At 41.5% G+C, this 144,179-nt stretch overlaps 1 protein-coding gene across 1 annotated transcript; it reads right to left on the minus strand.

Moving 5' to 3' along the window:
• Positions 1-2,803: 2,803 nt before the first annotated feature.
• LOC124803386 (serine/threonine-protein phosphatase 2A 65 kDa regulatory subunit A beta isoform-like) lies at positions 2,804-120,281 on the minus strand. The gene is made up of 9 exons (XM_047264571.1): positions 120,185-120,281; positions 103,456-103,613; positions 103,209-103,367; positions 102,684-102,825; positions 78,077-78,234; positions 77,830-77,988; positions 77,305-77,446; positions 3,584-3,741; positions 2,804-2,956 (listed from the first exon to the last, which is right to left on the minus strand). The coding sequence occupies exons 1-9, from the start codon at positions 120,279-120,281 to the stop codon at positions 2,804-2,806; spliced, it is 1,326 nt and encodes a 441-aa protein (XP_047120527.1).
• Between the last annotated feature and the right edge of the window lie 23,898 nt (positions 120,282-144,179).

A 144,179-nucleotide genomic window follows, 5' to 3' on the forward strand; every position in this document is an offset into this window, starting at 1 on the left:
ATTGAATACTTTCAAATGTCTTACTGGACAAATATGGGAACCTGACGCTTCCGTCCCCTGCAGTTTTACAGGACATTTGTTCGATTACGTTTAGATTATGGCAGCGCGTTCTATGGATCAGCCCTTATTTCTTACCTCCTGATGTTAGACGCTTTTCGTGTGGAGGGTATTTGGATATCGACTGGAGCCTTTCGGACGAGCGTAGTTCACAGTCTGTGTGCAGAGGCTGGTGAACGACCACTCTGAATTCGACGATGTATCCTTTTGGCTCGACAGGCACTGAAAATCTCAGCGTCACCTCAGTCAGTGGCATTTAGTGTAGTGGTCGAAGCCACCACTGAACGGCTGTTCGGGAATTGGCCCCATGCAACCAAGCCATTTGGGATATGTACTACCGACTGTCTCAAGGATATCGATCTATCAGACCTCCAAATACACAGCCAAGAATGGAAAAGCGTTGGTGTCTTCAGAGGCCCAAAGTGATTTTAAATTGACATGGTATAAGAAAACTTGTACTAAGATTATGTTTTTACAACTCTGTTTTCGTCCATTTTAAGTATGAACCACTATTTTATCGTTATTTGTGCTGATGGGTTCCAGCAAGAGAATATTCTCAGGTATTCTGCTGTTTTGCCTGATGGGGTTCTCAAAGTGCGTCTTCCGGAACAATTTACAAATTATGATTCTGACTGACATGGCATTCTTATGGCACTGGAGGGGATTCACAGACATCACTATACAAGGTTTCTTGTCCGTTCCGTCTTGCTCAGTGAACTACCAGCACTTCACAAAATGTATGCAATAGATCATCTGATTCTCCACGACTCGTTTCAGCATATCCAACACCGTGGCAAGGGGGTGATGTTTTGCTGCATACCTGGCCACATCGAGATACAGAGTAACGACGTGGCCGACAAAGCAGCGTGGAAGTGTATCGTGGTGGTGCTGCCCGTCCGTGTCCCATCCTGTTGCACACCATCATATCATTTTGTGATCGGCGCATCATGCATCAGTGGGAGACTGAATGGTTGCAGGTGAAAGAAAACAAAATGCGGTCTCTCAAATCGACTACTAGCCGGCCGAAGTGGCCGTGCTGTTCTAGGCGCTGCAGTCTGGAACCGCGAGACCGCTACGGTCGCAGGTTCGAATCCTGCCTCGGGCGTGGATGTGTGTGATGTCCTTAGGTTAGTTAGGTTTAACTAGTTCTAAGTTCTAGGGGACTAATGACCTCAGCAGTTGAGTCCCATAGTGCTCAGAGCCATTTGAAATCGACTACTCAGGTGTATCGGTCCATTAGTAAACAGAGACAATGCACTACTACACTGGTGGACACCACTTGCATACAACTGAAGAGCGTAATACGCCCTCTAACAACTGAAGATCGTAATACGGCGTCTAACAACTGAAAAGCGTAATACGGCCTACACCGTTATAAATAATCCTCATAGGAAAATGATATTACGGAAAAATATTTGTTTCGATGTCCCCTACAACCTCCCAGAGTTTGTAGGTTTAAATACTTTCCACCCTGTAGATTTAAAACTATCCAGAATACGCTATTACAAGAAGTTCCATGTTAGGTGCCATGATATTCATATTCAGCTGCCCAAATTAAATATTAGTTACTCACTCCCAGCATTACCACCTGTAGGCAAATTCCATATGCTTTCGCCAACAACTATTCCCGCAAATAATCCATCGCACACCGTTTCAAACGTATACTCCTTTTGTTTTTTAGGGAGGATCTAGCATAGTTTGTCTTCTGTTTTTGTGAAAGTTTGCGGTCACGAGAACACACAATTTTGTGCATTATGGTGTATAAACCTAAGAATATTTTCACAATTTGGTGCTCCACAACTGCAATACGTTTCACCAAAGATATAGTTGTAGAATTACGTCATCAGCGGCTGTCAAAAATTTGATTTTCTACTAGTTTCGGCCGGTACGTGAACGATATCCTGGCACTGCATTTTATGGCATTTCGCTGTTTCCTATCTTCTCATTAAGTTGCAATGAAAAGATTCAGTGTTGTTGTTATTACACGTCATTAATACACATTTCCTATCGGGATACATAAGTTTGAAAGTCTTTGACAGTAGGTGATGGTGAGTATGCATTAATGTGTGTCACATAAACCTAATAAGTACAACACGCGTTAATAACGTAACATACTGGAGTGTATCCTCCTCACTCCTTGACTTCTACAAGTACTGAAAATGCTGAAAATGGTGAAGCAACTACATTCTACTCTAGATATTTTTTTTCTTTTTTTGCCTTTTATGTGAAGATGGAAACAGTATCAAATTCTTGTCATAGTTTGTGTGTGTGTGTGTCTGTATCTGTGTGTTTGTTAGTGCGTGGGTGTATGTGTGTGTGGCAGTGAGGTGAGGGGGGGGGGGGGGGGTTGAGCGGCGGGATGCAAATTTGTTGGTCTTTATGTAAACGTTGTTTTAAGAATGGAAGAAAATTGAGGGTACAATTCATGATGGAAAAGAAGTAGTAAACTTGGCCCCGGAATAAAATATATCTTGGAAAGCGTAAATTATTAACTGAATACGAGAATAACGTTTAACATCTTGTCAATTATGGATTGCGAACTACTGCTATTTTCTACAATAAAACATTCCACTGTAGGTGCCTTAAATGTGTTTTATTGCCAAAATTTTTCAGAATAAACCATTTAGAGTTGTTCACTTGTGCTTTAGTAAACTGGGCCCAACATGACAGGCTGTGATGTGGCGTTAACTCGGAAATATCTCTGCTACGAATTTTCAACTGTTCGTCCGAATATGATTTAGGACACCTACACCTCACTTGATGTCGCCAAAAAGTTGAAACATCCTTGAAACCAGCGATCTGCCGCAGAGCGCACTCTTGTTTCTGCGTCGCTTGAGAACTTCAGCATCAGTGAGAAGCAGCTTGATTGCAGGATAAATGAACTCACAGAGTTGTGAATCTATAAAAGATGAAAAACAAGATTATAATAACCACATAATTTTATAAACGTATCATTTATGTGCTAACGAGATAAACTGTGAGAACAAAATTGTAAAAATGTTCTGCTGTATCAGGTGCATTGTCAATATGTCAGTTCATATAGAAACTACTCCAGATACGAAGGTATCCCTGCTCACAAATGGAAAGAAATACACTTCCTTCTTTCAACTATCACAACTTAGCTGAGTGCACTACGTATCTAAGAAGATTTACCTGAACCGAATTTGAATAGTTGTAACTTAACAATGCGGTTACGAGTGTCCCTTAGTAACACTAAGAAGTATTATATAGATTATAAGTACGTATCCAACGCTAAGGAAAACAAATATTTAACATACTTACATCATTAATGCTGTTGGCAATTAAGAACCGAACTTGCCAATATGAATCCTCTGCGTATTTATACAGAACTGGGAGAAGATGTCTGTATACATCATCAGATAGTTTCTTAGCTTTAAGCAAAGCGATTAAAGCCTGTGTCGCCGCCAAGTGAAGACCAATCTAAAATAAACGAAAGTTGTAAAAACTGATTCGCTATGTGTACTAGTTAATGAGCGTAAGTGGATAAGAAATTGTCTTTATGTACCTTATCTTCCAGGGCCTTCTCGAAAATGGGCACTACATGAGAAGCAAAAAACTGGACATCAGCGTCTTCAGCTATAGCAGGCAACATGGACAGTGCCATTCTTCGCACTAGCATATCTTCATCCTCACACAGACGATGAAACAGTTCACCTAGGTACTCTGCAATCAAACAAAATACGAAAATCAAATTCGTTTCAAAATGATAGTTGGCTACAGAGGTTTCTTTTCCAATAAGCTTCAAGTATACAGTTCTTCAGATTTGATTAATTACCTTTCATTGTGGGAGTAACTCGTCCATAAATGGCGCATAGATCCTTGCAAGCCAGTAGCCGAGACGTACTCCTTTCTTCTGCCACTAGCTTCTCTATATTCGCAACTGTGTCCCGATAGTTCGGATGTGTTACGTCAGCACCGTAACTGATGGTTGATTTGTGCTCGTATACTTCTCCAAGAGTACACTCATACCAAGTGGGAGCCTGAAAAATAAACGGGACGTTAAGAAAAACAAATACTGAAAAACAGAATGTTTGACAACATCTGTATATAATTCTGAAAATCCAGTTAAACCCCATGCTCTTGAGCAAATACTGACTGTCATTTACAATGAAAACCAACTTGGTCTTTGGAACACCAAATTCAGTACCCAGTTTAGTGATAATTTGTTCTAATTTTAGTTTTGGTTGCCCTTAACTTGTTCCACAACGTGTTAATAGAATGTTTCCAAAAAACTCCGAAAGTTTATCTGCTAAGAGCATGTTGGGCCTACTTCACTGTTGTTTATAGTTATGAGCTGTTTGTTACATATATGCATTATCATGATCCCAGATGCTGACTGAAATTATTTTAATCCCGCGTATGTATTACTGTATTTATACAGTCAAGATTCATTGTTACCCTTTGTAATGAATTGCTGCATTATCTTATAAATTTCTAAGTATGTGATTCAGGTAGCTCTGTAATTTGCATGGACTGTCTGATAAAATAACGATGTGAGAACACCTGCCTGAAAGGAATCGTAGTCAAGAACTTTAATCATCGTGTATGACCTTTCTACGACAGTTACCCCGGAAGATAGCCCTACCGTTTACCAGGTGCTCTAAAATGTGCGCCTGTGTGGGGAGTGCAACATAGCCTACACTTTTGGAATATTCGAGTATGAGAGTGAAATGCGACTAGCAAATATTTTCTTCGGAATTTAATTTTAATTTCTAATTTAAAAATATGAATAGGGGAGAGAATATATTGCGGCTTACAGCAAACGTGATCTTAATATAATGCGTAACTGCAGAAGGTAATCTCAGAATGACCGTTGTTGCGCTAGTGGTGTGACATACCTCTTCAGGTAGCGAGGCACCGCACCAATGCGACATCGCGATGTTCATGCCCGGGTCGCAGATCATCTCGTCATCGTCATCCTCATAGAAGGGCTGCCTACGCCTGAGGAACACCCAGAGGCAGCATCCTCCTTTCTTGCACAGCAAACTCCGGAACAAGCTCCGAAACATCTACGAAATGCAAACGGCCGTATCAGTATCTGTTGAATGGCGCGTGACTCGTAGATATCAACAACAAAAAAATTGCGATGCCTCTTAGGAATTCGAATAATAATTGTAAATCTTCATATATTCAGAGAGGATCGTGACACGTGTTGGCGTTAAAGTCGATAGTAAGTCGTCTGCAAATGATAGCGAAACCAATAACTTCTCATTGTGTTTACCAAGAGGCGAAGAGTAAAAGATATATGGCCCAAAGAATTTTTGTACCATTATGCAGGTATATATCGACTTCTAGGAAGGAAAATTTAGATTCCATCATCTAATTTGAATACGTTATCATCTGTAGCAGACGTAATGTCCAGAATGCTGTAATTAGGATCAAATCTGTACAATTTGTAGAGAAACCAGATGGCAGTGATAAGAATCGAGGGGCATGAAAGGGAAGCAGTGGTTGGGAAGGGAGTGAGACAGGGTTATAGCCTCTCACCGATGTTATTCAATCTGTATATTGAGCAAGCAGTAAGGGAAACAAACGAAAAATTCGCAGTCGGAATTAAAACCCATGGAGAAGAAATAAAAACTTTGGGGTTCACCGCTGACATTGTAATTCTCTCAGAGACATCAAAGGATGTAGAAGAGCAGTTGAACGGAATGGACAGTGTCTTGAAAGGGGGATATAAGATGAATATCAACATTAGGAAAAAGGAGCATATTGGAATATAGTCGAATTAAATCAGGTGATGCTGAGGGAATTAGATTAGGAAATGAGACACTTAAAGTGGTAATTGAGTGTTGCTGTTTAGGGAGCAAATAACTGATGATGGTCGAAGTAGATAGGATGTACAATGTAAATTGGCGATGGCATGGAAAGGTTTCTGAAGATGAGAAATTTGTTAACATGGGATATAGATTTAACTGTGAACAAGTCTTTTCTGGAAGTATTTGCATGGAGTGTAGCAGTGTATGGGAGTGAAACATGACGATGAATAATTTAGACAAGAAGAGAATAGAAGCTATCGAAATGTGATGCTACAGAAGACTCCTGGAGATTGTATGGGTAGATCACGTAACTAATGTTGAGGTACTGAATAGAATTGGGGAGAAGAGAAATTTGTGGCACATCTTATCTAGAAGAAGGGATCTATTGGTAGGACACGTTCTGATGCATCAAGGGATCATCAATTTAGTATATGGAGGGAAGCAGGGAGAATAAAAATCGTAGAGAGACACCAAGGCATGAATACACTAAACAAATTCAGAAGGATGTAGGTTGCAGTAAGTATTCGGTGATGAAGAAGCTTCTACAGGATAGAGTAGCTTGGAGAGGTGCATCAAACCAGTCTCTGGATTGAAGACCACAACAACAACAACAACTGTGACTGCTTGACTTTTCATTTGTCATCGGAGATACAGTCGTATTTTTGTAGTATACCCTTAATCATACAACATTTAAGTTTGTTCCTGGAAGTGAGTTCGATTCATCAACAAAAGAATTACTTCTTGAACACACCGAATCGGCGTAATATACGGAAATGCTTACATCATTTAAAAAATAAGCGCTTCACTTTGGACGGCAGTTTCGAATGTTACTTTCTCTTTTTAACTTTCGCAGCTGCCATTTTATTGCAGTAGTGAGAGTTACGCATTTCATTAGTTTCCTTAAAATACTACAACCGCCATAATAATACAGGTGTAAGAGTTAGATAAATAAATTATTTTCTTTAGTTTACTTAAAATACTAGTGCACTACACGGGAAATGCTCTGAAGCATTGTCTGCGACAACTTAGTACACGGATAGAGCTATATGGTCCTGCATAACGTATATCGTTGTCCTACAATACAATTTTCGTTTATTTTATTTAAAACTTTGTATAACTTTACCACGTGATAAGATGCAAATTTTCCCAGTGAAGCAAGCATGTGATGAAAAAAAATTGTGCAGGTACGTGGGTATATTGGGAAAACATTGTGATAAAGAGAAACGAAATAACGTACCTACGTAACAAACAAAATTAAGAAAATAAGGGGGGAGATGTGATACACTTGGACAAACCTTACAATGCTATATCTCATACTCTACATCATGACGGAAAGATAGCTTCTATCTTCGCCAGTAATGGAGTCTCTCGTGATCACGGAAACTGAGGAATCCTCCTACTTGCTGAGACCTGGTCTTTGGAATTGAAGATTATCGATCACTCTGCAATCTCCTTACAGCACCATGATGTACTTTAAGCATGCGCACTTAGAAAGGAACTAAACACTACCTCAAAAACAGCCTCTGCTGCCACAAAGTACTATGTCACTTTCATATCGCTTTTCCGCACTCAATCTAGAATGCTACTGATACAGTTCAGTACAAGTTCGCACATTTTAAGATAGATGAGTTCGCATTTAAGTGAGAGAGGATGTGAAGAGTTGCTTCGTCTCGCCTACCGCATCTCTTTACTCCATTGCCTAGTCCACAGATCGGATCACGCTTACTGATGTCACTAAACCTAAAACGTATCGTAAGACTTAACATATGGCGTGATTTGTCACTGATAATTATTTTAAATAGTAGGTACACAATAGCAAAATTTTCACTGATCCGTGTAAGCCTGCTTTGTATTTGTTTCCTCAGAATTATATCGTAAATTATCTAAATGCGATCTGAAGAAAAATATTCAGAACTGCGTTATCAATTTCGGACTAACGCCGCCTGCTATCAAACCGTTCTATACTTCACATCTGACAATGAATACACTATCTACAGCGTAAGCAGACAATGAAACGAAATATATTGCTGTTTACCTCGCACTAGAAGAGCCTTCACTGGCAAGGCAAGAAGAAATTTGCTACGAGCAGACCGCTTTCTTCTTTATCAAGCCTCAGACTGTTTCTAGGTAACGACACACGTCACTTGCTACCAAAACCTATTGTTGGGAGACTTCGCTCGTCAACGACGGTTAGCAGTGGAGAGAGTCTGTTGCTTTAAATCAGATATAAAATTTAGTCGAACTATTCGAACGAAAATTATAACACGTTTCAGTATTACGCAGACAGTAAGTCGCCTGTTCATTTACTCACTAACAAGGTGCAAACAACGTAAGAAACCATAGTCTGCCCCCCATCAGCGCTAAATTTACAACTGGTCTCACTCAAAGACCGCTGACTGCAAAATAATAATTTCTGCATGAGGTCTCAGGTGACATATAATCAACATGCATCCATATTTGAAGAAAGATGCTGAGAATTAGAAGCACTCCGATCCGGACGGAGACAGATCTGAACATTGATGACCGATGGTTAGCACTGTTCGAAAGTCACTCCGATCGGCTGAGGCTCTTGACGGCAGATTTAACATGACTAGTTTTGATCGGAGGCCTTACTACCACGTGCTGATATCTGGGATGGCGGTGGCGGTATTACAACTCTGGAGAAGTGTGGTCTAACGCACCGCTTTCCGCGCGGGAAGGTGAGCCGATCCCCGGCACGAATCCGCCCGGCGGATTAGTGTCGAGGTCCACTTCCTCCACGTACGCGTACACCATAATTACTCTACCACGCAAACATTAAGGTTACACTCGTCTGGTGTGAGACGTTCCCGGGCGTGTCCACTGGGGGTCGAAACTCACAGGCCGGCGGCGGTGGCCGAGCGGTTGTAGGCGATTTAGTCTGGAATCGCACGATTGCTACAGTCGCAGGTTCGAATCCTGCCTCGGGCATGGATGTGTGTGATGTCCTTAGGTTAATTAGATTTTAGAAGTTCTAAGTTCTCGTTGACTGATGACCTCAGATGTTAAGTCCCATAGTGCTAAGAACCATTTGAACCATTTTTCGAAAAGCACAATAACCCTGTGTTCGGTGTGGGGTGGCGGAGGGGTTAGTGGACTGCTGTAGCCTGTTGTGGGGTTGTGTACCACTGAGGGCTACGGAGGGGACGAAGCCTCTCCGTCGTTTCTAGGTTCAAATGGTTCAAATGGCTCTGAGCACTATGCGACTTAACTTCTAAGGTCATCGGTCGCCTAGAACTTAGAACTAATTAAACCTAACTAAACTAAGGACATCACACACATCCATGCTCGAGGCAGGATTTGAACCTGCGACCGTAGCGGTTGCTCGGTTCCAGACTGTAGCGCCTAGAACCGCACGACCATTCCGGCCGGCCGTTTCTAGGTCCACAGTTCAATACAATACAATACAATATTGTGATTTATGTGCTGAGTAATTTCAGTTAAAGGCTTCAGGAGGTAGAACACAAACTGATACATTTGCTCATGCAAATTAATACATCGTGTTTGGCTGATTGGCAACAATGGGGCTCTCAGAACCTTATAGCTTCTTCTCCTTCTGTTTAGGAACAATAAATTCAACAGCGCTGGTATCAGAAATTTTATCACTATAGTTAACAGTAATGTTCAAGGAATTAAGTATGTAGTCAGATTACAAAAAACACAGCGAAAACGCGAACACCTAACAAAAGTAATGTACTGAGATGCGTTTTCAGTCATGGAAAAATTGAAATTAAAGCGTTTAATATTATCACCATTGTGTATATTGGATGATTATCAAGCAAAAACAATATTCGGTGCTAATAATTCATATTAATACACGGCAGTAGTCACACTCTTAAGATGAAAGGCAGATTGTGAAGTCGGTCGTAAGCCTTCCTCATGGGTATATTTATTCCGTCGTAGATGTGCATTACGTTTTACTAAACTCATCTATAGAAATTCGGCGTTTCTGTCCTCTGCAACTTGTCACTTCTTATGTTAGATAGAAGTTGTCGGTTCACCACATCTGTTTGCATTTATTATACATGATCGCTCAGCTTCCATTCATCGCACACTTCTTATAATCAGCAGTCTTGCTTTCATTTTGAAAGTTTCTTCTAATTTGTGATGATTTGTCGTAGCTGTACTCAGTCTCATCATTTTCTAATAGACATCGAGAGAGAAATTTTTAGAAGCATCATACTGCCATCTGTTAGTTAGGGATTCTTCGATTCACTCAAATATCAGTAGTGATATTGCGTCGGCCGTCGTTCTATTCAGACGTACTTAGAATATATTCCTGAAGTGGAGATTTAGAGCATCTACACAAACTCCGATATTTAAAAGATTTAAATACCGTTATCTGACAGAGTAGACTTTGTTCAATGAAGCCAAAGTTGTCGACATCTTCGAATTACATCCTACAGAAATTGAAGGAAATGTGTTAATGTGGCACTTATAGAGCCTGGGCCGTCTAGAAAATTTGTCTCCTTGGTATTTGTATTGTTAATTCTACATAAGAATATCGCTTCTCGGATACCCAATATTCTGAATCCTACCTGTGAATAGGGTAATATTTCATTTCACTTCGACGATTTCTTCCTTCAAGCGAGTTCACTTCCTGGGCACAAAATTAGTTTTTGATGTGAGATCGGCGTAAAATAAGAAAGTGCTTTCTGATTTTGAAAAACAGTTAGTTTACATTTCAAAACTACATTCGGTATTACTTTCCTATTGAATATTCTGGAACTGACATAACAATGTAGCCGTATGAGGTACATTGCATCATTCCTCTTCATTAGCTTGCTCAAGATACCAGAACACTACAGAGGAAGAAACATTGAGGAACTGCTCTTAAGAGGTAGTGCAAGTATAGTATGGCTCTGCAACAGGATTGTCCTAAAATACAGTTTCACTTTATTCCTAAATTATTGTAAATTTATGGTATGGTACAGTATGAATGTTTATCAACATGTAGCTTGTCTGTTACAAAAATGGCAACTAGGGTTTGAAGTGGATAAAAGCTTGTTACGAGATGGTTAAAGTAAACGAAATAACTTACTTACATAATATATGGAAGTACTAAGAAAACTAAGGTACCGAATTTAATGTTCTTGTGCAAAGTTATATAGCTACATTTCGAAGACCAGAGCCTGTTGGAAATACAGCTTAAAAATGCGCCCATAAGGGAGGCTCTTGTCACGAACAGAACCCTGAAATTGCCCTACTTCATGAGATCTGGTCGTAGCTGTTCAAGCTTATCTATCACACTTCATAGTAGTAACAGCTCAAGATATTCTTTAAACATGTGCAATCGGAAAGGAGCAAATCACTCCGTCTCCACCTGCCTCTGCTGCCACAAAGCATGACTGCATTTCTTCACAGCGTATCCGAAAAGAATCCAGAATGCGACTAACGCAGTACGCTTAACGATGCACGCGATCGCAATGACATGAGAGGGAATGTCGAGATTAGTTTCGTCTTTGCTGCTACATCTGTTTACTCCATTTCTTAGTCCGCAGTTAAAGTCGTGCAAACTGATGTCACTAAACACCCAAATTGTCGTAAACCGTGACATGTGACGGAAATGCGTGGTGTGTCCTATGAATAAATAATTCGTGGAGGTATGTAATTTAGAGCAACTGAGGGATCGACAGAAAACAGATAAAACTGAAGGTTACAAACAACTCAGCGTAACGCCCGTCACCAGAGCCGCATTATCGTTTTATGATCGCACGTTCGATATGTATCGTTTGGAACCCGCGACTTCGATAGGCAATCATTCTTGGAAATTAGAACACTTAACTGTAACATCATACTAAATTGTCACCGAGTAGTATTTTAAGAGGTGGGTAAGTAATAGATAATTTTCACTTATCCATGTACGCCTGCTTTGTAGCTGTGTCCTAGGAATTGTATCGCAAATTAACTACATGCGATCTACAGAAGAGTATTCAGTTCTCCGTATAGTGCGTCATTGAATTCGGATAGATGTAACTTATTATCAGACTGCGTTATACCTCAGATGCAGGAGTGAAAATAGCTATCTACAGGTTAGGCAGACAATGAAACGAGAAGTATTTGATGCTTACCTTGCGCTACAAGAGTCTTCACCGGCAAGGCTAGAAGAAAATTGCTACGAGCAAATCGCTTTCTTCGTTAGCAAGCCTCAGACTGTTTCTAGGCAACGTCACAGTTCACTTTCTGCCAATGCCTATTGTTGGTGCCTTTGCTTGTCTTATTGCGAATTGAGGGGCCGTCTTTGTAATTCATATGTTACAGACGAGTCATAGGCATTGTTGTGAGTGGCAGCAAAGCAGATCGCAACAAGAAGTTAGATCATCAAAGGCAATTTCTACCACTTTTCGCATTTCCTAACCAGTTTTGCACCGATTTACACACATTGCCGCGAACGTACTTTATGCGATCATATTAACTGCCGCGTCATGATTCAATGTTTTCCCCATTGGTATGCAATACATTGGTTTTAAATCTCAGGTTTCGCCTCCATTTCAGCTATTGTTTTCGTTCGTCTGTTCATCTAATTAAGTCCAATTTCGGTTCCTGAAACACATGCGAATATGGCCCAGAAAGTAATTGAACTGAATTTGTTAGAAAGCTGATCGTTGCATTTCACGAACGTCAGATAAATGTCGTACCATACTTCTACAATAGTTCATTAGATGACGTCGCAACAGAGTTCACTCGGTGCTCTCAGCATTTATAGACGTACATTTTAGGTTCCTTTGCGGATCAATGAATAAACAAAAATATTAACAATTTTAGCAGTAAGTAACTCTTACTTATCAGCTATCGTACAGTCGCACCTTCCGAACTTGGAGTTTTCTCTTCTAATAAAACTTGATGCCATAAAGTTTTTTGTCCTCTTAGCAGATGCGTTTATTTTGTTTATGCGCTTCGCTGTGCTATGTGAGCAACAGGGTAGTGGAAATGAATGTACAAACCAGTGTTTTCCGCATATAAAAGCGTAGTGTATAGAAAGCATCTATGAATACCTTTGAGGAATCTATGTGTCTGACCATGTCAACGAAGAAAATGGATCGGGACAGATGGATGTAATACCCTTCCACTCCTCGCGAAACACAGACCCACGTAATGATTCTTTCCAAAATTTAGTGAATCGAACAGTAAGCCTAGCAATAATTGTAAATTTTATACGGTGTGAGTGAGTCGAAGGTACAGATTTCGATGGGTGTAATTCTTTTCTTAAAACCACATAACTATTTTATTTCTGGGGAACAAAGGGGATTGTAGCCACCGCAGTCATTAACCTAAGACAGCCAACTTCCCTTTGGCCAGCCACAGCAACGGTTTCTGAGTGACAAATAGGACTCTTGATCACAAACTATCTTCTCAGAACTTACGTGGACGCATCGAAGTACATCAGGGTTCACAACACCAAGCTGGCGACCATTAGCAGGCTGGGTCCCCCGAAGGTGGTCATCGCTGTCGACGATAGAGAGGAAGCAAAAAGAAATATGTCTAGCCAGGCGTTCTACGGGGTTGACTCCGCAGATGGGCGCTGCTCGTTCCAGGCTGGTGGTGGAAGGGAACTCGTGTTGTCAATCCACAGCAGACGGCTGGCGGCTTCGTCTAGGAGAATGGGGACTTAGCTGGAGTCGAATGCATTGGATCAGCGGTGACTCCAGTGTCTGCATCCCCTTCACTTCATAAATTATAAGCAGTGATTTTGGGAGGTGTCGGGGGGGAGGGGGGTGAGGAGGGAGTCGCCTTTACAAGCTGCCGTTCCCACAATTCAGAATTAATAAGAAAACTGTAATCTACATATTCTATTCATTTATTTATTCGAATAATGCCTTTGGACGATACGGTAAATAAACTTAGGTCTTGATTCCCTGTGTTTAATTTTCGCTGCTCCCAGAATTCAATTAGTCTTCGCGAGTTCTGTTCCTTTCCTCCCTAGTTACTATTTATTTCTTTTTTCAGACCTTGTCTTTGCTGAAGCTCTGCTTATGTGTAGCTTCTCGGTAAAAGTGTTCTGTTACCTATTATGTCATTTCTGATTCCTTCATGCCTTTCTCAATTTCGGTGATCTGTGTGGGTTTGGATCTGGAGTTGTTTACTAAGTTGAAAATCTGCTTGGTTAATCTGTTACTATCCATTCTGTATATATGTACAGGAAAATGTAGGCTTGTTTTCCGCATTGTGTTAAATGCCTTTTCAATTTTGATATAGAGCTCTCTGTTGGATCTTAATTTTTGGTCAATATTACTATTACTTCTGGGCCCCAGTATAGTTCTTCTTTTAACTTTCTTCAATTCTTCAAGGTCACCAAATGCTGTCAGTTTAAACGTCTTTGGTGCATACAGTTTTTGATATTGTCTTAGTGTCTGTTTCATGACGACGTTTTTGGTTTGTTTCATATATGTTATGATCATCTGGAACGCCCTTTCCATTTTATGTACTCCTTTTTGGGAGGAAATTTTGTCCTTTGTATGGATTGTTATCCATTCACCTAGGTATTTAAAACTGTTAGTTTTAGATATTGTGTTGCTACAAATTTTAAGATTTGGACATGTTTAATTGATATTTCTCATGAAATGAGTTTTTCCAAAGGATATTTTTTTCCATTTTCTTCCTTGTTTTTGTGGTTGTGTGATATGTTCGTTGCCACTCTGCAGCGCCATGCCATCTGCAAAAACTAGACAATCTATGGTGATATTAATAGGGATTCTTCATAGTAGGAACACTCTTAGTAATGATGGATTCCTCCCTTCTCAAACAACCTTCTCTAACGTTCATATAAAAATTAACGGTGGTTAACCATCTCCCTGCTTTATCCATTATTTTATTTCAAAAGTTTTTGTAAGTTCCCCCAAGCTTTTGATGTATTTGTTTGTTAAAGTTACTTTAATTATTTTGTGTTGTTTTACTGTTGAGTCCGAATTCATTTATACCATTGATATTGCATTTCTATCAATTCAGTCGTATTGCTTTTTAAGAGCAACAAGAATTATGGTGTATGTCAAGTTTCTCATTTGGGTCACTTCTATTACCTTCTCTAGATATAGTATTCGCTGTGCAAAAGACATTTCCTTCCTAAATCGTGCTTGATACTCTCCTCTTTCTGGGTCAGGAATTACTTCAGCTCCCTTTAAAAGTGCCATAGGCAAGATGATACATCATACTGGTAATTTGAATATTAAATTTAATACTTCATGTACTTCTCATTATCTCTGCTGAATTGGTCAGCTTTCCGTTATCGAGAAAGGCACTAACGGGCTCCCAATTTGAAGTCAAGCATGCAAATTGGACTCTGCCACTAGGAATAGCAGTAATCCCGCAAAAATGCCCTTCGTGATCCCCCCTTAATATCCCCTCAGCTAACGCTAGAGCTTCCTTGGCTTTCACAGTTCCTTGCTATGTGTTTACCCACTTTACACTTAAATACTTTATTATTGACGCATGTGGCTGCCGGCTTTGGTTACTATCTGTAGCTTTCTGCCAACGAGGACCAAAACCTTCCCATTCTGGTCAGCATACTATTACAGCTTGCCTACAAATCACTAAACCTTCTAAGTGACGTAAGCTTCGTGGCTAGTCACAAAACAGCACTCCAAAGTGGTCACTAGGATACCAGCATTCAATCATATTTTCAGCTATGTGCCCTTAGTTAGAACCCAAACACGAACTTCTAACGCTATTTTTGGGTGTCTTAATATACTATTCTGAAAGCATGACTACATGGTCTCGCAGCAGTGTGAATTAATGAAATCCTTCCAGCTGCGTCTGGTAGTTAAAATGTATTACCACATTTGGACTGCAAGAGAGCGCAGCTGACGTCACAGCCAGCGGCGCAGCGATTTAACAGCGAGGCCACGGTGACACACCAGTCATTTACAACGTGACAATGGCCGAGGAGATCTTCGAAGAAAGCTCGTGGAATTTTAACGACCTGAAGTTGGATGCCCAAGAAGAATTTATTAATGGCATTGTAACTGCTGTTCAGGTCGTTGCACCCCAAAATAACCCTTGTTGGTTAGCTAATGTCGAGCGTGTACGTGTACATTATATCGAATAATTAGCTCCCTGAATTTTTATAGATAGTTTCCACTGCATGTCCTCAGATAAAGACTTCTACAACCTCACATACATTTAGCGACTCAACAACTGATAGTAACGTTCAGTACTGCAATTCCAAATAATAATAATAATTCCACTTCCTGGGTAGCATCTTCTGCAGTATGCCACCATCATGTAACTCGCCGACCACATTAGCTATAGAAGTGGACACACGACGAATTTGATCTCGTATCTGTTTCTTAAGAGGGAGATCAGCTTCACTTTGAGGAACTTCCCCACTTGAGCTAACATACCCTGTCTGATAATGCACAGATCCGGAGCCCTGATGTCATAACGAACAATGCGGACTCTAATAGCATTAACCTGCGAGTAACATAGAATCTATGCCCTCCTCAAAGTTAGCGAACCAACTCTGCTAAAGCAGTGTTACTGCTGGAGATGGCATCACTCACCTCTGCTTCCTGGTAGTCTGGCAGGATCGTGAGAAGTGCAACAACATCCTAGAGAAACCTGCAGTCCCTGACACATGTCCCCACATGTCAGCATCATGGTCTTTAACATGTAAATGAGCTTTTCTCTGCACAACCTCGCGTACCTCTCTGCCTGCCATGCTGAAACAGAGCAGTAGTAAGGAAATTACACTAAATTAAATACAAGACTAATTATATAAATCAGCAAATTAGTTATTATTTCCCCATGAGAAGATAATTTTTTTAATTCATCACACATCTCGCCACTCCCTAGCCGTGCTCTGCTAGCATAGTGTTACGAAATAAGCGAGTGGAAATGCTAAGCTGAGGTGGAGGTGAAACTTTTCTTCAAAACACATTACACTTATATTTCAAAAACTTCCATTCTACCACTAGAGGAAAACAACAATGTACAATTCCAAAACTTACTTAATAATTTCTGAAAGACAGGATTATACAATAAATTCAAGAGAAAAATTTATGAATACCTAATTATACATGCATGGAAAAATGTAGTTGTAACACGAGTGACATTAAGGCTGAATAAAACAAAAAAATCTCCTGTTGAAAAATCAGCGCTCCTAATATTTAAAAGAATTTTAAACTGGTTCAAGTCGCTCCAAACACTACGGGATTTAATATCTGAGGTCATTAGTCCCCTAGAACTTAGAACTACTTTAACCTAACTAACCTAAGGACATCACACACATCCATGCCCGAGGCAGGATTCTAACATGCTACCGTAGCGGTTGCGCGGCTCCAGACTGAAGCGCCTAGAACCGCTCGCCAACACCGGCCGGCAGCAGATTAAAATTGTACTATAACTTTTTAAATGAAATTTCTACCATTTGATTGTGTAGATGGTTTATGGTATTGTACAATCGGTATTTCGGACTTCGCCATTCTCATGTACCACACTGCTGCGTATGATCAGACTTCTATAAATGAAAGTCATTTGCGAGATATTTTTAACTTTGTAATATAGTGCAGGCGTCACATTAAACAAGTTTAACATACTTAAACTATGACGTCGTTTACAGAAGTTCGATCGTGCCCAATATCGTAGTACTTAAAAATGGCAAAAGGCCGAAATCATGACTGTACAGTAGCATAAACGATATATACAGTCAAATGGCGAAATTTTGATTTAAAATGACTGTGACACTATACCATGGTAAGATTATTCCATCTTGTCCCAAAAGTGAGCTCCTGTTAAATACAGCAACCAATACGACTGGAGACAGTTCAGTTATAAGCTTAACACAGTAGACTCGCCTTAGGCCATGGACACCAACGGTTTGTAGAAACTCGACCAAAGCGCCTCTGGATAACAAATAAACCAGCCAGCACTTCTGGACATGCAATGAATAAAACCAGGACTCACAACACTATGCCGACGACTATTAGCATATTGGAAAAAACAATGCAGGCGCTCTCCCTGACGAAACCGAGCCAGCAAAAGCAAACACTTTCAGCCAAAGATCCAGTGGGGTGGACTCCGCTGCACGTTCCTACCTGTTCGTAGAAGAGAACTCGCTTTGTCACTCTGCAATAGACGGCAGACAGCTTCAATTAGTAGGATCCACAGTCGCACTGCCCAAAGCGCCATCCGACATCGCTAGCCGCAAGAAGCTGCGCATGCATTGGAATGGTGGCGACTTATGCGTCGGCAACAAAAGTGAAATTTAAAACACCAGCAAAGCATGCATTCACGGTTAGTTGTTCGATAGTTTACCAAGTACGTAGCACAAAATTACAGCTGACAGGTATGATAGACCATAGCGAAATGTTCGCATTTGGCATTTACCTGTGGGTCAAACTTTCCCGTCTGACGTATTAGTTAGAGATTTTCATACAAGTTATTAACTATGCCAATGAGGGCCAGAATAGAGAGGGATTCTGAAGTCGGGATCATATTTTAAATCTGTGATGTCTTCCTGGTATTATATTCGACTCTTTATCGCGTACGGCATTTTACGTCTTTTTTCGTCTTTACAGTTGGCAACGTCACTTTTCCCCACTCTATTCGAGGGCTGCTGTAAATAAATAAATATATGATACAAGCGGGATATTTTTGTGATGCGTACTGAATTCAAATCTAGTAACACTTCACTCAGTTCACACATCTGCATTCGTAGATAAAATGATGAAATGTGTTATGGAATCTAGTATCTTATGGTCTCTTGATTGTCTAACAGCTTTTTACGACACCTGCAACGGCCACTGAAACATGTGCCGAAACGAGCAAAAAAGGTTGTGCTACATACATTGGTTTTACGGGAACGTCCATCGTCTCGGAAGACATGAGATGGTGAGCCAATCAAACAGTCGCTGATTCTACCGGAGTATTTGCACACGTCGTTACGTTCACAAGTCTTGTGTATGTTTGGCATGAAGTTCAACGCACCTGATCTCTGACTGGTGACATCTATTGACAGTCTCAGACACGTAGATTTATTGTCAGATCCTTTTCTACCAGTGCATAATTTGAACACTGCACTGACGACTTCTTTGGAAACGAAGGTATGTTATTGATGTGTCAGTACCAGTTTACTGTACTATGTTACCATTCTTTACCAATGTGTTCCGTTGCTTCAGTTTTTGACGTACCGGTACTTCAGCATATTCAGATTTCGTTGATGTTTGTTGATGATATATCTTCTGTTTATCTAGCACCAGTCTATGAACAGCAAAGTTCTTCATTCTGAAAGACGACATCGTTAATTTAATCTTTATGTTTCACTAATGTTTGTGACTCGTTAGTAGTGAAGCATGGCAGAGCGCTTGACTACACTGTATGCACAAATAAACGAATGAATCAACATTGATGCTATATGCAATATATACATTCAATCATCCCAGCTGCTAGAAATCACAAGGCAAGAGAATCAATGTGGAGGCAGTGTCGATGGACTATTTAACGACTTATACTGCAGACAGCTGAAAGGATTCAAATTCTGCCGCCATCTGGACTAAACTGAGTATTGGTCCCACACAGAATCCGACTGACTGCTAAATACCAGAATCTACATGCCGTCCCTGTTGGCATATATAATTGACACAGAAACTGATTTTCCCTATCTCAGAACTGGACAACTGCAGAAACTCAGGGCCGATTCGTGACGGCTGTGAACATTGCGTCGCGATGTTCAGCACCGTCCAAGAGTAGGGCAAATTCGTATGGGCTATTGAAAGGCCGGCCGAAGTGGCCGTGCGTTTCTAGGCGCTGCAGTCTGGAACCGCGAGACCGCTACGGTCGCAGGTTCGAATCCTGCCTCGGGCATGGAATTGTGTGATGTCCTTAGGTTAGTTAGATTTAAGTAGTTCTAAGTTCTAGGGGACTAATGACCTCAGAAGTTGAGTCCCATAGTGCTCAGAGCCATTTGAACCATTTTTTGCTATTGAAAGAAGACGTAATATGCATAAGGTTGTTGAAACCCTTACCACTATGCACACTTCCCTTGGATTCTGGTAACCTTGATCCTGCAAAGGAACGTTTTGTATAATGTACTGAACGTTTTCAATCAAATGATTCAGGTCATATGGTACAACCTGATACTACTATTCTTGCACCGTAATACATGGCCTTTGTCTAAATAGACAACACCATGGCGCTTAAAACGGTACTGCTTCTACTCCGTCTATTTAGGAACAAGTACTTCACAGCCCTGGCATTCGAAATAATATTATACGAACTTTTCTTTACTTTTGATCCATATTTTTTTTTTAAACCTGTATATGTCATACCTGAAGGAACCAGTAGACTCTCTTTTCCCCGCAAATGGAGGACGTTATCAAGTTTAACCTTTAACTAGCAGACCCCACGCTACATTCTGGGTTTATAATTTCCATCGTTGTCGCACTACAGACTCGTCATTGTAGGTATTCTCAGTGTGCAGCTGACGCTTGCAATAGGTGGACGTGCGCCACGCTCTCGCAACAGTAAGTGCCTGTTTTTCGTTGTTGGGGAACCATGTAGACCCCAGGCGTGCTTTTACGTAGTATTTATTTACAATATGGTAATACAGTAATTTCCTCTTATTTCAGTATATTTACAACAATGACTCGCTTTCCTCGTGATGAGGATACTGCACAACTGTTGCAAGAAGCCACTGACACAGAAGATGAAGACACAGAACAAAATGACCCAGACGAAGATGTTGATGACAAAATGGTTTAAATGGCTCTGAGCACTATGGGACTCAACTGCTGTGGTCTTAAGTCCCCTAGAACTTAAAACTACTTAAACCTAACTAACCTAAGGACGTCACACACATCCATGCCCGAGGCAGGATTCGAACCTGCGACCGTAGCGGTCGTGCAGTTCCAGACTGTAGCGCCTTTAACCGCTCGGTTGTTGATGACATCAGTGATCATGATTCGATACACAGTGAACACCTTGCTGGTTCAGAGATGGAGTAAGTGATGACTCTTCTTCTAGTGAAGTAGACGAAGAAAGCTCAGGGAACTATTTTTACGGTAAGAACAGATTCAAATGGAGTAAATCTGGCCCATATTCATCTCCTGTACGACAGCACAATATTGTACGAGAACGCGCGGGACTGAAAGGACCTGATGCTTGTAAACGTGAAATGTCGCCTGTAGAGAGTTGGGAACTATTATTTACCGATGATGTGATTGAGACTATCGTGCACTGTACCAACAAAAAACTTGAGGACAAATATTCACCTCCATTATTACAGCCGTATTACGCCAAGAACATTGATTGCTGTGAGTTAGGAGTTTACCTTGGATTACTACCATGGATTACTTCTGTTTACGTCGATATTCATGTCAAATCATGAAAATATTAGATCGCTATGGACGACTGATTTCGTTGGAACAGACATTTTTCGAGGTGTAATGGGGATAAACAGATTTTTATTAATTGATTTCAATGTAATCTTTGATGACATCAGCACATGAGAAGAAATAAGATCTGCAGATAAACTGGCTTTGATACTAGGAATTTTTGAGAAGTTTATTAGCAATTGTAGCGCCAACTATTCTTGTTCAGAATATTTATGTGTTGATGAAACGCTGGTAAAATTTCGAGGGAAGGTACTCATTCAGAATGTTTATCAAAAGTAAACCTGGAAAATATGGCCTGAAAATGCAGTTTATTTGCGATGCGAAAACTCATTACTTATATAATGCGTTTAAATACTCTGGAAAACGCTTACCCACAGAATTATCCCTTTCGCAGTTCCAACACAGGATATGCAGAGCGATTTTATGAAACTAATAGGAATATCACTGGAGACAGTTGATTTACGTCCGTTGAGTTAGTAGACGAATTATTGAAACGAGGACTAACATACGTGGGTACTGTACGGAAAAACAAACAAGATATTCCTCGTCAGTTTTTGCCTGATAAAAGAAGACCCACTGAATCATCATTATTTGGATTTGTTCGGGACAAGACCTTGGTATCATTCGTTCCAAAGAAGTATAAAAGTGTACTTTTACTATCTTCCATGCATGACGAAGTGTCTATAAATCAACAATCGAAGAAACTTGCAATTATAGACTTTTACAATGCGACTAAGGGAGGAGTTGGTACCTTGGATTTGAAATGCTCAAATTACACGTAGAGCAAGAAGACGGCCGAACGCCATCTTTGCTGCAATGCTGAATGTTTCTCTTGCTAACGGATATGTTCTTAGGGTCGGTTCTAATGCAAATAAAAAAGTCAGCAGAAAAGAATACATAAATTCCACTGCAATGAGTCTTGTAAAGCCAAACGATTGCGGGAGATTAGAAAATAACCCAAAGCTGGCCAAAGATGTACGGGAAATTCTGTGCAAATTGGTTGGCAGAGGACAACACCTAATGCAGATGAGCCAGGTCCTAGTGCTTCTAAAAAGCGTAGGTGTTATCTTTGCCCAAGGTCGAAAGACTAAAAGAGCTCTCTAACATGTAACACTTGCAAACAATGTATTTGTAAGCCTAATTCAAAGGCAATCAATTTTGGTTTGTCCTGTGAAGCCAAAGGAAACGAATGGTTCTGTAGGCACATAATGTGGTTTCAATTTTGTCTTGTTAGTTTTTTCTGTTTTATAATTTTCATATGATTTTATGATCCAATTGAGTACAAATTATAAAAAAAAGTTTAGTTAGAAACTAGAATTTGTTGATTTTTATGTCATTTTAACTGAGCTTTATAAACAGAAAACCAAAATGACATGTTTTTGAAAATGGCTTAAAGTTTATGATAGGCCTGATTAATATAAGCACAATAAACGACTGCAATAATAAATACGTTGTCTTCTATTATTTAAATATGAAAATATCCAAGTTATTTACAGTAATTACTTGGAAACACACCTAAACACTGTTGGTATACTTCTAGACCCAACACGTGACTGTACGTTACCAGAAACAGCGCGTGTACCTGAAGGTTATTGACGGTGTTACACTGAATCAGCGTAGTATTTTCTGAATTACCTGTCCTCTCCAGTGTGCTTGTGTATGAACACTGCACGGCCGAAGACGGGAACCTTCACAAGCTTGACATTAGCCGCTTTTGGAGCTGTCGTCATGCATCCATACCGCGTGGAGACCTGTAGCGGCAGTATTTGGAAAGCTTCCAAGCACTACAGCCATAAAACGCGGGCCCAGTCGACCGGATACCCTGTAATCTGCAAAAGCACCGCTCGGTCCGAGCCGCTTACTGCGGGGAATCTCGCTGTCTCTAATACCACACTAAACCACAAACACACACAGCGCAGAGTTTTTAAACCAACTCCATCTGTAGAGGAGACAGGCTTTAAGCACCACAAAGAAATATCAGTGATTTGCTTCTGAATAAAGAGGAATTACGTTATTTATTTAAATTGTTAACTTATTAGCTCATAATGGAGACAACTTCAACATTCAACGTAGACTTCTTGATTCGACATAATGATATCAAAATAATTAGTACACGGATTTTCAGCATTTTTAGATTAATAAAAAGCTTTCAATAATGCAAACGGGAATCAGGTCTTTCGAATTTGGAAAGCTAATAGGAATAAAATAATAGAAGCAAAAGTTTGTTCAAAACTTGTACAGAAAGCAGTCAGCAAATAAAGGAAGCAAAAGTTTGTTCAAAACTTGTACAGAAAGCAGTCTGCAAATAAAGGAGTAGGGCACGTAAAGGAGAAATCCTCTACAGGGGGCTCCGCCTTGTAGAAGTACTGTTTGTACGGGTGGAGAGGCTTGCATTAGTAGCTGAGGACTATACTGGCGGTAGCACATGTACTGGCAGAATCTAGACACTACATACGCCTCAGTGGATAAGAAAGAAGAAGATAATCCCACAAAGTCCAGTCTCTTCAGATGCACTCCCATAGTCCTTTCTCATTTTCTCAGACACCAAGCCAAAGGTGTGATGTGATACATGCCGAGGGCGTGCATGGCATATGGAAAGTTGTGTCATAAAAGGAGCCTCAGGAATAACAGGCGATCTCCCTGAACAACTAGTCCTAATGTTGAGATGAGTTAGATGTCCCTATTCTCTTGGCTGAAAACACATATCCTACATATAACGACACAGTGTCAGTAAACAGATTCCTGGAAATAAGGAGAATAATAAAATTCGATGGCAGGTGCCCTGTGGAGCTCAATCTGTAGACAAAAATCATGGAGCAGTTCGTTATATATGGGAACTGTTTCTTGACAAATGCAGAAACAGAATGGTTCCTAATGATTCGCTCACAGTTGACGAACAGTTACTCGCATTCCCTGTAAATTGCCTACTAAACCCGCTAAGGATGCCACAAAAAATCTTGGTTATCCTCTGCTTATTCTTCAGACGGAACTGTGTACACAGGAAGGAAGACACGTTCAAAAGATTCAAGAGAATTTGTTTTGAATATGGTGGAAGATCTTGCTAAGAGAGTAGAAGAATCACATAGAAATATTACTCTTGACAACTGATTCACTAGCATCTCGCTGGTAGTGAGGTGTTTCAGAAGCAAATTTTAGTGGTGTGTACAATTAAACAAAATAAACCAGAAATTCCCAATGAAATGAAGGCGTCGAGGTCAACAGCAAGGCATTCCTCGTTATTTTTCTTCGGGGATCAAATTACAGTGCTGACTTTGTTCCCAAAAAGAAACAAAATAAAAAAAACAAAAAGTGTATTTCTCATTAGCAAAATGCATCACGACAGAGACGTCGATCAAACTCACGCAAAGAGAAACTTTATCACAAAGTGAGGTAACTCCATAAAGGTTGAAGTAGATCAAGAGAACATAAGATTCGATATTGGACCTGCAAGACACAGACAAGGAGATTACCATTTCCATTATGCATGACTTCGATGGATGTCGCTGCAATGAAAAGTGAAAATTTATTTTTTGTCCAACATTCGACACACAGTTTATTGCTACGAGTTTTGGAGAGGTAACTGTAAGATCACTAATGGAGCTCGGAATTGGGATCCATAAACTCTAAAAGAAAACAGCTGATTCCATGTATAGATGTGCGCAAAAAGGTGTCTTATCGCTGAACCATTTAGTTGCGTCAGGAAAGAGGAAAAGGTGCAGATATTGTCCATACAATATAGAAAAGTCAGCAGGCTAGGTATGGAACGTGAAAACAAACTCTGTAATGAATATAACGGCATTCTTCATGCTTCTCGTTTGAAAAATTTTGTAAATTAAAAAAATGCAACTTTTGCGATAAATGTATAATAATTATTTGTCAAAATATAGTTTATAATTCCCCCATGAACCCTGCAGCTGGTCGACGTTTGGCCGTCTTGCTTGCGTCAGGGATACAGATAGTCGTTCTGTAGGTACAACCACAACGGAAGGGTCTCGCTTGAAAGATTTTTGAAGAGGGGCCTTTTCAGTAGTTACAGGGGCAATAGCCAGGGTGATGGCTAATCTGTTCTTGTAACATCAACAAAAACGACCTTGCTGTGCTGGTACTGCGAACGACTGGAAGCAAGGGAAACTACAGCCATAATTTTTCCAGAGGACATGCAGCTATGCTATATTGTTAACTGATGATGGCGTCCTCATGGGTAAAATCTCGGAAGGTAAAATTGGCCCCAATTTGGAACTCTGGGAGGGGACTACTCAGGAAGATGACGTCATCAGGAGGAATAAGACTGGCATTCTATGGATCGGAGCACGTAGGTTAGAAAATTTAAAAAGGCAAATGGATAGGTTAAAGTTTGACATAGGGGGGACTAGTGATGTTAGCCAGCAGGAGGGAGTTTTGGTCAGGTGACTACAGGTTTACAAATACTGGGTCAAATAGAGGCAATGCAGGGCTGGGTTTAGTAATGAATAAGAAAACAGGAATGCGGGTAAGCTACTACGAACAGCATAGTGAAACTTTATCATAGCTAATATAGACACAAAGGCCACGCTTACCACAGCAGTACAAGTTTACATGCCGACTAGCACCGCAGGTGATGGAGAGATTGAAGTAACTGATGATGAGATAAAAGAAATTATTCAGATAGTTAAAGGGAATGAAAAGTTCAATTTGATCGAAGACTGTAATTCGATACTAGGAAAACGAGCAAAAGGAAAAATAGATGGTGAATATGGACTGGGGGAAAGGAATGGAAGAGGAAGCCGCCTCGTAGAATTTTGCCCAGATCATAATTTATTCATCACTGACACTTGGTTTAAGAAACATAAAAGAAGGATATATAGGTGGAGGAGACCTGGAGACATCAGAAGGTTTCTGATTGATTATGTAACAGTCATACACAGATTTGGGAACCAGATTTTAAATTGTAAGACATTTCCAGGTGCATTTGTTGACTCTGGGCAAACTTTATTGGTCATGAACTGTACATTAAAACTGAAGAAATTGGGGAAACATACAAAATTAATTATTAATATTAAGGAGATGGAACATCTACATGAGTTGAAGGAACCAGAAGTTCTTGAAAGTTTGAGAGGGAGCCTTAGGTAACGGTTAACTGGAACAGCGGACATGAATACGGGAGAAGACGAATGGGTAGCTTTAAGAGATAAAATAGCAAAGGAGGCAGAGAATCAAATAGGTAAAAACACAATGCCTAGAGTAGATCCCTGGATAAGACAACGGATTTGAATTTAAGTGATAAATGGAATAAATTCATAAATGCTGCAAATGAAGCACACGAAAGGGAGTAGAAACGTTTAAAAACTGAGACTGATAGGAAGTGGAGACTTCCTAAGTAGAAACGGCAAGGTGGACAAGTGAAGGGACTTAGAAACATATTTTACTAGGGAAAGGTAGAGAAAGCCACAGAGAAATTAAAGTGGACTAAGGGCGAAAGGAGAAGCAGCTGTATGAACATCAGGAGCTCAGATGGTAAACCAGTCCTAAGTAAACAAGGGAAGCTGAAAAAAATAGTTCAAATGGCTCTGATCACTAAGGACTTAAGATCTGAGCTCATCAGTCCCCTAGAACGTAGAACTACTTAAACCTAACTAACCTAAGGACATCACACACATCCATGCCCGAGGCAGGATTCGAACCTGCGACTGTAGTGGTCACGCGGTTCCAGACTGAAGCGCCTAGAAACGCACGACCACACCGGCTGGCGAAAGTTGAAAGGTGGAAGGAGTATACAGAGAGCCTACACAAGGGACGTAACCTTGAACGCAATTTTATAGAAAGGGAAGTGGACATACATGTAGATGAAATGGGAGATATGACGCTGCGACAAGAATTTGACAGAACTCTGACAGATCCAAGTCTAATCAATGCCTAAGGGTTATACGAGATCCGGCCATGACAAAACTCTTCCATCTGGTGAGCAAGAAGTATGGGACACTTCATGAGTATTGTAGTAATTCCAATTCCAAAGAAATCGGTTGCTGGAAGGCTTGAAAATTACCGAACTATAAGTTTAATAAACCATGGTTGGCCAAAAAAACCCTAATTCATTACAGAAGAATGGAGAAACTGGTAGAAGCTGACGTCAAGTAAGATCAATTTGGATTCCGGACAAATGTAGGAACACGCGAGGCAATACTGACCCTACGATTTTTCTTCGAAGATACGTTAAGGAAATAGCAACCTACATTTATAGCACTCGTAGACTTAGAGAAAGATTGTGACAGTGTAGACTCGAATATTATCTTCTAAAGTTTGAAGGTAGTAGGGGTAAAATACAGGGAGCGAAGAGCTATTTACAACTTATTCAGGGACCAGATGCAGTTATAAAGCTGGAGGGGCATGAAAGACAGGCAGTAGATGAAACAGAGAGTGAGGCAGATGTGTAGCCTATCCCCGATGTTATTGGATATGTACATTGAACAAGCAGTTTAGGAAAAGTAAGAAACATATGGAATAGTTCACTGGAAAGAAATAAAAACGTTGAGGTTTGCCGATGACATTGTAATTCTGTCATAGGCAGAAAAGCACTTGGGAGATCAGTTGAACGGAGTGGACAGTTCCTTGAAAGGAGGATATAGGATGAATATCAACAAAAGCAAAATACAAGAATAATGGCAAGTTGTCGAACTAAAGCAGGTTATGCTGAGGGAATCAGGTCAGGAAACGAGACAGTGAAAGTTTTACTATTCGGCCATCAAAATAACTGCTGATGCTCGAAGTAGAGGATATAAAATGTAGACTGGCATTAGCAAGAAAAGTCTTTCCGAAGAAGAGAAATTTGTTAACATCAAATATAAATTTAAGTCTTAGGAAGTGTTTCTTGAAGGTATCTGTCTGTAGTCATGTATGGATGTGAAACATGGGGGATAAACAGTTTTAATAAAATGATAAGAAACTTTTGAAATGTGGTGTTACAGAATAATGCTAAACATTCGATGGGGCGATCATGTAACTAATGAGGATTGCTGTACAGAATTGGTTAGACGCCAAATCTGTGGCACAACTTGCCCGAAAGCGGGAGCGGTTGATAGGACACTTTCTGAGACATCAAGAGGTCATCATGGGGCGCAAAATCGTCGAGTGACACCGGGAGATGAGTACGGTAAGATGATTCAGAAAGATGTAGATTCCGAGATGAAGGATCTCGCGCAGGATAGAGTACCGTGGTGCATCAACCCATTTTTCCGACTGAAGACCACAACAACAGCAACAGCGGTTTATAATTTCTATTACTGTGCATAATAAGGACGTTGTAGTTACAGGAATTGAACTTAATAACTAATATCACATGTAGAACTTATTAGTTCATTAATATAATTATTTGCGTCAGTTTCATGTACGTAGTTGCAACTGGAAAAATTAAATTCTTAGAGGAATTTTAAAAAATTAATGCGATGTTACTCGGGGTCACCAGATTCTCTTAGTATAACTCTGTAACATTTCAATACGCAAATAAATTTGAAGCAGATAAATTCAACTCCGAAAAATGAGTGTATGCAATGAAAACAATTGAAAATGAGGATATGCTTCGCAGGCACTGCTTATGGATTCAAGTGTGATTTCAACACCATGCGTCCTAGGGTCAAAGATGGAAAATAACTGGATTCCTTTAGGATGTTCAGAATCACACACCAATAAAGAGATTGTAGTAAATATAGGAATGGAAATATCGCATCCCCATACAATAATATCCAGTTGCTTCAATAAACATTTTAATGTAGCAATTGGAAAAAGGAAGCAGTGGAGAAAAACCGCTACACAACAATAGCAGACTTAGTCTGGGTACAAACGGGCCGAAAATATACATAATTGTGCTGGGGCTGGAGGGTACGAGGTACATACTAGACTAGAGAGAGCAGTACCTCTACGGAAGTTGGTCACAGTATTCCAGACGAAATTATGCGCTATCATTGTGTGCGCAGAGAAGAATTTGTGTACATGCTAGAAGGGGTGTTGCACCTACATTTGTTCTGACAGTCAAGCAGCTCGGAAATCTCCGTCCAGCCCCTGCAGAAACATCAAAGGTTGTTGCAGAATCCCACAAGCCTTGGTGGGCTGAAACAAAAGGGTAAACCTGCTGTGGGTTCCTGGTCACTCAGTGATTAGTGACGATGAACTGGCTGACAGACTGGGACAGAACAGGTGCGACGACTCTATTTATTGTACCGAAACCTGTCTTAACTGTTACTAAGGTGAGCATAAAATCAGATTTATAGGCAGCACATAGAATATGAGGCTACTCTCCAAAAACGAAAACCATTGTAGATTAATGATACTGAGACCATGTTTCAAGAGAAGTTTTATAATCCTGAACTCAAACAGGAAAAAGATGGTAGAACTCATTACTGGCCATGGGAACTTTGAGAAACAACTACAAACGTTGGGTATATAGGACGAACACCATAAGTGTAGGCAATGTAGTGGGGAGAATGAAATTGCACCACATTTGATCTTCCAGTGTGAAACTCTGGACGGTGAAATGCAACCTGAATTAACCGTATCTAATGAGGAACTAATTAAGGGTCTCCTGCCACTTATGAAGGGTACCGTCTGGCTTTACTGGAATCCTAGGGAGTGAAACTCTACAAGCTCCGGTGCATTGCACTATTGTTTATGTCTCTCTTCATAAATCAAATAAAACAAAATAAAATCGATGGAGGAAAATTTGGGAAAGAAGTCAGAATGAGTTATTTGTAGTCTTCCCTCCACCTTACTCATTCTATACTGTAAGCGAGCAGTAAGGTAATTAAAAGAGAAATGCCGAGCGGAAATTCAAGTTCAGCAGTAATGCATGACACATTTAACTTTCCCCACTGACTTAATTTTTCCGGTGACATTAAAGAACTTGGGAGATCAATTTAATAATTGCATGATCTATGTAAAAGAGGTTATGAGGTGAACATCAATAAAAATAAGGGAAGTGTAAACTAATTCATTAAAAATTGGTTATGGAAATGAATTGCTTAAAGTATTAGATGAGTTTTCACAAAAGAAATGATCGTATCCTACAAGGTTCTGTTTTGCCCCACTCCTCGTGTGCATACGACCTCTCAGAAACACAGCCCAGGATATTTGAGAATGTTGCTGATATTGCTCTGCCCGCACAGAATCAAAGCTTTAGGGAAGCTGAAGCAATGCTAACATCAGACCTGAAGAGTTTGCATGAATACGTCAAACATAACTGTCTCTAACCAAATCGTTAAACGGCCGTTGAATCAACTTTCCACCTACGGAATAAACACACAAACTGCAAACCTACCATCATGTTTACAGATCAAACTCTCCAATGTTGAAACGCTCCAAAATACCTAGGTTTTACCATAGACAGATCTTCGACATGCAGAATCTATCTCCTGAATATGGCAGATAAATCAAAAGTCACAAAACCATGCTCCTTAAGTTAATAGGAACAACCTGGGGTGCCACTGCAACAGTTCTCAGACCATTAGCTCTAGTACCTCTACACTCTGTCGCAGAAAACTTTTGTTCCAATGGGCACAGTACTCGCACTAAAATAATAGATACACAGCTCAATCACGCTGAGCACATCACCAGTAGAAGCACTCTTCGCTTTATAAAGTCAGTATCACACTGTAAGGTGACAGTGGTTGCTGCTTCCGATAACCGTGAAAGAGAACATCCAAACTAACTCACACTTTGTTGTACATTTATCCCCAGCTGAGAAAGTATATTCCTTAGAAAAATGGTAAAATATTTCGTATTTGTTATTGAAACAATCTGTAACTTGAGATTCGCTCTACCAATATATTTGCCTATGACCCAACACAATTTCAGTGACATCGGACCAATGTGTTTTAAGACAATAGTTCTGTAAGTGAGCAGTTCATAACGAAGACACCCGACACTCGGACAGGCAGCTCTTACTGTAACCACAAATAATGGTTATCGAACATTAAAAACAAATTGTCTCTTATAGTCTGACACAGAACCAAACAAGAAAAATTTTGGTAAATCTCAATTTGCGGTAAGCCTATTGGATAGTTTGTTATTAAAGTCAAAACTCGATTCTCTAACAAAAATTCGACAGTAAGGTTGTAGCTGCTTTCGGCTCCTTGTTCTCTCTTTCCGTTTGCCATGTTCGGTTCGATTTAGTATTAAGGTTTCCCATCCTCATTTTTGATGAAGGCTTTGGACTGCATGTGACTCAGTTAAAAACTTCCTCTCAATTTTTTCCTTTTCTTTATTTTTGTTGTTTATACTCTTCTTTTCTTGAAGCATATATACTTACTGGAACCACCCAATACTTCCTTAGTGTGTGATATTTTTTCAGAAAATGGCATCATGCAAAGGGCAACACCACACTTTTTGCGCCTTATGCGTGTCATTCTTCATTATGAATTTGCAGCATATACGAGGTATGTCCACAAAGTAAGTTCCGTTTGATCGTATAAAACAAACGTCTAGAGATACAGAAAAAAATATGTATTGTACAAAAATCTAAAACTGTTAAACTACTTTTGTACATACTTTCCGAAATTTTGTTGGCACTTGTCATAGCGTGGCACAAGTTTTTGTATGCCATCTTCTTAGAAGGTTGCCGCCAGTGTATTCAACCATGTGGTAACATTTGAAATTTAAGTTTTTGAGGAACAGCTTCATGGATTAGTGATCGTGAGATTTGCGGAACTTCCATAGCACGGGCATTAAGTGTAAACTTACGTTTGTGCTTAACCTTCTCTCCAATTGTGTGAACCAGTTCATCGGTAACGGGCATCCTCGTCGTTCTTCATCGTGCATTTGTTCACGTCCTTCACTGATCAGTCTTCTAACCATTGAATCACTCATGGCATTTTGTAAGTAAACCTCGCAAATCTGCCGATGAATTTCCTTTGGTTTAACTTTCTTTGCATTTAGAAAACGAATCACAGGTCTGATTTCACACGCGGTGGCATTTTCAATTACGACTGACATTACAAATAAGCACTACAAAGCACACGTCGGCATCAGCGATCTGAAAATGGTGTACATGGCTTCTCTTTGAGTCAGAGTAACTCCCTCGCATGTTCTGAACTGCGATCGTAGCACTGCCCCGGATAGAAATAGAAACGGAACTTACTTTGTGGACGACCCTCGTACTACACAGCGTCTCTGGGGAATTTCCTTTCATTACGTTGCTTCAATGATTCCTGGATAACGTCCTTCTCTATTTTTCTCACGACAAGGAGTTCCTTGCTTTGTTGTTCGTGGTATCTCAGGTTTTACTCATTTGCCCACGAAATTTATCCTGCAACTGGCGGATTTGTTCCAAATGGAATTTCGCCAATGGTTTTTTCTGTTTCTTTTTTATTTCAAATATTGTTATTGAATTCAGCAACGAAAGTCAGTCAGATGGGAGGATATTTTCTTGTGCCACTTCACTGTGCTTCGAATGCACTGAACTGAACTTAACATCATGTCTGTCTTATCATCAGCAGCCATTGACTTATTTAGCTCACTTCAAAAGCCAGTTCCAGTTTGTTTTGGCTCGTTTTATGTTCCTTCTCCTTGATTTCAACAAAACCTGGTCCATGTACGCTTTCATACGTCCAGACTTCTTTGTTGTCCATCCATTTTAGAGCCAACAATGTTCTACAGGACTTCTTATTTCCGCTTTTTTCAGTTTGTGAGGCAACTCTGGCAAATATTTACTTTTTTTCCCTACGGTTTCAATGGCACAGGTACAATTCTTATGGCACCATAGGAATTATCTGGGGCTCGTATAGTCCTTGCATAAATAAATGGAGTGACCTTTGTTGAGGTATGGCAATAATAAAGTGACACCAGCATCGTCTGATTTTCCGTTGTCAGCATTTACGCATTCGATTTCCGTGGCGGAACTAGTGCAGACAGTATAATCTAGAATATAATCGCTTTGTACATAAAAAAGAACGAAAATTTTAATACCTAAGCGTCTACGCCTCTTTCATATTTACTGCTTAAATCGAACGCTTCCTTTGAAAAATAGCAGACTTTTACCTGTTACTAAATTTTTGAAAAGGGCTACTGGCTCACAGAATTTCTTCTTTGTGTACTCTACACTCGCCAAAAATCTTGCCGCCGTGGTAACAGCAAATCCAGTCAGATAACCGAAGTCTCAGATTGGGTCTCTGTCCCTGTCCACCGAGTGCTGTTGGCAGGTGGAGAGCACTCAGGCCTGGTGAGGTCACTTCACTGAGCTACTTCACTGAGGCGTAGCGGCAGCGGTCGCGAAAACTTCTCCCGGAGAGCGGTGTTCTGGCAACATGCCTCTTCGCTTATGGGGACACCTAAGTGCCGAGGATGACAAAAAATGGCTCTGAGCACTATGCGACTTAACTTCTGAGGTCATCAGTCGCCTAGAACTTAGAACTAATTAAACCTAACTAACCTAAGGACATCACACACATCCATGCCCGAGGCAGGATTCGAACCTGCGACCGTTGCAGTCCCGCGGTTCCGGACTGAGCGCCTAGAACCGCTAGACCACTGCGGCCGGCCCGAGGATCACACAACAGCCGTCGGTACCGTTGGACCTTCAATATCAGTTCGGACGGTGTTCGTTTTGTACTGTACAATGAGGCGTATTTCCACAAGAATATCATGATATACTGCCGAATTGTCACTAAAGTGCGATAAAGGCAAAATTGGTTTGTACTGGACCCTCGACATTAAGTGTGAAAACATTGGTGTTTGAAGTAAAGAATCTGACTGACGAATATTTATTGAAAGGTGGCTACACTGAGTCACAGCACCAGAGATTGCGCCAAAGATCATTATTCCGCCGCCTCCACCGGTGCAGTGGTAGTTCAGAGGTTGTCGAGGGCAGTAGTAGTTCAGAGGATGTCTAGTGCACTTGTTGTTCTGTTGAGCGAGAGAGTAGATGCTATTCGGTTGGTGTAATGTATAGATGGAAGATGTTGCAATGATCACAGCGTATTTTTCGTCAATGTATATTGAGGTAAAAGAAAATTATTACAGATTTCTTTAATGACAATGCCTCTTGGTCACAGGTACAGTCAACAAAGCATCTGGCTCGTGTTCATGTATTAGACTTGTAATTCTGGTTTCTATGTGCAATTATAATATTTCTGGTTTTTCAATTACTTCATTGTAAATGGTGTTTAAAATATCTTGTCGTATTGAGGAAGAACCGAGTCAGATACATGTACGTTGAGTCACACTACCACACCCAGAACAGTTATACTTGTGCTTTGCTGTTTCGTAGCTTTTATAGTTGCAGGGGACTTAATTAATCAATTGTGTTAATGGAAATTTCTTGTCATTCTTTTTTTTATTTTATGCAGTCAGATTGCGTGCTAATACTAGTCAGGGCCAACCGGTTACGAGACTTCGTAGCCGGACACACAGCTACTAAAATTATTGCATGTTATTTTTTTAATTGAGCCCCCATGCATTATTCACTTCTAACATTTTAGTTCTTGTCGTAAACGGGAAACATGCCAAGAGGAAATAAAATTCTGCAGGCTCTTTGTTCTTTCATGGTGATTACCTGCTATGTACTGTCGTCATTTTTTCGATAAGAAATGTGTACGAATTATTTATCGCCACACAAATGGCAGAAACAAACTCAAACGACGGAAGTATAAAAAAGTCTAAGTAATTCACTGAATCGCTGACTTGTATCACTAAAGGCATTCACGAAATGATGGCGTTTCGTCACAGGATGATCATCCAACAAATCTTACTTTTCTTTCGTCAGGAAGTAGGGTTTACCACTTCATCTTCGTTTTTTAATTTCAGAAGAAGAGTCTTCTGGCAGAGTTCCTCGTGATGCTGATGAATCAGGAGTAACTCCTGACACATCGGGATCTTCGTCCGACACAAGGTCCCAATCAGCACTACCGTCTTCGTCACTGATATTCATGAAGATTTCCATGATTTCGTTGCCCGGTAAATTACGCCCCGATATCGCAAAGGCAATATAGATAAACGTTGTCTCACCAACGTGGAAGAAATGTGGCCTAGCTCACGACTCATAAGCGGAAGGGATCGGGGAACAGGTAAAAACTGTAGTTGTACCTGTCGTTTCAAAGAAGAGCAAGTAACGACAGCACTGGCAGGAAAGTTATATCCTGACAACAGCGAATCACCGTTCTATTGCGCTTGTCTACCTGGCGTACAGGAAGTCGTCGGAACAACGACGTGCATCCGAGAGTTGAGCGTTGAAACTGTTTCAGACGTGATAGCGTAGAATAGCACGTTGGCGATTCTTTCCGAAATTGCAGAGCAATATCGAGCATGTCAGATATTCTGAACGTGCGTTTGAGCGTTGACGAATGATATGGCAGAACGCGACCTACGTAATATGCACGCCATCTCTTATCTGTTGACATAACTGGTGCTAGGTAGAGCCTATTGGTCACCAGTGCTTCAGTAGAAAAATAACGCTGTACAGTAAACCTGTAAATTTAGTGAACAAATAGGAAGTAACAATTTCATTGTCAAATACAGATATCGTATATATCGAGTGATTCAGGAAGTAAGAACAAACAACAGTTTTTTTTTAATTACAGACAAATTACAATAGATAGAGACACATGCGCATGTCACTGGATTGAGGAAGGTTCACAGTTTTGACACAGCTGCGCTGTTGTTTGTTTGTATCAACATGCACACCACACCACAACACAAATCCTTTTGTGTCTTGAAAGTAGCGCGAAATCAATCCATCGTTCAAGTTCAGCGCTCATTCAGCCGTCGATTTCGTAAGAAGACACCTCGTCACAAGAAGATATATGATTGGCATACAAAATTCTTGGAAGCTGGTTGAATGTGCAGCGATAAGAGCTCAAAATGGTTCAAATGGCTCTGAGCACCATGGGACTCAACTGCTGTGGTCATAAGTCCCCTAGAACTTAGAGCTACTTAAACCTAACTAACCTAAGGACATCACACACATCCATGCCCGAGGCAGGATTCGAACCTGCGACCGTAGCGGTCGTGCGGTTCCAGACTGTAGCGCCTTTAACCGCTCGGCCACTCCGGCCGGCGCAGCGATAAGAGCACTGGATGCCGACATGTGTTTTATGAAAACTTCGCAGGTATCCGAGACGTGTCCACACGGAGCAGTCGGAAGTCCACAAGACGGGCCGGGCAAGAACTTCAACATCCTCAAACAATGGTGTGGCGCGTTCTGGAACGACGCCTGCCTAGAGAGCCATATAAGTTGCAGCTACTGCAGCAACTGCGCCTCGGAGGACATAGCAGGAGGTACGAATTTTGCATTTCATATCTCCAGGATATGGCAGAGAACCCTTTTTCCGAACTAATCATCTCCTCGGATGAATAGACGTTTCGTCTGTAGGATAAGGTGTAGAGGTCACAAAGTCCTGCTGTCATCACCGAACGTGACAGAGACTCACCAATACTGTGGGTGTTTATGCCGTTTCTGATCACAAAGTTTATGGACCTTTCTTATTTCCGGAGGGAGCTGTAATAGGACTGTCATACTCGGGTATAGAGCAACACTGGTTGTTTCCTCAACATCACGAAGATTACAGTGGGTTCATTTTTATCCATGACGGCATCCCCCCCCCCCCCCAAGATCACTTTCACTTTCCTGCGTTATCTTAATAACAATATCCACAATATCCCACAGCCTTAGGTTGGAAGAGGTGAACAACAAAATCTAGTTAATCGTTTTTGTCCTCACAGGTCATCAAACCTCACATCTTGCAGCTTTCTTCTGTGGGAGTAAGTAAAAGAGAGAGTCTTTGTCCCACATGTAGCAGCCACTCTTCAAGAGCTGCGAAACGGAATTATTGAAGCTGTCGATTCAGTAAACTGGGACCTACTGATTCGTGTGTAGAATGGAACGGAATACGGTTTCGGTGCTTCTCGAGAAACGTATGGTCCTCGTGTTAAATGGATGGAACAGTGTCTGTGCGAACATAGCACTTTCAGCCTTCCTCTATCTAGCGACATGTGCAATGCCTTTCCATTTTTTATACTTTGTAATAAACAACTGAATCTGTTGTTCCTCTTTGTATCACCTTGTATTCGTGCAGCTATTCCTGATGGGGATTACCACATTCTGTTGGAAATTAGTAAGGCACGATTCACCTCCTATCGATGGTCATCATTTCTTTTCGTTGTCTTTTGTTTGTAGTTGCTCAGCATGTAAACGCCCTTGTATCATCATTTAAAGAGATGAATAATAATAAATACAGTTCACACATTTCTCTACGATTCTGTTTCAAAGCACTCTGCTAACCGTTCTCAGTAACGATAGCAAGACATGTCTTTTTTCAGTGTCACCTAAATTGAAAGGAGATCCGTTTGGTAAGTGTTGATTTGCCCACCAACTACGCCTCATTTACTCGCAGATTGTCACACATTAGAAAAGTCGAACCTTTGCAATGTAAATTTACTTTACCCATTCTGACTATTATTCCACAACACTGAAAATTATTGATTGCATTTCGTTTAATACAAGCGCAGTCCAAAGATCTGAAATTTATCTGCTTGCCAAGAACTGTTTGTCACCTGATTACCAACACACCCTATAAATGAGTCGCAAAATGACTGTCTGCAATAGAAATTATAATGTATCAGCCTTACTTGATTTAACTCCAACTTGTATATCTGATTCCAGTGGTGGAGACTGTGCTTCATCTCAACTTCCAGTGATGCGAGCATCAGTAAAATTTTCTCGAATTTAACTATCCTCTTTTTATTGAGTTACAAACTGAATATTGTTAACTTGCTAAGATGTTCGAAGGGCTACGAAGTGCTACGATTTAAGCGAGAGATTTCGTCTGCGTAGCAATCCGTATGTGAGAGTAGGCAATAGGACGAATTCAGATACTGTTCATTTGTATTATTAGGCTTTACCATGCTATCGTAACTTATTAACTTCGAGAAAGAAACAGTTTCATTTCACCGAAGTGTTACTACCTGGCAGTGTTGGCAGAAAAACGCATTTTATTGGCATCCTGGGAATCTTTTTTTCCGTCTTGCTGCGTGTATCCTTCGAGTTCTTACTCCATATAGATCCCCAAAATATCATGGAAAATGTCGTAACATACGTATTATCATTCTATCTATTCTCCTTGTCAGTATTTTCTACATATTGCTTTCCTCTGCGATTCTGCGGATAACCTATTCATTCCGTACCTTATCAGTCCACTCAATATTCGACGTTCGTCTGTAGCTTCACTTCTCAAATGCTTCTGTCCTCTTCTGTTCAATTTTCCCCACAGTCCCTGTTTCATTAAGTAGAATACTGGGCCGCAAACGTACATTCACAGAAATTTCTTCCTCAATTTAAAGCCTATATTTGATGCTACTGGACTTCTCTTATATAGGAATGCCCTCTATGCATGTGCTAGTCTGTTTTTACGTCCATCTCTCTGTGTCCATCATGGTTATTTTGCCGCATAGCTAACGGAATTCCTTAACTTCCTCTACTTCATGATTCTCAAGTCTGACAAGTTTCTCTACTTCTCAGTTCTGCTACTTCTTATTACTTTCGAATTTCTTCGGTTTACTCACTGCCCATATTCTGTAGTGATTAGAATGTTCATTCGATTCAACAGATCCTGTAGGTCTTCTTCACAGAGGATAGAAATGTCATCGACGAATCTTATCATTTATATACTTTCACCCTGAACTCTAATCCCACTCTTGAAACTTGCATTTAATTACGTCTTGGCTTCTTCACTGTATAGATTGAACAAAAAAATGGCTCAAATGGCTCTGAGCATTATGGGACTTAAATTCTGAGGTCATCAGACCCCTAGAACTTAGAGCTACCTAAACCGAACTAACCTAAGGACATCACACACACCCATGCCAGAGGCAGGATTCGAACCTGCGACCGTAGCGGTCGCGCGGTTCCAGACTGTAGCGCCTAGAACAGCTCGGCCACCCCGGCGGGCACAGATTGAACAGTATTGACGAAACACTAGTTATAGTTTTCTCTTGGTTCTTGTACATATTGCTTATTACCCGTCTGCCCCAATAACTTACCCCTGTTTTTTTCAGAATTTCGAACATCTTACACCAGTTGACATCGTTGAACGTTATTTCCTCGTTGACCAATCCCATGAAAATGATTTTTTTTCTATAGCATTGCTTCCGTTATGAGCCGCAACGTCAGAATTCCCTCTCTAGTGCCTTTACCTGACCGTCATTTAACCATTTCTCAATTTTCTCTCCCGATCTTCTACATATTACCCTTGTCAGCAATTCGGGTGCATGAGCTGTTGACCTGATTGTGGGATGATTCTCGTACTTTTTGGTTTTGCAATTTTCGGAATTACGTGAATGATGTTTTTCCGAACGTCTGATGGTATATTGCCGGTCTTATGCAGTCTACATACGGACTTGAGTAGTCGTATTGTTGCACTTCCCTCAATGATTTCAGAAATTACGGTGGAATATTATCTATTCCTTCTGCCTTATTTGATAATAAGTACTCCAAAGCTCTTTTTAAATTCTGATACTGGATACCGTATCTCTTCCCTGTTGATTCCTATTTCTTCTTCGATAACGTCATCAGACAATTCCTCCCACGCATAGAGGCCTTTAACCTGCTTGTCTCTCCTCTGCAGTTAAAGTGGAACTCCCATGGCACTCTTTATGTTACCGACTTTTCTGTCTTTCTTTATGCTGAGTCACTACATCGAACAGCTATTTACGTTTCGATTTCCTTACATATTTGATGCGTCCATTTTGCCTCTGTTCCCTGCAGTTCCTTTTTATCACGTTGCTAAGAACTTCCATCTTTCCTCGATCAGATGAAGTATTCATTCTGTTAGCCCTATGGTTTCCTAGCCATTACGTTCCTTGTATCTACGTTTTCTTTTGCCAAATTCTGTGGCTTCACATTTTAGATTTGTCCGTTCCTCTTCAATTGAATTGCCTACTCAGCTATACATTATCGCAGTCTCTACAGCCTCAGAGGACTTGAGGCAAATCTCTTCATTTCTTAGTACTTCCGGTACTTCCACTTGTTTGCACATTGATTCTACTGATTAGTCTCTTACACTTCAGCCTACTCTCTACCATTATTAAATTGTGATCTGAGCCTGTATCTGCTCTTGTGTACACCTGTAGTCCAACAACTGACTTCGGAATCTGTGTATGACCATGAGGTAATATATCTGAAATCTTCCCGTATCTCACGGCCTTTTGAACGTATGCCTCCTCCTCTTGGGATTATTGAACAGATATTCACTATTACTAGCCGAGTTTACAGCAAAAAGTCAATTAGTCTTTCTCCTCTCTCATTCTTACTACCAAACCCCTATTCTCCTGAAACGCTTCCTTCCTCTTACTTCGTAGAAACTACTTACCTGCGCCATTAATTAGACTCACAGTTCGTCTTCTTGCATCTACTGAAGAAATCATTGCACTACCACATCTAATTTTGGGGACAGCATCTACGAGAGCTTCACACAGTACAGATTGATGGAAACCCTCTGTACGGATTCGCCAAGATAATTGAAGAATGGATCACCTTCACTGGCGTAGTCTCTCGTGGGAATGCCTGACCAGTACACTGAACCTCATCCGTATCATTTTCTACGGAATCGTGAATGAATCAAGAGGTTCGCATACGCCAGTGGAGTTTGCACATGGCAATCATGGTAGGGGATAACTTTTAAAAATCCGATATTATTGATAGCGTAGGCGATGCACATAGTGAAGTTGGCGCTGAGCATGACCTTGCGTTAGAAACTCTTGAGTTTAGTATAGTGGTGTAAATGGTGCATGCTGGACTATTTCGTCGAAAAAACTGTGCTGTGGAATCAAGACGCAAATCAAAACCAAGTGTGTCAAAAGAAAAAGCAGGAAGTGAACAGTGAACTAAGACTTACAGAAATTTGTAGTATTCTGGTAGCAACGTCGAGTTAAATTGGGCACGTAGTGGAGTGCGTAACGGTTGCACCGAAACTGAATAAATTCATATTAGTAAAAGTTAAAGCGCATTCATGGATTACGAACATTTCACGTGTGAAGCATATCGAACAACTATTAAGTTGACACTGCGATAGAGAAGAAAGAACACAGCAGTAGCAGATATAGTGAGGCTAGGAGATATCGCTTCCCGCAGGGAGCGCGCAAGAACCATGCCGTTATGTCAACACGGCAGAGAGGGTTGCGTTGAAGGCGCACATCCAGAGATCCGCAGTTTGATGCCAGGACCCGGCGTCGACACATTCTTCAAGCAGCTACCATGTGTGGAGAATGCAGAAAGTTATGAAAATAAGTCAAATTTCACATCGGCTGTAAGAGCACGTATAGAATACGTTTTTAGTATAAGTGGGTATAACACCTAGTAGTGGAAGAATAAGGCAAGAAATCTGAATGAGTAACTCTGTAGAACATGTCGAACTGGGTATCAGTCAAGGAAATGTACACCCTGATCAAAATATTAGTGAGTTTTACTCCGATGACGTGTCTAGTGTAAATATAGGAAATAGAAATTCACGATGCAATGGTAAATGACGAGCAGTGGGCTGTGAGCCTACCGGAAGATGTACCAGAAGGCAATACTCAGGAAATTATTAGTGAGAATGTATCCAAATTAACAGAAATTATGGATGCTACAGGACATACTATTGAACCAAGTACTCAGATTGTTAGTAAAGGAAAAGAAACTAATAAAAATTAAATGAGGAATAGATTTCCATGTCATTCTTGCAAGATTTACTGTAGTATATGAGGGGAATAAGAGATGTAAAGGCCATATCTTTTACGGATTAATGTACTAAAATAAAATGAATGAGTGAAACAAATAAAAAATCTGTACACGAAATTAATAAAAAATTTGATGAAATAAGGCAAACCATTCAGGAAACTAACAAACAGAAAAATGATATATTAGACACGCGTATTAAAGATGCTAACAAATAATAACGTAGATGAAAAATAGACTAAACTGAAGGAACGGAACAAAATAACCAAAGAATTATATCGTAGAAGAACTGCTGATGTAGGGGAAACAGCAAACGTATGAAGATTCTCGCTGACGGATTCAGAACTTTAGACAATAATTTTGACAAATACATTGAGAGACGCTATGTCGTAATCTCTGTATTTAACAAGAAAAATGTGAAAATGGAAGTACATTTACTAACACTATGGGTTCAGTTCAAAATTTTGTAAGAAATAATATAAAAGAGGTGTCTGAGTCCGATAAAGCAGCTCTTATTCATTAGGATGTCAGTTATGTTACAGCTAGAGGCACTGACGCCCTTGCCCAGAGAATGACTTGCATTTAAAAATATATTATTTTATTATTTTGGGTAAAAAAGGGAGAAATTTTTAGAATGAGAACCACTACTTGATGGTATGTGCTTTCCATGATTTCACTGCCAAGGGGAAATTATATCCTAAAACATTTTTAAAAAATTGTTTAACGAAGTGTTACCAGAATACTGGGACGACAGGGGAAAAGTTGTGTTACTAACACAAGGGAATTGGATGCTCTATCTTTGGGAATAGGTGCAGGAGAATCCTACGAGGCTTACGAAGAATTCAATGGGGACTTCCTAGATAAATATTGGTCAAATAGTACACAAGGAGACGTACGAAACCCTTTTTTTCATGAGTAAAGTAGTAAGTATCAATTGTTACTAGGAGTGAGAATTCGGCGGATAATGCTGGAGGCTAGTGTCATGATAGTATCAGATCATTGTATTGGCCGTATTACAGGAAGTGCGCTGTTTGTGGGTCCAACTGCTGTTGTAGGTTTCGTAAAAGGCAGGATCACTATGATGGTAAAGGATACTAAAAATGAGATTAGACTTGGTAATCGTGTTGGTCCTACTGAGAATGCGCAGAGGACGTGCTACCTGAAGATATTGTGTGTTTTCAACGGAAAGTAGTTCCCAACCAAATGTACTGTGCGAGAGGAATGGAAACACGAAACAAGTTTAGGTGTAGAGGTGCCAGATGTCGAGTTAAGATGTAAAGTACTTAATGTTGACATTAAAGAATAAGACCATAAAAGACAGCCGGATAATCTGCATACAAAGCGTAAAAGAATGTTTTCTAGTAAACTTAGGTTAATGAGGTGAGAAGCTGATGCCCTATGTTACACCATTAGAATGTTGAGATTCCAACTTCTAGAGAGATCTGTGAGTCAATATTGTAAACCTTTCGTGTTAATGAAGAAAACGGACGGATCTACGTTGGTAACATTAGATGCGTCTGTATTAAATAAATAAATTAAACCTATTAATGAATTGCTGGAAATACTTGAAAACTACTACAGAAATTTAGAGGAGCTGTCCACTCTAGATCTGACAGCTGACTACTAGCACAGATTCAGTTGTCAGAAAAGTACAGACAATACATGGCTTTTGTATACAGAGGCAGATTTTACCAGTTAAGGGTTCTGTTGCTTGAACAAAATAATATATCTGCAGCGGCATTTATATGAATGCTTACCACACGAGGGGAAGAACTATTATCTAAAGTCACTATATATGTGGACTACGTAGTGACCACTGCCACTGATTGGCAGGAGCAGAAGATGAGTTTCACAGAGGAGAGGAAGCTGGCTCTAGAGTTTTTGACAGAGAAGCGAAGATAGTGAATGGCTAGGTATGACCAAAAAGGCATACTAAAATTATTAGGACCCAATGGAACTCATCGAAAACTCATCATGAGATGAAGAACTTGTGCGAAGTTTTTTAAAATCGTTATATATTAGAGTACCCATGCAAATCCCATAGAAGTGTCACATTCCGACCCACAGATAGTAAACGGCGTATATAACGTGGATGATATCAAAAAATACCGTATTAATTAGGAAAAGCTGTTTGTCTGTTATCGGCATGAATACCATGTACTGAAGAAAAAATTCACTGTAATTAAATTGACGTTGTTTAAAAGATTTAAATGTCACAGGAAAGAGTATGAGTGTAGTGAGCTAAGAATATTTTATTCGATAAATGCCACTGAACATAAAATATCTGCTTAATATTCGTCAGCATACACGTGTTGCCATGGGTTGAACAGCAGATAGGGTGATGCATCGAGAGGGGTGTAATTCATAGCGAGTCATTTAAAGAGGTGCAGGCCAAGAGATCAGCCTGAGGCTAATGACCTTTCGGGAAGCGGTGGCCGACTGGCATGTCTGTGGTACACGATTACGTCACAGAGACAGTAAGTTGGGGCACTTCGCCAGACCAATTGGCTTTAACACAAAAATATGAAAATTGGCATTGTTAATGGATGTTGGTAAATACGTATTCTGCATATAATAGTTTGTATGTAATGGTGTCTACATTAATGTAAAAGAATTAAATAGGAAGCTGTTATTTCGTAACTGGAGGAGGGGAATCATTATTTGCGAGAAATTACTATAATACAGACATGAAGGGAAATGTAAAATCTTATTATTATATTGTACCTAAAACATTTCTCCCTGTTACGTGTACCTACAATGAAATGCTTCATGCCTTGATGTGTGAGAAATATGGAGCCATAATAACGAAATGACCAAAGCGGGAAAGAAAGAACAAGTCCCAATCAATAAGGAAACGGACGCAGTAAGAAACTGCGTAAGAATGGCAGCCCGTAACGCAACACAACGAGGACGTTGCACCAGGATCAGCAGATGTTGCTCTCGAGTGGAATATGATGTAAATAAAAAATTACGTCTTAGTGTTGTGGGCCATAAAAGAACACCCATCGAAATGTAAATGATTGTTCAGAGTGTTGTGGTGGATGGCCGATTGGTTTTATGAACTCAACAGAGAATGAATGTCCTATGTGTATGGTTGATGATCTTGAAAGTATCTATTTTTGTATTTATGTTTATGTTGTCATTAGATGCTTAAAGGTGCTCCTATGGATTTCGACTGGGCGGTAAGCAAAATGCAGAAAGTGTGAATAAACTGTATTAATGTAATGGATTATTTGATGGCGATGCTCAAACAACTCTGTTTAAAGGGAATGCTTTCAGATCTGGTAGCCCTTGGTTATAATGTTGAAATTAAAGGATTTCCTTCACTGTATTGCTCTGTATCAATTGTTGAAGAATATTCATTAGAAGTAAAGGATATAGACATTATGAGAGCATTGCGAATATAATGAAAATCTTGTGTGGATATTCATAAACTGAAAGTATCCTCTTCATATTTCCTTGAAACTATAAATTCTATTTGTTTTCCGTATACCTCCCATAAGATCGTTGCAAGATAATTTGCTTCAAATAGCTTATGACTATATTTTATACCTGTTTTGAAACTTGAAAGGAAAAACGGGAAACCTTGCTGCATAGCAAAGAAGCAATGACCTGTATGCAGAGGATGCCAGTACCTCCCACAATATCATGGCTTCACTATTCTCAGAATTGGAATTATGTTCAAAAAAGCAATTTTGAAAACACCTAAGAAAATATGTGCGTTTTTGTTGTCCAATATTCTGAACCACAAGGTTATTGCACAGCCGATAGAGAACTTCAACGATTTTGCACGATATCATTGCGTGTAGTATTACTGACAACCCATGGAGCGTAAAGGTTATTTCTGGGATGTCATTCGTTGTGCCTGTTATTTAAAAATATACGTAAATAAATAAAAAGGAAACGCCGAAGGGAATATGTGAGTGTCCCAGTTGTTTAAAAGTAATAAATAAAAAAATAAAAACGAAACACCGAAGGCAATGTGTGAAGTGTCCCTTATTTTGAAGAGTTTTATCTTTCTAAATTTTACGCATGTTGAAACTCTATACGTAGATGAAGTCAGTTCACAGCATTAGGCAGTGTTACAGATCAAGCCACCAGTGAACAGAAACCCCTTCCCAAGGAGACAGAGGTAGCAACCGGACCATACATCGCGATGATGGTTCAAATGGCTGTGAGCACTATGCGACTTAACATTTGAGGTCATCAGTCCCCTAGAACTTAAAACTACTTAAACCTAACTAACCTAATTATATCACACACATCCATGCCCGAGGCGGGATTCGAACCTGAGACTGTAGCAGTCGCACGGTTCCAGACTGAAGCGCCTAGAACCGTTCGGCAACAGCGGCCGGCGCGTGATGATGGAGAAGGGAACCCGAGCCTTGTGAGAGTCTCTTATTTGACAATTAAGGTTTAGGGGGACCTCAAGTGTGGACGTGAGTCATCGATTTTGCTTTATTAAGTACTAATCATCTTCTGACATTAAGTGGTACTGGGAAGAGCATGCTGGTCACCAGGGCTCTACTACAGTGAAATGAAATGTAATGTCGTGTGGCTAGGGCGTCCCACCTGGTAGACCCGTCGCCTGGAGCAAATCTTTTGAGTTGACGCCGCTTCGGCGACTTGTGTGTCGATCCACTACAATAATAACGCTATGCAGTAAACCTGTAAATTCAATAAACAAAGTAATACTGTTCAGCGAATTGTGTGTCGATCCACTACAATAATAACGCTACGCAGTAAACCCATAAATCCAATAAACAAGGGAATACTGCTCGCCGAATTGTGTGTCGATCTACTACAATAATAACGCTATGCAGTAAACCCATAAATTCAATAAACAAAGGAATACCATTAACTTCCTGAAGATGAACGAAGGGCTACAAAGAGTTGCGAACCACGCAGGAGATTCCGGTTGCGCTCCAGGCTCACCAGTCGGCGATAGGAGGTACTCCAACCCTCTTCTTACGTGACAGTCGGCGATTCGTTGTATATACGAGGTGCATTCAAGTTCTAAGGCCTCCGATTTTTTTTCTCCGGACTGGAAGGAGATAGAAACATACGCATTTTTTTTAAAATGAGGCCGCGTTCATTGTCAATACGTCCCAGAGATGGCAGCACCGTACGGCAGACGGAATTTTACCGCCAGCGGCGAGAATGAGAACTGTTTTAAATACTTAAAATGGCGACGTGTTCCTTACTTGAACAGCGTGCAATCATTCGCTTTCTGAATTTGCGTGGTGTGAAACCAATTGAAATTCATCAACAGTTGAAGGAGACGTGTGGTGATGGAGTTATGGATGTGTCAAAAGTGCGTTCATGGGTGCGACAGTTTGACGAAGGCAGAACATCGTGTGACAACAAACCGAAACACCCTCGGGCTCGCACAAGCCGGTCTGACGACATGATCGAGAAAGTGGAGAGAATTGTTTTGGGGGATCGCCGAATGACTGTTGAACAGATCGCCTCCAGAGTTTTCATTTCTGTGTGATCTGTGCACACAATCCTGCATGACGACCTGAAAATGCGAAAAGTGTCATCCAGGTGGGTGCCACGAATGCTGACGGACGACCACAAGGCTGCCCGTGTGGCATGTTGCCAAGCAATGTTGACGTGCAACGACAGCATGAATGGGACTTTCTTTTCGTCGGTTGTGACAATGGATGAGACGTGGATGCCATTTTTCAATCCAGAAACAAAGCGCCAGTCAGCTCAATGGAAGTACACCGATTCACCGCCACCAAAAAATTTCGGGTAACCGCCAGTGCTGAAAAAATGATGGTGTCCATGTTCTGGGACAGCGATGGCGCAATCCTTACCCATTGCGTTCCAAAGGGCACTACGGTAACAGGTGCATCCTACGAAAATGTTTTGAAGAACAAATTCCTTCCTGCACTGCAACAAAAACGCCCGGGAAGGGCTGCACGTGTGCTGTTTCACAAAGACAACGCACCCACACATCGAGCTAACGTTACGCAACGGGTTTCTTCATGATAACAACCTTGAAGTGATTCCTCATGCTCCCTAATCACCTGACCTGGCTCCTAGTGACTTTTGGCTTTTTCCAACAATGAAAGACACGCTCCGTTGCCGCACATTCACCAGCCGTCCTGCTATTGCCTCAGCGATTTTCCAGTGGTCAAAACAGACTCCTAAAGAAGCCTTCGCCGCTGCCATGGAATTATGGCGTCAGCGTTGTGAAAATTGTGTACGTCTGCAGGTCGATTATGTCGAGAAGTAACGCCAGTTTCATCGATTTCGGGTGAGTAGTTAATTAGAAAAAAAATCGGAGGCCTTAGAACTTGAATGCACCTCGTAGGTAACGTTCGTTTATATTATTCGACATTATCTCTCGGAACTTACTAGCTTTGTGAGAGAAATCGTTTGTGATCAAACTGTTATTGTTTGACAGTGTTCTTAAGTAAACGTAAAGTAATGGCATCCCAGGACTTATTTCATAGAAACTACTTACCAGTAGTACTAATTAGAATCACAGATCATCTGCCTGCAACTTCTGAAGAATCGAATGCGCTACCAGATTTGCTTTTGGGAACATCATCTGTGGGAGTTGCAGCTGACTGTATACTTTAGTCACCTATATCACTTTCTACTGGATTGCGGCTGAACTGAGATACTTGCACAGAGGTTCAAACACACGAGAGGAGTTTGTAGGGAGACTGCCTTTTTTCTCTGGCATGCTTGATGGTATATTCATATTTCAGATACAAAAACACCTTGTTGATCACTCTTTAATGGCCACTGCGGCTAAAGTTCGTTGATACTTAATAACTTTTTTCTGACTGGTTTGAAGCGTCCTACCACGAATTCCACTCCTGTGCCAACTTTTTCATCTCAGAGAAGGAGATGCTATCTGCATCCTCAATTATACCAATCTCTGTCTTCTTCTACAGTTTTTACCGTCTACAGCTGCGCCTGGTGTCATGGAATTTATCCCCTGGTGTCTTAATTGATGGCCTATCGTCCTCTCCCTTTTCTTTGTTACCGTTTTTCGTATATTCCTTTCCTCACCGATTCTGCAGAGAACCTTCTTATCCCTTACATTATTAATCCACCTAATTTTCAAGATTCTCCTGTATTACCACATAATAAATAGTTCTATCCTGCCCAGTTCCGGTTTTCTCACAATCCCTGTCTCGTTGGCACGCAATGTTGTGCCCCAAACGCATATTCTCACAGATTTATTCCTCCTATTAAGTCCTATGTTTGATACTAGTAGACTTCTCTGGTCCAGGAATTCCCCCTTTTTCCAGTGCTATTGTGGTTTTGATTCTCTGTCCACCATAGGTTATTTTGCTGCCAAGATAGCAGAATTCCTTAATTTCATTTACTTCCTAATCATCAGTTCGATGTTAATTTTGTCGCTGTCCCCATTTCTTTTACTTCTCATTACTTTCGTCTATCTTCGTTGTACTCTCACACGCACTCAGTACTCATTAGACTATTCATTCCATTCGACATATGCTGTAATTCTCTTTCATCTTCACTCAGGGGAGCAATGCTGTCAACGAGTCTTGACGTTGATATCGTCTCACGTTGAATTTTAATCCCACTCTCGAAACTCTTTTATTTCCGTCATTTCTTCTTCGACGTATAGGTTCAACAGCAGGGGCGAAAGACTATATCCGTGCTCTTCGTTCTTGGTCTTTCTCTCTTGTTGTTCCCTCTTTAGTTCTCGTACATCTTGTAGATTGACAATCTTTCCCTATAGGTTACCCCTATTTTCCTCGGGACTTCGAATACCTTGCGCCATTTTACATTGTCGAACGCTTTTTTCAAGTCGACAAATCCAATGAATGTGTCTTGATTTTTCTGTAGTCTTGCTCCCATATTCAACCACAACGTCAGAACTGCGTTTCTGTTGCCTTTACCTTTGTTAAAACCGATCTGATAGTCATCTAACAGATCCACAAATTTATTTTTCCTTCTCCTGTATATTTAGTTACTTACATGAGCTGTTAACATGATTGATTCTTGAACTTGTCGACTCTTGAAACCTTGGGAATCGTGTGGATGATGTTTTTGCGAAAGTCTGATGTTATTTCGCCAGTCTCATACATTCTATACTAGAATATGACTAATCGTTTTCTTGCCACCTCCCCCAATAGATATTCCAATGGAATATTATCTACCCCTTCTGCCTTTTTTTGATTTCAAGTCTTCCAGAAATCTTCTAAACTCTGATTCTAATACTGAATTTCCTTTCTCTTCGTTGTCGACTACTGTTTCTTCTTCTTTCACGTCATCACCTAAGTCCTCTCCGTCATAGACGCCCTAAATATAAAGGGCCTTTTTCAATAGTGGTACAAGTCAATTTTTGTTCATTCTGAGATACTGACTCCTAAAGTTAAATGAGCGCTGAAAAACCTGTAATTGAGTTACCAGATATATTCCAGTATATATACTTGAGTATTTCTGGTATCTCAACTGCAAATTTTTCAGCGCTCATTTAACTTTAGGACTCTCTATCTCAGAATGAACAAAAATTGACTTGTACCACTATTGAAGTAAGCCCTTCATATATGCTTGACACCTATCCGCTCCCTCATCTGCATTTAACCTTTGAATTCCTTTTGCACTCTTAATGTTACCGCCCTTGCTTTTAACTTCACCGAAGTCTGTTTTGCCCTTTTTATATGCTGGATCAGTCCTTCCAACAATCATTTCTTTTTGGATTTCTTAACATTTATCACGTAGCCATTTCGCCTTATCTTCCTTGCGCTTCCTATTTATTTTATTCCTAAGTGTATTTCTGTATTCCTGAATTTCTCTGAACATTTCTCTAAACACTTCCACTGCTACTATGATTTCGCAGTTAAATTCCTTTTACCATAATTTTCTCTCCAAATTCTATGATTGCGCTTTTTAGAGATGTCCACTCCTCTTCAACGGTACTGCCCACTCAGCTGATCATAACCCTTGTGTCTATAGCTTCACAGAACTTCATTCCTTGATATTTCCGTATCCCATTTCTATGTGCAATAAATCTTCCTGACTAGGTTCTTAAACTTCAGTGTACTCTTCATCATTTCCAAATGGTGATATGAGTCAATAGCTACCCCTACATACGCCTCACAATCCAATATTGATTCCTGAATCTCTGCCTGATCATGATTTAATCTAACTAAAATCTTTTCCATGTATGCCTGCTCCTTTGTGATTCCTGAAAAGAGTATTCTCTATTACCTTCTGAAATTTAATGAAGACCTCAATTAGTCATTCTCCTCTCTGTTTCGTACTAACAAGCCCATATTATCCTGCAATCCTTTCTTCTACTCCTTTCTCTACAACCGCATTCCAGTCCCCCACGACTATTAGATTTTCGTCTCCGTTTACCTACTGAATTACGCGTTTAATATTCTCATATACCTGTCACTGAATGTGCACAGTAACTCACTCTCTGAACTGCCGTCCTGTTCACAACGAATCGAATTCCTCTTATACCATATTTGCTACTGGTGATATTACCTTATACGTATCTGTCCAGAAATGTTTGTCCTTTTTACGTTTCGGACAAATTAGTAGACACCCCCCCCCCGCCACCCCCCCCCCCCAAAAAAACAGGAAAAGATCTATTACTTCACTGAATAACACTGTGTAAGCTGAAAACCAATGACAAAAACTATTAGCAACATTGGAGTGATATATGAATCCACTGCTCTGTCAGTTGTTAAGTACAACAAGGTAAAGCTTGTCCACCTTTGCATTAATTATACTAATGTATATTTAAAATAATTTTTTGAAAATCCATTTTTACCTTACCAATTATGTTGCATTTATGGTAAGATTGCGATTGTGTTCATATCTGTATACAAAAACGTATCGCTACCAGTAGCCACTATGGTACTAGTCATTTGAAAATTATTATTGATAGGTTGTTCTAAACAACCCTGACTTTCAAGAATTTAATGCTTTATACCTCCTTATTAGATCGACATATAGAGGACTTTTACAAAAAAAAAAAAAAAAACGTAATGACAGTATAGAATTTGCAAGCAAATCCAGTATTATTTACATACAGCACATATAGTTGCTTTCGTGTGCGAAAAAGCTCTTGTGCTGCTTGTATCAAACAGAGACACTTAATTCTCAATTGTATTACGAGAAATATCTTATGATCCTGAGACCAATCAAAGCCCAGACGAGAAACCGTTAACGATTCATTTTGCTTTATACTCATTCCCACTGCTCTGATGCTACTACACTCCTGGAAATGGAAAAAAGAACACATTGACACCGGTGTGTCAGACCCACCATACTTGCTCCGGACACTGCGAGAGGGCTGTACAAGCAATGATCACACGCACGGCACAGCGGACACACCAGGAACCGCGGTGTTGGCCGTCGAATGGCGCTAGCTGCACAGCATTTGTGCACCGCCGCCGTCAGTGTCAGCCTGTTTGCCGAGGCATACGGAGCTCCATCGCAGTCTTTAACACTCGTAGCATGCCGCGACAGCGTGGACGTGAACCGTATGTGCAGTTGACGGACTTTGAGCGAGGGCGTATAGTGGGCATGCGGGAGGCCGGGTGGACGTACCGCCGAATTGATCAACACGTGGGGCGTGAGGTCTCCACAGTACATCGATGTTGTCCCCAGTGGTCGGCGGAAGGTGCACGTGCCCGTCGACCTGGGACCGGACCGCAGCGACGCACGGATGCACGCCAAGTCCGTAGGATCCTACGCAGTGCCGTAGGGGACCGCACCGCCACTTCCCAGCAAATTAGGGACACTGTTGCTCCTGGGGTATCGGCGAGGACCATTCGCAACCGTCTCCATGAAGCTGGGCTACGGTCCCGCACACCGTTAGGTCGTCTTCCACTCACGCCCCAACATCGTGCAGCCCGCCTCCAGTGGTGTCGCGACTGGCGTGAATGGAGGGACGAATGGAGACGTGTCGTCTTCAGCGATGAGAGTCGCTTCTGCCTTGGTGCGTGTTTGGCGCCGTGCAGGTGAGCGCCACAATCAGGACTGCATACGACCGAGGCACACAGGGCCAACACCCGGCATCATGGTGTGGGGAGCGATCTCCTACACTGGCCGTACACCACTGGTGATCGTCGAGGGGACACTGAATAGTGCACGGTACATCCAAACCGTCATCGAACCCATCGTTCTACCATTCCTAGACCGGCAAGGGAACTTGCTGTTCCAACAGGACAATGCACGTCCGCATGTATCCCGTGCCACCCAACGTGCTCTAGAAGGTGTAAGTCAACTACCCTGGCCAGCAAGATCTCCGGATCTGTCCCCCATTGAGCATGTTTGGGACTGGATGAAGCGTCGTCTCACGCGGTCTGCACGTCCAGCACGAACGCTGGTCCAACTGAGGCGCCAGGTGGAAATGGCATGGCAAGCCGTTCCACAGGACTACATCCAGCATCTCTACGATCGTCTTCATGGGAGAATAGCAGCCTGCATTGCTGCGAAAGGTGGATATACACTGTACTAGTGCCGACATTGTGCATGCTCTGTTGCCTGTGTCTATGTTCCTGTGGTTCTGTCAGTGTGATCATGTGATGTATCTCACCCCAGGAATGTGTCAATTAAGTTTCCCCTTCCTGGGACAATGAATTCACGGTGTTCTTATTTCAATTTCCAGGAGTGTATATTCAGTGGGTTCCTTCCAGGAATTCGGTAAGCAGATGAGATCATCGGCTGTCTCCTGAGAAGACGAATCACCTAGTTGGAATATTTTGTTGGTTCCCGGTAGGACACACCAACCTACCACCTCCTTTATCAGTACTTTCCTTATACGTATTGATCGTAGTCATCAAAGAGGCCTAAGGCTTATTCATCTCTGTTAGGTTGTAACTTTTATGACGATTTACCTTTTCTGTCCCTTGCACCCCTGATCATTCGTGTAGGTCATACAGACTGGCCAAAGTGAAATGGTCAGTATTCAGTGATATGACAGAAAAGATCATTCGAAGCAAAAATGTCTAATATACAGGAACTCTAAAATGCATGCAATTAGGGCTGTGACACTGCGAAACAAATGACGTGCATATGGCGGGTCTTCGCCTACATATCATGGGTGGAGGCAGTATAGTTCGAAATAAGAAAGTTATCTAGTAAACATGGGCTCTAATACGCACACCTCAGAGGCTATGGGATCTTCTTCAGTAGAAGAATTGTGCTGCACAGCAGCAAAGATGAACAAATGCTCAAAGCTGTTAGAGCACGCACTATAGAGATCATGTTTAACGTCTGGATCAAACATGGAAGCCTGTCGATGTAGACTATTGGTTGAATAGAGGCAGGAAATGCAGGTTCGAGTGCAGGTCTGGAACGAGATTTTGATTACCACTACATGATCATTACATCGCATGTGCAGCATGTCTGAACATTCTGCAATATATCATATACAACCATGCCACTGCAGCTTCATTTATTTTATCCCTACCGATATATCTGTTCAATTTTAAGACATTTTATTGATTTTATACTCAATTACGACGGATAACGGCTTACTTTGCAGCTATTACATCTGCATTGTTACACAGCTAAGGCAGTCACTAGGTGCACTAACAGGTTGCCTATGTGAATGTTTAGGCAGGCTAGAAAACTTTTATTTTCCCATAATTTACTCATTAAGGGGCATAATTTTACATTTAATATTAACGCAGTAACACAAGTATTAAAGTTAGAAGATGTATATGAGGGGCTGAGGCATCGTAACTCAGAGCTCGCAATTTACCCAGACTGTAAGGGGCAGTGAAATGAAAAAGGAGCTGCGCAATAACACACAGTCCACGCGAAAGGCGGGTCCACTGTTGTCACGTTACGATGCTATCGCCACTGTGGTAGGGGAACAGCATAGTGCCACATCACAGGTGCTGATAGTTGTTGGGTTATGACCTTCACTGTTGGCAGACTGGTCTAGTGTATTCGTGCAGTTGTCTTAATATCAGGCAGCTAGCGCCTGCTGGAAGAAAACCCTTCAGTCAGCTGTGTAGCAGACCTGGCCTGAAATCCTTTCTCGCTAGCTACATGGACTCCGGCGATCATACAGAAACCAGATCCTCTGATATAGAACCACAGTCGAACGATAGCTACTCTTCTAGTATTTGGATGGGAAAGGTTAGATCATCCTTAGTACAGCCTCTATGTTTCACTGTGTGATTTTCACATCTTTGACGACCTGAAGGAATACATGTGGGCACAATTGTTTCAGTCGCACGATGAAGTGTAAAAGTGGATATGTTGTGGATCCATCTGAGGCCAACTGTGTTCTACGAAACAGAGAACGGCACGAACTCATGATGAACCAGGGCAAGAGTTACGAAACCTGTGTCTTTGAAAAAATGGAAACTCCCAATTACTGACTTTTTAAAGTTTTTGCAGAGGGATGGAGATGTTTTTCTCTGAAGTCGTGTCACTTCCCACAGCAACTAGCTAACAGATACAATCTTAAAGATCTTTATCTAAATCCTAGCCATGAGGTGTAGTAAAGATTCCATCCCTAAACGTTTTTCAGACGCCAGAGTTTCTTAGATAACCGAGGCTGTCAATGGAAGTGGGTCACAGGCCTATTTGCTGTATCGGTGAACGAGAAAAATTGTGAAATTTTATCATGTGTGGCTCCACACACAATGCCAGGTTTATGTCTCCTCTGTATAGATGCGTCCCTTAAGTCTGTCGCCTTCAGCCCAGCCTTCGGCTGGCGCAAATGCAGATACAGCAGTATTGTTCTGCTGGAGACATGTCTCGGCGAAGCGCTGCTCTGTGTGCCTGTAAAGCTGTGGGCCTGTCCGGCAAGATTTACTGGGGGATGGGCTCGCTGCCAATTGCTTTCAATTCCCAACATGCCGTTTCTATGAGCAAAGAACCATAAAAATACCTCATGCTTTTATCGCCCTACCAGGCTCCATCAACGTCTGCTCAGCCCGTTAACTTTCTAGTCTCGCTCAAGGTGCGTCAGGTTGTAATAAAATCTTTAATAATTTTCCATATACGAAAAATAGCTGAGAGAGTAACTTGTCCTTTCTCACTGCCCTCCACCTGCCATTGGTTTCTGCGTGGGTAGTGTCTCACTTCAATATCGTTTAGTGTGATACGAACCAGAGGAAATCATTGAAAATAATAGGAGAATCTCATCCTGGTAACAGATATGTACTTCATTACTATTAACTGTATTCGTAAGATATTTTGCAGACCTTATCCACATACCACGGTTTGACACTATATGCACTTTGTAATATTTGACAAGACAATCTTACATGCACATATAAATAAAATCATCACAATTTGATCCTCTGAGTAGTAAAAGGGCCTAAGTACCAAAATTTTAATTTTACAGGATAGACAAAAAATTATTTGAAGCAGTACTTTCCATATTGGGACTTTCTTTTCGATTCAAATTTTGTTTTCCGAAGGACAAATTTTTTAAAAACAATTTTATACTATTTACACTAACGTAGGTAAGAAATAGAACGTTACTTTACACTTCAACTTCCGCCCTGTTATTGAATAGTGGGATTTAGTAAAATATGCCTGCTAGAAAGACACATACACCACATTTCATTGATAAAACGTAATTAATTATAAAGAAAATATTGCAGAATGAAAACTCAATCAATAATTGTTAATGTAAGTTGTAGGTTCTCGTCTTCTTTTTCTTGACAATATAGCCTTAACATATAATTTTATTAAGCCTTGCAAAATAAAACACACAGCGCCATCAGTATATATCATAACAGTCTGAAAATGTAAGCTTTCATTTTCCTAATCTGAGAATGTTCAGTTATTATTCCTTGTTAAATATATTTGTATCTGTGTTCAATACATGGGAAAATTCTCTTCCTTTAATTACAGTTTTATTTCTGGTACACCACTAAATCTGGGAGCTAAATCCAGATGTGAGAGTTGGGACGAAGGTTGAATGCATTTGCATTAAACGCTAGAATGACGATTCCTGTGAGAACTGTCCCTAGATCCATATTATCTTACGCTAAATCGTAAAAGGTACTAATTCCAATGTGTACTTTCATAGCTCGATCGTGATAATTTCAATTTTCAACTGATATACGACTTTTCCTTTAGCATTTCTGCCACCAGCTCTTCTCACTGTATATTATGAGATTGGTTTACCAATTTCGAACACTGTGAATTTAACACAGGTCCTGCGTTGAATTACCAGTTCAGTACTGTGTAAATTCGGTCTGTTTTCTGAGGCTAGTTCTGATATCTGCAAGATCTCGGTCACAGACGATAAAGCTCTAGTTGGGAAGAGATCTCAATTTTTTTGTTTCATAGTATGCGCACACTACTGATATATGTGCACTTGGCTATCACTTATAAATAGTCATTTCTGCTGAAATCAGCTGATAATGAGTAACATGTAGTGTTTGGTATGATTTCTACAGAAACAAAAATGAAACATATCCAGCATCGTACTGATAATGTTAAAGTATGTTTACGTCATTTTTCTGACCACCCCCACTGTACTATACCCATTGTGTAGCGACTAATAACATCTTGCTAAGAATAGCATCTTATGACGCTAGTCGATCGCAAATTATTAATACATTCCGTTAAGCAACTCCCAATTACAAGAGCCTGACACTTTATGCTTTCATATTATGTCAGCGTAGGGCGGGCCGTTCCACAACACGAGGTTCATTCCAAACTTAGTTTTTGTTTTATGTCTACAAAAATTTAATGTCAGTACAGAATTTGGAAACAGTAAAAATTTGCAATTACGGCCTCAGCAGGATTTACTTATGGAACGTAAGGTTATTTTCACTGCTCGACTTGCTTTCGCGCACAATGTAAAGCAAAATGCACACTTAACTCTCAACGTGTAGCAGGTTCGCTTACATTTTGAAAAAAAAATGTTATGCCTCTAGTGATGAGAAGCAGTAACGACTTATTTCTCCTTAAACTCTGTATCGCTGCTCTGTCGCTACCGTAGTCAATGGTTTCTTTCTGGGAAGTAGGTAATTAGATAACACCATTGGTTGTCTCGCGAGAAGATGGATCACCCAGTGGAAACGTTCTGTAGGATATCTGGACCCGGCAGTTCACACCACTCTACCACCTCTTGTATCAGCCGTCTTCACTTGAGTGAAAGGGTCATAAATGTTAATCATATCAGTTAGCCAGTCGTAACTGTAAATACTATGACGACTTATCTTTTCTGTCCCTTACATCCCTGTTCACAAGAGAAGCTCATAGGTACTTCACTGGAGATCACGTGACGTCACAGGCACAGCCAATGAAAAGTTAGTCATCGCAAGACACATGATGCTAATACCGAGTAACAACGCATCTATAATGGACGAAATCTGGCGAGGGAGAGAATGCACATATCTCGTAAGTTGTAACATATCCAGATTATAAGCGAACCCTTTAATTTCCCGTATCACGTATGAGCCAAATTTTTATGAAGCAGATAGCGTGGAATGTAACCAGTAAATATTTCATAAATTGGGCTCTGCTGATCATTTAAGAAAATTATATTATTTCTACCGTGATTAAATACTATGCACAATGAAACTTAATTTTGGAGTGTAAATGTTTTAGTGTCTTTTTTGGTGAAGCTTTAGTTCATAAGCCACATAACTTTTCTTATTATGCATTTGTAATACTTCATTTATAATCGCAACCTTCTGTTAATTTGAAAGGTATTTATTACTAAAGACGCATGTGGCTACTCTATAGATCTTAACAGATTCAATGAACACATATCGTAAAGTTTACGTAAACTCCACATGGACCATATGTACCCATCTGAAAACTTAATGCTATTGGCATGCAGTTCTACTCATTTCAATTCTGTTGCATCATTCTTCTGTATATATTTGTAATTTAAAATATGTCTGCCATTTAGTAATTATAAGTGGAAGGGGCCAATAGAATAATAATAAAAAAGGAAAATTTGAAAGTAACGTTTCCCTACACCAGTCCAACTGTTTCGGTTTTTAGAACCATAATTTTTGTGAAACAAACAACGGAATGTACACACTGTATTTTTGTGTTATGTAAAAAGTCGTGAAGAAAGGAATTTTTGACACACACTCACATAACCCATCTGCGACCCCTAACTTTGGTCGTGCTAGCCTTTGCTCATTTGCTCTGAAACATGTAATTTAAGATGGAAAACAGTGATTCCAAAATTAGGTGCTATTTCCTCAAAAGCTTACAATCAGAGGGCAGCGCCGTTCACGGTTTTAAATGGGCAACTAACTCCCGTAGCGAGGTGGAAGTTTATCCAACTTCTCCAACCGAATAGTTATTGGCGACATTGCCTGGTGCACACTATTTCTCGAAGTCAGATTTCAGAAATGCTTATCTGCAGTTACCCCTCGATGCTGAGTCGCGGTAGTTCGTCGTTATTAATACGCCATTTTACTTCTATAATTTACCAGATTTCCCTTTCGTGTTGAGTCAGCCCCAAGGATTTTCCAGCTTCCCTTCTAGCACGGAAAAATTTGGAAATTTATGGTAAGTTCTATGGTACCAAACTGCTGAGGTCCCTAGGCTTACACATTACTGAATCTAACTTAAGCTAGCTTACGCTAACGACAACACACATCCCATGCCCAATGGAGGACCATACCAAATGCGCCGGAATTCTCGCGTCTTGTCTACCAGCTTCGTAAGATTTGAAATTTCTTTGGTCAGACGCTTGGCATTAAGCTTGTACGCGGATAACACAATGTTCCGCTCTGTCCCTTGCCTTGATACCTCTGATCCAAAGAAAAGCTTCGTATGGGATGCTGACTCATTGTTGTACGGGACTGGCAGCATACTGTTCCTCAGAAATCGAGGTGGATCAGAACAAGCAGCCGCCTTCGGATCTAAGACCGTCTCATCCTTGCCAAAAGAATTACTCGTGGACAGAGGAGATGCTGCTGCCATGTAATGTGTTAAGCCTGATGCTATCCTGTGTGGCTCCAAAGCTCAGTTGGTCATTTATCACAAAGCGTTGGAGTCTTTGTTTAATCCTAAGACCGGACTGCCTGCGAAGACGCCACGGAGACTACAGCCTATTTCTTAGCAGTTACTCTTACGAAATCTATTTCCAGTCTACCACACAACGTGCTAATGAGGATGTGCTTTATAAGTTGCTGATTGGCCCCAATATGGGGAGTGACAGGGAGGGCCAACCTTTAGAAACAACACTGTAAGACTTTCCCATCATCGACAAAGGAGTAGGAGAAGCCACAGTCACCATCAGATTGGCGCAGCATTTTTGCGGCGTTTCACTTAGTAGGCCCACCCACCGTCCTAAGGATGACCAGCCCCATTTAGACCTTATTTCTGTGTGATAGAGAGGCTCAGTACGTGTCAGTTAGTGTTGCTCCTTACAATAGAGGATGATGAGTGCCGCGTTGTAGTTCTGCCTTCGCTCCATTCAAGTGTCCTCGAGCTGCTGTAATCTTCTCACTGGGGGATATCTCGCATGGAAGAGCTAGTTCGACAGCATTTAAGGTTATACTAAAAAAATGCTTCAAATGGCTCTGAGCACTATGGGACGTAACTGCTGTGGTCATCAGTCCCCTAGAACTTAGAACTACTTAAACCTAACTAACCTAAGGACATCACACACATCCATGCCCGTGGCAGGATTCGAACCTGCGACCATAGCGATTGCGCGGTTCCAGACTGTAGCGCCTAGAACCGCTCGGCCACTCCGGCCGCCCTAAGGTTATACTGGCCTGCAATAAGATTGTATAACGAAGTGGGAATCGACCAGAAATTTATCCCGTCAACGAAACCAGCCCAGCCGTGGCACAGAGTGTACATGAATTTCGACGGTCCCCTTCTTGGGTAAACGTGGTTGGTCCTAGTTGACACCCAGTTCAGCTTCTCTTATCTGGCGCAGACATCCACCACAAGCGTGAGATCCACCATCAGGATGCTTACAACTGTTGCATGCTGGTCCCTGCTAGTGGAATGAGGTGTAGAGCCTCGGGGTTTCAGGCGTTCTGTCGGTACAGTGGTACCAAGTTCCTGACCACTCATGTCGACCCCCCCTCCCCCACCCCCCCTAATCCACTCTACATCCGACATTGACGCAGGATGGAAAGGTGCAAAGTCCTAAAAGAGGAAAGCATTACAAGGTATGGCAGTAGCTGACGCTCTTTCGCACTTCATAGCCACGTAACGCCCCACCCCAGCAAATGAACGTAGTCCAGCGGAGCCTCTACACGGACAATGGCCCTGTACGTGCGTCGGATCTATTGCGCCCTGCTTCGTGGCCCCATCGTTCATGTTTTACGCCCCATTTCCGGAAGCCTATGTTGGTTTGGGCCTACACGTTTGGTCGTCGACCAGGGTGGGCAGAAAGGGTGACTGTCCGACGACACGGACGGCAACTTCTTGTGGTCGTGTTCAGAGAATGAAGGTGTGCGAGACGTATGTAACATTTACGAACTCGACATGAACATAATACGCGGCCACCTATCTCCGATACCTGTAACCTGTCCGGACGACGACTGTATTTCCCATCAACATGTAAGGTGATGACACTCGCAATTGTCGTGCCATGATTATTGCGTAAGATACGGTGGAGTTCACGTGCCACACAACCGAGCGAGGTGGCGCAGTGGTTAGCACACTGGACTCGCATTCGGGAGGACGACGGTTCAATCCCATCTCCGGCCGTCCTGATTTAGGTTTTCCGTGATTTCCCTAAATCGCTTCAGGCAAATGCCAGGATGGTTCCTTTGAAAGGGCACGGCCGATTTCCTTCCCCATCCTTCCCTCACCCGAGCTTGCGCTCCGTCTTTAATGACCTCGTTGTCGACGGGACGTTAAACACTAATCTCCTCCTCCTCCCGTTCCGCAGGGTGGGGAGAACAACCAGTGGAGGTTGAGCAACTCCCTCAGACGCTACCTCGCCAGCCTGCTGAACGCCCGCCACCAGCCAAGCCTGACAATAACTGGCGTCCAGATGGAACCGCCAGCCGGGCTTCCAGCGATTCAAGACCCTACCCGAGCACTTAAGCCATAAAATTTTGCACTTTCGTCCTTACCTGCCACTTGAAGGAGGGAAGGGTCCGTATCTGCAACAGCCGCTAATGTTATTGCAAGGAAGGACGCGGAACCAACGATGCTGGCAGCCAGCAAAATGGTTGCGGCTGACGCCGACAGAGCGTACAGGCACCTTGTGTGCTGGAGACAGCCTATGGTGTTCTGAGCGAGAAAGTAAGCTGGTCGCCGACTGAATTCACTTGTGCACTTGCTCATTTAGAAACCAGACTTGCTAATAACGTACTACACACAGACAATTGCTTCTTTACGGGTATATCTGCGTCTGACCTCTTAGACACATTACGAGTGCTGTTGACGTTTCTGTTTTCTGTAGGGTTTCGATTGGTTTAGTTCTTTGGATTTCTGGGAGCTTGGTATGGCCCTGGCAGATTTTCCCCTAGCGGATTTTCCCCTGCCGTTTTCAATTTTATAGTTTTAAACCAGTACGTCTGGAATGAGTTTTAAAAGGTATTTGTTGTATAACGTACCTTTGTGAGTAAGCGGGAGAACGACGCGTGGTCGCCACAGTACGCTTGCGCGTGTGCTCCCAGGATGCCATGTGCTCGGTTGAACGCCACTTGTAGCCGAGTCATCTCTCAGAGTTCCGAGATGTACAACCGTGTCTTTTCGAAGGGAACAACCGGGACCTCCACAATAAAATTCAAACCTGGCGCCCAGTGATTTTCAGCTGCTTCCGTACATAAAGGAGTTCCTTGGATCGCAACGGTTCAACAACGACGTAGTAGTGAAAATAGCAGACATGAAATGCGTTTCCTCACAGGCGGCAGATTTCCCTCGTGTCACAATTCAAGCACTTGTTGAGTGGGATGAAAAATGTTTGATTATAATGGAAAATTTGTACGAAGGCAGATAAAAGTATGTGGAAGACGGCCAAAAATGTGTTATACAGACCTTCTTTAAATAAAAAATTCGTTTGTGTTAGTGGTATACCCTTGATCCCATGGTATGAGAAAAGTCGACGCCGGAAATACGTGAGGAAGGATCTCACCGTGATCCAGGTCGTGCTTCTTGTAGATCTTGTTCGCAATCGCAACGTCTATATCTCCGGAAGATCTGAAGTCACCACAGTCACGTGATATGCTGAACTGAAAGTAATTATGTTTACTACAACGACATGAGCACATTCAGAACGGCAGTTACCTTCAGCTTGCTAGCAGTGTTGTTATTCCCTGAATTTGTTAGCAGACGAGAAGATCAACAGGATATATAAAATCGCCAAGCATCTAAAAGTGTGGGTCTGTGTTCCTGCTGAGGATCGTGTGCAGTAATAAAGAGGCTGCGGTCTTTCCCGCTGTTACCTTCGCAACTACTAATCGATTTACGGCTATATGACATTTGAATAACGTCATTCGTCGATCACGATACAATGAAACGATGTTCCTATCTCTATGAAAAAATTAAATTCATATGACACTGCATAAACCTGTATGATGTCGTAAAGCTTTATGACTCTTTTGTAGAGACGAGACTAGAGCGACCAAGGGAGCAGAAGCGGTTTTAATACGACTTTCCGATACTCAGGGAAGAAATTCAAACTTCGTTCCGCTATTCCGCTCACTACGTCACTTTATTAGACATTATAATAGCGCCTGTTAAATCTGTAACCACCAATCAAATTGAGAATTCACGAGGGCTTTTGTAACGGTGCGGTATTATGGCGAACGTCTGCAGTGAAGCACTACATGAAGTTAAAATACGGGTTGTTTGAAAGATACGCTGCTGAAAATAAATGAGGGAACATGACTTTGGGCGTCTACCATATTTCATTTAGAAATACTTGAGGACTGGTTACGTTACCAAATTATGCATCTATTTTTCACAAACTATGTATGCAAGGAAATGTCATTCCATCCCCGACCGTCTGCATGAAAAGAAATGAAACGTCCGAAAGGAGTCGAAAACAAAGTGTAAACTATCATTCAGCTCGTCACTCTGTGTGCTTTTCATGCGACTTTGAGCTTCAATTACGTCTCGGCTCTCCGTGAGCATTCATCACTCCCTGACACTTATGTGGCGTGCTCCATGTAAGTCTATGAAAGTTACCTTGTGGTATCCGTTCCCATTCTTCAATAACAGCCCTTGACAGTTGTTGGAGAGTTTGTTGGGGAACAGGATGAGAAGGAACATGTGTGTCAAGCGTGTCCGACACGTGTACATTGGGTTGAGTTAGGGAATCACCGCCGGTCATTCCCTCAGTTCAGTGTCAGGCTTCGCAAGACATGCCTGTTGGCACCTGTAATCCAGGCTCTGGCATTCGAATGAATTCAGGGCCACCACCTTATGCAGCAGTTACCATATGGTCGAACAGGACACGTTCCATGTACCGTCTGGCCAGTGAGGTGGCCATAGGAAACGAGAAGATTCGTTTGCTTGTCCTCACAGACCCTTGGAAATACGTCGATTTACTGGACAACATTTAGCAGGAACCTATAAAGGCACATTTGCATGCCGTGCGTGAGTTTCCTCGGAAACGCGAAATCTTGATTAAATAATTAATCTCTGACAAATAAATAAAGCCTATGGCAAAGAACTGCAGCGCTATGTCGCTGATAAAACAAAATACAATTATGACACTCTTATGTTTAATTAGCAAGAGGTAGGTCTTGCGGAACAACTGGTGCAGGAAGCACGTATATTTTATTAACTGGCGCACCGCCATATTTGATGTTATATAAGAACACTGCGAGTTGCAATCTTACTAGGCACTCGATTCTGTAAAGAATTTATATTTATGAAAGTAAGTAGAATTATTTAACTGTAGGCTAATTCGTTGAATATATCTGTGTAAACTTTTTATGTTTAGTAGACAGTCACCTCTGTACGACGTATTGACATGGCTGGCAAATTATTCTAATATTGAGATTTAGATTTGAGTCCGCACCTACCGCAGCAGTCTTTGGAAACGATTTAAATACGAAGTCCGATTATTTGAATCACATTTCACGGTCAACTACGAATAACATTGCATTTACAAAAAAGCCATTGTCAAGCGTCTGATACCAAATAATTAAACGTCCACGTTCCAGATAAGCAAATATTAATTACATCCAATCACTATCATTCATATATAATAATTAATATTTTATTTATTTTATAAACCGCGCACGAGGAGCTTCCGTATACGAACACAGCCATCACCTTGTATCAGAGGATGTCTGGCCTCGTCTGTCAACAACACATTTCACAAGTGACAAAGTTGCCGCTTGACATAGGTACAGTTTGTCCAACACGCCTCGTGTACTGACCTGTCTCCCAGAACCGCTTCAAAAACCTGTGGATGAGTCATGGAAGGTCATTGACATCTCCAACAAAACGACCGAAAGGCCATACTTTTTTGATCAAACTGACTGACCTTAGAGCTTTGACTGCATTAATATGTTGCACTGCTTGTGCTTGGTCCAACACAACGCCCTCAAATTGCAACTGCCAGCTGTATACCTCACCAGAAAACGCTGGGGCACCGGTACTCACATTCTTCTGAGTGGTCACTGGAATGCATTTAACAGCCAATAGATGCAAAATGGTTTATTTGTAGCCTACAACGAAAGCAAGGATCTTAAGATATACAATAGGACAATGGGAACAGAGCTAACATACCGGACGTTGATATATGTCAAATGTTTTTTGTTCCAGTCTTCGATCACAGTATTAATTCCTTCGACGATGATCGGTATCAGTCAGTAATGACCATATTCAGATGTACAATATAAAAAATGTACAACTAATGGGCAGTCTATCCTTCTTTTTCTTCTTTCTTTGTTGCTATTTTAACACCTTATAGAAAAGGTGGGCCGGTATCGGCAATAGGACGCCTCTCTTCGGCCACAGATAGTACAAATAGTAACAAGGAAGACACAGAATAACAAAACATAATGGTGGACAAAATACAGTCGACACATGAGTAAAAAATACATGTGAACGATGGAGCGTTGGCGGTGAAAACACTGAAGCATTAACACGAGGGCACACACAAAGAACCGATGGTGATGATCCTCGGTGCGCGAGTGTTTACTTGCGTGTATGAGACCGGGGACCTACCAAAACGGGAAAAAGATGGCGGAGGAGGGAGGGGGGAGGGTGTAGACGGCAGTGGCAGAGGAGATGGGAGGGGGAGGAAAGAAGGTATAGGGGGCTAGGGGAAGCCTGGGGGAGGAGGGGGGGGGAAGAGAGGAGGGAGAGAAGAGAGAGGGTGCCCTAAGGAAAAAACACAGGTTGTGGAAGGGGAGGATCAAAGTTGGTAGGAGGGGTAGATGGAGGGGATGAGGGCATCATCAGGGAGGGGGAGCTGGTGGAAGCCACCTTGGGAGAGGGTAAGGAAAGTGGAGAGATGGAGAGCAGGTAAGACATGGGAATACAGGAGCAGCAGTGGACAGGCGTCGGAAAGGATGGGAGAGACAAGCAGGTGAGGGGGATCAAGTTTACAGGAGGTGTAGGGGATCTGTATCTGTTCTAGGAAAAGGAGGAGGTGTGGGAATGGAATGAGGGAACAAGGTCATATGGGAACCGTATGGGGGAGGGGAGACAGATGCAATAGATGAGGTGGAGTGCATGGTGTTCTAGGATTTGAAGGGATTTGTAAAAGGTAGGAGGGGCGGAGATTCATGCAGGGTGTACGTAGCAGAGGACTTGGTGGATGATTGATTTATATGTGTGGAGTATGGTGGCGGTGTCCAGACCCCATGTACAGCCAGAAAGAAGCTTGAGGAGACAGAGGTGGGAGCATGCCTTGGCATGGATTGTATGGAGATGGTGGGTCCAGGAGAGGATCCATCCTTCAAAACAATACAGTATTTCCTATCAAGATATAGTCTGACACAAAATGGGAAGGTACAGATAAAATAAGGTAAAACACACCTGTTCTACATCATATCCTAATGTGATAAAGCCGTAATGGCATCGTATAAACATAGAAATGCACTCAGAAAAGCATCGTCACGTTGAATTAAATGTGATGTGAAATAGGCCATATCGTCCACACAGTCATTTTGCAACTGATGTTGCTGTACAAAACATACTGAACTTCAGTAGCTACCAGAAATATGGTTCCCTATATGCTCCATTGGTGTTGCTAGTGTGAGCTTAGAGGTATTCTTCATTTACATAAGAACCATAATATGATAAAAATACAGTAGATAAAATACACATAGCAGACTTATAAATTTTGATAATTACTGTAGAAACCAGTTGTGATAAAATGAAAGACTAATATGGTGACGTGTAAAATTGCTTAAAGAAAATGTGTAAAGGTGATAGGTTTTGAAACTTTTTTGGTCAATTTACGGTGAAAAATAAAATATATGTAATACACTGGCAATAGCAACTTATAAATTACCTATGAAAGATAAAATGGCTAAATGATAAAATAACTGTATGGAAGAAAAGACAGATCAATGATCAGCGCCTTTTGTTGACTTGGCCGCCAGGATGTTACGTAGGCGCGTAGCGAACGTAAGAACTTAACCGCTAGGAGGCTTTTCGTACATCGTGATATGTCTCCCACAGATGAGGTTTATACAACATATCAACGGTGAACAAATAAGATTACATAGTCTGGCCATTCTCGCGTCCGTCGGCCGTCGTAATTTAATATATATATTATTATTGTTATTATTATTATTTGATTGTTGCCAACTTATGTGGTGAGCCCCAATAAAAATGATATTTCATTTAATTTTGAATTTACGATTAAATGCTTTCCTGAAGTTCTCCATTTTAGCAATATTAATCTTAAATTATTTGTTATGTTAATGAATGTTAGACTCGCTGAATCTTAAAACATGAGCATATAAGTTGTACAATGTAATGAACTTTTCATATTAATTTCCTCAGCTAGTCAGTTCACTTTAAAGCATATGATCTTAAGTTATTAATTAAAATTGCGGCCCACACACGCGCGAGAGTATTTTTCTTACCTCCGTTAACCATTGTATTGTAGTCAGAGTCCTGGCTGTGGGTCTCGGCTATGGTACTGAAAATAAGAATCTTAAAGCTAAGTATTTTCTGCATCGTCGGGCGGCTGTGGAGAAAAATTAATATTATGTTAATAGCGGGCGAGTTTTCCGCTTCCGCTAATTTTTCATAAGTTAATATCGCCACGTAATGGCGTCGTTGGCTGCATCGGCAGCTGCGATTGTTGAACTGTAAATTACTTGAATGCAGGTTAATTCAAGGAAGGCGGACATGAAATCGGGATCACCTCTTACAAATTAAAAGTGCACAATAATATTAAATCAGTATATTATATGCTTAATTCATACAAATATGCTTACATTTGCCAGCACTCGCAAGATGTCCCTCTATACACATTCAAGACAAAAGAGGAAGTCAAGACGACTAATACATTAACAAAAGAGCGTATCTTGTCGTCTCTTTAGATCACTTTGTTATATTTCTTTGCATTGCATTTCTTTGCATTTCTCGACAGAGAAATTATTGTTTTATGGCTACATGAGAAAAAAAAATATTATTCAGTTTATGGATGTGTCTTCTTTATAAATACTATTTTTCAAGTTCTTTCGTAATATAGCACTGGGGACGCTATACCATACAACCCACAAATAGATACGATATAATTAACGGTGAATAAATAAGATTACATAGTCTGGCCATACAATCCATGAATAGACAGGATATAATCAGTTACAGGATTATAGCGACGAATGTATGGAAATCAGGCAAATGCATACTGTTCTCGACATAAATCAGCAACAAGACTAGATATAAATAAGTGATCCATTAATTAGTTATTGTAATACGTCATCAAATAAGGCAAAGTAGGTGTTGGGCACAAAATTGCTCTGTCCATTGAGTACTCTTGTGGGCTCATGCTTCTTGGTCTTATAAATCTCCAACAAATCGAGAGCACGACCCCTTTCCGCCCTGTGCAGAATACGCATACAGCTCTCAATATTACGTATAGTGTGGCCGATTTCTGCCAAATGCATTCCCAATGCAGTTTTGCGCCTGCAAATGCTCCTTGAATCTTACTTTAAAAGAAAGGCTAGTATGATCGACGTGCAATTTGTCACAACTGTTACAAACGGCCTTGTAAACCCCATAAGCACCAAATTTATCAGAATTATTACTCACATAATGTTTTACACGGTGTTTCAGATTGTTGTTAACTTGGAAACCACAGCCAGCCTTAGATTTCCTGAAACATTTTTCTGTTTGTCGGGACGTTATTCCGTAAAATTTCATTGGAATAGTTTTCAGTTTTTATTTACTACTTTTTGCTGGGTAATTATGCGACTGCCTACTATTTATGTTCTATTTTTTTATCCTAATGTATGGACGCATAACATAATTTGCAGAAGAACCATTGGCTACTGCAAGTTGCCTTCAGATATCATTGTCGGCAAATGGTAATCGAAAGAGTCGGTGGATCATTGAGGTGAAGGAGGCCCTTTTATATCTTGGTGGGTGGCATGAACTGACACCGATAACAGTATCTATACATGCCGGCTTTCTGAAAAGTGAAAATTTATGTCTGTTACCAACTTTCTTAATAGTAAGGTCTAAATAGTTAATGGAGCTCGCTTCTTCTGCTACTGTAGTAAAATCTATTTTTTGCTGCATGCTACCTATAGCTTGAGAAAATGCGGTAACCTCATTCTCGTCTCCGTCTAACAGTAGCAAGATGTCATCGACATAACGTTTATAAAATAAAGTCTTGTCTTTTAGTTGTGGAAAATTAGCGAAGAACTCACATTCCAAATCGTTCATAAAAATGTCTCCCAACGTACCACCCAAACTGTTACTCAGCCCGAGACTGTCTTTTTGTTGATATATTTTGCCATTGAAGGTAAAAAAGTTATAAGTTAAAGCAAATTCTAAAAGTTCTATTAACTCTGTGTATTCTGCAGTACTAATCTTGTTATGAGTTAGCAGATTACGTCTTATGATCCGTGTCGTTTCCTTTATTGGGACACTACTGTAGAGGTTTTTTACATCTAGGGAAGCTAGTGTCGCATTATTTGGAATATGTATATCCTTAATCGCATTAGCAAGGTCAGAACTGTTTTTCACTCCAAAATTGGTAGTGAATGTGTACACTGCTTTAAGCTTGTTGTTAAGAAACGTGTTTAGTTTACAGCATGGCGATGACAAATTGTTAACAATTGGTCAAAGTGGTCAAATGTGTGTGAATTCTTAAGGGACCAAACTGCTGAAGTCATCGGTCCCTAGACTCACACACTACTTAAACTAACTTATGCTGAGAACAACACACACACTTATACCTGAGGGAGGATACGAACCTCCGGCAGGAGGGGCCGCGCAATCAGTGCATGGCGTCTCTAACCTCGCGGCAATTCCGGACTGCTTAACAATTGGAGCGACTTAATTTCCCTTCTTATGTATCTTAACCTGCGATCTCAGTTGGGAGAGTTCAGGATTTATCATTTTTAGAGATTTCATTTCATAATCGTTAAGCAGAAATTGGGAGCTGTCTATCTTTTTCCGTAGATTTATCTGGAACTTCTACGTTAGGTCTTTGTGAACGTTTATTATCTTATTTTCAGAAAAGAATTCCTCGGTTATCCTAATGTAGTCTTCTTCATGAATGAGGACCGCTGTATTACCCTTATCTGCGCGGATGACCATTGCCTTCTCTTTTTATAACTTTGTATTAAGATTTTTAAGATACGACTCTCGTGATTGACGATAGTATTCCAATTGACTGGATAAAGCTTCATTAACTTTAACGGATGTGTCCGCAGCTTCTAGTTTCGTCATCTTAGCGATTCACAAGCCATTTTAGTTTCAACTATCACTCTTGTAACGGTTCTGTTATTAACATTTGGAGTGACATTATGTTGTACACCTTTATTCAGCAAAGTATTTTTCATCCTCATTCAACTCAATATTTGTCAAGTTAGCTACCCTATCATGAAAGAGGTGTTGTCCAACGCCACCTTTACTTTTTACGACATTAATCTTCTGAAGCTTTAAAAGTATGCGTAGCTTTTCCTTATGCCACTTTTCTATTCTTTCAACATTATTGCTTACTCTATTAGAAATTTCATGCCAAAAACAAAAACAAAAAAAAAAATTGAAACTGAGTACTAGACAGATCGTCACATAATTGTAAATGTAAACTGAATGATTCTTTACCAACGGGTCTTTATGCATGCATCATTCACGTAATTGGGCCCTAATCCAGTTCATCTCTCTTTTGGATTTCAATGACAAGGCGAGGGCCGACCGCAGTCCAGTTCTGACTTTCGCATAGTTCGGTGTGACACCTGCTCCAAGACACTGCTTATTGAATTTAAGATTCATTACCTGAGTACTGATTTTCTGCTTCAATTTACAGAGACTTTTCACTTCTTTCGGGCCTCTCGCCGCAAAGAGATCATTTTACTAAGTTGCATGTTGGCCACTGTCTCTTTAGCCATCGGCATCTGTTAAGTGGTGCCCCCCAATACTTTGTGCACATTGTGCCCAACTTTTGACTATCCGCTATTTCCTGACAGAATGCCCTATTTTTAACCGCTTTCGTTCACGTTTGTGTTTGCCGTCTGAGTTATCAGCCGTTTTAGCGAACGACAGGCGGGCTTTCGAGCACGTATTACTTTCTGCCCGTCGCATCAATATGACGAAGGCCACTTAATTTTTACTTCAGGACCTCCGTTTTTCTATGGCGTATTTTATACGCGTTTCTCCATGTCCCTGATTTTAACTGTCTTCTCTTCCGTCTATTGGGATTAATGAGTAGTCGTGTTTAACTCCTCTATTTATCTTTGTGTTCTACAATTTTGACATAGGCGCGTATGACCCAAGTTGTTTTTGCGCCCTACAACCAAACAAACAACACACCTCTGCTGACCATCAGAAGTCTACCAAGCCATCCCTCAACCTAAGCAACCAACTCATCCCACGAGTAAGGAAAAACGTCCTTCAAAAAGTAGTTCCAAGTTGAAGAAACTGGCAGTTAATCCTTCGCATCGGGGAACTCTCTCCCTCTCAGACCTGGACTATGCTCTTTAGGGTGTGGACTTGAATCGGAGAGGCCGGAGAGCCGGGAACCGACTACCGTTCCCCCTGTCCTCCCAAGTAAAACACCGCCTCTGAGGGAAAGAGAAACTACTAAGTATCGCTAAACAATGACTTCCTTATGGACATCTGCGTAGCGGTGGATTTTAAATAGATACCGATCACATTTGGATGAATTACAGCTCCTAGTCCAGGAGAAACCGCTCTGCATCTATATGTTCAAATGTGTCTGACTTCCTAAGGGACCACACTGCTTAGGTCAGCGGTCCCTAGACTTACACACTACTTAAATTAAATTATGCTAAGAACAACACACACGCTTATGCACGACGGAGGACTCGAATCTCTGGTGGGAGGGGTCGGACAGTCCGTGACATGACGCCTCAAACCGCGCGGCCACTACGCGCGGCGCTCCGCATCTGCTTACAAGAAAATCATTTTAAAGTCGCCCACGCACCTGAATTACAGGGTTACCAACCCTACAGGAAGGACGATACTACTGGAGACGGGACTAAAGGTGGAATGGCTGTTTTTGTTGATGACAGATGACATTCCTCTCCTGTCTCTGTTGCCATGACCATACAAGCAAGTGCCATGATAGTTCTAGCACCTGTTAACACCACGCTATCCCTTGGTATCTTCCACCTCTCGATGTCTCTGGATGTAGAGGGACTGACAGAACTCTTCTGGGCACTCCCACGCCCATTCCTCTTTCTGGGGGACTTCAGAGCACACAAAGTGCTGTGGGACTCGGCTACCGCTTGCTCCAGTGGTCGGATGATTGAGCGACTCGTCCATTCCGAGAATATCTACCTTCTGAACACGGGTCAGATGACACACTTTTGCACAGCTACAAGATCTGTTTCAGCCCTTGACCTTTTTTTTTTTTTTTGTTCCCCAGCTATTGCAGACTTAGTTCAGTGGGAAGTGGCTACAGATTTATATTCTAGTGACCTCTCCCCTATGTGGATCCGTCTTCTGACTTGAATGGAGGCTGACAGGAGACCACGAAGATGTGTGATACAAAGGGTAAGTTGGTGGCAGTACAATCGACAGGCTAATTTTGAGCAAAAGGATTGTGTACAAGAGACGGTGCCCATATCACTTGTGAGATGCAATGCGCTGCTGCCGTGTCCATCCCAAGGTCTAGTAATCACCTCTGACTATGTCCTGTACCTTGGTTGAATGACGAATGTCGATTGTCAATCGGGGCCAGACGAACAGCTCTGCATACCTTCAAACACCATCCAACTACAGAAAACCTTCATGCCTTCAGATCCACGAAAGCACATGGAGGTGAGAGATAGAAGAACGGAAGAGGGCTTCCTGCAAGGAATTTACAACTTCCAATAATTGATCCAATGGTCCACTTCCACTGTACAAATTTCAGACTTAATAAGGCTGATTTCAGGCAAGGGCCATGCGCATCCCTTATGACTTTTTCAAGTAATGCGGTCTTGCGGGACGCAACAGAAGACATGATTCAGGTTTTAGCTCAACACTTTCTTACTGTCATTACGTCATCCAGACAAGTAGCTGCTTTCCAGGTGTTACATAGGACTGTTGAGATGAGGAAACTCCATTTATCATCGTATAATGAGTAGAACCTTCCTTCTCCATGTGGGAAATGGAATCAGCTCTGTCTGTGGGTAGAGACACTGCCCCAGGATCTGATGAGATCCATTATGCCATGATTTGTCATCTGTGCCCTGAAGCGAAACGACAGAACTACAGCTCCTCTCTTGTATCAATGAGATCTGGTTTGATGGACACTACCCCACGACTTGGAAGGAGGCAGCATTAATTCCATTTTGGAAACATGGCAACGACCATAGCGCCCCTAACAGTTACCATAGTGCAGCCCTTACTAGCAGTATGAGTAATATTCCTGAACACATGGTCAACCACCGCCATGCCTGACTGCTGGAATCCTGAGGTTAACTGAGCCGCTCCCAGTGCGGTTTCAGGCGCTACCGTTCAACCCCTTACAACTTAACTGTACTGAAGACGACGATACAGGAGTCCTTCTTACACCGAGACCATTTGGTTTGTATGATTTTTGACCTCGAAAAAACATACGACACTACTTGGAGGTACAACATCCTTAGCCCTCCACTTCTTACCCAATCCTTTCTCGAGACCCAGCGTTTTCGACATCGGGTTGGCGATCCTTTGTCTGACTGCTATGTTCAAGAGAACGGTGTCTTCCATGGCATTGTACTCAATGTCATACCGTTTGCCATTGCTGTCAATGTCATTTCCTCTGCATTGAAGAGCCTTGTCAGATACTCTTTGTTTGTGGATGACTTTGCAATCTTTTGTTCTTCCTCTAACCTTACAAAGACGACGATGCAGTTACAGCTGACTGTTAGGAGCTAGAAACCTGGGCCAGGACAACTGGTTTTCGGGCGTCACCAGAGAAGACAACATGGATGCATTTTAACCGTGCTCATGTAAGTTTTATCTAAAAAATACTCACAGTGGGGAACAATAATTTACGTTCTCAAGAAACTGATCGCTTTTTGGCTTTGTTATTTGTCACGAAATTAACTTAGGCTTCCACACCTGAAAGACATACGAACAAAGGGCTTCCAGCCATTGAATACTTTGAAATGTCTTACTGGACAAATAGGGGAAGCTGACGCTTCCGTCCCCTGCAGTTTTACAGGACATTTGTTCGATTACGTTTAGATTATGACAGCGCGTTCTATGGATCAGCCCTTATTTCTTACCTCGTGATGTTAGACGCTTTTCGTGTGGAGGGTATTTGGATATCGACTGGAGCCTTTCGGACGAGCGTAGTTCACAGTCTGTGTGCAGAGGCTGCTGAACGACCACTCTGAATTCGACGATGTATCCTTTTGGCTCGACAGGCACTGAAAATCTCAGCGTCACCTCAGTCAGTGGCATTTAGCGTAGTGGTCGAAGCCACCACTGAACGGCTGTTCAGGAATCGGCCCCATGCAACCAAGCCATTTGGGATATGTACTACCGACTGTCTCAAGGATATGGATCTATCAGACCTCAAAATACACAGCCAAGAATGGAAAAGCGTTGGTGTCTTCAGAGGCCCAAAGTGATTTTAAATTGACATGGTATAAGAAAACTTGTACTAAGATTATGTTTTTACAACTCTGTTTTCGTCCATTTTAAGTATAAACCACGATTTTATCGTTATTTGTGCTGATGGGTTCCAGCAAGAGAATATTCTCAGGTATTCTGCTGTTTTGCCTGATGGGGTTCTCAAAGTGCGTCTTCCGGAACAATTTACAAATTATGATTCTGACTGACATGGCATTCTTATGGCACTGGAGGGGATTCACAGACATCACTATACAACGTTTCTTGTCCGTTCCGTCTTGCTCAGTGAACTACCAGCACTTCACAAAATGTATGCAATAGATTATCTGATTCAGCTCATCCACGACTCGTTACAGCAGATCCAATACCGTGGCAAGGGGGTGATGTTTTGCTGCATACCTGGCCACATCGAGATACAGAGTAACGACGTGGCCGACAAAGCAGCGTGGAAGTGTATCGTGATGGTGCTGCCTGTCAGTCCCCCATCCTGTTGCACACCATCATATCATTTTGTGATCGACGCATCATGCATCAGTGGGAGACTGAATGGTTGCAGGTGAAAGAAAAGAAAATGCGGTCTCTCAAATCGACTACTAGCCGGCCGAAGTGGCCGAGCTGTTCTAGGCGCTGCAGTGTGGAACCGCGAGACCGCTACGGTCGCAGGTTCGAATCCTGCGTCGGGCGTGGATGTGTGTGATGTCCTTAGGTCAGTTAGGTTTAACTAGTTCTAAGTTCTAGGGGACTAATGACCTCAGCAGTTGAGTCCCATAGTGCTCAGAGCCATTTGAAATCGACTACTCAGGTGTATCGGTCCATTAGTAAACAGAGACAATGCACTACTACACTGGTGGACACCAGTTGCATACAACTGAAGAGCGTAATACGCCCTCTAACAACTAAAGATCGTAACACGGCCTCTAACAACTGAAAAGCGTAATACGGCCTACACCGTTATAAATAATCCTCATAGGAAAATGATATTACGGAAAAATATTTGTTTCGATGTCCCCTACAACCTCCCAGAGTTTGTAGGTTTAAATACTTTCCACCCTGTAGATTTAAAACTATCCAGAAAACGCTATTACAAGAAGTTCCATGTTAGGTGCCATGATATTCATATTCAGCTGCCGAAATTAAATATCAGTTACTCACTCCCAGCATTACCACCTGTAGGGAAATTCCATATGCTTTCGCCAACAACTATTCCCGCAAATAATCCATCGCACACCGTTCCAAACGTATGCTCCTTTTGTTTTTTATGGAGGATCTAGCATAGTTTGTCTTCTGCATTTGTGAAAGTTTGCGGTCACGAGAACACACAATTTTGTGCATTATGGTGTATAAACCTAAGAATATTTTCACAATTTGGTGCTCCACAACTGCAATACGTTTCACCAAAGATATAGTTATAGAGTTACGTTATCAGCGGCTGTCAAAAATTTGATTTTCTACTAGTTTCGGCCGGTACGTGAACGATATCCTGGCACTGCATTTTATGGCATTTCGCTGTTTCCTATCTTCTCATTAAGTTGTAATGAAAAGATTCAGTGTTGTTGTTATTATATTACACGTCATTAATACACATTTCCTATCGGGATACATAAGTTTGAAAGTCTTTGACAGTAGGTGATGGTGAGTATGCACTAATGTGTATCATATAAACCTAATAAGTACAACACGCGTTAATAACATAACATACTGGAGTGTATCCTTCTCCCTCCTTGACTTCTACAAGTACTGGAAATGCTGAAAATGCTGGTGCAAGTACATTCTACTCTAGATAATATTTTTTCTTCTTTTTTTGCCTTTTATGTGAAGATGGAAACAGTACCAAAATCTTGTCAGCGTGCGTGTGTGTGTGTGTCTGTGTCTGTATGTGTGTGTTTGTTAGTGGGTGGGTGTATGTGTATGTGGAGGGTGGGTGTGAGTGAGGGGGGGGGGGGGGAGAGCGGCGGGATGCAAATTGATTGGTCTTTATGTAAACGTTGTTTTAAGAATGGAAGAAAATTGTGGGTACAATTCATGCTGGAAAAGAAGTAGTAAACTTTACTCCGGAGTAAAATATACCTTGGAAAGCGTAAATTATTAACTGAATACGAGAATTACTTTTAACATCTTGTCAATTATGGATTGCGAACTACTGCTATTTTCTACAATAAAACATTCCACTGTAGAAGCTTTAAATGGGTTTTATTGCCAAAATTTTTCAGAATAAACCATTTAGAGTTGTTCACTTGTACTTTAGTAAACTGGGCCCAACATGACAGGCTGTGATGTGGCGTTAACTCGAAAAATCACAGCTACGAATTTTCAACTGTTCGTCCGAATATGGTTTAGGACACCTACACCTCACTTGATGTCGCCAAAAAGTTGAAACATCCTTGAAACCAGCGATCTGCTGCAGAGCGCACTCTTGTTTCTGCGTCGCTTGAGAACTTCAGCATCAGTGAGACGCAGCTTGATTGCAGGATAAATGAACTCACAGAGTTGTGAATCTATAAAAGATGAAAAACAAGATTATAATAACCACATAATTCTATAAACGTATCATTTATGTGCTAACGAGATAAACTGTTAGAACAAAATTGTAAAAATGTTCTGCTGTATCAGGTGCATTGCCAATATGTCAGTTCATATAGAAACTACGCCAGATACGCCGGTATCCCTGCTCACAAATGGAACGAAATACACTTCCTTCTTTCAACTATCACAACTTGGCTGAGTGCACTACGTATCTAAGAAGATTTACCTGAACCGAATTTGAATAGTTGTGACTTAACAATGCGGTTACGAGTGTCCCTTAGTAACACTAAGAAGTATTATATAGATTATAAGTACGTATCCAACACTAAGGAAAACAAATATTTAACATACTTACATCATTAATGCTGTTGGCAATTAAGAACCGAACTTGCCAATATGAATCCTCTGCGTATTTATACAGAACTGGCAGAAGATGTCTGTATACATCATCAGATAGTTTCTTAGCTTTAAGCAAAGCGATTAAAGCCTGTGTCGCCTCCAAGTGAAGACCAATCTGTAAAAATAAACGGAAGTTGTAAAAACTGATTCGCTATGTGTACTAGTTAATGAGCGTAAGTGTATAAGAAATTGTCTTTATGTACCTTATCTTCCAGGGCCTTCTCGAAAATGGGTACTACATGAGAAGCAAAAAACTGGACATCAGCGTCTTCAGCTATAGCAGGCAACATGGACAGTGCCATTCTTCGCACTAACATATCTTCATCCTCACACAGACGATGAAACAGGTCACCTAGGTACTCTGCAATCAAACAAAATACGAAAATCAAATTCGTTTCAAAATGATGGTTGGCTACAGAGGTTTCTTTTCCAATAAGCTTCAAGTATACAGTTCTTCAGATTTGATTAATTACCTTTTACTGTGGGAGTAACTCGTCCATAAATGGCGCATAGATCCTTGCAAGCCAATAGCCGAGAGGTACTCCTTTCTCCTGCCACTAGCTTTTCTATATTCGCAACTGTGTCCCGAGTGTTCGGATGTGTTACGTCAGCACCGTAACTGATGGTTGATTTGTGCTCGTATACTTCTCCAAGAGTACACTCATACCAAGTGGGAGCCTGCAAAATAAACGGGACGTTAAGTAAAATAAATACTGAAAAACAGAATGTTTGACAACATCTGTACATAATTCTGAAAATCCGGTTAAACCCCATGCTCTTGAGCAAATACTGACTGTCATTTACAATGAAAACCAACTTGGTCTTTAGAACACCAAATTCAGTACCCAGTTTAGTGATAATTTGTTCTAATTTTAGTTTTGGTCGCCCTTAACTTGTTCCACAACGTGTTAATAGAATGTTTCCAAAAAACTCCGAAAGTTTATCTGCTAAGAGCATGTTGGGCCTACTTCACTGTTGTTAATAGCTATGACCTGCTTGTTACATATATGCATTATCATTATCCCAGATGCTGACTGAAATTATTTTAATTCCGCATATCTACTACTGTATTTATACAGTAAAGATTCATTGTTACCCTTCGTAATGAATTGCTGCATTATCTTATAAATTTCTAAGTATGTGATTCAGGTAGCTCTGTAATTTGCATGGACTGTGTGATAAAATAACGATGTGAGAATACCTGCCTGAAAGGAATCTAGTGAAGACCTTTAATTATCGTGTATGACCTTTCTACGACAGTTTCCCCGGAAGATAGCCCTACCGTTTACCAGGTGCTCTAAAATGTGCGCCTGTGTGGGGAGTGCAACATAGCCTACACTTTTGGAATATTCGAGTATGAGAGTGAAATGCGACTAGCAAATATTTTCTTCGGAATTTAATTTTAATTTCTAATTTAAAAATATGAATAGGGGAGAGAATATATTGCGTCTTACAGCAAACGTGATCTTAATATAATGCCTAACTGCAGAAAGTAATCTCAGAATGACCGTTGATTCGCTAGTGGTGTGACATACCTCTTCAGGTAGCGAGGCACCGCACCAATGCGACATCGCGATGTTCATGCCCGGGTCGCAGATCATCTCGTCATCGTCATCCTCATAGAAGGGCTGCCTACGCCTGAGGAACACCCAGAGGCAGCATCCTCCTTTCTTGCACAGCAAACTCCGGAACAAGCTCCGAAACATCTACGAAATGCAAACGGCCGTATCAGTATCTGTTGAACGGCGCGTGACTCGTAGATATCAACCAAAAAAAGAAAAAAAAATTGCGATGCCTCTTAGGAATTCGAAAAATAATGGTAAATCTTCATATGTTCATAGAGGATCGTGATACGTGTTGGCGTTAATGTCGATAGTAAGTCGTCTGCAGATGATAGCGAAACCAATAACTTCTCATTGTGTTTACCAAGAGGCGAAGAGTAAAAGATATATGGCCCAAAGAATTTTTGTCTCATTATGCAGGTATATATCGACTTCTAGGAAGGAAAATTTAGATTCTATCATCTAATTTGAAGACGTTATCATCTGTAGCAGACGTAATGTCCAGAATGATGTAATTAGGGTCAAATCTGTACAATTTGTACAGAAACCAGATGGCAGTGATAAGAATCGAGGGGCCTGAAAGGGAAGCAGTGGTTGGGAAGGGAGTGAGACAGGGTTGTAGCCTCTCCCCGATGCTATTCAATTTGTATATTGAGCAAGCAGTAAGGGAAACCAACGAAAACTTCGGACGAGGAATTAAAATTCATGGAGAAGAAATAAAAACTTTGGGGTTCGCCGCTGACATTGTAATTCTGTGAGAGACATCAAAGGATCTAGAAGAGCAGTTGAACGGAATGGACAGTGTCTTGAAAGGGGGATATAAGATGAATATCAACAAAAGGAAAAAAGAGGATAATGGAATATAGTCGAATTAAATCAGGTGATGCTGAGGGAATTAGATTAGGAAATGAGACACTTAAAGTGGTAAATGAGTTTTGCTGTTTAGGGAGCAAATAACTGATGATGGTCGAAGTAGATAGGATGTACAATGTAAACTGACGATGGCATGGGAAGCGTTTCTGAAGATGAGAAATTTGTTAACATGGGATATAGATTTAAGAATGAACAAGTCTTTTCTGAAAGTATTTGTATGGAGCGTAGCAATGTATGGGAGTGAAATATGGACGATAAATGATTTAGACAAGAAGAGAATAGCAGCTATCGAAATGTAATGGTACAGAAGAATCCTGGAGATTGGATGGGTAGATCACGTAACTAATGATGAGGTACTGAACAGAATTGGGGAGAAGAGACATTTGTGGCACATCTTATCTAGAAGAAGGGATCTGTTGGTAGGACACGTTCTGATGCATCAATGGATCATCAATTTAGTATATGGAGGGAAGCAGGGAGGGTAAAAATCGTAGAGAGACCAAGGCATGAATACACTAAACAAATTCAGAAGGATGTAGGTTGCAGTAGTTATTCGGTGATGAAGAAGCTTCCACAGGATAGAGTAGCTTGGAGAGGTGCATCAAACCAGTCTCTGGATTGAAGGCCACAACAACAACAACTGTGGCTGCTTGAGTTTTCATTTGTCACCGGAGATACAGTCGTATTATTGTAGTATATACGTAATCATACAAAATTTAAGTTTGTTCCTGGAAGAGAGTTTGATTCATCAACAAAAGAATTACTTCTTGAACACATCGTATCGACGTAATATACGGAAATGCTTACAGCATTTAAAAAATAAGCGCTTCACTTTGGACGGCAGTTTCGAGTGTTACTTTCTCTTTTTGACTTTCGCAAAAAAAAAAAAAAATGGCTCTGAGCACTATGGGACTCAACATCGATGGTCATCAGTCCCCTAGAACTTAGAACTACTTCAACATAACCAACCTAAGGACATCACACAACACCCAGTCATCACGAGGCAGAGAAAATCCCTGACCCCGCCGGGAATCGAACCCGGGAACCCGGGCGGGGGAAGCGAGAACGCTACCGCACGACCACGAACTGCGGACTGACTTTCGCAGCTGCCATTTTATTGCAGTAGTGAGAGTTACGCATTTCATTAGTTTCCTTAAAATACTACAGCCTCCATAATAATACAGGTGTAAGAGTTAGATAAATAAATTATTTTCCTTAGTTTACTTAAAACACTACTACACTACACGGGAAACGCTCTGAAGCATTGTCTGTGACAACTTAGTACACGGATACAGCTATATGGTACTGCATAACGTATTTTGTTGTCCTACAATACAATTTTCGTTTATTTTATTTAGAAATTTGTATAATTTTACCACGTGATAAGATGCGAATTTTCACACTGAAGCAAGCATGTGATGAAAAACAAAAATTGTGCAGGTACGTGGGTAAAATGGGAAAACGTGGTGATGAAGAGAAACGAAATAACGTACCTAAATAACAAACAAAAATTAAGAAAATAAGGGGGGAGATATGATACACTTGGACAAACTTTACAATGCTATATCTCATACTCTACGTCATGACGGAAAGATAGCTTCTATCTTCGACAGTAATGGAGTCTCTCGTGATCACGGAAACAGAGGAATTCTCCTACTTGCTGAGACCTGGTCTTTGGAATTGAAGATTATCGATCACTCTGCAATCCCCTTACAGCACCACGATGTACTTTAAACATGCGCACTTAGAAAGGAACTAAACACTACCTCAAAAACCGCCTCTGCTGCCACAAAGTACTATGTCACTTTCATATCGCTTTTCCGCACTCAATCTAGAATGCTACTGATACAGTTCAGTACAAGTTCGCACATTTTAAGATAGACGAGTTCGCATTTAAGTGACAGAGGGTGTGAAGAGTTGCATCGTCCCGCCTACCGCATCTCTTTACTCCATTGCCTAGTCCACAGATCGGATCATGCTAACTGATGTCACTAAACCCTCAAACGTATCGTAAGGCTTAACATATGGCGGGATTTGTCACTGATAATTATTTTAAATAGTAGGTACACAATAGTAAAATTTTCGCTGATCCTTGTAAACCTGCTTTGTATCTGTTTCCTCAGAATTATATCGTAAATTATCTAAATGCGATCTGAAGAAAAATATTCAGAACTGCGTTATCAATTTCGGACTAACGCCGCCTGCTATCAAACCGTTCTATACTTCACATCTGACAATGAATACACTATCTATCCTTAAGCAGACAATGAAACGAAATATATTGCTGTTTACCTTGCACTAGAAGAGCCTTCACTGGCAAGGCAAGAAGAAATTTGCTACGAGCAGACCCCTTTCTTCTTTATCAAGCCTCAGACTGTTTCTAGGTAACGACACACGTCACTTGCTACCAATACCTATTGTTGGGAGTCTTCGCTCGTCAACGACGTTTAGCAGTGGAGAGAGACTGTCATTTTAAATCAGATATAAAATTTAGCCGAACTATTCGAACGAAAATTATAACACGTTTCAGTATTACGCAGACAGTAAGTCGCCTGTTCATTTACTCACTAACAAGGTGCAAACAACGTAAGAAACCATAGTCTGCCCCCCATCTGCGCTAAATGTAAAACTGGTCTCACTCAAAGGCCGCTGACTGCAAAATAATAATTTCTGCATGAGGTCTCTGGTGACATATAACCAACATGCATCCATATTTGGCGAAAGATGCTGAGAATTAGAAGCACTCCGATCCGGACGGAGACAGATCTGAACGTTGGTCACCGATGGTTAGCACTGTTCGAAAGTCACTCCTATTGGCTGAGGCTCTTGACGGCAGATTTAACATGACTAGTTTTGATCGGAGGCCTTTCTACCACGTGCTGATATCTTGGATGGTGGTGGCGGTATTACAACCCTAGAGAAGTAATATTGTGATGCCCGCTCGGTTAGCCGTGCGGTCTAACGCACCGCTTTCCGGGCGGGAAGCTGAGCCGACTCCCGGCACGAATCCGCCCGGCGGATTAGTGTCGAGGTCCACTTTCTCCACGTACGCGTACACCATAATTACTCTACCACGCAAACATTAAGGTTACACTCGTCTGGTGTGAGACGTTCCCGGGCGAGTCCACTGGGGGTCGAAACTCACAGGCCGGCGGCGGTGGCGGATCGGTTGTAGACGCTTTAGTACGGAATCGCACGACTGCTACGGTCGCAGGTTCGAATCCTGCCTCGGGCATGGATGTGTGTGATGTCCTTAGGTTAGTTAGATTTTAGAAGTTCTAAGTTCTCGGTGACTGATGACCTCAGATGTTAAGTCCCATACTGCTCAGAACCATTTGAAGCATTTTTCGAAAATCATAATTACCCTGTGTTCCGCCGGCCGAAGTGGCCGTGCGGTTCTAGGCGCTGCAGTCTGGAACCGCGAGACCGCTACGGTCGCAGGTTCGAATCCTGCCTCGGGCATGGATGTGTGTGATGTCCTTAGGTTAGTTAGGTTTAACTAGTTCTAAGTTCTAGGGGACTAATGACCTCAGAAGTTGAGTCCCATAGTGCTCAGAGCCATTTGAACCATTTTGAACCCTGTGTTCCGTGTGGGGTGGCGGGGGGGGGGGGGGGGGGGAGTGGACTCCTGTAGCCTGTTGTGTGGTTGTGTACCACTGAGGGCTACGGAGCGGACGAAGCCTCTCCGTCGTTTCTGGGTCTCCAGTTCAATACAATACAAAATTGTGACTTATGTGCTGACTAATTTCAGTTAAAGGCTTCAGGAGGTAGAGCACAAACTGATACATTTGCTCATGCTAATTAATACATCGTGTTTGGCTGATTGGCAACAATGGGGCCCTCAGAACGTTATAGTTTCTTCTCCTTCTGTTTGGGAACAATGAATTCTACAGTGCTGGTATCAGAAATTTTATCACTGGAGTTATCAGTAATGTTCAAGGAATTAAATATGTAGTCAGATTACAACAAACACAGCGAAAACGCGAACACCTAACAAAAGTAATGTACTGAGATGCGTTTTCAGTGATGGAGAAATTGAAATTAAGGCGTTTAATATAAACACCATTGTGTATATTGGATGATTATCAAGCAAAAACAATATTCGGTGCTAATAATTCATATTAATACACGGCAGTAATCACACTCTTAAGATGAAAGGCAGATTGTAAAGTCGGTCGTAAGCCTTCCTCATGGATATGTTTATTCCGTCGTAGATGTGCATTAAGTTTTACTAAACTCATCTATAGAAATTCGGCGTTTCTGTCCTCTGCAACTTGTCACTTCTTACGTTAGATAGAAGTTGTCGGTTCACCACATCTGTTTGCATGTATTATACATGATCGCTCAGCTTCCATTCATCACACACTTCTTATAATCAGCAGTCTTGCTTTCATTTTGAAAGTTTCTTCTAATTTGTGATGATTTGTCGTAGCTGTACTCAGTCTCATCATTTTCTAATAGACATGGAGAGAGAAACTTTTAGAAGCATCATACTGCCATCTGTTAATTAGGAATTCTTCGATTCACTCAAATATCAGTAGTGATATTGCGTCGGCCGTCGTTCGATTCAGACGTAGTTAGAATATATTCCTATAGTGGAGATCTAGATCGTCTACACAAACTCCGATATTTACAAGATTTAAATACGGTTATCTGACAGAGTAGACTATATACAATTAACATCTTCGAATTCCATCCTACATAAATTGAAGGAAATGTGTTAATGTGGCACTTATAGAGTCTGGGCCGTCTAGAAAATTTGTCTCCTTTGGTATTTGTATTGTTAATTCTACATAAGAATATCGCTTTCTCCTAGACCCAATATTTTGTATCCTACCTGTGAATAGGGTAATATTTCATTTAACTTCGATTTCTTCCTTCAAACTAGTTCACTTCTTGGGCACAAAATTAGTTTTATATCAGATTGGCGTAAAATAAAAAAGTGCTTTCTGCTTTTGAAAAACAGTTTACTTTTCAAAACTACATTCGGTATTACTTTCCTATTGAATATTCTGGAACTGACATAACAATGTAGCCGTATGAGGTACATTCCATCATTCCTCTTCATTAGCTTGCTCAAGATACTAGAACACTACAGAGGAAGAAACATTGAGGAACTGCTCTTAAGAAGTAGTGCAAGTATAGTATGTCTCGACAAAAGGATTGTCCTACAATACAGTTTCACTTTATTCCTAAATTATTGTAAATTTATGGTATGGTACAGTATGAATGTTTATCGACATGTAGCTTGTCTGTTACAAAAATGGCAACTGGGGTTTGAAGTGGATAAAAGCTTGTTACGAGATGGTTAAAGTAAACGAAATAACTTACTTACATAACATATGGAAGTACTAAGAAAACTAAGGTACCGAATTTAATGTTCTTGTGCAAAGTTATATAGCTACATTTCGACGACCAGAGACTGTTGGTAATACAGCTTATGAATGCGCCCATAAGGGAGGCTCTTGTCACGAACAGAACCCTGAAATTGCCCTACTTCATGATATCTGGTCGTAGCTGTTCAAGCTTATCTATCACACTTCATAGTAGTAACACTCAAGATATTCTTTAAACATGTGCAATCGGAAAGGAACAAATCACTCCGTCTCCACCTGCCTCTGCTGCCACAAAGCATGACTGCATTTTTTCACAGCGTATTCGAAAAGAATCCAGAATGCGACTAAGGCAGTACGCTTAACGATGCACCCGATCGCAATGACATGAGAGGGAATGTCGAGATTAGTTTCGTCTTTGCTGCTACATCTGTTTACTCCATTTCTTAGTTCGCAGTTAAAGTCGTGCAAACTGATGTCACTAAACACCCAATATGTCGTAAACCGTAACATGTGACGGAAATGTGTGGTGTGTCCTATGAACAAATAATTCCCGGAGGTATGTAATTTAGAGCAACTGAGGGAACGACAGAAAACAGATAAAAATGAAGGTCACAAACAACTGAGCGTAACGCACGTCACCAGAGCCGCATTATTGGTTTATGATCGCAAGTTCGATATGTATCGTTTGGAACCCGCGACTTCGATAGGCAATCATTCTTGGAAATTACAACACTTAACTGTAACATCATACTAAATTGTCACCGAATAGTATTTTAAGGGGTGGGTAAGTAATAGTTAAATTTTCACTTATCCATGTACGCCTGCTTTGTAGCTGTGTCCTAGGAATTGTACCGCAAATTAACTACATGCGATCTACAGAAGAGTATTCAGTTCTCCGTATAGTGCGTCATTGAATTCGGATAGATGTAACTTATTATCAGACTGCGTTATACCTCAGATGCAACAGAGAAAATAGCTATCTACAGGTTAGGCAGACAATGAAACGAGGAGTATTTGATGCTTACCTTGCGCTACAAGAGTCTTCACCGGCAAGGCTAGAAGAAAATTGCTAAGAGCAAATCGCTTTCTTCGTTAGCAAGCCTCAGACTGTTTCTAGGCAACGTCACGGGTGACTTTCTGCCAATGCCTATTGTTGGTGCCTTTGCTTGTCTTATTTGGAATTGAGGGGCCGTCTTTTTAATTCATATGTTACAGACGAGTGAGTGGCAGCAAAGCAGATCGCAACAAGAAGTTAGGTCATCAAAGGCAATTTCCACCACTTTCGCATTTCCTAACCAGTTTTGCACCGATTTACACACATTGCCGCGAACGTACTTTATGCGATCATATTAACTGCCGCGTCACGATTCAATGTTTTCCCCATTGGTTGCAATACATTGGTTTTAAATCTCAGGCTTCGCGTCCATTTCAGCTATTGTTTTCGTTCGTCTGTTCATCTAATTAAGTCCAGTTTCGCTTCCTGAAATACATGCGAATATGGCCCAGAAAGTAATTGAACTGAATTTGTTAGAAAGCTGATCGTTGCATTTCACGAACGTCAGTTAAATGACGTACCATACTTCTACAACAGTTCATTAGATGACGTCGCAACAGAGTTCACTCGGTGCTCTCAGTCTTTATAGATGTACGTTTTATGTTCCTTTGCGGATCAATGAATAAGCAAAAATATTAACAATTTTAGCGGTAAGTAACTCTTACTTATCAGCTATCGTACAGTCGCACCTTCCGAACTTGGAGTTTTCTCGTCTAATAAAACTTGATGCCATAAAGTTTTTTGTCCTCTTAGCAGATGCGTTTATTTTGTTTATGCGCTTCGCTGTACTATGTGAGCAACAGGGTAGTGGAAATGAATGTACAAACCAGTGCTTTCCGCATATAAAAACGTAGTGTATAGAAAGCATCTACGAATACCCTTGAGGAATCTACGTGTCTAACCATGTCAACGAAGAAAATGGATCGGGACAGATGGATGTAATACCCTTCCACTCCTCGCGAAACACAGACCCACGTAATGATTCATTCCAAAATTTAGTGAATCGAACAGTAAGCGTAGCAATAATTGTAAATTTTATACGGTGTGAGTGAGTCGAAGGTACAGATTTGGATGGGTGTAATTCTTTTCTTAAAACCACATAACCCTTTTATTTGTGGGGAACAAAGGGGACCGTAGCCACCGCAGTCATAAACCTCAGACAGCCAACCTCCATTTGGCCAGCCACAGCAACGGTTTCTGAATGACAAATGGGACTCTTGAACACAAACTATCTTCTCAGAAATTTCGTGGACGCATCGATGTACATCAGGGTTCACAACCCCAAGCAGGCGACCATTAGCAGGCTGGGTCACTCGAAGATGGGCATCGCTGTCGACGATACAGAGGAAGCAAAAACAAATATGTCTAGCCAGGCGTTCTACGGGTTTGACTCCGCAGATGGGCGCTACTCGTTCCAGGCTGTTGGTGGAAGGGAACTCGTGTTGTCACTCCACAGCAGACGGTTGGCAGCTTCGTCTAGGAGAATGGGGACTTAGCTGCAGTCGAATGCATTGGATCAGCGGCGACTCCTGTGTCTGCATCCCCTTCACTTCATAAACTATAAGCAGTGATTTGGGGAGGTGGCGGGGGGCTGAGGAGGGAGTAGCCTTTGCAAGCTGCCGTTCCCACAATTCAGAATAAATAAGAAAACTGTAAACTACATATTCCATTCATTTATTTATTCGAATAATGCTTTTGGACGATCCGGTAAATAAACTTCCGTCTTGATTCCCTGTGTTTATTTTCGCTGCTCCCAGAATTCCATTAGTCTTCGCGAGTTCTGTTCCTTTCCTCCCTAGTTACTATTTATTTCTTTTTCAGACCTTGTCTTTCCTGAAGTACTGCTTATGTGTTGCCTCTCGTAAAAGTGTTTTGTTACCTATTATGTCATTCCTGATTCCTTCATGCCTTTCTCAATGTCGGTGATCTATGTGGGTTTGGATCTGGAGTTGTTTACTCAGTTGAAAGTCTGCTTGGTTAATCTTTTACTATCCATTCTGTATATGTTGTTGTTGTTGTTGTTGTGGTCTTCAGTCCTGAGACTGGTTGGATGCAGCTCTCATTGCTACTCTATCCTGTGCAAGCTTCTTCATCTCCCAGTACTTACTGCAGCCTACGTCCTTCTGAATCTGCTTAGTGTATTCATCTCTTGGTCTCCCTCTATGATTTTTACCCTCCACACTGCCCTCCAATGCTAAATTTGTGATCCCTTGATGCCTCAGAACATGTCCTACCAACCGGTCCCTTCTCCTTGTCAAGTTGTGACAGAATCTCCTCTTTTCCCCAATTCTATTCAATACCTCCTCATTAGTTATGTGATCTACCCATCTAATCTTCATTATTCTTCTGTAGCACCACATTTCGAAAGCTTCTATTCTCTTCTTGTCCAAACTATTTATCGTCCATGTGTCACTTTCATACATGGCTACACTCCATACAAATACTTTCAGAAACCACTTCCTGACACTTAAATCTATACTCGATGTTAACAAATTTCTCTTCTTCAGAAACGCTTTTCTTGCCATTGCCAGTCTACATTTTATATCCTCTCTACTTCGACCATCATCAGTTATTTTGCTTCCCAAATAGCAAAACTCCTTTACTACTTTAAGTGTCTCACTTCCTAATCTAATTCCCTCAGCATCACCCGACTTAATTCGACTACATTCCATTATCCTCGTTTTGCTTTTCTTGATGTTATATCCTCCTTTCAAGACACTGTCCATTCCATTTAACTGCTCTTCCAAGTCCTTTGCTGTCTCTGACAGAATTACAATGTCATCGGCAAACCTCAGTTTTTATTTCTTCTCCATGGATTTTAATACCTACTCCGAATGTTTCTTTTGTTTCCTTTACAGCTTGCTCAATATACAGATTGAATAACATCGGGGAGAGGCTACAACCCTGTCTCACTCCCTTCCCAACCGCTGCTTCCCTTTCATGTCCTTCAACTCTTATAACTGCAGTCTGATTTCTGTACAAATTGTAAATAGCCTTTCGCTCCCTGTATTTTACCCTTGCCACCTTTAGAATTTGAAAGAGAGTATTCCAGTCAAAATTGTCAAAAGCTTTCTCTAAGTCTACAAATGCTAGAAACGTAGGTTTGCCTTTCCTTAATCTTTCTTCTAAGATAAGTCATAAGCTCAGTATTGCCTCACGTGTTCCGATATTTCTACGGAATCCAAACTGATCTTCCCCATGGTTGGCTTCCAAACGAGTTGTTTAGTAAGTTGAAAACCAGCTTGGTAAATCTGTTACTATCCATTCTGTATATACGTACAGGAAACTGTAGGCTTGTTTTCCTCATTGTGTTAGATGGCTTTTCAATTTTGATATGGAACTCTCTGTTTGATCATAATTCTTATGCAATATTACTGTTACTTCTGGGTTCCAGTAAGTCCCATACAATTCTTCTTTTAACTTTCGTCAATTTTTCAAGGTCCGCAAATGCTGTCAGTTTAAACGCCTTTGCTGCATTCAGTGTTTGGTATTGTGTTAGTTTTTGTTTCAGGACGACGATTTTGTTTTCTTCCATATATTTTTATGATCATTTGGAACGCCGTTTCCATTTTATGTACTCATTTTTCTGTGTAAATTTTGTCCTTTTAATGGCTTGTTATCCATTCACCTAGGTATTTAAAACAGTTTGTTTCAGATACTGTGCTGCTACAAATTTTAAGATTTCGAGAGGTTTAATTGATATTTATCATGAAATGAGTTTTTTCAAAATGATGTTTTTTACATTTTGCTTCCTTGTTTTTGTAGTTGTGTGATATGTTCGTTGGCACTATGCATGCCATGTCATCGGCAAAAGCCAGACAATCTACGGTGATATTAATGGGGATTCTTCCTAGTAGGAACACCCTTAGTAATGAAGGATTCCTCCATTCTCAAACAACCTTCTCTAACGCTCAAATAAAAATTAGCGGTAGTTAACTATCTGCCCGTCTTACCCATTATTTTATTTCAAAAGTTTTTCAAAGTTCAAAAAAATGGTTCAAATGGCTCTGAGCACTATGGGACTCAGCTGCTGTGGTCATCAGTCCCCTAGAACTTAGAACTACTTAAACCTAACTAACCTAAGGACATCACACACATCCATGCCCGAAGCAGGATTCGAACCTGCGACCGTAGCAGCAGCGCGGCTCCGGACTAGAGCGCCTAGAACCGCACAGCCATCGCGGCCGGCTCTTTCAAAGTTCCCAAATAAATTTTACTTTTGATGTTTTTGTTTCTTAAAGTTTCTTTAATTATTTTGTATTGTTTTACTGTTGGGTTCGAATTCCTTTATAACATTGACTGTTGCATTTCTATCAATTCAGTAGTATTGCTTTTTAAAATCTTCATTAATTATCGTGTATGTCCAGTTTCTCATTTGGCTTATTTCTATTATCTTCTCTAGAGGTAGTATTTGCTTTGGAAAAGACATTTCCATCCTAAATCCTGCTTGATACTCTCCTATTTCTGGGTCAGTAATTACTTCAGCCCTCTTTAAAAGTTCCATAGACAAGATCTTACGTCAAACTGGCAAGAGAGAGATCCGTCTGTAATTATTAGGATCAGTTTTTCTTAGTTTTCTATCTAGTGAGTGTATTCGTTGATTTCCATTCACAAAGTAAGCTGTTTTTTGACCAAATTTCATTAACGATGGCTGTTAGGCATAAAGTAATGTCGTTACTAGAGTGTACCCGTAATTCAGCAACTGTATTGGTTTCTCTGGATGTTTCGTTATTTTTGAGTGATTTGTAAAATTTCTCTGATTTCATCCAATGTTGGTGGCTTTGAGTCTGATTGTATTTTGATTACATTATCAAAATGAAATTGTTGCTTTGGTGGATCGCAGTAGTGCAGTTCTTTGAAGTAATCCATAAGTATTCTGCAGTTCTCAGTGTCATTACGTATGCAATTTTCTGTCTTTTTGGAGATATAAACTGTAAATTTGGTGGTGTGTACTTTCTTAAATTATTTTTCAATGTTTTATAAAAGTTCACTTTGTTGTTTCGCTTAAAGTGTGGCTCAACTGACCTTATATGCTATACACACATCTTTTCGAGACATTTTGTGGATGTTTCCCAGCTTCTGTATTATTTTTCCTGATCCTGTCTCTCTTATTTGCGTTCCAGTCATTCTAAGCTCGTTGTCTGTTTATAATTAACTCAACACTATCATCACTCCACCATCATCACTCTACCATTTCTTTTAAAGAGAGGTAGTTTTTTCTGTCGTGTCAGTAACGTCTTTTTGAAGTTCTTCCCAAAATTTAGCCACCGTGTATTCCAAATGTCTTTACTAATACTCTTCTCTAGACAACTTCTGTATCCACATATTTAGAAATTCAACTTCAACAATTTAAAAAAAAAACATGCTCTCAGTAATTGGACCTAACCTCAATACCACTTAGCCAATAAAGGTGTAGAGGGAATTCATAATACCTCCGACAAGTTTACATTAAACATTGGAGCTAGGTTCACTGAGTGATAATACTTACTGAACTGCACTTCTTTTCGAGTACGTTTCAATCTGTGTCGTACGTGTACTGAATGATGCCATGAAGCGTAGAATCTGAGCACGCCCTAAAACCCTAGGCAAGAAGTTTACCATCATCACGTCGCCACCTCGTCTTACCACGGCAGGATTGTTCACCCAATACCGTTCCCCCGATTTTAGTGAGGTTGGTCGGCTACCAGCTATACAAAGCAGCTCCATCATTTCATGAGCTACTTTTCAATTATTTCGGCTGCGCTTCTAGTCGGCACTGATCAGTGCAGGGTCCAACTGACCCGAGAGCAGGCTGTTTAAAGACTATAAATTGGCTGGTGGGGAGTTGGGATTAAAGGTAAACATAAGACTACCGGTTATTGCCTTTTGCACTGCAATATTAAGAGTAAACCCTAACCACAATAGGGGCTCTCCCTATTGCGTGGGAATTGCTGCACAGGTTCATTAAACGTATCAGATGACAATTCCTGTTCACTGTATGCAATGCAGGTTTGCTAATACCGCAAATTCTAGACCGCAATACGAGTGACTTAATCCGTTAGCCCTTCCCCTTTCAAACGAAATTCTCTCTAATCTTAATCCGCGTTTTGAACACGACCAGATGACTGACCACTGGTGTTTCATGACAGTACTTGAATACTAAGGAAACTAAATCAGACCGCAGTTTGACCTCATACCCTTGTATACCGCGGCCTGCACGACACAATACGTTTCCCTTAAAACAACAGGCTTCCTCATTCCTTTTCCTTTCCTTAATTGAACTTAGCTCAGGACCAACGTTCTGCTGCACCGCCACATCTTAGAGAAGTGGAAAACTACTAAGAATATGACAGTGTCGATTACCTGGTGATTCTGGTGAGCTCCTTCTCAGAAAACTTTCACCAAGGTGTTCAGCCGCATTTTCGTTAAACATGCGACTCAAGTCATCGTTCACGACATATTCAGTGTCACGGTTACTCAAAACGCTAAATGGGAGCGCTAACATTGCGTAGTCTCCACTTGCAGATTCGCCCCCCTACGCCATGGCTTTGCCAGTACCGAACTGCGAGCCTGGTAGTCGGAATCTAAGAGATGGTTGATGTTCCAGATGTAGTTTAAACTACTTGAGAGTCAGCAAAATGCGGAATATTTTGCTTCAGGCGGAGGGAAGCTACATGAGACGTACGAAAAATCACCAATTCGAAAATTAATTTTAATAGTTCACGAACTCCGCATTATGTCTGCTGAATTGGCAGCTTTCAGAACTAAACTTTGTCAGCCTTTCCGGGAATTTATACCGCTCATGACAAACGGAAGTCCCGTCTTCGTTGACAGTGTGCCACAATTTCCGTTATCGAGAAAGACACTAACGGGCTCCCTATTTCAAATCAAACATGCAAATTGGATTCGGCCACTAGGAATAGCAGTAATCTTGTGGAATGCCCTTCGTGATCCCCCCCTTAACACGCTGTCAGCTATCGCTAGACCTCCCCGTGTTTCACAGTTCCTTGCTGTGTGTTTACCCACATTACTCTTAACACTTTATAATAGACGAATGTGGCTACCGGCTTGGGTTACTATCTGTACCATTCTGCCAACGAGGATCATAGCCTTCCCATTCTGGACAGCATACTTTTGCAGGTTGCCCACAAATCACTAAACCTTCTAAGTGGCGTAAGCTTTGTGGCTAGTCACAAAACAGCAATCCAAAGTGGTCACTAGGTCGCCCTCATTATAGCGTATTTTCAGCTATTTGCACTTGGCTAGAACCCAAACACGAACTTCAACCACTATTTCTGCTTGTCTTAATATACCATTCTAACAGTATGTATGCATGGTCTCGCAGCAGTGTGAATTAATGAAATCCTCTTGGGCTTCCAGCTGTTTCAGGTAGTTAAAATGTGTTATTTGGACTGAAAGAGAGCACAGGTGACGTCACAACCAATGGCGAAGCTATTTAATGGCGATGCCACAGTGAAACATTAGTCAGTTTCAACTTGAAAATGGCCGAGGACAGCTACGACGAAAGCTCGTGGGATTTTATTGAGCCGACGTTGTCGATGCACAAGAAAAATTTATTAATGCCATTCTAACTGTTCTCCATGTCGCTGCACCACAAAATACCCGTTGTCGATTAGCTTACGTCGAGCATGTGCGTGTAGATTATTTCGATGAATTAGCTCCCAGAATATATTAAAGGAAGTTTCTACTATATGTACTCAGATAAACGCTTCTACAACCTCCGATCCATTTAGGGACTCAGCAACTGATAACAATGTTCAGTACTTTACTCAAAAAATTACGCTACATTCTGCAAATCTAAAATAATAATAACAATAATAATAACCCCACTTCCTCGGTAGCACCTTCTGCAATACGCCACCATCGCGTAACTCGTCAACCACATTAACTATAGAAGTAGACACACGACGAATTTGCTCTCGTATCTGTTGATCTAAGAGTGCGCTCAGTTTCACTTCCCACTTGAGCTAACGTACCCTATATTCTACCAGTGAATTACTCAGCCATGCAGACAGTAATTTACACACACAAACAGATTGTACGAGAATGCACAAATCCGGAGCCCTGATATCATAATGAACAATGCGGGCTCTAATAGCATTAACCTGAAAGTAACTTAAAATCTATACCCTCCTCAAAGTTAGCGAACCAACCTGCTATAGCAGTCTTGCTGCTGGAGATGGCATCACTCACCTCTGATTGCTTCTAGTCTGGCAGGATCGTGGGAAGTGCAACAACATCCCAGAGACATCTGCAATCTCAGGTCCGTGACCCGACCTATCAGCATCATGGTGTTTAACATGTAAATGAGGTCTTCTCTCCACACCGCCGGGTATCTCCCTGGCTGCCTTGCTGAAACACTGCAGTAGCAATGAATTTACACTAAATTAAATACAAGACTAAATATATCAATTAGTAAAGTAACTACTCCTTCCCCACGAACAAGTTTTTATTTTATTTTATTTTATTTTATCTCAGACACCTCGCTACTCTGTAACCACGCTCTTCTAGCATAGTGTTATGAGATAACTGAGTGGAAATGATAAACTGAGATGGACGTTATTTCAAGAACTTCCATACTATCATTAAAGGAAAACATCAATATTCAATTCAACAACTTACTCAGCAAAAACAAAATGCAAGTACAGTAATTTCTGGAAGGCACGATAATAAAATAAATTGAAGAGAAGAATTTATGATTACCTAATTATACATGCATGGAAAAATACTGCTGTAATACGAGTGACATTAAGGCTCAGTAAGACAAAATATTCCATTTTACATAAACAGCGCTACTAATTTTTGAAAGCAGTTTACAAAATGTACTATAAGTATTTACATGAAATTTCTGCCATTTGATTGTGTAGATGGATTAAGTCCGTTGCTCGTGGTCTCGCGGTAACGTTCTCGCTTCCAGATTACGGGGTCCCGGGTTCGATTACCGGCAGCGTCAGGGATTTTCACCTGCCCCGAGATGTCTGAGTGTTGTTGTGTCGTCTTCATCATTATCATTCATCCCCATTACAGTTGGAGGAAGGCAACGACAAACCACCTCCGTTAGGACCTTGCCTAGTATGGCGGGGCGGGTTTCCCGCATCGTTCCCCTACACTCTCTCAAGAAGCATTGGACTTCATTTCCAGATGGTTTATGGTACTGTACAGTCACGATTTTGAAATATGCTATTTTCAAGTACCACAATGCCACATATGATCAGACTTAAACGATCTACACAGTCAAATGACGGATCTCTGACCTAAATAACTGTGACCCTATACCATGGCAAGATTATAACACTCGTCCCAAAACTGAGTTCCTATTAAATATAGCAACCAATACGACTGGAGACACTGCACTCATAAGCGTAACACAGCAGACTCGCCATTTAGCAGCGACACAAACGGATTCCTGAATCTCGACCAGAGCGTTTCTGTACAAGCAACGAAGAACACCAGGGCTCACAGCCCCACGCAGGCTATCATTAGCACTTTGGAACTCACAGTGCAGGCTTTCTCCCTGACGACACTCAGCCAGCAAAAATAAACATGTCCAGCCAGGGATCCAGCGGGGTCACAGCACGTTCCTATCTGTCGGTGGAGGAGAACACGCGTTGTCACTCCGCAGCAGACGGCAGACAGCTTCGATTAGTAGGCGCCACAATCGCACTGCCCACAGCGCCACCCAACATGGTGTATTTTGCAGACTTTTCCCCATGTCCCTGTTTTTAACTGTCTTCTCTTCCGTTTATTGGTATTAATGTGTAGCCGTGTTTAACAGCTCTATTTGTCTTCGTATTCTACAGTTCTAACATAGTGCGTATTGTGGTGTCACCGCCAGACACCACACTTGCTAGGTGGTAGCTTTTAAATCGGCCGCGGTCCGTTAGTATACGTAGAACCCGCGTGTCGCCACTGTCAGAGATTGCAGACCGTACGCCGCCACAGGGCAGGTCTATAGAGACTTCCTAGCACTCGCCCCAGTTGTACAACCGACTTTGCTAGCGATGGTTCACTGACAAAATACGTTCTCATTTGCCGAGACGACAGTTAGCATAGCCTTCAGCACGTCATTTGCTACGACCTAGCAAGGCGCCATTATCAGTTGCTATTGATATTGTAAATAATGAACAGACAAGAGCTACGTTCAACATTAATGGATTAAAGTTAAGTATTCCACCATCTGCGTCCGTTTTTCTAAGTTCTAATTTCCTTGTCCTGTTCCAGACCTCACGCCAGCCTGCGTGAGCTAAAACGCGTGCCTTTCGGCTTCCTCTATTCATAAGGGTTGGCTCTCCTGCCAATCCACAACACGTATGACACGAGTTGTTTTAGCGCCCTAAAAGAAAACAAACAACACACCACTGCCGACCATCAGAAGCCTACTAAGCCATTCCCTCCACCTAAGCAAGCAACTCCTCCCACGAGTAAGGAAAAACGTCCTTCAAAAAGTAATTCCAAGTTGAAGAAAGTGGCAGTTAATCCTTCGCATCGGAGAACTCTCTCCCTCTCAGACCTGGACTATGCTCTTTAGCGTATGGACTTAAATCGGAGAGACCGGACAGTGGGGAACCGACTTCTGTTCCCCCTGTCCTCCCGAGTAAAACACCGCCTCTCAGGGAGAAAGAAACTACTAAGCATCGCTAAACAAAGACTTCCGCATGGACATCTGCGTAGCGGTGGATTTTAAATAGATACCGATCACATTTGGATGAATTACAGCTCCTAGTCCAGGAGAAACCGCTCTGCATCTATATGTTCAAATTTGTCTGAATTCCTAAGGGACCACACTGCTTAGGTCATCGGTCCCTAGACTTACACACTACTTAAATTAAATTATGCTAAGAACAACACACACGCCTATGCACGAGGGAGGACTCGAACCTCTGCGGGAGGGGCCGCACAGTCCGTGACATGACGCCTCAAACCGCGCGGCCACTACGCGCAGCGATCCGTATCTGCTTACAAGAAAATCATTTTAAAGTCGCCCACGCACCTGCATTACAGGGTTACCACCCCTACAGGAAGGACGATACTACTGGAGACGGGACTAAAGGTGGAATGGCTGTTTTCGTTGATGACAGATGACATTCCTCTCCTGTCTCTGTTGCCATCGCCATACAAGCAATTGCCATGATAGTTCTAGCACCTGTTAACACCACGCTATCCCTTTGTATCTTCCACTTCTTGATGTCTCTGGATGAAGAGGCACTGACACAACTCTTCTGGGCACGCCCACGCCCATTCCTCCTTCTGGGGGACTTCAGAGCACACAAAGTGCTGTGGGGCTCGGCTACCGCTTGCTCCAGTGGTCGGATGATTGAGCGACTCGTCCATTCCGAGAACATCTGCCTTCTGAACACGGGTCAGATGACACACTTTTCCCCAGCCACAAGATCTGTATCAGCCCTTGACCTTTTTTTTTTTTTTGTTCCCTAGCTATTGCAGACATTGTTCAGTGGGAAGTATCTACAGATTTATATTCTAGTGACCTCTCCCCTATGTGGATCCGTTTTCTGACTTGAATGGAGGCTGACAGGAACCACGAAGATGTGTGATACAAAGGGTAAGTTGGTGGCAGTACAATCGACAGGCTAATTTTGAGCAAAAGGATTGTGTACAAGAGACGGTGGCCCATATCACTTGTGAGATTCAATGGGCTGCTGCCGTGTCCATCCCAAGGTCTAGTAACCACCTCTGACTATGGCCTGTACCTTGGTGGAATGACGAATGTCGATTGGCAATCAGGGCCAGACGAACAGCTCTGCATACCTTCAAACACCATCCAACTACAGAAAACCTTCATGCCTTCGGATTCACGAAAGCACATGGAGGTGAGTGATAGAAGAACGGAAGAGGGCTTCCTGCAAGGAATTTACAACTTCCAATAATTGATCCAATGGACCACTTCCACTCTACATATTTGAGACTTAATAAGGCTGATTTCAGGCAAGGGCCATGCACATCCATTATGACTTTTTCAAGTAATGTGGTCATGCTGGACGCACCAGAAGACATGATTCAGGTTTTAGCTGAACACTTTCTTACTGTCATTACGTCGTCCAGACAAGTAGCTGCTTTCCAGGTGTTCCATAGGACTGTTGAGATGAGGAAACTCCATTTCTCATCGTATAATGAGTAAAACCTTCGTACTCCATGTGGGAAATGGAATCAGCTCTGTCTGTGGCTACAGACACTGCCCCAAGACCTGATGACATCCATTGTGTCATGCTTTGTCATCTGTGCCCTGAAGCGAAACGACAGCTCCTCTCTTGTATCAATGAGATCTGGTTTGATAGACACTACCCCACGAATTGGAAGGAGGCAGCATTAATTCCATTTTGGAAACATGGCAACGACCATAGCGCCCCTACCAATTACCATAGTGTAGCCCTTACCAGCAGTATGAGTAATATTCCTGAACACATGGTCAACCGCCGCCTTGTCTGACTGCTCGAATCCTGAGGTTACCTGAGCCGCTCCCAGTGCGGTTTCAGGCGCTACCGTTCCACCCCTTACAACTTAATTGTACTGAAGACGACGATACAGGAGTCCTTCTTACACCGAGACCATTTGCTTTGTATGAGTTTTGACCTCGGAAAAGCATACGACACTGCTTGGAGGTACAACATCCTTAGCCAACATCATGAACGGCGACTACGTAGTCGCCTGCCACTTCTTACCCAATCCTTTCTCGAGACCCAGCGTTTTCGACATCGGGTTGGCGATCCTTTGTCTGACTGCTATGTTCAAGAGCACGGTGTCTTCCAAGGCATTGTACTCAATGTCATACCGTTTGCCATTGCTGTCAATGTCTTTTCCTCTGCAGTGAAGAGCCCTGTCAAATACTCTTTGTTTGTGGATGACTTTGCAATCTTTTGCTCTTCTTGTAACGTTACAAAGACGACGATGCAGTTACAGCTGACCGATAGGAGCTGGAAACCTGGGCCAGGACAACTGGTTATCGGGCCTCACCAGAGAAGACAACATGGATGCATTTTAACGGTGGTCATGTAAGTTTTAACTAAAAAGTACTCACAGTGGGGAACAATAATTTACGTTCTCAAGAAACTGATCGCTTTTTGGGTTTGTTATTTGTCTCGAAATTAGCTTAGGCTTTCACACCTGAAAGACCTACGAACAAAGGGCTTCCAGCCATTGAATATTTTGAAATGTCTTTCCGGACAAATATGGGAAGCTGACGCTTCCGTTCCCTGCAGTTTTACAAGACATCTGTTCGATTACGTTTAGATTATGGCAGCGCGTTCTATGGATCAGCCCTTATTTCCTTTCTCGAGATGTTAGACGCTTTTCGTGTTTAGGCTATTTGGATATCGACTGGAGCCTTTCGGACGAGCGTAGTTCACAGTCTGTGTGCAGAGGCTGGTGAACCACCACTCTGATTCGACGATGTATCCTTTGGGCTCGACAGGCACTGAAAATCTCAGCGTCACCTCAGTCAGTGGCATTTAGTGTAGTGGTCGAAACCACCAATGAACGGCTGTTCAGGAATCGGCCCCATGCAACCAAACTATTTGGGATGTGTACTACCGACTGTCTCAAGGATATGGATCTATCAGACCTCCAAATGCACAGACAAGAATGGAAAAGCGCTGGTGTCTTCAGAGGCCCAAAGTGATTTTAAATTGACATGGTATAAGAAAACTTGTACTCAGATTATGTTTTTACAACTCTGTTTTCGTCCATTTTAGGTATGAACCACGGTTTTATCCTTATTTGTGCTGATGGGTTCCAGCAAGAGAATATTCTCAGGTGTTCTGCTGTTTTGCCTGATGGGGTTCTCAAAGTGTGTCTTCCGGAACAATTTACAAATTATGATTCTGACTGGCATGGCATTCTTATGACACTGGAAGAGGATTCACAGACATCACTATACAAGGTTTCTTGTCCGTTCCGTCTTGCTCAGTGAACTACCAGCATTTCACAAAATGTATGCAATAGATCATCTGATTCAACTCATCCACGACTCCTTACAGCAGATCCAGCACCGTGGCAAAGGGGGGATGTTTTGCTGTATATCTGGCCACATAGAGATACAGAGTAACAACGTGGCCGACAAAGCAGCGATGAAGTGTATCTTGATGGTGCTGTCCGTCAGTGTCCCATCCTGTTACACACCATCATATCATTTTGTAATTGAAGCATCATGCATCAGTGGGAGACTGAAAGGTTGCAGGTGAAAGAAAACAAAATGCGGTCTCTCAAATCGACTACTAGACGGCCGAAGTGGCCGTACGGTTCTAGGCGCTGCAGTCTGGAACCGCAAGACCGCTACGGTCGCAGGTCCGAATCCTGCCTCGGGCGTGGATGTGTGTGATGTCCTTAGGTTAGTTAGGTTTAACTAGTTCTAAGTTCTAGGGGACTAATGACCTCGGCAGTTGAGTCCCATAGTGCTCAGAGCCTTTTGAAATCGACTACTCAGGTGTATCGCTACATTAGTAAACAGAGACAATGCACTACTACACTGGTGGACACCAGTTGCCTACAACTGAAGAGCGTAATACGTCCTCTAACAATTAAGATCGTAATACGGCCTCTAACAACTGAAGAGCGTAATAGGGCCTCCACCGTTATAAATAATCCTCATAGGAAAATGATATTAGGGAAAAATATTTGTTTCGATGTCCCCTACTTTCCACCCTGCAGATTTAAACTATCCAGAATACGCTGTTACAAGAAGTTCCATGTTAGGTGCCATGATATTCATATTCAGTTGCCGAAATTAAATATCACCTACTCCCAGCATTACCACCTGTAGACAAATTCCATATGCTTTCGCCAACAACTATTCCCGCAAATAATCCATCGCACACCATTTCAAACGTATGCCCCTTTTGTTTTATAAGGAGGATCAAGCATAGTTTGTCTTCTCCATTTGTGAATGTTCGCGATCACGAGAACACACAATTTTGTGCATTATGGTGTATAAACCTAAGAATATTTTCATAATTTGGTGCTCCACAACTGCAATACGTTTCACCAAAGATATAGTTATAGAGTTACGTCATCAGCGGCTGTCAAAAATTTGATTTTCTACTAGTTTCGGCCGGTACGTGAACGATATCCTGGCACTGCATTTTATGGCATTTCGCTGTTTCCTGTCTTCTCATTAAGTTGTATAGAAAAGCTTCAGTGTTGTTGTTATTAAACGTCACTAATACACATTTCCTATCTGGATACATAACTTTGAAAGTCTTTGACAGTAGCTGATGGTGAGTATGCGCTAATGTGTATCGTATAAACCTAATAATTACAACACGCGTTAATAACGTAACATACTGGAGTGTATCCTCCTCACTCCTTGACTTCTACAAGTACTGAAAATGCTGCAATTAGTGAAGCAAGTACATTCTACTGTAGATAATTTTTTTTCTTTTTTTGCTGCAATTAGTGAAGCAAGTACATTCTACTCTAGATAATTTTTTTTCTTTTTTTTGCCTTTTATGTGAAGATGGAAACAGTATCAAATTCTCGTCAGAGTTTGTGTGGGTGTGTCTGTGTCTGTGTGTTTGTTAGTGCGTGGGTGTATGTGCGTGTGGCAGTGGCGGGGGGGGGGGGGGGGTGAGCGGCGGGATGTAAATCGGTTGGTCTTTATGTAAACGTTGTTTTGAGAATGGAAGAAAATTGAGGGTACAATTCATGATGGAAAAGAAGTAGTAAACTTGACCCCGGAGCAAAATATATCTTGGAAAGCGTAAATTATTAACTGAATACGAGAATTACGTTTACATCTTGTCAATTATGGATTGCGAACTGCTGCTATTTTCTACAGTAAAACATTCCACTGTAGGTGCTTTAAATGGGTTTTATTGCCAAAATTTTTCAGAATAAACCATTTAGAGTCGTTCACTTGTGCTTTAGTAAACTGGGTCCAACATGACAGGCTGTGATGTTGCGTTAACTTGGAAACATCAGTGCTACGAATTTTCAACTGTTCGTCCGAATATGGTATAGGACACCTACACCTCACTTGATGTCGCCAAAAAGTTGAAACATCCTTGAAACCAGCGATCTGCTGCAGAGCGCACTCTTGTTTCTGCGTCGCTTGAGAACTTCAGCATCAGTGAGAAGCAGCTTGATTGCAGGATAAATGAATTCACAGAGTTGTGAATCTATAAAAGAAGAAAAACCAGATTATAATAACCACATAAATTTATAAACGTATCATTTATGTGCTAACGAGATAAATTGTTAGAACAAAATTGTAAAAATGTTCTGCTGTATCAGGTACATTGACAATATGTCAGTTCATATAGAAACTACTCCAGATACGCAGCTATCTCTGCTCACAAATGGAAAGAAATACACTTCCTTCTTTCAACTATCACAACTTAGCTGAGTGCACTACGTATCTAAGAAGGTTTACCTAACCTGTATTTGAACAGTTGTAGCTTAACAATGCGGTTACGAGTGTCCCTTAGTAACACTAAGAAGTATTATATAGATTATAAGTACGTATCCAACACTAAGGAAAACAAATATTTAACATACTTACATCATTAATGCTGTTGGCAATTAAGAACCGAACTTGCCAATATGAATCCTCTGCGTATTTATACAGAACAGGCAGAAGATGTCTGTATACATCATCAGATAGCTTCTTAGCTTTAAGCAAAGCGATTAAAGCCTGTGTCGCCTCCAAGTGAAGACCAATCTGTAAAAATAAACGAAAGTTGTAAAAACTGATTCGCTATGTGTACTAGTTAATGAGCGTAAGTGGATAAGAAATTGTCTTTATGTACCTTATCTTCCAGGGCCTTCTCGAAAATGGGTACTACATGAGAAGCAAAAAACTGGACATCAGCGTCTTCAGCTATAGCAGGCAACATGGACAGTGCCATTCTTCGCACTAACATATCTTCATCCTCACACAGACGATGAAACAGTTCACCTAGGTACTCTGCAATCAAACAAAATACGAAAATCAAATTCGTTTCAAAATGATAGTTGGCTACAGAGGTTTCTTTTACAATAAGCTTCAAGTATACAGTTCTTCAGATTTGATTAATTACCTTTTACTGTGGGAGTAACTCGTCCATAAATGGCGCATAGATCCTTGCAAGCCAATAGCCGAGAGGTACTCCTTTCTCCTGCCACTAGCTTTTCTATATTCGCAACTGTGTCCCGAGTGTTCGGATGTGTTACGTCAGCACCGTAACTGATGGTTGATTTGTGCTCGTATACTTCTCCAAGAGTACACTCATACCAAGTGGGAGCCTGCAAAATAAACGGGACGTTAAGTAAAATAAATACTGAAAAACAGAATGTTTGACAACATCTGTATATAATTCTGAAAATCCGGTTAAACCCCATGCTCTTAAGCAAATACTGACTGTCATTTACAATGAAAACCAACTTGGTCTTTGGAACACTAAATTCAGTACCCAGTTTAGTGATAATTTGTTCTAATTTTAGTTTTGGTCGCCCTTAACTTGTTCCACAACGTGTTAATAGAATGTTTCCAAAAAACTCTGAAAGTTTATCTGCTAAGAGCATGTTGGGCCTACTTCACTGTTGTTAATAGTTATGAGCTGTTTGTTACATATATGCATCATCATTATCCCAGATGCTGACTGAAATTATTTTAATTCCGCATATCTATTACTGTATTTATACAGTCAAGATTGATTGTTACCCTTCGTAATGAATTGCTGCATTATCTTATAAATTTCTAAGTATGTGATTCAGGTAGCTCTGTAATTTGCATGGACTGTGTGATAAAATAACGATGTGAGAACACCTGCCTGGAAGGAATCGTAGTGAAGAACTTTAATCATCGTGTATGACCTTTCTACGACAGTTACCCCGGAAGATAGCCCTACCGTTTACCAGGTGCTCTAAAATGTGCGCCTATGTGGGGAGTGCAACATAGCCTACACTTTTGGAATATGCGAGTATGAGAGTGAAATGCGACTTGCAAATATTTTCTTCGGAATTTAATTTTAATTTCTAATTTAAAAATATGAATAGCGGAGCGAATATATTGCGTCTTACAGCAAACGTGATCTTAATATAATGCCTAACTGCAGAAGGTAATCTCAGAATGACCGTTGTTGCGCTAGTGGTGTGACATACCTCTTCAGGTAGCGAGGCACCGCACCAATGCGACATCGCGATGTTCATGCCCGGGTCGCAGATCATCTCGTCATCGTCATCCTCATAGAAGGGCTGCCTACGCCTGAGGAACACCCAGAGGCAGCATCCTCCTTTCTTGCACAGCAAACTCCGGAACAAGCTCCGAAACATCTACGAAATGCAAACGGCCGTATCAGTATCTGTTGAATGGCGAGTGACTCGTAGATATCAACAAAAAAAAATTAAAAAAAATTGCGATGCCTCTTAGGAATTCGAATAATAATGGTAAATCTTCATATGTTCACAGAGGATCGTGATACGTGTTGGCGTTAATGTCGATAGTAAATCGTCTGCAGATGATAGCGAAACCAATAACTTCTCATTGTGTTTACCAAGAGGCGAAGAGTAAAAGATATATGGCCCAAAGAATTTTTGTCTCATTATGCAGGTATATATCGACTTCTAGGAAGGAAAATTTAGATTCTATCATCTAATTTGAAGACGTTATCATCTGTAGCAGACGTAATGTCCAGAATGATGTAATTAGGGTCAAATCTGTACAATTTGTACAGAAACCAGATGGCAGTGATAAGAATCGAGGGGCCTGAAAGGGAAGCAGTGGTTGGGAAGGGAGTGAGACAGGGTTGTAGCCTCTCCCCGATGCTATTCAATTTGCTCGTATATTGAGCAAGCAGTAAGGGAAACAAACGAAAAATTCGGACGAGGAATTAAAACCCATGGAGAAGAAATAAAAACTTTGGGGTTCCCCGCTGACATTGTAATTCTGTGAGAGACATCAAAGGATCTAGAAGAGCAGTTGAACGGAATGGACAGTGTCTTGAAAGGGGGATATAAGATGAATATCAACAAAAGGAAAAAAGAGGATAATGGAATATAGTCGAATTAAATCAGGTGATGCTGAGGGAATTAGATTAGGAAATGAGACACTTAAAGTGGTAAATGAGTTTTGCTGTTTAGGGAGCAAATAACTGATGATGGTCTAAGTAGATAAGATGTACAATGTAAACTGGCGATGGCATGGAAAGCGTTTCTGAAGGTGAGAAATTTGTTAACATGGGATATAGATTTAAGTATGAACAAGTCTTTTCTGAAAGTATTTGTATGGAGTGTAGCAAAGTATGGGAGTAACACATGGACGATAAATAATTTAGACAAGAAGAGAATAGCAGCTATCGAGATGTAATGGTACAGAAGAACCCTGGAGATTGGATGGGTAGATCACGTAACTAATGTTGAGGTACTGAACAGAATTGGGGAGAAGAGACATTTGTGGCACATCTTATCTAGAAGAAGGGATCTGTTGGTAGGACACGTTCTGATGCATCAAGGGATCATCAATTTAGTATATGGAGGGAAGCAGGGAGGGTAAAAATCGTAGAGAGAGACCAAGGCATGAATACACTAAACAAATTCAGAAGGATGTAGGTTGCAGTAGTTATTCGGTGATGAAGAAGCTTCCACGGGATAGAGTAGCTTGGAGAGGTGCATCAAACCCGTCTCTGGATTGAAGGCCACAACAACAACAACTGTGGCTGCTTGAGTTTTCATTTGTCACCGGAGATACAGTCGTATTATTGTAGTATATCCGTAATCATACAAAATTTAAGTTTGTTCCTGGAAGAGAGTTTGATTCATCAACAAAAGAATTACTTCTTGAACACATCGTATCGACGTAATATACGGAAATGCTTACAACATTTAAAAAATAATCGCTTCACTTTGGACGGCAGTTTCGAGTGTTACTTTCTCTTTTTGACTTTCGCAAAAAAAATGGCTCTGAGCACTATGAGACTTAACATCGATGCTCATCAGTCCCCTAGAACTTAGAACTACTTAAACATAACTAACCTAAGGACATCACACAACACCCAGTCATCACGAGGCAGAGAAAATCCCTGACCCCGCCGGGAATCGAACCCGGGAACCCGGGCGGGGGAAGCGAGAAAGCTACCGCACGACCACGAGCTGCGGACTGACTTTCGCAGCTGCCATTTTATTGCAGTAGTGAGAGTTACGCATTTCATTAGTTTCCTTAAAATACTACAGCTTCCATAATAATACAGGTGTAAGAGTTAGATAAATAAATTATTTTCTTTAGTTTACTTAAAATACTAGTACACTACACGGGAAATGCTCTGAAGCATTGTCTGTGACAACTTAGTACACGGATACAGCTATATGGTACTACATAACGTATTTTGTTGTCCTACAATACCATTTTCGTTTATTTTATTTAGAACTTTGTATAATTTTACCACGTGATAAGATGCGAATTTTCACACTGAAGCAGGCATGTGATGAAAAACAAAAATTGTGCAGGTACGTGGGTAAAATGGGAAAACGTGGTGATGAAGAGAAACGAAATAACGTACCTACATAACAAAAAAAAATTAAGAAAATAAGGGGGGAGATGTGATACACTTGGACAAACTTTACAATGCTATATCTCATACTCTACGTCATGACGGAAAGATAGCCTCTATCTTCGCCAGTAATGGAGTCTCTCGTGATCACGGAAACAGAGGAATTCTCCTACTTGCTGAGACCTGGTCTTTGGAATTGAAGATTATCGATCACTCTGCAATCCCCTTACAGCACCACGATGTACTTTAAACATGCGCACTTAGAAAGGAACTAAACACTACCTCAAAAACCGCCTCTGCTGCCACAAAGTACTATGTCACTTTCATATCGCTTTTCCGCACTCAATCTAGAATGCTACTGATACAGTTCAGTACAAGTTCGCACATTTTAACATAGATGAGTTCGCATTTAAGTGACAGAGGGTGTGAAGAGTTGCTTCGTCTCGCCTACCGCATCTCTTTACTCCATTGCCCAGTCCACAGATCGGATCATGCTAACTGATGTCACTAAACCCTCAAACGTATCGTAAGGCTTAACATATGGCGGGATTTGTCACTGATAATTATTTTAAATAGTAGGTACACAATAGTAAAATTTTCGCTGATCCTTTTAAACCTGCTTTGCATCTGTTTCCTCAGAATTATATCGTAAATTATCTAAATTCGATCTGAAGAAAAATATTCAGAACTGCGTAATCAATTTCGGACTGACGTCGCCCGCTATCAAACCGTTCTATACTTCACATCTGACAATGAATACACTATCTACACCTTAAGCAGACAATGAAGCGAAATATATTGCTGTTTACCTTGCACTAGAAGAGCCTTCACTGGCAAGGCAAGAAGAAATTTGCTACGATCAGACCCCTTTCTTCTTTATCGAGCCTCAGACTGTTTCTAGGTAACGACACACGTCACTTGCTACCAATACCTATTGTTGGGAGTCTTCGCTCGTCAACGACGTTTAGCAGTGGAGAGAGACTGTCATTTTAAATCAGATATAAAAATTTAGCCTGACTATTCGAACGAAAATTGTAACACGTTTCAGTATTACGCAGACAGTAAGTCGCCTGTTCATTTACTCACTAACAAGGTGCAAACAACGTAAGAAACCATAGTCTGCCCCCCATCTGCGCAAAATTTACAACTGGTCTCACTCAAAGACCGCTGGCTGCAAAATAATAATTTCTGCATGAGGTCTCTGGTGACATATAACCAACATGCATCCATATTTGGCGAAAGATGCTGAGAATTAGAAGCACTCCGATCCGGACGGAGACAGATCTGAACATTGGTCACCGATGGTTAGCACTATTCGAAAGTCACTCCTATTGGCTGAGGCTCTTGACGGCAGGTTTAACATGACTAGTTTTGATCGGAGGCCTTTCTACCACGTGCTGATATCTTGGATGGCGGTGGCGGTATTACAACCCTGGAGAAGTAATATTGTGATGCCCGCTCGGTTAGCCGTGCGGTGTAACGCACCGCTTTCCGGGCAGGAAGGTGAGCCGATCCCCGGCACGAATCCGCCCGGAGGATTAGGGTCGAGGTCCACTTTCTCCACGTACGCGTACACCATAATTACTCTACCACGCAAACATTAAGGTTACACTCGTCTGGTGTGAGACGTTTCCGGGCGAGTCCACTGGGGGTCGAAACTCACAGGCCGGCGGCGGTGGCCGATCGGTTGTAGACGCTTTAGTCCGGAATCGCACGACTGCTACGGTCGCAGGTTCGAATCCTGCCTCGGGCATGGATGTGTGTGATGTCCTTAGGTTAGTTAGATTTTAGAAGTTCTAAGTTCTCGGTGACTGGTCTCCAGTTCAATACAATACAAAATTGTGACTTATTTGCTGACTAATTTCAGTTAAAGGCTTCAGGAGGTAGATCACAAACTGATACATTTGCTCATGCAAATTAATACATCGTGTTTGGCTGATTGGCAACAATGGGGCCCGCAGAACGTTATAGCTTCTTCTCCTTCTGTTTGGGAACAATGAATTCTACAGTGCTGGTATCAGATATTTTATCACTGGAGTTATCAGTAATGTTCAAGGAATTAAGTATGTAGTCAGATTACAACAAACAGAGCGAAAACGCGAACACCTAACAAAAGTAATGTACTGAGATGCGTTTTCAGAGATGGAAAAATTTAAATTAAGGCGTTTAATATAAACACCTTTGTGTATATCGGATGATTATCAAGCAAAAACAATATTCGGTGCTAATAATTCATATTAATACACGGCAGTAATCACACTCTTAAGATGAAAGGCAGATTGTAAAGTCGGTCGTAAGCCTTCCTCATGGATATGTTTATTCCGTCGTAGATGTGCATTAAGTTTTACTAAACTCATCTATAGAAATTCGGCGTTTCTGTCCTCTGCAACTTGTCGCTTCTTATGTTAGATAAAAGTTGTCGGTTCACCACATCTGTTTGCGTGCATTATACGTGATCGCTCAGCTTCCATTCATCACACACTTCTTATAATCAGCAGTCTTGCTTTCATTTTGAAAGTTTCTTCTAATTTGTGATGATTTGTCGTAGCTGTACTCAGTCTCATCATTTTCTAATAGACATGGAGAGAGAAACTATTAGAAGCATCATACTGCCATCTGTTAATTAGGAATTCTTCGATTCACTCAAATATCAGTAGTGATATTGCGTCGGCCGTCGTTCGATTCAGACGTAGTTAGAATATATTCCTACAGTGGAGATCTAGATCGTCTACACAAACTCCGATATTTACAAGATTTAAATACGGTTATCTGACAGAGTAGACTTTGTTCAATTAACATCTTCGAATTCCATCCTACATAAATTGAAGGAAATGTGTTAATGTGGCACTTACAGAGTCTGGGCCGTCTAGAAAATTTGTCTCCTTGGGTATTTGTATTGTTAATTCTACATAAGAAAATCGCTTTCTCCTAGACCCAATATTTTGTTTCCTACCTGTGAATAGGGTAATATTTCATTTCACTTCGATGATTTCTTCCTTCAAACTAGTTCACTTCTTGGGCACAAAATTAGTTTTATATCAGATTGGCGTAAAATAAAAAAGTGCTTTCTGATTTTGAAAAACAGTTAGTTTACTTTTCAAAACTACATTCGGTATTACTTTCCTATTGAATATTCTGGAACTGACATAACAATGTAGCCGTATGAGGTACATTCCATCAATCCTCTTCATTAGCTTGCTCAAGATACTAGAACACTACAGAGGAAGAAACATCGAGGAACTGCTCTTAAGAGGTAGTGCAAGTATAGTATGGCTCGACAACAGGATTGTCCTAAAATACAGTTTCACTTTATTCCTAAATTATTGTAAATTTATGGTATGGTACAGTATGAATGTTTATCGACATGTAGCTTGTCTGTTACAAAAATGGCAACTGGGGTTTGAAGTGGATAAAAGCTTGTTACGAGATGGTTAAAGTAAACGAAATAACTTACTTACATAACATATGGAAGTACTAAGAAAACTAAGGTACCGAATTTAATGTTCTTGTGCAAAGTTATATAGCTACATTTCGACGACCAGAGACTGTTGGTAATACAGCTTATGAATGCGCCCATAAGGGAGGCTCTTGTCACGAACAGAACCCTGAAATTGCCCTACTTCATGATATCTGGTCGTAGCTGTTCAAGCTTATCTATCACACTTCATAGTAGTAACAGCTCAAGATATTCTTTAAACATGTGCAATCGGAAAGGAACAAATCACTCCGTTCCACCTGCCTCTGCTGCCACAAAGCATGACTGCATTTTTTCACAGCGTATCCGAAAAGAATCCAGAATGCGACTAACGCAGTACGCTTAACGATGCACGCGATCGCAATGACATGAGAGGGAATGTCGAGATTAGTTTCGTCTTTGCTGCTATATCTGTTTACTCCATTTCTTAGTTCGCAGTTAAAGTCGTGCAAACTGATGTCACTAAACACCCAATATGTCGTAAACCGTAACATGTGACGGAAATGTGTGGTGTGTCCTATGAATAAATAATTCGCGGAGGTATGTAATTTAGAGCAACTGAGGGAACGACAGAAAACAGATAAAAATGAAGGTCACAAACAACTGAGCGTAACGCCCGTCACCAGAGCCGCATTATTGGTTTATGATCGCAAGTTCGATATGTATCGTTTGGAACCCGCGACTTCGATAGGCAATCATTCTTGGAAATTACAACACTTAACTGTAACATCATACTAAATTGTCACCGAATAGTATTTTAAGGGGTGGGTAAGTAATAGTTAAATTTTCACTTATCCATGTACGCCTGCTTTGTAGCTGTGTCCTAGGAATTGTACCGCAAATTAACTACATGCGATCTACAGAAGAGTATTCAGTTCTCCGTATAGTGCGTCATTGAATTCGGATAGATGTAACTTATTATCAGACTGCGTTATACCTCAGATGCAACAGTGAAAATAGCTATCTACAGGTTAGGCAGACAATGAAACGAGAAGTATTTGATGCTTACCTTGCGCTACAAGAGTCTTCACCGGCAAGGCTAGAAGAAAATTGCTAAGAGCAAATCGCTTTCTTCGTTAGCAAGCCTCAGACTATTTCTAGGCAACGTCACGGGTGACTTTCTGCCAATGCCTATTGTTGGTGCCTTTGCTTGTCTTATTTGGAATTGAGGGGCCGTCTTTTTAATTCATATGTTACAGACGAGTCATAGGCTTTGCTGTGAGTGGCAGCAAAGCAGATCGCAACAAGAAGTTAGGTCATCAAAGGCAATTTCCACCACTTTCGCATTTCCTAACCAGTTTTGCACCGATTTACACACATTGCCGCGAACGTACTATATGCGATCATATTAACTGCCGCGTCACGATTCAATGTTTTCGCCATTGGTTGCAATACATTGGTTTTAAATCTCAGGCTTCGCGTCCATTTCAGCTATTGTTTTCGTTCGTCTGTTCATCTAATTAAGTCCAGTTTCGGTTCCTGAAATACATGCGAATATGGCCCAGAAAGTAATTGAACTGAATTTGTTAGAAAGCTGATCGTTGCATTTCACGAACGTCAGTTAAATGACGTACCATACTTCTACAACAGTTCATTAGATGACGTCGCAACACAGTTCACTCGGTGCTCTCAGTCTTTATAGATGTACGTTTTATGTTCCTTTGCGGATCAATGAATAAACAAAAATATTAGCAATTTTAGCGGTAAGTAACTCTTACTTATCAGCTATCGTACAGTCGCACCTTCCGAACTTGGAGTTTTCTCGTCTAATAAAACTTGATGCCATAAAGTTTTTTGTCCTCTTAGCAGATGCGTTTATTTTGTTTATGCGCTTCGCTGTACTATGTGAGCAATAGGGTAGTGGAAATGAATGTACAAACCAGTGCTTTCCGCATATAAAAACGTAGTGTATAGAAAGCATCTACGAATACCCTTGAGGAATCTACGTGTCTGACCATGTCAACGAAGAAAATGGATCGGGACAGATGGATGTAATACCCTTCCACTCCTCGCGAAACGCAGACCCACGTAATGATTCATTCCACAATTTAGTGAATCGAACAGTAAGCGTAGCAATAATTGTAAATTTTATACGGTGTGAGTGAGTCGAAGGTACAGATTTGGATGGGTGTAGTTCTTTTCGTGAAACCACATAACTCTTTTATTTCTGGGGAACAAAGGGGACTGTAGCCACCGCAGTCATAAACCTAAGACAGCCAACTTCCCTTTGGTCAGCCACAGCAACGGTTTCTGAAAGACAAATTGGACTCTTGAACACAAACTATCATCTCAGACATTACGTGGACGCATCGAAGTACATCAGGGTTCACAACCCCAAGCAGGCGACCATTAGCAGGCTGGGTCACTCGAAGGTGGGCATCGCTGTCGACGATACAGAGGAAGCAAAAACAAATATGTCTAGCCAGGCGTTCTACGGGTTTGACTCCGCAGATGGGCGCTACTCGTTCCAGGCTGTTGGTGGAAGGGAACTCGTGTTGTCACTCCACAGCAGACGGCTGGCAGCTTCGTCTAGGAGAATGGGGACTTAGCTGCAGTCGAATGCATTGGATCAGCGGCGACTCCTGTGTCTGCATCCCCTTCACTTCATAAACTATAAGCAGTGATTTGGGGAGGTGGCGGGGGACTGAGGAGGGAGTAGCCTTTGCAAGCTGCCGTTCCCACAATTCAGAATAAATAAGAAAACTGTAAACTACATATTCCATTCATTTATTTATTCGAATAATGCTTTTGGACGATCCGGTAAATAAACTTCGGTCTTGATTCCCTGTGTTTAATTTTCGCTGCTCCCAGAATTCCATTCGTCTTCGCGAGTTCTGTTCCTTTCCTCCCTAGTTACTATTTATTTCTTTTTCAGACCTTGTCTTTCCTGAAGTACTGCTTATGTGTTGCCTCTCGTAAAAGTGATTTGTTACCTATTATGTCATTTCTGATTCCTTCATGCCTTTCTCAATGTCGGTGATCTATGTGGGTTTGGATCTGGAGTTGAAAGTCTGCTTGGTTAATCTGTTACTATCCATTCTGTATATGTTGTTGTTGTTGTTGTGGTCTTCAGTCCTGAGACTGGTTGGATGCAGCTCTCATTGCTACTCTATCCTGTGCAAGCTTCTTCACCTCCCAGTACCTACTGCAACTTGCGTCCTTCTGAATCTGCTTAGTGTATTCATCTATTGGTCTCCCTCTATGATTTTTACCCTCCACACTGCCCTCCAATGCTAAATTTGTGATCCCTTGATGCCTCAGAACATGTCCTACCATCCGGTCCCTTCTCCTTGTCAAGTTGTGACAGAAACTCCTCTTTTCCCCAATTCTATTCAATCCCTCCTCATTAGCTATGTGATCTACCCATCTAATCTTCATTATTCTACTGTAGCACCGCATTTCGAAAGCTTCTATTCTCTTCTTGTCCAAACTATTTATCGTCCATGTTTCACTTTCATACATGGCTACACTCCATACAAATACTTTCAGAAACCACTTCCTGACACTTAAATCTATACTCGATGTTAACAAATTTCTCTTCTGCAGAAACGCTTTTCTTGCCATTGCCAGTCTACATTTTATATCCTCTCTACTTCGACCATCATCAGTTATTTTGCTTCCCAAATAGCAAAACTCCTTTACTACTTTAAGTGTCTCACTTCCTAATCTAATTCCCTCAGCATCACCCGACTTAATTCGACTACATTCCATTATCCTCGTTTTGCTTTTGTTGATGTTATATCCTCCTTTCAAGACACTGTCCATTCCATTTAACTGCTCTTCCAAGTCCTTTGCTGTCTCTGACAGAATTACAATGTCATCGGCAAACCTCAGTTTTTATTTCTTCTCCATGGATTTTAATACCTACTCCGAATGTTTCTTTTGTTTCCTTTACAGCTTGCTCAATATACAGATTGAATAACATCGGGGAGAGGCTACAACCCTGTCTCACTCCCTTCCCAACCGCTGCTTCCCTTTCATGTCCTTCAACTCTTATAACTGCAGTCTGATTTCTGTACAAATTGTAAATAGCCTTTCGCTCCCTGTATTTTACCCTTGCCACCTTTAGAATTTGAAAGAGAGTATTCCAGTCAAAATTGTCAAAAGCTTTCTCTAAGTCTACAAATGCTAGAAACGTAGGTTTGCCGTTCCTTAATCTTTCTTCTAAGATAAGTCGTAAGCTCAGTATTGCCTCACGTGTTCCGGTATTTCTACGGAATCCAAACTGATCTTCCCCATGGTTGGCTTCCAAACGAGTTGTTTAGTAAGTTGAAAACCAGCTTGGTTAATCTGTTACTATCCATTCTGTATATATGTACAGGAAACTGTAGGCTTGCTTTCCGCATTGTGTTAGATGGCTTTTCAATTTTGACATGGAACTCTCTGTTTGATCATAATTCTTATGCAATATTACTATTACTTCTGGGTTCCAGTAAGTCCCATACAATTCTTCTTTTAACTTTCGTCAGTTTTTCAACGTCCGCAAATGCTGTCAGTTTAAACGTCTTTGCTGCATTCAGTGCTTGGTATTGCGTTAGTTTTTGTTTCAGGACGACGATTTTGTTTTCTTCCATATATTTTTATGATCATTTGGAACGCCGTTTCCATTTTATGTACTCATTTTTCTGTGTAAATTTTGTCCTTTTAATGGCTTGTTATCCATTCACCTAGGTATTTAAAACAGTTTGTTTCAGATACTGTGCTGCTACAAATTTTAAGATTTCGAGAGGTTTAATTGATATTTATCATGAAATGAGTTTTTTCAAAATGATGTTTTTTACATTTTGCTTCCTTGTTTTTGTAGTTGTGTGATAAGTTCGTTGGCACTATGCATGCCATGTCATCGGCAAAAGCCAGACAATCTACGGTGATATTAATGGGGATTCTTCCTAGTAGGAACACCCTTAGTAATGAAGGATTCCTCCATTCTCAAACAACCTTCTCTAACGTTCAAATAAAAATTAGCGGTAGTTAACTATCTGCCCGTCTTACCCATTATTTTATTTCAAAAGTTTTTCAAAGTTCAAAAAAATGGTTCAAATGGCTCTGAGCACTATGGGACTCAGCTGCTGTGATCATCAGTCCCCTAGAACTTAGAACTACTTAAACCTAACTAACCTAAGGACATCACACACATCCATGCCCGAAGCAGGATTCGAACCTGCGACCGTAGCAGCAGCGCGGCTCCGGACTAGAGCGCCTAGAACCGCACAGCCATCGCGGCCGGCTCTTTCAAAGTTCCCAAATAAATTTTACTTTTGATGTTTTTGTTTCTTAAAGTTACTTTAATTATTTTGTGTTGTTTTACTGTTGGGTTCGAATTCCTTTATAAAATTGACTGTTGCATTTCTATCAATTCAGTCGTATTGCTTTTAAAAATCTTCAATAATTATCGTGTATGTCCAGTTTCTCATTTGGCTTATTTCTATTATCTTCTCTAGAGGTAGTATTTGCTTTGGAAAAGACATTTCCACCCTAAATCCTGCTTGATACTCTCCTATTTCTGGGTCAGTAATTACTTCAGCCCTCTTTAAAAGTTCCATAGACAAGATCTTACGTCACACTGGCAAGAGAGAGATCCGTCTGTAATTATTAGGATCAGTTTTTCTTAGTTTTCTATCTAGTGAGTGTATTCGTTGATTTCCATTCACAAAGTAAGCTGTTTGTTGACCAAATTTCATTAACGATGGCTGTTAGGCATAAAGTAATGTCGTTACTAGAGTGTTCCCGTAATTCAGCAACTGTATTGGTCTCTCTGGATGTTTTGTTGTTTTTGAGTGATTTGTTAAATTTCTCTGATTTCATCCAATGTTGGTGGCTTTGAGTCTGATTGTATTTTGATTACATTATCGAAATGAAATTGTTGCTTTGGTGGATCGCAGTAGTGCAGTTCTTTGAAGTAATCCATAAGTATTCTGCAGTTCTCAGTGTCATTACGTATGCAATTTTCTGTCTTTTTGGATCTATAAACTGTAAATTTGGTGGTGTGTACTTTCTTAAATTATTTTTCAATGTTTTATAAAAGTTCACTTTGTTGTTTCGCTTAAAGTGTGACTCAACTGACCTTATATGTTATACACACATCTTTTCGAGCCATTTTGTGGATGTTTCCCAGCTTCTGTATAATTTTTCCTGATCCTGTCTCTCTTATTTGCGTTCCAGACATTCTAAGCTCGTTGTCTGTTTATAATTAACTCTATCATCACTCCACCATCATCACTCTACCATTTCTTTTAAAGAGAGGTAGTTTTTTCTGTCGTGTCAGTAACGTCTTTTTGAAGTTCTTCCCAAAATTTAGCTACCCTGTTTTCCAAATGTCTTTACTAATAATCTTCTCTAGACAACTTCTGTATCCACATATTTAGAAATTCAATTTCAACAATTTAAAAAAAAATGCTCTCAGTAGTTGGACCTAACCTCAATACTACTTAGCCACTAAAGGCGAAGTGGGAATTCATAATACCTCCGACAAGTTTACATTAAACATTGGAGCTAGGTTCACTGAGTGATAATACTTACTGAACTGCACTTCTTTTCGAGTACGTTTCAATCTGTGTCGTACGTGTACTGAATGATGCCATGAAGCGAAGAATCTGAGCACGCCCTAAAACCCTAGGCAAGAAGTTTACCATCATCACGTCGCCACCTCGTCTTACCACGGCAGGATTGTTCACCCAATACCCTTCCCCTGATTTTAGTGAGGTTGGTCGGCTAGCAGCAATACAAAGCAGCTCCATCCTTTCATGAGCTACTTTTCAATTATTTCAGCTGCGCTTCTAGTCGGCACTGATCAGTGCAGGGTCCAACTGACCCGAGAGCAGGCTGTTTAAAGACTAGAAATTGGCTGGTGGGGAGTTGGGATTAAAGGTAAACATAAGACTACCGGCTATTGCCTTTTGCACTGCAATATTAAGAGTAAACCCTAACCACAATAGGGGTTATCCCATTTAATATGGTCACTATGACTGAATGCAAGTGGGACTACTTCCAAATCCTGTTACCAAATCCCGCAAAGGAATAGTTCGGTAATTTAGTGCAGCAGTACTGTGGGCCACCGTCATTTAAAAACAGAAACTCTGAAAGGTAGCTGATTTAAACGCCGTTGCATTATGGGAAATGAAAGCGCGACAAGAGCCATAGGTCGAAACTATCCCTTGCAAACACCTGATTCACCCTTGCAAGGTAATATTGGTAGTAGCGATCAACCAGCGGAAGCGTGTATACGCAAATACACACCCAAAGACTCACCATTTACTCTCTCTATTGCGTGGGAATTGCTGCACAGGTTCATTAAACGTATCAGATGACAATTCCTGTGCACTGTATGCAATGCAGGTTTGCTAATACCGCAAATTCTAGACCGCAATACGAGTGACTTAATCCGTTAGCCCTTCCCCTTTCAAACGAAATTCTCTCTAATCTCAATCCGCGTTTTGAACACGACCAGATGACTGACCACTGGTGTTTCATGACAGTACTTGAATACTAAGGAAACTAAATCAGACGGCAGTTTGACCTCATACCCTTGTATACCGCGGCCTGCACGACACAATACGTTTCCCTTAAAACAACAGGCTTCCTCATTCCTTATCCTTTCGTTAATTGAACTTAGCTCTGGACCAACGTTCTGCTGCACCGCCACATCTTAGAGAAGTGGAAAACTACTAAGAATATGACAGTGTCGATTACCTGGTGATTCTGGTGAGCTCCTTCTCAGAAAACTTTCACCAAGGTGTTCAGCCGCATTTTCGTTAAACATGCGACTCAAGTCATCGTTCACGACATATTCAGTGTCACGGTTACTCAAAACGCTAAATGGGAGCGCTAACATTGCGTAGTCTCCACTTGCAGATTCGCCCCCCTACGCCATGGCTTTGCCAGTACCGAACTGCGAGCCTGGTAGTCGGAATCTAAGAGATGGTTGATGCTCCAGATGTAGTTTAAACTACTTGAGAGTCAGCAAAATGCGGAATATTTTGCTTCAGGCGGAGGGAAGCTACATGAGACGTACGAAAAATCACCAATTCGAAAATTAATTTTAATAGTTCACGAACTCCGCATTATGTCTGCTGAATTGGCAGCTTTCAGAACTAAACTTTGTCAGACTTTCCGGGAATTTATACCGCTCATGACAAACGGAAGTCCCGTCTTCGTTGACAGTGTACCACAATTTCCGTTATCGAGAAAGACACTAACGGGCTCCCTATTTCAAATCAAACATGCAAATTGGATTCGGCCACTAGGAATAGCAGTAATCTTGTGGAATGCCCTTCGTGATCCCCCCCTTAACACGCTGTCAGCTATCGCTAGACCTCCCCGTGTTTCACAGTTCCTTGCTGTGTGTTTACCCACATTACTCTTAACACTTTATAATAGACGAATGTAGCTACCGGCTTGGGTTACTATCTGTACCATTCTGCCAACGAGGATCATAGCCTTCCCATTCTGGTCAGCATACTTTTGCAGGTTGCCCACAAATCACTAAACCTTCTAAGTGGCGTAAGCTTTGTGGCTAGTCACAAAACAGCAATCCAAAGTGGTCACTAGGTCGCCCTCATTATAGCGTATTTTCAGCTATTTGCACTTGGCTAGAACCCAAACACGAACTTCAACCGCTATTTCTGCTTGTCTTAATATACCATTCTAACAGTATGTATGCATGGTCTCGTAGCAGTGTGAATTAATGAAATCCTCTTGGGCTTCCAGCTGTTTCAGGTAGTTAAAATGTGTTATTTGGACTGAAAGAGAGCACAGGTGACGTCACAACCAATGGCGAAGCTATTTAATAGCGATGCTACAGTGAAACATTAGTCAGTTTCAACCTGAAAATGGCCGAGGACAGCTACGATGAAAGCTCGTGGGATTTTATTGAGCCGACGTTGTCGATGCACAAGAAAAATTTATTAATGCCATTCTAACTGTTCTCCATGTCGCTGTACCACAAAATACCCGTTGTCGATTAGCTTACGTCGAGCATGTGCGTGTAGATTACTTCGATGAATTAGCTCCCAGAATTTATTAAAGATAGTTTCTGCTATATGTACTCAGATAAACGCTTCTACAACCTCCGATCCATTTAGGGACTCAGCAACTGATAACAATGTTCAGTACTTTACTCAAAAAATTACGCTACATTCTGCAATTCTAAAATAATAATAACAATAATAATAACCCCACTTCCTCGGTAGGACCTTCTGCAATACGCCACCATCGCGTAACTCGTCAACCACATTAACTATAGAAGTGGACACACGACGAATTTGCGCTCGTATCTGTTGATCTAAGAGTGCGCTCAGTTTCACTTCCCACTTGAGCTAACATACCCTATATTCTACCAGTGAATTACTCAGCCATGCAGACAGTAATTTACACACACAAACAGATTGTACGAGAATGCACAAATCCGGAGCCCTGATATAATGAACAATGCGGGCTCTAATAGCATTAACCTGAGAGTAACTTAAAATCTATACCCTCCTCAAAGTTAGCGAACCAACCTGCTAAAGCAGTCTTGCTGCTGGAGATGGCATCACTCACCTCTGATTGCTTCTAGTCTGGCAGGATCGTGGGAAGTGCAACAACATCCAAGAGACATCTGCAATCTCAGGTCCGTGACCCGACCTATCAGCATCATGGTCCTTAACATGTAAATGAGGTCTTCTCTCCACACCGCCGGGTATCTCCCTGCCTGCCATGCTGAAACAGAGCAGTAGCAATGAATTTACACTAAATTAAGTACAAGAGTAAATATATCAATTAGTAAAGTAACTACTCCTTCCCCACGAACAAGTTTTTATTTTATTTTATTTTATTTTATTTTATTTTACTTTATTTTATTTTATTTTATTTTATCTCAGACACCTCGCTACTCTGTAACCACGCTCTTCTAGCATAGTGTTATGAGATAAGTGAGTGGAAATGATAAACTGAGGTGGACGTTATTTCAAGAACTTCCATACTACCATTAAAGGAAAACATCAATATTCAATTCAACAACTTACTCAGCAATTACAAAATGCAACTACAGTAATTTCTGGAAGGCACGATAGTAAAATAAATTGAAGAGAAGAATTTATGATTACCTAATTATACATCCATGGAAAAATGCTGCTGTAACACGAGTGACATTAAGGCTCAGTAAGACAAAATATTCCATTTTACATAAACAGCGCTACTAATTTTTTAAAGCAGTTTACTATAAGTATTTACATGAAATTTCTGCCATTTGATTGTGTAGATGGTTGAGTCCGTTGCTCGTGGTCTCGCGGTAACGTTATCGCTTCCAGATTACGGGGTCCCGGGTTCGATTACCGGCAGGGTCAGGGATTTTCACCTGCCCCGAGATGACCGACTGTTGTTGTGTCGTCTTCATCATCATCATTCATCCCCATTACAGTTGGAGGAAGGCAACGACAAACCACCTCCATTAGGACCTTGCCTAGTATGGCGGTGCGGGTCTCCCGCATCGTTCCCCTACACTCTCTCAAGAAGCATTGGACTTCATTTCCAGATGGTTTATGGTACTGTACAGTCACGATTTTGAAATATGCTATTTTCAAGTACCACAATGCCACATATGATCAGACTTATATACATGAAAGTCATCTTCGAGATATTTTAAACTTTGTTATATAATGCAGGCGTCACACTAAACAAGTTTAACATACTTCAACGATGACGTCATTTATAGAAGGTCGATCATGTCCAATATTGTGGTACTTGAAAATGGCCAGTAGCATAAACGATCTACACAGTCAAATGACGGATCTCTGACCTAAATAAATGTGCCCCTATACCATGGCAAGATTATTACACTCGTCCCAAAACTGAGTTCCTATTAAATATAGCAACCAATACGACTGGAGACACTGCACTCATAAGCGTAACACAGCAGACTCGCCATTTAGCAGCGACACAAACGGATTTCTGAATCTCGACCAGAGCGTTTCTGTACATGCAACGAAGAACACCAGGGCTCACAGCCCCACGCAGGCTATCATTAGCACTTTGGAACTCACAGTGCAGGCTTTCTCCCTGACGACACTCAGCCAGCAAAAATAAACATGTCCAGCCAGGGATCCAGCGGGGTCACAGCACGTTCTTATCTGTTGGTGGAGGAGAACTCGCGTTGACACTCCGCAGCAGACGGCAGACAGCTTCGATTAGTAGGCGCCAAAGTGACACTGGCCACAGCGCCACCCAACATAGTTGCGCAAAAGATCGAATGCAATGGAACGGTGGCAACTTATGTATCGACACAAAATTGACATTTAAAACACCAGAAAATCATGCATTCACGGTTATTCGATCGCAATTTTATCAGATACATATCCCAAAATTACAGCTGGAAAATATGATAGGCACTCCGCATTCAGGCCACAAATGGCCTATCGGGACCATCTGACGGCCGTGTCATCCTCAGCTGAGGATGCGGATAGGAGGGGCGTGGGGTCAGCACACCGCACTCCCGGTCGTTATGATGGTTTTCTTGACCGAAGTCGCTGCTATTCGGTCGAGTAGCTCCTCAGTTGGATTCACGAGGCTGAGTGCACGTTGAAAAATGGCAACAGCGCATGGCGGTCAGGATGGTCACCGATCCAACTGCCGGCCACGTCCGACAGCGCTTAACTTCGGTGATCTGACGGGAACCGGTGTATCCTCTGCGGCAAGGCCGTTGCCAACAAATATGATAGGCCATGGCGAAATGGTCGCATTTGGCACTTGCCTGTGAGTCTGACTTCCCAGTGTGACTTATTAATTAGATTTTTAGGTGCATCGTTTTCATACAAGTTATAAACTATTCCAGTGAGGGCCAGAATAGAGAGAGATTCTGAAGTCAGGATCATATTGTAAAACTGGGATGTCTTCCTGCTATAATCTTCGACTCTGTATCGCGTTCAGAATTTTACGTCTTGTTTCAGCATTTCAGTTGGCAACGTCACTTCTCGTTACTCTATTCGAGGGCTTCTGTAAATAAATAAATATGTGATATAAGCGGGATATTTACGTTATGCATACTGAATTCAAATGTAGTAACAGTTCACTTGGTTCACACATCTGCATAGGTAGATGTAAAGATGAAATTTGTTATGGAAGCAACTATTTTACTTTTATGGTCTCTTGATTGTTTGACAGCTTCTTACTACCCCCGCGTCGGCCACTGAACCAAGTGCCGAAAGGAACAAAAAAGGGTGTACTACATATACCGTTTTTACGGGATGTCCATCGTCTTGGAAGACATGAGATGGTGAGCCAGTCAAACAACCGCTGATTCCACCGGAGTGTCTGCACACGCCGTTACGTGCACAAGTCTTGTGAATGTTTGGCATGTACTTTAACGCATTTGGCCTCGGACTGGTTGCATCTATTGACTGTGCCAGACACGTAGCTATATTATAACAGATTCTCTTCTACCACTGCATAATATGAATACTGCAGTGACGACTTCTTTTGGAAACAAAGGTATGTTATTAATGTGTCAGTACCAGTTTACCATAGTGTTTTACGATTCTTTGCCAACGTGTTTAGTTGCTTAGATTTTTAACGTACTTCAGTATTTTCAGGTTTCGTTGATGTCTGTGGGAGATACACCTTCTGTTTATCTAGCACCACTCAACAAACTGCAAAGTTCTTCATACTGAGACATGGCATCGTTAATTGAAAATTAATGTTTCACTAATGTTTGTTACTCGTTAGAAGTGAAGCACGGCAGAGTGCTTCACTAAATTGTATGCCGGAATAAGCGAATGAAACAGCATTGATGCTATATTCAATATATACATTCAGTCTTTCCAGCTGCTAGAAGTCACAAGGGAACAACTTCAGTGTGGAGGCAGTGTCGATGGACTATTTAACGACTCATATTGCAGACAGCTCAAAGGATTCAAAGTCTACCGCCATTTGGATTAAACTAATTATTGGTCGCACACAGAATCCGACTGACTGCTAAATGCCAGAATCTACATGCCGTCCCTGTTGGCACATGACCGACACGGAAACTGATTTTCCCTATCCCAGAACGAGACAATTCAGACCTCATGGGCGATTCTTTACAGCTGTGAACGTTGTGGCGCGATGTTCAGAGCTGTTCAAGAGTAGTGCAACTTCGTAGAGGCTATTGAAAGAGGACGTAATATGTATAAGGTTGCTGAAACGCTTACCACTATGCGCACTTCCCTTGGATGGTGGTATCCCTGAGCCTGCAAAGGAATATTTTGAGTAATGTACTGAACGTTTCCAATTAAATGATTCAGGTCACATGGTGCAACCTGATACTACTATTCTTGCGCCGTAATACATGACCTTTGTTTAAACAGACAACTCCATGGCGCTTAAAACGGTACCGCTTCTACTCCGTCTATTTAAGAACAAATACTTCACAGCACTGACATTCGAAATAATGTTAGCGTAGCTGCAAGAAGCGTTAAGAAAAATATGTGATATAGTAAAACTATTCTCGTCCTTCGTTGTGTGTGATTCTGACAGCGTCTTAGTCCTCTCCTGTTTGTTTCTCATGACGTGTAAGAGTGTTCCTCGTAGAGGCACTGTGAGTTTGTCATTTGATAAGCCGACACGTAACGTGCATCCCGGATATGTAGAAATCTACACCAGGTTACTGGCAGTTTTCGTGTTACATCGAACCATGTGCATATCGCATATTTCGACACAGATAAATGTGTTATTTGCGAAATTTTTAGATCCCATCTAGCATACAGATGGTTCGGTCAGTGTGGTGCTGCTTGTGAATGTGAGCGTTTAATATATCAGTGTTTGAATATGCTATCTTCATCCGGAGTGGACGTTATTTATCTTAAGGAAATGTTGGTAAGATATGATGACTTGGGAGACATTCGCTCTGAACGGCGGTCAAGTCAACACAAACTAATTTTTTACAGCAGCATACGTTCGTTGCAAATACAAATTAAAAAGTACATTCTGCCCCATTTGAAAATTTGTGGCTTTCATATTCGTGTTTCATAGAGCGGACAGGTGAGGAAATGATTACTGTGCAATGAACATGACCATCATCGAAACAACTGTCTGCGAAGAGTTTTTGTTTTACGCTCTTCTTTGGGACAACGCACTAAGTTGACAGTTGCTGACTTTATCCCCCTGGTAACGAACTTGGAGCTACATCTTCCCTCATTTCTGATGGTCGTCCAAAAGTTCTCCGCCGTTGGATGCCAAACCTGACCCCGCTACTGTCACTAGTACAACTACTGCTATTGCTTTGACAGCGGCACGAGCGATTCGTAATAGTAGTTGCCGCGCTCGGGATGGTTATGAGTTAGTTGTGGCTTCTGCTGTCCCACATTCTTCTGAGCCATATTTCTCTGTCACTCCTGACAGTAGTGTTGTACGACATAGCCCTGGCGAGCTGGAGATCGAGGAGGCAGCCCCTGGAATTCCACCCCAGAGCGACTGTGTGTTGGAGCCCCCTCTTACAAGGGAAGCTCCCAATCGCACCCCCATCAGATTTAGTTATAAGTTAGCACAGTGGATAGGCCTTGAAAAACTGAACACAGATCAATTGCGAAAACAGGAAGAACTTGTGTGGAACTGTGAAAAAATAAACAAAATATACAAACTGAATAGTTCAAGGGAAGATAGGCAACATTAATGAGGCTGGAAACGCAGGAGCTCCGAGGTATCGTGGTAACGTGGGCGGCTGCGGAACGAAAGGTCCTTGGTTCAAATCTTCTATCGAGTGAAAAGTTTAATTTTTTATTTTCAGTTTATGTGACAAACTCTTATGTTTTCATCACTTTTTTGGGAGTGATTATCACATCCACAAGAAAACCGAAATCGAACAAGGCAGAAGAATCTTTTTACCCATTCGCCAAGTGTACAAGTTAGGTGGGTCGACAACATATTCCTGTCATGTGACGCACATGCCGTCACCAGTGTCGTATAGAATATATCAGATGTGTTCTCTTGTGGAGGAATCGGTTGACCTATGACCTTGCGATCAAATGTTTTCTGTTCCCATTGGAGATGCACGTCCTTTCGTCTACTAATCGCACGGTTTTGCGATGCGGTCGCAAAACACAGACACTAAACTTATTACAGTGAACAGAGATGTCAATGAACGAACGGACAGATAATAACTATGCAAAAATAAAGAAAGTAAAATTTTCAGTCGAGGGAAGACTTGAACCAAGGACGTCTCGTTCTACACCTGCTCACGCTACCACGAGACCACGGCGCTCCTAAACTCATATTGTCCATTATGATGCTTATGTGTCCCATGGACTACTCAGTTTGTATATTTTGCTTATTTTTTCACAGTTCCACACAACTTCTTCCTGTTTTCTCAATTGATCTGCGCTCAGTTTTTCAAGGCCTATCCACTGTGCCAACTTATAACTAGATCTGAGGGGGGTGCAATGGGGAGGTTCCCTTGTTAGTAGCCTCCAGCTCAAGTACAACTGATAGTACCACAAAGCCCTCCTGTTCCTCTGACTGTTCTCGACTGTGGCACTCGTGATTTGCCATCAGTTGCGAATCAAGAGTTTGTTGTTTTAGAGTTGTTTCTCTGAGATTCACTCTGAATGCCATCCATTAGAGATTCGGCACGCCTTGCAGACTGATCCTTCTCTGCTCCAGGCCTCTGACCCCGGCAAATCACGAACTGAAAAGGAAGTGGTAAAAGATCCGCCTACGCCACAGACTGCATAGACTGCTACTCCTGGCAGACGAATAAAAAAAATGCAGCCTCAAGATCCAGCGGCGTGCAAAACAACCAGGCGTAAAGGGTGATTTACAACCGGTAGTGGCCCCTGACTCTCGGATTCGTTATTAGACTCCTCGTTATACTGAGGCGGGCAACTAGTGGAATAGTCATTTTGCTCTGTTGTTTTTTTGTGTCTTTCTTCTCCTTTCTTTGATGTCTCAAGCGTACACAGTGATCAGCCAGAACATTATGATCACCAACATAATACTGTTATAAACCTGTCCAGTGAATAGCTGCTTCACCTGGCGAGGAATGACTGCTAGTCAGACATAAGCACGGGGAATGTAGTATCAGTGAGCCTGCTGTCTGCGTGTGGAATGGAGAAGGCATGCGATCTGAATTTTAGGAGAGCTGATTCTGACGGGCCGGAAACTCGGCACTAGCATTTTGGAAACTGCAAGACTTGTCGGGTGTTCGATGAGTACTTTGGTGAGTGTCTTCAACATGTGGTAAAACCATGTCCAGACATCTTGAGGTTGGGCGGGCATCCCTTATTACAGATGTCGGACGCGATAGACTGGACAGCTGGTAAAACACAGGCGGCGTACTTTACTAACGTCAGACTTTAATTCTGGGCAGAGTGCAAGTGTTTCTGAACGCGAAGTGCAACGATTACTCCAAACAATGGACCTACGCAGACGACGACCCGTGCATGTGCCAATCTTAACAACGCGACATCGGCAACTACGACAGAAATGGGCACGTGACCATCGGCACTGGACGTTCGCGCAATGGTAGAGCGGTGAATGGTCTGACGACTCTCGATGGTAGGGCGCGAATCCGTCGCCTTCCAGTGCCGCAGGTCCTTGAACACCTATACCCCTGGACAGACACAAGCTGGTAGTGGCTCCAGTGTGCTCTGTGGATCAATCACATTAATGTTGACGATCGCTGCGTCTATTTGTGTATGACTACTGCGCGGGTTTAGTATTTCTGCAACAAGTTTTATTTACCACTTGCCCTTTCCCCGGATTTCGAACCGTTTGTAGGATGCCTGAATTTTCGGCGGGAACTGTCTTAGACTATTCTTTGAAGGAGGCATTCCCATTGCTGACGTACAGGTTCTTCAGTGGACAGAGAGAAAGGCTGCTGGTTTCTTGATCACATCTTGGTTCAGCTTTATGTCGTAGACCTCGGGGTCTATTTTTGGGTGCTGATTTTAGCTAAGTTCTGCGTTCTATTGACCAGTCTGCCAATTTTAATTATTGTCAGGATTCAAGCAAGTTGATACGCTCTAGGCAACTGAAGGGTATGTGGAAGTATAAACATCCGACGTTGACCATAAATTTACGAATTGTAATGCAACTTCTAGTAACAAGATTTACTGATCTTGCTTATCGGAATTACGGAATTCAATATTCCGAGATCCACAGTGTCAAGAGTGTACCGAGAATACCACATTTCAGTACCTCTCGCCACGGACAATGCAGTGGCTGACGGCATTCACTTAACGATCGAGAGCAGCGGCGTCTACGTAGAGTTGTCAGTGCTAACCTACAAGCAACAACGCGTGAAATAACCGCAGAGATCAATGTGGGCCATCGCTTTCTTGCAATCGACGTTAACCCTGATAGATATTCTGAGCACTTTTGACCGCCAGTCTCCAACTTCATAGTCAACCAATGAAACTATTCCGTTCCCTGAGGATGTTAAACGTTGCTCCGTTGACAGAACCTTCTTTCTATGATGCCACACACTATGTGTGGGAGCTTAGGCCTCGACCCGCTGGGAAGTACTCTGTGATTCTGGAATGGTGGAATGCCGTGGCTAATCTGAAGGCCCCTAATGTTAGGAATTTTCGGGGAACTCATGAAGTTTATGATTCTCTCTACCGCGACTTGTACGACGGTGCGAATCGCACCTCCCTGCGGATTGCAGATGTACAATGTATTAAAACTAAGTTTTCATAGTTGAAGCGGAACCCTATGGAAGGGTTGTGGGTGCGATCGCAATTAAGATCACAAGTGGTGGAGTCACTGACTTCGTTATGACATCTGCTGTGACATCAAGTTCGGCTTTAAATTACTTCACTTACAGCAGCTGACGACCGCCAACTGACATCGCAAGCTGACGTAGTTGATGCCTTACCTCAATCCTAAGTGTCTCTTTAGGCAGTGGATACATCTAGCGCCTTTCCTTTCGATTCGGCTATTAGGACCGTATGTGGTTCCATCACGCGTGGGCTGAACACCGAAACCTTGGACGCCTCTCGATGAGTTGGTGTGAATGATTTCATTGTCACTTCTAGTTTTATGCCAGTTTTTGGCCACTCTTGGCGCCACTTTTACATCCGTGTGGAATGAGGTGATAATGGGAGGATTTGTTCCCGTGAGGGAAGTTGTGAAAAATGAAATGAGCGTTTGGCGTTATTGGCCGGAAGGCCCCTTCCGGGGCAGGTCCGGCCGCCTTGGTGCAGAACTTATTACATTCGGCGCCACATTGGGCGACCTGCACGTCGGACGGGGATGAAATGATGATGAAGACAGCACCCAGACCCTGAGCGGATGAAATCTTCGACCGAGCCGGGAATCGAACCCTGGCCCGTAGGACGGCAATCCGCCAAGCTGACCACTCTGCTATTAGGGCGGACAGAGAAGTTGTGTTGATACCTAATCAATCTGGTCGTAATACTGTTGATAATGTTCATCCTCCCACTTTACTGAATTCTGATTATGAGAGAGTGGAGACGTGGGTAAACCGCTACATGTCTGCCTTGCCGTCCACTGTCAGCCGCGAGAGACAGAGTTCCCTGCTTCGTCGGTCTTTTCTTATCCCTGCGGCCGAATACTGCGATGTACCGTTAACTTACGGAGACACCTCTGTTGAAATGCGATCATTGATGGTTAGTGCCATGTCTAGGGAAGGCGACTTAAGGAGGGCAAGAGTAATCTTCTCAATTTACTGAGTTTCAGTGGAGCAGTAATCATATGAGCGACCGGTGTGGATCGACAAACGTCCCTCGGAGCTGTTATTGATCATTGTCTGCGCGAAACCGTGACTCTCAATTCAAAATCGTTTACTGATCAGGGGACAATAATGAAACATGAACGACACACCCTTACTTATTGAGAAAGTGCGAATTATGTATACGTATGTATTGTGCAAGGCATATTACACAGCACAACTTTTCCCGCTAAGGAACAGCAGCAGTTGTGCGGTCGTCATTTTGTGGAAGCGTCATATCTTCAAGTTGCAACAAGGGATTGTGACGAAGTTACTTTCTGTCGGTGGATTGATCCTTTCTGACATTAAGAGGAAGGCGTCCGTCTTATATGTTCTGCACATTATTTTCACAGTCGCTCAGGACTTGAAAAACATTTACGCCCAGGATGTTCATGTCAGGGCCCATTCACATCAATCACCCAAACATGCTATCTTAGTTATTTTGTACCATCCAACAGACAAAAATTACGAACTACAGAAGCTCCACTAACTTCATTCGATAGAGAACTCAGTAAATTTTTTACCTCATCCTTCTCCTTCCATGTATCGAAAACAGATACCGCATGCATGCCGGCAACGAACACATCTGACGATCCTGCTTAATAAATAGGTATTGATCAACTGCACAGACCAGTTTAAAGTTTCATCACCTGTACTGTAGGAGAATGATCGTATGCAAGAGACGCTCCCTGTGACCCTGTCTCTTTGTTTGAAATATTGTTCTTTTCTGCTGCAACACGCTTTGTACACTGTCATACATTCATACATTTTGTTTTTTCCGCCACGACTTCCAGGTCTGTGCCAGGTTTTAAACTGCCATTAACACATTCTGATCCATGTCCACTCGCATAGTGTAAAATCATTTTGTTTCTTCTGCTACCATAACATACCACACACACACTGGATGACTTTAAATAAACGGTAGTTACAACATAAGGAAACTAGAAGAGTTTTGCAGCTTTGTGGGGAGTTTCCAAACGACAGTCTGAAGGTGATTGACAAGCTCTACATTTAGACTCATTTGTCACAGTGACAGGATAACGTATGGCTTTGCATTCCATTTCGACTGATTCCTCTTACTGCAGTCAAGTATGCGATCACTGTTTCAGTGCTAGCTATCCCCAGAAAGTGTTAGCCCTCCACAAAACGTTTTGTCCAACTCAAACAAGAGTTTTCAGTCAATTATTATGTGGTAACCAACAGCATAAAAATTACCCATTTCTTGTTCTTCTTTACTGTTGATGTTAAATAATCCCTCTTAGAACTGCGGGTGAGTTCTCTACGGTACTGTGGCTCTCGTCCGGTCCCTGCTGGAGCGTCCTACTTGATATTAAAGAAGAGTGTTTTAAATCCCAGAAAGAGAGGCGTTGGGGATCTATCTAGTCCATGACAGCGGCGCCTCCAAGACGTTAGGGATGGCAGCGTCACTATACTTTAGATGACCAACATGCATTTGGGGAGATCCGCCCTCTTATCTCCTAGTTAACTATACCTGATTTTGTGTTGACAGAGGGTGATCGTGTGAAGGTGGACAGCAGCCAGCAAGAGCCACGAGGCTGTCGGCAGAGTAGCTACATTCTGCATGTTGATTTTCGGTAGTTTGTGATTTTACATGGAGGAGAACACACATTCAACTGCAGTCTTTTAGGACGACGATTTTTCCCGGTACATGTGAGCCATTACGGCCCTTCCAATACGAGTGCTGGTTTTTGTTCTTGACAATTTCGAAGAGTAATTATAGCTGTGACGCATTTTTTCCATCAGCTGTGATAGCGTGTATTGGCTTCAGTTAGCTTGGCTGTAGGGTGATTTTTAGTAGGCGTGTTTAGTGAACTCTGATGTCAAACAGTGAAAGATGCCATATGCTTGCAGGTAATACACTTTTTTTAAACACCTCTTTGTCCAACACCAGCATCTAGTCAGCTGAACATATTTCCACAAAAATTATATAGATTGTACCCTACACCCCAGCCTTTTCCCCCCTAGCTTGTAAGGGTAGGGTTGAGTTGAGTATTTCTGTCGCTGGTTTCGAGTGGTACTGCGAGATTTTTTATCCAGCAGGATAACACCAGTTGAATGGTACTGTCAATTTTTGTGGAGCATTGCAGTCCATGTGAAATGCTATACATATCGTTTGTTGTGTAATTAGGACCAAGTTTCTTTCCACGAACAATACGAGACTGGAATAGAAGGGAAATTCCATAGAGATACTCAAAGTACCCCCTGCCACACACCGTCAGGTGGCTTGCAGAGTATGGATGTAGATGTAGAAATTTCCTTATTAGTTACGTAATTGGGATCGATATTTGGGTCAGTTTCGAGTGGTACTGCAAAATTTTTTTCCAACACAGTAAGTATAGTTAGTTTTTGCCATTTTAAGCCGTTCTTGTGCATCGTTATGCATATAATTGTCTAACGAGGACAGATATTTCTGATTAACTACGTAATTAGTATGGAGATTTGCGTCAGTTTCCCGAGCGAAATAAATAAAATACCCTAACCTAACCATCCTCTCCCGCATCTGGGCAGTTTCCACGTGTTAGGGGATGCACGTAAGCTTTCCATCCAGTAGAATCAGGGTTAGTGTCGCTGATAAGTTGCGTTTTTTACGTGCATTGTGTGTTTGTGCACTGAATTATTTTCGGGTGTTTAAACGTTGTGCGCGTGTTTGCATGCATTATTTCGGTGATCTGCGAGTAGTTTAAACGTCTTTATGCTGTGTAATGGATTATTTCGGTAATTTACGAGTTGGCTGCATCTCTGTACATCACTGTACTGAATTATTTACAAGTAGTTTCAAGATCTGCAAACTGTATATTGCGACCTCAAGCATGTCAGGGTGAGTGTGTTGTATCAACATAATAAATAAACTAGGTCAAATCCGTCGCTAACACTAAATAAAATGATCCGAAAACAGAGGTTTCCATGCATTATGTAATGCATATTTAATGCAAAACATTTATTTGCAGGACCGTATTCTTCCTCTTCATATGTTCAAGCATTAATGCTCGCTTACAATAAATAACGTACACCCTCTCCTCTTTCCAGCAGCCCTCTACAGGCTGATTCTTTTCCACTCGAGAATGCTGGCAGGGTGAGTGTTTTATATCGGCATAATAAATAAACTAGGTGAAATGCGTCCCTAAATAAATTGTTCAAACATAAAGTACATCCGTTCCTGTCTCCAACAGTCCAGAACGGGCTGATTCCTTTTCTGCGTAATTATCCCCCACTAGACTGCTGGCAGGGTGTGTTTTGTATCAGCGTAATAAATAAACTAGGTGAAATCCGTATCCAAATAAATTGTTCAAAAAATAGAAGCCCTCAAACAACAACTTACACCCCTCTATCACATGGAAAAAAGTTTAATGGTGAGAGGAATAACATTTTCATAAACTGATTTACGTGCTTTTACGGGCCCCCCTTTAAGTACACTCCTTCTTCTCTCCAGCAGCCGACAACAGGCTGATTCCTTTTCACAGACCGCAGTTTGGAGGCGGGGGGGGGGGGGGGGAGGGTGGAGGTGGCTGGGCCAGACGTGCAGCTGCGAAAAACATGACATCATCATGATGCTGTGTTCCCATGGACTGAACTGCACAATTATATGACCTATCGTGAACTCGCGAACTAGATTAGATCTTTGGTCTGGTGGATCAGAGGCAGTTGTCTCTTGTGTGGTGGGAGCTTATACGTAGGTTTTAGAAATGACAGACAATTCCAGCAGAAACAGAGGTTTCCATGCATTGTGTAATGCATATTTAATGCAAAACATTTATTTGCAGGACCGTATTCTTCCTCTTCATATGTTCAAGCATTAACGCTCGCTTACATTCTTCATGCAGTGAGCTGTGGATGCACTCCTCGGACGCCTGAGGTCATGTCATACAGCATTCAAAACACCGCCTGTCTGGCACCATCATTTCGCTGATAGAACACCGACAGCTCAACAAGCACTGATATCTCAGTCTCTTTTGGTAGTAACAACAAACTAAGCCGCTACTGCTGCAGGTATATAATAAATTTAAACAAATTTATACAAAATTAAACAAATTATACTCGAATTGGATGACATCATGAGCAGCCTGTAGTGGGGGCAATATCATACTAACTGCCCTCAGCTGCGGGAGTAAGCTCTCAGAGCAAAATTCCCTCCAAATTTCGAACTTCCTGCCCAGTTTCCAAGAGGATGACGTACCATTATGCAAAAATTCATAAAGGGGGACCCGTAGAAGCATGTAAATCAGTTTATGAAAATGCTCTTCCTCTCACCATTAAACTTTTTCACATGTATTAGAGGGGTGTAAGTTGTTGTTTGAACGCAGTCATGGCCCATGAATATCGCTTGCATATAATTCCGTGAGCGGATGACTGCCGCCGTCGTGGTAGACATTGACTTTAGCATATGGCGCTTAAGACGTTTACGTACACGAGCTGATCACAGGGATTTAGTTTATGATGGATAATGTTGGTTATATTTAATTTGGCGGTATTCCTTAAGAGATTTGGGAGGTTGAAAGGTTTATTTATGAAGGAACTCCACTCTCATATTGTATTTTATATGGACATAAGGCTTCAGTTGTGCTTAGTGCCACTACTGGCTATAGGTATAGCATGGCAGTGTAAAAATTTTGGGGGTCTTAAAATTTTTTTTCAAAAATCCTTCAGTGTTAACGTGTACAGAATTACCATTCCGGTTGCTAGTCGTAATTACACCCTGTTAGATGTTATACGCTGAGTATATTATTATTAAATTACATGTGAAAGCATGCAGTGCCCCCGACGAAGGTGCTTCGCTGCTAGTTGACTTGTTTAGCGTCAGTATGCGCTCTGCTTCAAGACTGCATGTGTCATAGTTATATGTAATTTGACACTTTCTTTGAGTTGTCAAGGACGTACGCCTGGTTGGTTAGGAACGAGTTGAAGTTTGTGGTATGTAGCTCATATAGCCCGATCTCATTTTCTGTAACGTTGACACGTTTGGAATGTGCTGTTAACTTATGTTTTGTACTTTTTTGTAACCGAGATCTGAAGATGGGTGTAATCCCGAAACGCGTAACATGTTCTAATAAAAGACTCAATTGAACATCTCATGATATTATTGCGATTTTACAGCATTGGTTGCCAATTATTAACATAAATATGATCGCAGTACTCAGACGGGGTTTTATGTCCTGTATATCCCCACAGCATGTGCCAATAAGAAGTTTAGGACACCTTCACCTCATATTACGTCGCCAAATAACTCAAATGCCCTTGAAACTGGCGATCTGCCGCCGACTTCACTCTTGTTTCTGTGTACCTGATGAAGATCAGCATGTTGTTGTTGTTGTCTTCAGTCCTAAGACTGGTTTGATGCAGCTCTCCATGCTACTCTATCCTGTGCAAGCTTCTTTATCTCCCAGTACATACTGCAACCTACATCCTTCTGAATCTGCTTAGTGTATTCATCTCTTGGTCTCCCCCTACGATTTTTACCCTCCACGCTGCCCTCCAATGTAAAATTTGTGATCCCTTGATGCCTCAGAACGTGTTTTACCAACCGGTCCCTTCTTCTTGTCAAGTTGTGCCACAAACTCCTCTTCTCCCCAATTCTATTCAATACTTCCTCATTAGTTATGTGATCTACCCATCTAATCTTCAGCATTTTTCTGTAGCACCACATTTCGAAAACTTCTATTCTCTTCTTGTCCAAACTATTTATTGTCCATATTTCACTTCCATACATTGCTACATTCCATACAAATACTTTCAGAAACGACTTCCTGACACTTAAATCTATACTCGATGTTAACAAATTTCTCTTCTTCAGAAACGCTTTTCTTGCCATTGCCAGTCTACATTTTATGTCCTCTCTCAGCATAAATCTGATGAAACAGGATTTCAAGCCTCGTGAACTCTGTGCTTCGTGAGCTCCTTGCTTCGTGAACTCTGTGATTTGTGAGCATGCAGAAGAATAAAAACAAAACTGTAATGATTACTTACTTTGATCAAGGTAACAATCACGTACTAATAAATTAAATTGTTTGAATATAACTGTAAAAATGTTCTATTGTATGAGCTTGATAGTAAATGCAGAAACTAGTTCAACACCACGGCTATCCAACTAGCGAATGTTATTTACTGTTAAAAATTGGTACTACTTGAAATTAACGGTACAGATTTGTAACAGTGATATGTATGACTATTTGGTACTCAAAAGATCCACTGTTGCGTAAGACAATTAACGTTCTCCTGGCTTGTCTCTCAATTGGTGTTTGCAATAAGTTGTCCAAAGTGGCAAAATACAAGAGTTAATAGTTTAATAATTTAACAACTATATTGCCCCGCATGTACTGTAAAACTGGACATTAATGGTAACATTCCGGTTTCCGACGTTGACACATCTTATTTAACCAGCCTGAGTAGCAGCATCGTCTCTGTTCCCCGAACTCGTGTGGGAGCAACCAAGACAAGGGTATTTGCACAGCAGCAGTAGCAGCAGTTATCTATAAGCTGGCCGAAGTTATTAAAATGTGGCGAAGTAACTATCAAGGGTATTCCTCGCGACTGTTTTCGGTAACGGAAATTTTTTATATAAAGTTACAACTATCTGTCGAAACCCTGTCACGGCGCCACGCCATGTGCCCATGACCAAAACACAGGCGAAGATAAAGTTAACGCATTACAGTTATATTTTCATTATTTGAAAGGGGTTCAACCAGCACTGTCCTTATTTTTCTCAAAGGTAAATTATTTCTGTCGGTGCCCTGTGTACTAATAATACAAGCTAAGCATCAGAATATATTCACTCATTGCACAACAACAGTGGCACAATGTCAGAAGAGAGTAAGTAATTCGGGAGTGCTAAAGAGTCAGTTCTGCTGCTGTACGGACGGCTGGTGCAGGAATCACAGTGCGTCGTTCCAACTGGAACTGTGTTGCAAAGTTGAAATACACGAGGCAGCACGATAGTTGTGGCAAACATATCTATATCGCACACAGATTCGCCGTGATATTCCGATGGTTTATCGACCACGTGCTATGTCGCGAACGGACGCAATGAAATGGTGCCAACAGTTTTACCTAAGCCCCGCAGGAGTGTGCGATGTTGAAGCACATCTTTTGCTCATGCTGGATGACCATATGAGAGGACAGGAATGTTGCAACGTTGAGGACCATGAAACTTCAATTATCGAATTGCTCCGTGACCAAACAGCGCAATTTTATCATCAGGAACTGATTTATTGGTGTAATGCTCCGTCAGTATTTAACAGACTATGTTGAGGACTATGCTGGGGACTATGTTGAGAAGTTGTATCATGTGTTTGTGCCACTTCACCCAAGTCTAGTGAAGCATTCAATGTATGTTACTTGGCCTGTCTTGCGGGCGTATTATATTGCCGTAAATACCAGAAAAAAGAGGGAAACAACAACATGTCAATACGGTTTGAGAGAGTATTGCGAGAAAGCTGATGCCAGAGCGTCTTAGATTACGTACTAACTACCAGATTCAAATTTTCTAATGTGGTGATTCACACACACATCACCCCTGTTCTCAGAACTCCTGAAGATAGACGTTGACTGTAGGTATTGTATCACCGAGATAGACACTTCGACTGTTCAGAGATGTCACTAAACCCGCCCAAAGATGTAAACAACCATGCATGACCAGCGCCTATTAGACGGAGGGGGTCCGACACGATCAGTTCCAGTCATTCCACCAAGAAGGAGGTACACGGCTCATGTTGTCTGTAGTTCAACCATGCCTAGACGGTCAATACCGCCGTTCGATCGCGTCCGCATTGTTACTTTGTGCTAGGAAGGGCTATTAACAAGGGAAGTATCCAGGAGTCTAGGAGTGAACCAAAAGCATAGGGGAGAAACGTAGAGACAGGAACTGTCGATGACATGCCTCGGTCAGGCCGCCCAAGGGCTACTACTGCGGTGGATGACCGTTACCTACGGATTATGGCTCAGAGGAACACTGACAGCAACGCCACCATGTTGAATAACGTTTTTCGTGGGGACACAGGACGTCGTGTTACGACTCAAACTGCACACAATAGGATGCATGATGCGCAACTTCACTCCCGACGTCAATGGCGATGTGTATTTTTGCAACCGCGACACCATACAGTGCGGTACAGATGGGCCCAATAACATGCCGAATGGACCGCTCAGGACTGTCGTCATGATCTCTTCATGGATGAGTGTCGCATATGTCTTCAACCAGACAATCGTCGGAGACGTGTCTGGAGGCAACCCGGTCAGGCTGAACGCCTTAGACACAATGTCCAGCGAGTGCGGCAAGGTGGAGGTTCCCTGATGTTTTGGGGTGGCATTATGTGGCGCCGACGTACGCCGCTAGTGGTCATGAAAGGCGCCGTAACGGCTGTACGATACGTGAATGCCATCCTCTGATCGTTAGTGCAATCATATCGACAGCATATTGGCGAGGCATCCGTCTTCATGGACGACAATTCGCAACTCCATCGGGCACATCTTGTGAATTACTTCCTTCAGGATAACTAAATCGCTCGACTAGAGTGGCCAGCATGTTCTCCAGGCATGAACCCTATCGAAGATGCCTGGGATAGATTGAAAAGGGCTGTTTATGGCTGACGTGATCCATCAACCACTCTGAGGGATCTACACGAAATCGCCGTTGATAAGTGGGTCAAACTGCACCAACAGTGCCATGATGAACTTGTGGATAGTATGCCACGACGAATACAGGCATGCATCAATGCAAGAGGACGTGCTGCTGGGCATTAAAATTACCGGTGTGTACAGCAATCTGGACTACGACCTGCGAAGGACTCGCTGTATGGTGGTTCAAATGCTTCAATTGGTTCAAATGGCTCTGAGCACTATGGGACTTAAAATCTGAGGTCATCAGTCCCCTGGAACTTAGAACTATGTAAACGTAACTAACATAAGGACATCACACACATCCATGCCCGAGACATGATTCGAACCTGCGACCGTAGCTGTTGCGCGGTCCAAGACTGGAGCGCCTAGAACAGCTCGGCCACAACGGCAGGCTCGCTGTATGGTGGTACAACATGCAATGTGTGGTTTTCATGAGCAATAAAAAGGTCGGAAATCATGTTTATTTTGACCTCTATTCCAATTTTCTTTACAGATTCCGGAACTGTCGGAACCGAGGTGATGCAAAACTTTTTTTGTTGTGTATAGAAATGCATCAATCAACATAAACCTGTGAGAGCACTAAAGGCTACTTCTTACAAGGAATGTTAACAAGGGTACAAAATTTCCTGAGAAGTCAGCTTCAAATGTTTATTTATGAGGGTGAAGACATGTGTAAAAAAAAAAAAAAAAAAAAAAAAAAAAAAAAAAAAAAAGGGAGAAAAGGGAGAAAGACAGAGAGAGAGAGAGATAGAGATTGCCATAAGCAATAAGCAATATGTGCAGAGCGTTGTGGCCGAACAACCTGCATATTTCAAGTAAAGAAAATAAAGCTACGATCCTCGATGTCAGCGTAGTCAAAGCTTAACTGTCAACTAAATGAGCGTAATTAGTGCAGTATGAGAAACATTCAGTGAATTCTATATCGAGATTTAGCCCAACTATTTGAATAAAGATCATAACACGTCTCAGAATTGGGCAGAGTCAGTAAGCCGCTTATCCCATTTCTCAGCGACTATACTGGCATGAAAACGGAATATGGCAGTAAGAATGCCGGTACACTGGCTAGGCCACAGCCTGGGGGATGTTTCCAGAATGAGATTTTCACTCTGCAGCGGGGTGTGCGCTGATATGAAACTTTCTGGCAGATTAAAACTGTGTACCCGACCGAGACTCGGCTGTGGCCTAGCCATGTCTCCACAGTATCCTTTCTTTCAGGAGTGCTAGTTTTGCAAGTTTCGCAGGAGAGCTTCTGTAAAGTTTGGAAGGTAGGAGACGAGGTACTGGCAGAAGTACAGCTGTGAGTATCGAGAGTGAGTCGTGCTTCGGTAGCTCAGATGGTAGAGCACTTGTCCGCGAAAGGCAAACGTCCCGAGTTCGAGTCTCGGTCGGGCACACAGTTTTAATCTGCCAGATAGTTTCAGGTATTGGTTTACAGGAATATTGTTATAGGAACTTTTCTATACTTTTGATCCACATTTTTTTAAAAACCTGTATATAACATGTATGAAGGAACCAGTACACTCTCTTTTTCCTTGCAAATGGATGACGTTATCGAGTTTAAAGACGGTGTTGAACTGAATCAGCGTGATATTTCCTGAATAGCTTACCCTCTCCAGTATGTTTGCGTCTGATCACTGCACGGCGCAGGGCGAGAACCTTCGCAGGCTCGAAATTAGCCGCTTAGGACGTTGTCGTCATGCATCTACAGCGCGTGGAGACCTGTAGCGGCAGTATTTGGAAAGCTTCCAGGCACTACAGCCATTAAATGCGGGCCCAGTCGGCCGGATACCCCGCAATCTGCAAAAGCACCGCGCGGTCCGAGCCGCTTACTGCGGGGAATCTCGCTGTCGCTAATACCACACTAAACCACAAACAGACACAGCGCAGCGTTTTTAAACCAACTCCATCTGTAGAGGAGACAGGCTTTAAAAACGACAAAGAAATATCAGTTATTTGCTTCTGAATAAAGATGCATTACGTTATTAATTTAAACTGTTAACTTATTAGCTCATAATGGAGACGACTTCAACATTTAACGTAGACCTTTTGATTCGACTTAATGATATGAAAATAATTAGTACACGGATTTTCAGCATTTTTAGATTAATAAAAAGCTTTCAGTAATGCAAACGGGAATCAGGTCTTTCGAATTTGGAAAACTAATAGGAATAAAATACTAGAAGCAAACGATAGTTTTAAACTTGTACAGAAAGCAGTCTGCAAATAAAGGAGTAGGGCACGTAAGGGAGAAAGCCTCTACGGTGGGCTCCGCCTTGTAGAAGTACTGTTTGTACGAGTGGAGAAGCTTGCATTAGCTGCTGAGGACTATACTGGCGGTAGCACATCTACTGGCAGAATCTACACACTACATATGCCTCAGTGGTTGAGAAAGAAGAAGATAATCCCACAAAGTCCAGTCTCTCCACATTCACTCCCATAGTATGCTTCACTAGTATCCAGCTGGTAAAGAGGTGTTTCAGAAGGAAATTTTAGTGGTGGGTACAATCAAACAAAATAAACCAGAAATTCCCATTGAGATGAAGTCATCCAGGTCAAGAGCGAGGTATTCCTTGTCATTTTTCTTCAGGGATCAAATTACAATGCTGATTTATGTTCCCAATACTAAACAAAAGAAAAAACACAAACTGTATTTCCCATTAGCACAAGACATCACGATAAAGACGTCGATCAAACTCACGCAAAAAGAAACGTTATAAGAAAGTGCTGTAACTCCATAAAGGTTGAAGTAGATCAAGAAAACATAAGATTCGATATTGGATCTGGAAGAGACAGACAAGGAGATGGCCATTTCCATTGTGGATGAATTCGATGGACGTCACGGCAATGAAATGTGATAATTTATTTTTTTGTTTAACATTCGACATACAGTTTTGGAGAGGAAACAGTAAGATCGCTAATGGAGCTAGAATTGGGATTCATAAACTCTCAAGGAAAACATCTGATTCCATGTAAAGATGAACGCAAAAAGGTTTCTTGTCTCCGATCCATTTAGTTGCATCAGGATAGAGAAAAAGGTGCATTTATTGTCCATATAATATAGAAAAATCAGTATGATAGGTATGGAATATGAAAACGAACTCTATAATGAACATAATGGCATTTTTCGGGCTTATCATTTGAAAAATTTTGTAAACTAAGAAAAATTCAACTTTTGCCATAATGTTTAGTAACTATTTGTCAAAATATAGTTTATAATTCCTCCATGAACCCTGGAGCTTGTCGTCGGTCGGGCGTCTTGCTTGCGTCAGGGATACAGAGAGTCGTACTGTAGGTACAACTGCAACGGAAGGGTGCCTCTTGAGAGGTTCTTGAAGAGGCGCCTTTTCAGTAGTTACAGGGGCAATAGCCTGGGTGATTGACAAACTTGTTCCAGTAACATTAACCTTGCCGTGCTGGTACTGGGAACGACTGGAAGCAGGGGGAAACTAGAGTCATAATTTTTGCCGAGGACACGCAGCTCTATTATATTAACTGATGATGGCGTCATCTTGTGTAAAATATTCCGAAGGTAAAATAGTCCCCCAATTTTGACCTCTGGGCGTGGACTACTCAGGAGGATGACGTCATCAGGAGAAATGAGACTGGCATTCTATCGATCGGAGCACGTAGGTTACAACATTTATAAAGGAAATGGATAGGTTAATGTTAGGTATAGAGGGAGCTAGTTATGTTAGGTACCAGGAGGAAAAGGACTTCTGGTCAGGTCAATACAGGCAATGCAGGAGTGGGTTTAATAATGAATAAGAAAACAGGAATGCGGGTAAGCCACTATGAACAGCATAGTGGAACTTTATCATAGCTAATATAGACACAAAGGCCACGCTTACCACAGCAGTACAAGTTTACATGCCGACTAGCACCGCAGATGATGAAGAGATTGAAGAAACTTATGATGAGATAAAAGAAATTATTCAGGTAGTTAAAGGGAACGAAAATTTAAATTTGATCGAGGACTGTAATTCGATACTGGGAAAACGAACAAAAGGAAAAATAGGTGGTGAATATGAATTAGGGGAACGGAATGAAAGAGGAAGCCGCCTGGTAGAATTTTGCACAGAGCATAATTTAATCATCGCTGACATTTGGTTTAAGGAACATGAAAGAAGGATGTATAAGTGGAAGAGACCTGGAGGCATCAGAAGGTTTCAGGTTGACTACGTAACAGTCATGCAGAGATTTGGGAACCAGATTTTAAATTGTATGACATTTCCAGGTGCATATGTGGACTCTGGCCAAAATTTATTGGTCATGAACTTTACATTAAAACTGAAGAAATTGGGGAAACATAGAAAAATTAATGAGATGGAGCATCTATATAAGTTGAAGGAACCAGAAGTTGTTGAAAGTTTGAAAGGGAGCCTTAGGTAACGGTTAACTAGAACAGCGGAAATGAATACAGGAGAAGACGAATGGGTAGCTTTAAGAGATAAAATAGTAAAGGAGGCAGAGAATCAAATAGGTAAAAACACAAGACCTAGAGGAAATCCTTGGATACCACAACAGATATGAATGGAAGACATTTAAGAATGCTGCAAATGATGCACACGAAAGGAAGAACAAACGTTTAAAAACTAAGACTGATAGGAACTGCAGACTTGCTAAGCACAAACGGCTAGGTGGAGAAGTGTAGGGATTTAGGAGCATATTTCTCTAGGGGAAGGTAGGAAATGCTACAGAAATATTAAAGTGGGCTTCGGCGAAAGGAGAAGCAGCTGTATGAACATCAAGAGCTCAGACGGTAAACCAGTCCTAAGCACAGACGGGAAGCTGAAAGGTGGAAGGAGTATATAGAGAGCCTATACAAGGGACGTAAACTTGAACGCAATATTATAGGAAGGGAAGTGGACATAGATGGAGATGAAATGGAAGATATGACACTACGATAAGAATTTGACAGAGTTCTCACAGATCTAAGTCTAATCAAGGCCTAGGGGTTAGACGAGAGCCGGCCATGACAAAACTCTTCCATCTGGTGTGCAAGATGTATAGGACACTTCATGAATAATGTAGTAATTCCAATTCGAAAGAAATCAGTAGCTGACAGGTATGAAAATTACCAATCTATAAGTTTAATAAATCATGGTTGGAAAATACTAACACTAATTCATTACAGAAGAAGGAGAAACTGGTAGAAGCTGACGCCGGGAAGATCAGTTTGGATTCCGGACAAATGTAAGAACACACGAGGCAATACTGACCCTACGATTAATCTCCGAAGATAAGTTAAGGAAAGGTCAACCTACATTTATAGCACTTGAGACTTCGAGAAAAATTATGACAGTGTAGACTCGAATATTCTCATTGAAATTTTGAAGGTGACGGGGGTATAATACAGGCAACAAAGAGCTATTCACAACTTATACAGAGACCAGACGCAGTTATGAAGGTGGAGGCGCATGAAAGACAGGCAGTAGTTGAAAAAAGAGAGGAGGCAGAGATACACCCAATCCGCGATGTTATTCGATATGTACATTGGACAAGCGGTTTGGAAAACGAAAGAAACACATGGAATAGTTCAGGGAAAAGTAGTAAGAACATTGAGGTTTGCTGATGTCATTGTAATTCTGTCACAGGCAGCAAAGTACTTGGGAGATCAGTTGAACGGAGTGGACAGTTTCTTGAAGGAGCATATAAAAATGGTTCAAATGGCTCTGAGCACTATGGGACTTAACAGCTGGGGTCATCAGTCCCCCAGAACTTAGAACTACCTAAACCTAACTAACCTAAGGACATCACACACATCCATGCCCGAGGCAGGATTCGAACCTGCGACCGTAGCAGTCGCACAGTTCCGGAGCATATAAGATGAACATCAACAAAAGCAAAGTACAAGAATAATGGCATGTTGTCGAACTATTGCAGGTTATGCTGAGGAAATCAGGTTACGAAGCGAGACACTGAAAGTAGTATATGAGTTTTGCTATTTGGCCAGCAAAATAAATGATGATGCTCGAAGTAGAGATGATATAAAACGAATGTAGATTGACATTAGCAAGAAAAGTCTTTCCGAAGAAGAGAAATTTGTAAACATCAAATATAAATTTAAGTGTTAAGAAACCTTTCCTGAAGGTACCTTGTGGAAAGAAGTCATGTATGGAAGTGAAAAATGGGCGATAAACAGTTTAGATAAAAACGTGAAAAGCTTTTCAAATGTGGTGCTACAGAATAATGCTAAAGATTTGATGGGGCGATCATGTAACTAAT

This window comes from Schistocerca piceifrons, chromosome 6 (genome assembly GCF_021461385.2).
Source record: "Schistocerca piceifrons isolate TAMUIC-IGC-003096 chromosome 6, iqSchPice1.1, whole genome shotgun sequence".
NCBI classification, from domain to species: domain Eukaryota; kingdom Metazoa; phylum Arthropoda; class Insecta; order Orthoptera; family Acrididae; genus Schistocerca; species Schistocerca piceifrons.

What these genes read in the sequence shown, in the direction of transcription:
- LOC124803386 (XM_047264571.1), bottom strand. Translation starts at nt 120,281, where the DNA reads ATGATGCTGATAGGTCGGGTCACGGACCTGAGATTGCAGATGTCTCTT. An exon ending in AGAAGGCCCTGGAAGATAAG is followed by an intron (nt 103,368 to 103,455) that starts GTACATAAAGAC and finishes TTATTTTTACAG; the next exon opens with ATTGGTCTTCACTTGGAGGC. An exon ending in TTGCCAACAGCATTAATGAT is followed by an intron (nt 102,826 to 103,208) that starts GTAAGTATGTTA and finishes CTTCTTTTATAG; the next exon opens with ATTCACAACTCTGTGAATTC.